General features: G+C 55.1%; 3 protein-coding genes and 2 long non-coding RNA genes across 28 annotated transcripts in view; 3 read left to right on the forward strand and 2 right to left on the reverse strand.

Moving 5' to 3' along the window:
- Positions 1-7,359: 7,359 nt before the first annotated feature.
- WDR7 (WD repeat domain 7) lies at positions 7,360-45,873 on the reverse strand. Of its 3 annotated transcripts, none has more exons than XM_066180646.1 (28): positions 45,830-45,873; positions 41,549-41,717; positions 40,935-41,041; positions 40,139-40,217; positions 39,873-40,047; positions 39,299-39,375; positions 38,472-38,591; positions 38,036-38,181; positions 37,565-37,667; positions 37,300-37,441; positions 36,223-36,471; positions 35,191-35,411; positions 34,468-34,663; positions 33,690-33,904; positions 31,463-32,226; positions 31,271-31,359; positions 30,383-30,463; positions 29,700-29,818; positions 28,877-29,000; positions 27,727-27,840; positions 20,774-20,995; positions 18,828-19,014; positions 16,110-16,227; positions 15,508-15,657; positions 15,138-15,220; positions 13,748-13,847; positions 9,654-9,758; positions 7,360-8,818 (listed from the first exon to the last, which is right to left on the reverse strand). In XM_066180646.1, the coding sequence occupies exons 2-28, from the start codon at positions 41,702-41,704 to the stop codon at positions 8,615-8,617; spliced, it is 4,446 nt and encodes a 1,481-aa protein (XP_066036743.1). In that variant the 5' UTR covers positions 41,705-41,717; positions 45,830-45,873; the 3' UTR covers positions 7,360-8,614. The 3 variants fall into 3 exon arrangements, with proteins under 3 accessions (XP_066036743.1, XP_066036741.1, XP_066036742.1); XM_066180644.1 differs by lacking the exon at positions 45,830-45,873 and having other exon boundaries at positions 7,360-8,536; positions 8,615-8,818; positions 41,549-42,586; XM_066180645.1 differs by lacking the exons at positions 30,383-30,463; positions 45,830-45,873 and having other exon boundaries at positions 41,549-42,586.
- Positions 45,874-46,813: 940 nt separating this feature from the next.
- Positions 46,814-53,372, forward strand: TXNL1 (thioredoxin like 1). The gene is made up of 8 exons (XM_066180692.1): positions 46,814-46,959; positions 48,169-48,265; positions 48,710-48,883; positions 49,526-49,648; positions 49,871-49,940; positions 50,261-50,433; positions 51,866-51,970; positions 53,223-53,372. Exons 1-8 carry the CDS (start codon positions 46,862-46,864, stop codon positions 53,250-53,252), a joined length of 870 nt encoding a protein of 289 aa, XP_066036789.1. The 5' UTR covers positions 46,814-46,861; the 3' UTR covers positions 53,253-53,372.
- Positions 53,373-62,323: 8,951 nt separating this feature from the next.
- LOC136288004 (uncharacterized) lies at positions 62,324-100,717 on the reverse strand. Of its 2 annotated transcripts, XR_010720462.1 has the most exons (6): positions 100,411-100,717; positions 95,193-95,375; positions 90,267-90,357; positions 88,751-88,804; positions 80,341-80,384; positions 62,324-62,809 (listed from the first exon to the last, which is right to left on the reverse strand). It is a non-coding gene; the product is annotated as an uncharacterized lncRNA (long non-coding RNA). The 2 variants fall into 2 exon arrangements; XR_010720461.1 differs by lacking the exon at positions 100,411-100,717 and having other exon boundaries at positions 95,193-96,215.
- LOC136288006 (uncharacterized) lies at positions 98,618-101,370 on the forward strand. Of its 2 annotated transcripts, none has more exons than XR_010720463.1 (2): positions 98,618-100,377; positions 100,676-101,370. It is a non-coding gene; the product is annotated as an uncharacterized lncRNA (long non-coding RNA). The 2 variants fall into 2 exon arrangements; XR_010720464.1 differs by having other exon boundaries at positions 101,055-101,370.
- Positions 101,371-123,532: 22,162 nt separating this feature from the next.
- The window catches only part of TCF4 (transcription factor 4), a 69,487-nt gene continuing 54,202 nt past the window's right edge, over positions 123,533-138,817 (forward strand). For 3 of the 20 annotated variants that reach the window (XM_066180670.1, XM_066180672.1, XM_066180671.1), the window contains exons 1-2: positions 125,598-125,798; positions 127,541-127,613. In XM_066180670.1, the coding sequence (XP_066036767.1) occupies positions 125,697-125,798; positions 127,541-127,613 (175 nt within the window). In that variant the 5' untranslated portion in view covers positions 125,598-125,696. Of the gene's footprint in view, positions 124,032-124,818; positions 124,892-125,595; positions 125,799-125,832; positions 126,971-126,993; positions 127,264-127,540; positions 127,614-138,817 lie in introns of those variants that run through there. The other 17 variants (XM_066180663.1, XM_066180665.1, XM_066180664.1 and 14 more) reach the window with 10 other exon arrangements.

The following is a 138,817-nucleotide window of genomic DNA, read 5'->3' on the forward strand; positions in this document are numbered from 1 at the left end:
GAACCCATGGATCCGCTGCCATCTTCACCCTCAAGGGGCGTGGGGGTTCCTCCTCGGGGGAGAGGAGCTGTGTGAACGTGGCACGTGGTGAAAACCCGGTGGAGCAATGGGAGAGAGCCGCCGGCCGAGCTGGGAATGCTGCAGGAATGCTGGCAGGGCCAGGTCCCCAGGTCTGAGCCCCCAGAGCTCCCGCGGGCCACGTCCTGAGCCGGGGATGCTCCTGGAGCGACACATCCCTGCCTTTGGCCGGCCAGGGAATGCTCAGGTGGCACAGGGGACAGGAGGCGTTGGAAGGGACTGTGTCCCCTTCACACAATGCAGCCTTGGCTCGCGTATTTTTCATCCCGGTTGAGGGTACAGTGTCAGCCGATGACCTTTGTCACACCCCAGTGCTTTCTGGGATGTAAATTAGGGTCTTTTTTTATTTTCCCCCCATCTGGACAGATAAGACGGACTCTGACTCGCCCGGCTCGGAAGCCGATATTTATTGTGAGCCCACCGCTCCTCTCAGCAGGTGGACAAAGATAATACTGTCATTATGTGCTCAGAAAATGCTTTGTAAAATTTGGTAAAGTCCGCCAGATAACATCTGCCTCGAGGACCGCTCCGCTGTAAACAGGGCCTTGGAAAAACAGCACCCACTGCTTCTCCCCGGGAATATCGATTTTTGGTGTTGGAAAGGGTCAAATTCAAATCGGCGGCACAAAGAGCGGCTGCAGCTCCGGCTTTTGACAAAGAACAAAGTGCTGCGGCGGCGGGAGCAGCGCAGGGCCGGGGCCGGGGCCGGCGCCTTTCCCACGGGAGCGGGCAGCTGCTGCCCGCGGGGACCGGCCTGTCCCCGCGTCCCGCCGGGAGCCGCGGGGCTGCCGAGGGGCTCGGCCGCCCCCGGAGCGCCGGGGCCGCACCTGAGCCTGGGGCCGGGCACAGGAGCTCCCGAGCCGGGACGGGCGGCACGGGATGCGGAGGAGGAGATGTGCCCTGGCGGCTCCTGCACGTCACCTGGCAGCCGCCTGGTGACAGTGACATTTCGCTGCCAAGGGCTTTCCCTGTCTGTCCCGGTGAGACGAGCGAGGAGCGTGGGCATCAGAGAGGCTGGCAGAGAAAAGCCGTGAGGGAAGCGCTGGAGGGAACCTCCGAGCGGTGTGGTGTGTCCCAGCATCCCCCCAGCAGGGAACAAATCCCAAGCAGCGCCCCGGGCACGCTTTGGGCACCCAAAGGTGCATCCCGGCAGGCGTGCATCCCGCTCCGGTGCAAATCCCAAATCCCTGCTCGCTGGGGGTGAACCAAGGCCCTGCATTGCAGCACCACAGCAAAGGGTCCTGGAGCGCTGACAGCGTCTCGTGTCAGCTGTGGAAATTCACCGCCCCGGTTCTGGTCCCTCGGGAATGCCTTGGGCACAGTTCCTGCTCTGCCGGGAAGCAAAAGCCTCGGCAGCAGAAAAGCAAAGGCGGGAGTGGCACGGGCGACGGCTGCTGTTCAAAGGGAAGGGTTTTACAAACCCAAGGAGCACGTGGCAGCTCCAGATCCCCTCCATGCGCACGGCATCATTTATTCATCTTCCCCCCGTACGGACTGGGGGATCGGACGGACACACGATCGATCGCTCCCGCTCGGAGGGCACACAAAAGGGAACCCGGGCTGTGGGGCCGGGCTGGGAAGGGAGGGAAAAACGGCAGCGGGGTCTGGCAAGGCAGGCCCTGAAAGCAGGACGTGGGTACAGGGAGGAACATCCCGCCGGGATGTGGCCCAGCAGGGGAAGAGCCACCGTGGCAGCGTCCCGGGAGCCCTCGGAGGCCGGGATGTGCCAGCCCCGGAGCGCCCCACCTGCTCCAGAGGACACGAGCGAAGGACGTTCAGGAGGGACCCGCCGGCTGCCCGCAATGCCCTGAGAGCAGTGGGGAGGCTTTGGGCGCTGCTCCCAGGGAGCAGGGACAGGAGGAGAGCTGGAGGAGCACGTGCCGCTCCCCAAGGCAGGGACGTGTCCCCGCATGGTTTGGGCTCCTGGTGGGAAGCAGCCTGGGCCCCTGGCTCCCGCCCTGCCCCGAGCGAGGGGAGATGATGCTCTGTGGTTACACGCAGGAGGGAGCTGGCATCCTGTAAAGGAAAAAGAAATGTCTTTCCCACTCAATTCAACGTAACCGGAGGCTTTGGAAAAGCCAGTGGGCTCCCTCGACGGCTCTGGCACGGCGGGAGGGCAGGGCTTTGAGACGCAAATGGTGCTGGGAGCCCATCCGGGGGAGAGCTGTTTGTTCGGCACACTGCTTCTGTGCTGTGGTCACACACAGCACTCAAAGCCCGCCTTTTCCCGAGCAAACTGCTCCGCGTGCTGCTCTCCAGGGCCGCAGGCGAGCGGCTGGAGCGGGGACACGCGGGGGTGTGCTCCCTCCTGAGTGGAGCTGGGACCTGTGCACGGCAACGTGCGCCAGGGACAGCTTCCCTTTCCCTGTGGGTGCCCAGCCGGGGAGCTGCCGCAGGGAGACGCGCACGGCCGCCCCGGAGAGCTCCATCGCTGTGCCACGGGAAGGTGCCCCACGCTCCGAGGCCCAGCCCGTGCCCGCCCGCATCCCTCCCGCCCCGCCCTCACCCCTGGGGGGATGTGGGGCCGTCCTTCACCTCCAAATGCCCACCACTGCTGCCACGGAGCCTGGAGAGGGGGTTGAAGGCGTTCTCAAAATCCATCTCCCGGCTCATTATTATGCCGGGCAATTTTTCATTCATCGGGAATCTACGGCAGCATTTTAATGCGAGAAGCTCCCCGCTCTGTTTCTCTTCCCCCGAAGAAAAATAGCTTAATTTCTGCAGTTTGATAGATTTTCCTGAGCCTTCAAAAGGTAGAGAAAGACTCTGGAAAATCGGTCGTTGAACTATCCACAGGCATTTTATAATGGCCGTAAATAGGCCTGGACTGAATAGCTCTCCAGGCATCAGCTTGAATGGTGTCCTTGACACTGTTATTATTATCCCCACGGAGAGAAAAAGGGAAAAAAAGAAAGGGAAAGAAAGTCTGGGAGCCTCTCCACGCTGCAGTTGGTGTGTTTCTAGGCTGCAAGAGCTAAATCCCCCCTCCCCGCTGGATCCACACCACCAGAGATGTTGAGTGCTGCTTTTTCACTTCCCAGAATTATCATAAATCCCACGGAATTTCCTGCATTAAAAAAAAAAATAAAATTAAAAAAAAATCTGTGAACTTAAGAAATTTTGCGAACTCTAGAGCAAATGAAGTACAAGAAGTTTGGGGGGATTTATTTTCTGCCCCTTTGCCCTCCTAAATCCGTGGTTGCTCTCCATCGGGGAATTCCTTTTGTAACTTCCAAGCTGCCGTGTCCCGCTGCTCTTTGCTGAGGAGCAGCCTCCGACCCCCAGTTTTGGGAGGGTGTTTCTTTCAGGGTAACCACTTACAGCACCCCAACCCCATCTGGACCCTTCCCCAGCGCGTATTCCAACACCTCCACCACACCTGTCCTTTTCACCTGAGCGCCTGTGGGCTTGTGTCACCAGAGCCGCCAGGAACAGCGCCAGGTTCATCGGCAAGAACCATTTTCTCAGCTTCAACGAGGTGCTTTCATTTCTTGAAAGCCACTCTGATTTTTTTTTTTTCCTCCAGCCCCCTCACGAGGCAAAAATAGCGCGTCCTAGAAATGTCACCGGCGTATGGATTTCTCCATATGGAAAAGGAGCGCAGCCATGGGCCCTGTGTCTCCTGGGGCAGCCTCAGAGCCTTCCCCGTGAGGTGACGTTGTGCCAGGCTGTGGGCCGTGCCCAGAGTCAGCCGGTTCCACCATGGGTTGGGTTGGAAAGGAGCTTAGGGCCACCATCCCAGGTGGCTCCCAGCCCGCTCCGACCCGGCCTTGGACACTGCCAGGGACGGGGCAGCCACGGCTCCTCTGTGCCAGGCCCTCCCCACCCTCACTGCCAGGAATTCCTTCCCAAAATCCCGCCTAAATCCTCTCCAGGAGGGGTCTCAGCAGATGGGAGCCGAGGGGGAGAATCCCCTCCCTCATCCCACCTCCGGGAGCTGCTCCCCGCGGCTGCGTGCTCCCCAGTTCCCGCAAGGCTGGAATTCCTGCAGCCGGCAATTGCGAGCGCCCCAAACGCCCCGCAGCACCGCGGGGATCCCCTGGGTGCCCGGGCTGCTCTGGGGCCCCCAGCACGTCGCCAGCAGTCCCCTTGAGGCGCTTCCCCTCTCCCACGCCGCGGGCCTTGGCAGCGCCGCCGCCGCTAATTGCCGCGGCTCCTTGGGGAGCGGCAGCCGCGCTCCCTGCGCGCCGCTCCCCGCCGGCTCCTCCGCGGCCTTTCCTGGAAGCGTTTCCTCCTCGGGCCCCGCAGTTCCGCCTCCATCCATCATTCCTCGCCGCGCTGGCGGGCCCGCAGCTGCCATTTGGGGTGGGAAGCGGGACCTGCGCGGTCCCGAGCTGGTTTCGGGGACGTGGGCGACGCGGGTGGGGCTGGTTTGGATGGAAGCGTGCCCGCTGTGAGCTCGCTAGCGGGGATGTGCTTCACCCCGAGGCGTGCGAGTGCCGGCGGCCCCGCTGGCCCCGGTGGCTTCAGCCCTGCCCGAACTCCCGGCTCGCTGGCAAACCTGAAGTCCCCGACCCAAACTCTGCGTGTAATGCCCCCAGCCCACCCAGGGGTGACAGAATTCCGGGCCAGCAGCGAGCACTCGAGAGTTTTTAAGCGCTGGGTTAATTGTCTGCCTCCTCGCCGGCAGTGCAGGAGAACAGACAGGGCAGGCACGAAATGAATCCCACAAAACCACAGCTGACAGGTTTAAAAATCTATTTTCCTGCACGGAGCTCCGGGAAGGACGGGTGATTAATGAAGACTATGAAGAAAAGGTTTTATCCAGCAGATTAATTTCAACGGGTGTTTAAATCCTTCGGCGGAGTTGGCCGAGATGCTCCGAGGAGAAGCGGGGAGGGGTTCCCTGGGGCTGGCTGGGCGCTCGCCCTTCCCAGCTCCGTCCCTTACCTGGATCCACCTCCCTGCTCCCCCCTACCAGCATCCCACCTCTGTGCCTGCCCTTGGCCCCCTCGGGCATCCCCTTTGGCCGCTCCGAGCAGTTTGGGGGTGGAATTTGCAGGAATTCTTAACTCCAAGTGTTGATCTGTGTTGTGACAATGCAATGTTGTACCAAAAAAAAAAAAAAAAAAAAAAAAGGGGAATGTTTGTTACCCTCCCTGTGTGTTTTCCCCAGCAGAGAGAACCAAGGAGAGCGGCAGAAGGAATCTGCTGTAGATGGAGGGTGGTCATTTCCAGCTTTCCTTTGCAGGGAGCAATTAATTATCCAAACCTCCAGTCTGGGAGGAAAAAAAAAAAGCCTTTGAGGAGGTGCCCCGCACAGTCCCCGCGTGGTCTGGCTTGGAAAGGGCCTCGAAGGCCCATCCAGCTCCACCCTCGTGCACGCTGGGATGTTGGGACAGCTCTGCAGCTGGAGCTCTCACTCCTTCCTCCCACAGAGAGGAACTCCCTGCCGGGCAGTGCGTGGTCCTGAGCCCACAAGCGCCATTTCTCCTCCTTCCCAATGCCCCCATCACGTGTCTGGCACAATTCCCTCGGGGAGCTGCTCTCCCGTGCTGTGCCCCTGCCCGCGGCTGGGCTTGAAGGTCCCTTCGAGCCCAAAGCACTCCAGCAGCCCGGGATTCTGAACCTCCCCCCGCAGCAGTGCCCCGGGAGCAGGTGGATGGCTCCGGAGAACCGAAACCTCCCGAAAATTGACACTGAAAGGAGCAATCACGGCAGCGGCGGCTGCAGCTCTTCCCATTTCCCCTGGCAAAGCTTCCCCCGGGACCGCGCGCGCCTGCCCCTAAACCTTTGCCCATTTTCCAAGCCAGTGCACTTGATGGGAACTCATCTCTGCTCTCCCCACGGCTCCCCCGCGGAGCCCCGGGGTGGGACACGGCCGCTTTCGGCTTGGCTGAATCCCTGAATCCATTTCGCAGATTGCACTCGGGGCTCTGCCTTGATTTGCTCCCGCTGCCGCCAGCTCGGCAGCCGCCCTCGCCTACGGAGCACACTGCCTCCTCCCGCCGGCAGCACCTTCGCCGTTTGTTCCTGGCATAAAGCGCATTTTAACCCATTTTCTGCCCCCCCCCCCCTTATTTTATTTTTTTTTAAATGAAAAACCCCAATTGGAACCTTGCAGGTCGTGCAGATTCCAGCATCGCTTCCAAGCTGGCGGCATCGGGTTCCTTTCACTGTGTTGTAATGTGTGAGTAGCTCTGCAGTGGTGAGTAAATGCCTGTTTAAGGTTATTTACATCAATAAATAAATATTTACCCCTCTTTAAGCGTCTCGGGCCCTGTGCAAACAGGTTTCCAATTTACAAAAATCAATTAAAATGTGATATTAGAATGCACCAGCCCACGGTGATGTTCCCGGAGATGTCACTCAGCCTCCATTCCAAGCCCCACATCAGCATTCCAAAAGCCCTGCTGCTGAAAGAGCAGAAAGTTTCACCTTTTAATTTTTCATAGCGGATTAATTTTTAATTTTCAGACATCAGAGAGAGGGGGAAGTTCCCCAGGAGCCTCTCCCGCTTCAAAGCGCGCTCCAGGCAACCGCTGGATCCAGTGTCAATTTATCACACCGGAGGCTCCCATCCAGATTTTTCCTGATTTTTATACATATATATATTTATTTTTTTTTGTTCAGACAAAAGTATTAATGCTGCTGAAGTCTCCTAAAAGCCTGGCCTGAAGCAGAGCCTCTCCTGCTGCCTCCTCAGCCCCCTGAAGCCGTGCTGAGCTCCCAGGTGGAGGAGCAGAAGGGCCGTGGGCTGTTCCAGCTCTGAGCCGGGTATTCCGGATCCCGAGGCTGCGGCTCCGGAACAGACCGATCGCTCAGTGCATGGACACTGGATCCCCCCCCCAACCCCGGCATGGCCCACCCAGCCTCCAGGGAAAAGAGGCTGAACACATCCCCACACTCTGAAAGGGGAAAGCTCACACGATCCCTGCGGGCCTTTGTGCCTGGGGACTGCCCAGGTAATTGCTGACCTGCTCCAGAGCAGCCCATGGCACAGGGGCTTCCTCTGCGGGCCGAGGAAAGCAGCGCGTATCCCAGATCCACGGTGCAGGTCAGCCCCTTTATTCACTGCAGCGAATTCCTTTGGGGGAATTCACCTCTGCTCCGCAGCCAGCCTGGCAGAGCCCAGAGCCCCTGGCAGGGCCGGAAGGAGCTCCAGGAGAGCTGCACAGGGGCTGGGCACAAGGGCAGGGAGCACGATGCCCCTTCACATCCTTCCAACCCCAAGCGTTCCAGGATCCTGCTCTCGCTGCAAAGGAAACGGGAGACAGTTGTTACAGATGACTGGGCAAAGGCTCAGCAGCAGCAGGTCACTCACTGACACCCACACAAACCAAGGTTTCAGTCCAGCTTTATTCCACGAGCGTATTTACACCAGGGATTTTAATCCGGAGAGGGCAGGGAGCGGATCTGCGGAGCAGGAGACACCGGACCCGTCGCACGGTGACTCTGTCACCCCCCTGTGACCCAGGTGTCCCACTGGAAGCTGCCGCGGAAGCCACGGACACCTCCGCGCGTACAGGGACAAACACGGCGTCAAGGACAGGCACGGAAAGCTCACGGCGGGATGGGAACAGCTGCTGGGACGGACCAAAACCTGCGTTCAGCGCTCTGAGCTTCCTGCTTCGGAACAGCACGGAGATACGGAGCGGCTGGGCTGCAAACCCCGCCCGGGCACTACACAGGTAACCCCAAATCCGAGTCAGACACAATCGTTTGTTCTTTCGGAGCCGCGTGAAAAAACTCATCCCTTCCTTTCTTAGACTCCCAAAGTGCCATTTTTAGCTTTAGCAGGTAGTGCCAGCCTCAGGTCCGAGCTCTGCAGCCAAGGAAAAGCTGCACAGACAGAGATATTGAAATAAAAGAGGATTTGAGATATATATTTTTTTTTCTTTCTCTTGCCCGTGAGCAGAAGCCAGCAAATTTCACACAAAATATTCCACACAACCAGATATGTGAGAAGGAAACACGGTCACAGCGAGTGTCACACAGGAATGTTCCTACTGAAGGAGATATTTCAGTACATCCAGTCAATAATTCATGTTTTCCGTAATTTTGATCATTTTCCCATTCAAAATGGCCCCCTTTGTCCTTTGATTGAAATAAATACCTCACCGGTGGCAAAAACCACCTTTCTATACAAATACTGCCTTTTTTTTTTCTTTTTTCCAAGTCTGCCATTCCCCAGGAGTTTGAAATGATTTATTTACACGTGGGCTATCGTTTTTCCTTCCGGCCTGGGCAGAGCAGCAATTCCAATCCCCTCAGAGATGGAGACTTCACCCCCTTGGCATCAGCACACGGGCCGTGCCCCTCCCTCCCCCCAAATCCCAGCTCCCACTTCCCAGGCGGCTCCGGGGGCATCCCACGGGCGTCCATGTAAACACGAGCCTTTTTGGTAAACACTGACATTCTGGGAGGCTCCGAAGGGAAAAGGGCTTGGGGATATCCCAGGAGGGGCTCGGCCGAGGAGCTCTGCCGCGCCACGCACGCCCGGCGCGCCTTCTTCCTCCTGCACGCAAGGAAAAGCCGTCAGGGCCACCAGCCGGCCCTCGGCTCCCAGGGCGCCCCCTGAGCTCCCCGGGCACACCTAGACCATGAAGCGGTGCTCCTTGCCGTCGTGGGCCATGAGGATGACGTTGCGGTTGGAGGTCCAGATGAGCCGGGCCAGCCGGAGCGCGTTGTGGGAGCCGGGGGACGCCGGCTGCACCGGGGGCACCTGGTACGTCTTCACACAGCGCAGCTGGGGAGCCGAGTTCAGCATCCCAATGCTCCCCAGGAGAGAGGTGTTCATCTGCGGGGACACGAGGGCTCAGCCCGGGGCTCCTCCTGAATTCCCACATCCCAGAGGGCACGGGGGGCGGGGCGGAGCGAGAGGTCGCGCTGAGGGATCGGGGACTGGTTCAGGCGGGAGCTCGGAGCTCGCCCGGTCCCCCACCCATCCATGCCCACTTCCCATCGGCTTCTCCAAGCCCCGTCTCGGCTGGCCTTGGACGCTTGCTGCGTTCCACTCTTGGGGAAACAGGCCGAGCGCTGCTGGCGCCAGCTCCCAGTTCTCAAAACTGAGATGCCCCAACCCAAGCCCTCGGGACATCACTCCCCGTGCCCCCACGTGCACGGCAACCCCGGGATTTCTGTCCCCAGGAGCCCCTGGCAAGCCCCAGGGTGTTTGATCGCTGCTCCCTGCCCTGAATTCCGAGCAGGCCCGTGCCCCAGCCGTCCCTTCTCCCGGCTCTCCTCGGGTGTCAGGGGTGTAAATCACGGCATCCGGAGCCGGCAGCGTGCGAGCCCCGCTGACATTTTCACAATTTAAATCATCTTGAGTAATAACCCTTTTAGGATGACTAATGTCCCTGATTTTCCTGCATTAATAATCGTGCCAAACGGGACACGGAAGGGAAAAAATCACCACTGCACGAGGTCACATTTGCGAGGAGCCTTAACCCCTTGTGTTTGTGGGTTTCATTCCACACCCCTGCGGGCTCACCTTCCCCGAGTCCAGGCTGCTCCGGGCCCAATCCAGCTGTGCCCTCCTCCCCCCTTGGGGTTTCCTCCCCGCTGCAGCAATCCATGAAAGGCTAAAACGCCACTCCCGAGGCACAGGGGGAGGGCTGGGACGGTGTCCTCACCTGCCAGAAGCAGAGGTGGCTGTCGGAGTTGGAGTACGTGGCGAGGTACCGGCCGTCAGGGGCAAAAGCCACGGCAGTGATGGCTCCTTTGTGGCCATGGATAGTCTGGGGACAGGAGAGAGAACAGCAGTGTGGGAAATCCGGGACCCGGCAGCCCAAAAAACAGGAGCAGCCCACGGAAATGGGCTCCTCTCCCCCCCCCCCCCCCCCAAAAAAAAAAAGCAGCAAAAATCCCAAGTCTGTGAAATCCAAGATGCCCCAGGATCTGCTCCTGGGAGAACGCAGCATCAGCCCCGGGTTATTAAAAGCCCTGCTCAGGGGGTGCACCTGCAGGGAGCCTGGTGTATGAAGCACCCATTAAGGCAGGGCTGTCCTCCTCGTGGCAAAGGGAGAGCGCGCCCCCGACGTCCCTCTTTGATGGGATCCCCACGGTTCGCGAGCTGATCCCACACTCAGCCCCAGCCCGCTCTCTGGCGCTGGACAAGCACCGAGCACTTGTCAATAAAACACGTTTTGGTGAGACAAAGGTAGAGATCAATGGGAGCAGCACACTTGTTGCTCTTTTTACTCCCCAAGAAGTACAAATCCTTCAGGGAATCCAGCTGCTTTGTTATTTAAAGGAAGTGCTGCTCTAATTGACGCTAATCCTTCCCAGCCAGGATTTTCGCGGTGCTAGCCTGTGTTTTCCAGGAGCAAGTGAAGGCGAGAGCCAGCTCACTGCTGCTCACCGCAAATATTGCCGGTTACCTCCCCGCAGCTGCTCAGCTCTGGAGCAGTTGTATGAACCCAGAGTGGAAATCCTGGAGAGATCTGTGTGATACCGGAGTGGAAATCCTGCCGGACAAGGGGGGGGGGATCAAATGCGGCTGCTTCCAGCTTCCCTCTGCCCAGGTTTTCAATGGGGAGGGAAGGGGATGCTGCTGGGAGCTGCCGGGGCTTCTGCGGCTGCCCCCCCTGCACCACAGGACACGCTCGAGCCATTCCAACGATCCCAAGCTAATTCCAAGTCCAGTGATTGGGAAAGTCTTGAACTGCGATATTCCGCTGGAGGTGAGGTTAAAAAAAAACCAAAACCCCACGCTGGATCAATCTGATACTGCTGAGTGCAGATTTAAAATCTGGATCATTTAATTTAATAAGCCAATTAATGAAAAGCCCTTCGTCTGTTATTGGGCGTGTTTAGAACAGGCCTTTGGCCCGTCCAATTAAGGTTACACTCAGTAATTGCCTTGTTCTCTGAAATTTAGGGATGTGCCTTCCCAGTGAGCAGGTTTTCCTGCCTCACCTGGCCTTGGGAACGCAGGAGAAACACCTTTCAAGCCTGGCATTAAAAACCAGCCTCTCTTCCTCTGTAATTAATTAAGCCAAGCCACGATTCATTCCAAATGGAATATTAAATCCTCTTCTGCCTTCCACATAAATCAAACTTTGCCAAGGCATCCAGGACTGAAATAAAATCAGCCCTGCACAATCCAATTAATGCTTGGATTGCTGGGATTTTAATTCTGGAAGGACGCGGGACCAAACATTATTGATTCCAGCCCAGGCTTAAAAGTAGTTCTTGCTTTGAAATAAACCCCAAATAACTTACGTTTCTCTTTAATCTTCCGGTGCAAATGACCCCGGTTTTAGGTACAAAAATCACATGTATTTCTGAAATGCAGCTCTAAATATTTATGACGAATCCCAAGATTTAATCAATAGAAATGGAATATTTCAGAGTCGCTCCTTATAGACCCGAATGCGTTCCTCAAGGAAAAGAAGATAATGAAATAATCTGCACTGAGGAATTAATTTGGGAGGATTTGGGGTCAGGCTCTGGGACTCAGCAAGAACCGACCCGGGGAAATAGGAATATTTTCCCATCATCCCCAAATCAACTCATTTAAGGTCTCCTAAAAACCAGTTAGCTGCAATCTCTCCCTGCAGTCTGATTCTAGTGTTTAATTTGATAGATAAACCAGCATTTAATACCATCAGTGTTCTCCTGTGCTGCTGCACCTTTCAGTGCAGGAATTCTAACCCCGTGTTCGTAATTAGGAATCTTACCCAAAACATTCATAATTTGGTTGGAATTTAATATTATTTCCCTGTTCAGTTGGGCAACCAGAGCTTGTGCTCAACGACACCTTAATCCCGTTGCCTAATCCTCTTAATACTGTAATAAATGAATTAAAGTCGTAAGTTATTAATCCAAGCGGTTCATTTTGGGATCAAATGTGCTTAATCCCGCGTGTTTGGGCTCGTGGCCGGAGGGTTTCAAGCCGGGAAAACAAAGGGCACGTTTCCAGGTGGGGCTGCTGCTGCTGCTGCTGCTGCTCTGGGAACTGTTTTCCAATTCCCTGTGAAGCATCAATTATCTTTATCAAATCCCGGGATCTCATCTCGGCCCCTGATCAAGATGGAGCCTTATTGGAGCAACGTGCACATCAAGGCCAGAGCCAGGGAGAAGCCGGGGGGAAAGGAATCAATAGTCATCATCGGATTGTGCTGCCGGACGGGGCCGCTGGCAGCTCCGCCTGGTTTTTGGGAAGCTGCTCACGTTTAACCTTAGCCTTACCTGAGGTCTGGGGCTGCGTCTGACACGCGCAAGAGCGCCCCAAATCCTGCTGGAATGGCTGGGAGAGCCAAACATCCCTCGGGGCTGGGCACAGAATGCACCCCAGGCACCCCTGGCTTCCCAACAGGGAGACAAAACCACGCTCAGCCTCAAGTCCCAGCCCCTGGCAGGGAAAAACCACCGGCCGGGAGGTGGCCGGTCCGGGGATCCCGGAGAAAAGTGGGATGAGCACTCATTTGAGAAATGAGCCAGGGGGAACAGGGAGGAGGAATGAGCCAGGGGGAACATGGAGGAGGAATGAGTGAGGGGGAACATGGAGGAGGAATGAGTGAGGGGGAACAGGGAGGAGGAATGAGTGAGGGGGAACAGGGAGGAGGAATGAGCGAGGGGGAACATGGAGGAGGAATGAGTGAGGGGGAACAGGGAGGAGGAATGAGTGAGGGGGAACATGGAGGAGGAATGAGTGAGGGGGAACATGGAGGAGGAATGAGTGAGGGGGAACAGGGAGGAGGAATGGATGAGGGGGAACAGGGAGGAGGAATGAGCGAGGGGGAACAGGGAGGAGGAATGGATGAGGGGGAACAGGGAGGAGGAATGAGTGAGGGGGAACATGGAGGAGGAATGGATGAGGGGGAACAGGGAGGAGGAATGAGTGAGGGGGAACATGGAGGAGGAATGAGTGAGGGGGAACAGGGAGGAGGAATGGATGAGGGGGAACAGGGAGGAGGAATGGATGAGGGGGAACATGGAGGAGGAATGAGTGAGGGGGAACAGGGAGGAGGAATGAGTGAGGGGGAACAGGGAGGAGGAATGAGCCAGGGGGAACAGGGAGGAGGAATGAGCCAGGGGGAACAGGGAGGAGGAATGAGCCAGGGGGAACATGGAGAGACTACGGCAGGTGAACACAGAACGCCGTGGCCGCGGTGTGGGACGGAACCTGAGGGCAGGGCACGGCTCCTCCTTGCCACGGGGAGATGTCCCCAGGTGTCTCCCAGAGGGAAAAGCTGTGGCTGAGGAGGAGCTGGCTCGCGGAGGCGCGGAGCTCTCGGGCAGGTCCCGCTCAGCGTCACGGAGACGCGCCGAGAAACGCAGAGAGTTTTGATATCTTGTGAGTAATAATTAAACCTGAAAAGGACCCGGCCTAATTATCCTGGGAGTCCCTTTTGGTCACCCCCAGCTCTGTTTTCCGTGGTCCACGTGGAAGATTACCAGGAAAAGCAAGCAACCAAATGCTGTGAATATTCCCCAGTGTAAATAACTGGGAATTTTTGGGGAGATAACTCCCGAACTTTCCGATCAGGAGATAAGCCTGAGCTTTTCCTCATTAATCCAGTCCAGCAGGACTCGATATCCTTCAGTCCTTCGTTAAAGTATCGATCCCCTCGGCGCTCTGCACAGCGCACGGGAGAGGCAGAGCTCTGTGGGCTGGGCAGGAATTCCTGGGGGGGTTCCTCACCTGGCTCTGTGCTGCCGGGAGGGTTGGGCCGGGCAGGAATTATTGCCAGGAATTATTGCCAGGAATTGCCATCCTTACCTGGCACTTGCCGGTGCGGATGTCGTAGAGGGCCACGGAGCCGTGGCGAGCTCCCACGGCGATGCGGTGGCTGCGCTCGTAGTAACTCACCATGTAGAACCTGAGGGCGGCAGGGAAAGCCAAAAGTCAGACGGGGAAAACCAGGTGAGGCTGGGGGGACTAAACCCATCTGGGATTCCACTTCATAATTAGTTAAGGGCTGGAACAGAGATTTGATTTCAAAACGCACTCGCTGCCGGTTTAACACTCGGGGTTCTGGCAGCCCAACGGTTAAGTGCCCATCCATCCAACGCCCCGAGTGACTTCAGGGCATTTCCTGTGACATTCAAATGGAAAGGAAGGAAAGGGGAAGGAGGAATAAGCCAACTCATCAATTTTTGATGGGCAGAAAGAAGAAGGGAGAGGGAGATTTGCCATCAAACGCTCTCAGCCGCAATAACACCCTTGGGGTAAAGCCTGCAACGGTCCTTAACACCCACGTGGCATTTATTGGAATTCCTGCAGAATCCAAGGAATTTCAACACCTTGAAAGCCAAGAGACACTAAATCCTCGGCGCAAATTCCAACCCTTGGCGATGTCACCGTGCCTTCCCACCGCGACAGCACACCGGCGGAAGTTGCCCGCTGCATTCCGGATTTTGCGGGTCAATTTCCCTCTACCAAAATCCGCCAGAAATACCTGGAAGCGGTCTCAAAAAAACACCCGCTGAGCGTGTTCAGGGCTTCAAACAACCCGTCTTCCAGACCTGGGATTCCCAGTGCCGTAAGGGAGAAAAAAAAAACCAACAAACCCCACGAAAGGGATTAACCCTGGGATGCCGTGCAAGTGCTCCCGCGCGGAATCTCTGCAGGGATTTGCCCCTTTGCTACGACCTGCTGGCAATTTCCCCTGGGCTGGGGATCAGTTTTACGCTGCCTGTAACCAGGAAATATTAGCAGTAATTGCGGGGAATTTTAAAATACTGCGGCGCTGTAAATACACGCAGGAATAGGGAGACGGGGCACTAATTCCCATTTATCCTTCCCTTTGTGTTTTAAGGGAAGCCACTTAAAGCATGGGGAAGGAGGAAGATCCTCTCCAGCAGGATCCAACCCGGCAACAGGATAACTGCTCTTCCCTTGAAACTGTTCAATATTTGAATAGGTTATTAAATTAAAATGTAACGGCCGACAGGCGATTATCAGAATTTACGGGCCGGCCCAGTTTAAGAGGATCACTGGGATATTTGTCCACGTTTCAAGATACTGGAAACGCTCCCATTTTATCAATCCCCTTTTTTTTTTACTCTTTGTGGTGTCTCCTGAAAGGCTGTTTCACTCTTCATTAGGAAATACATCCTGCTGGTGATCCTATCATTCCCTGCCCAGTATTCCCAGAGGAAGGGCTCACCTGCAGATGGCTGGAAAACATTCCTGAAGACCCTTTTTCTTCACTAAAGATCCTTCCAGGCAGTACATGATGATGTCCATCACCTTGGAAACAAAAATTACCATCAGCCGACGATCTGCGCCTCGTGTTCCGGAATTAAAGTTCTGAAGGTCACCCCCACTCCAAGCCCTGCCACGGGCAGGGGACGCTTTCCAAGGGATCGGCTTGTTCCGAGCTGTGTCCAACCTGGCTTTGACCTTCTTCTGCTTAATGAACACCGTTTACTTCATGCAATTTCAAACTGAAGAAATGACCTCGCCGTAAAGCGAATCAGAGTCCCCCCCCCGGAAGGGAACTCCAGGGGAGGAGTCGGCCCCCTCCCTGGCCTCACCTCCACCAGCAGGTCCACGACGTCGGCCGGCATCTTCTCGATGAGGATCTCGATGACCCTGAGGATCTCGCCCTTGGCGCGGGCCAGCGTGGTGGTGTGGATGTTCTGCTGCGACTGCGTGTTGGCCGCCAGCGCCGTGTGCCTGTGCACCTGGGGACACCGGGGACTGTCACAGGCAGGCCCAAGGCCAGCGGGAATGAAGGGACGGGGACAGCGAAAAGCTTGGGAGCTGACAGCCAAATCCCACAGGAACGGAAACCACGGGCGCCACAAAAGCCCCTCGGAAAACGAGGAAACCCAAATCCTGCGGGGGAACCAGCCTGACTGCAGCCACTGCTGACCGCCCCATTCCCGGCAACGCCCGCGGTCTCCACGCGCCCAGCTCTGCCACCCGTTTCAGGCCAGCCCAACGCTTTGGTGTGCCTGGTGGAGGACATCTCCCAGATTTGGAGAAGGCCTCGGAGACGAGCCGGTCACCAGCACCTCCTGCGGTGCGTGACCGCTGAGCCCCTCCGTCCTCCGGCTCAGACAAGCCTCGGCCATGCCCGCCAAGCCCCCCGTGCCGCTCCCCTCCGAAGCCCTGGAGAAATCTCCGTGCTCACCTCCTTGGCGATGGTGGTGATGAAGGCGGGCGGGCGGGCGGTGGCGATGAGGGACAGCGCGTGGCGGGCCGAGCGCGCCGAGTCGGCCGCGGGGCTCAGGGGCAGCCCCATTGTGATGCTAAAAACACACGCGCGCACAAAGGCAGGCACAAAGGAGAGCCGGGCGGTGGAAATATAGAGTGAAAAGATTAGAAACCAGCTTATAATGTCAGCTCAAGGTCACCGGGAGCACTCCGGCAGTTCCAATATAATGGACTCCCAACAAAGAGCGGTGATTAGGAGTCAGGGTGTTCCAGCATCAACCCCCAAATCGAATAATTAACCATGAAGATTGAAAACAGTAAGTGCATCTGTCCAAAGTGGGCAAAAGGCCTTGTTAACAAATTATCTGTATGTGCTGAATACATATCGTCCCCCACGGAGGCCCAGGCGAGCCCAGAGCGTCTTCCCAAGGATTTATGGTTTGGTCTTTTACAGTATTTTAAACGCAGCCTGAAAAATCCCCTGGCCGCAGTGATTCTCTTTAATTCAAGGCTTTGACTTGCTGTGACAGGATAAAAGCAAAAAGCAATAAGGTGCTAAGCGCCCAGCAACTGCAAAAAATAAAATTTCTCCGTGCCCCTGCACTTGCTCCAAAAACTCCCCAAAAACGTAGAAACATGGAATCACAGGCTGGTTTGGGGTGCAAGGGGCTTTAGGGATCACCTGTTCCACTCCCTGCCATGGGCAGGGACACCTTCCACCCTCCCAGGGCGCTCCGAGCCCTGTCCAACCTGCCCTTGGATGCTTCCAGGGATGGGATTTTTCTGGATAACCTGTGGGAGGGGCTCTTCCCTGTGCTCCTTGTCTGATTATTTTTTTTGGGAAGAGAACAGCAGGGGTTTTTGACCCCAACCAGTTTCTTTTCCTTTCCCATCCCTCACCATCACCGCACGAATTAGAACTTTCCCATCGGAAGCTAAATAAAGTCTCTTCCAGCAGGTGATGCCCCCGTGGGCCTTTCCTTGGAAAACCACGTGTAAATGTAACTTCCACACTCCTGTCCGGCTGTTCCACGACAAAGGGATAAGCCAGGGGAGGAGTTCTCCCAGCGAACTTTTGCAGGGGTTCCCAAAGCCAGCAGCGTTTTCTCCTTACAGGCTGCTTGGCAAAGCGCGCGTTCTTCCTGGAAAGCAACAGGCTTTCAGTGAATTCCTGCGCTTGGCAGGATGTGGGGAAGAGCCCTGCCAGGGGATGGGAATGGCACCCTGCAGCCGGGACCAGAGCATCCGGAGCGGGTGGGATTGCTCCGAGGCACAGATGGAAATGCAGGGATTCATCTGGAGGTGATTTGGTGTTTCAGATCGTAACGGTGCCCGCAGAAGCTGCGGCTGCCCCATGCCTGGAATGGTTCCAGGCCAGGCACGATGGGATTCGGAGCGACCTGGACTAGTGCAAGTTCCACCCCACTCCTGGGGGTGGAACGGGATGATCCTTAAAATCCCCCCCCAGCCCAAACCACTCCATGAAAATCTGTATGAAACCCAGCTTAATTCCAAAAGCAAAACTATGCGCTTGTCACCCCAGCCAAGACATCGAAGCCTAAAAAGGGAGGGAAAACACTCTTTATCCTCACAAGCGAGCAGATTCTCTTGGCACAGCCCAACCTCCGGGAACCAGGACGAGCCTGGCGAGCCAAGGAGTTCCCAACACCTGAGTTTTTGCCTAACAGCTCGGATATTCCCTTGATTCAGCGGGGAAAAAAAAAGAAACCCACTCGTTTTCCCGGTCAATAAATGTGATTTCTTCTTTTCTATCTAAAAGCAGAAGCTTGACATAAAAGCTCTTTAATAAAACCTCCGGGAGAGGCGCCGGCAGCTGTGTGCCGTTATTGTGTCCGCGGCAAATCCGGCACAAAGCGGGAGCTCAGCGGGGCTCCGCGAGGGTGAGCTCCACACTTAACCCCTGCACACGTTGTTGCTCCATTTCTTCCCATCTCCCTCCACCCCTGGATCTGTCAGCGATGTAACGGGCCATTTTCAATCTAAATCTTGTTACGGATTAATAAGCGAACGCTTTTCGCGCTTATTATGCAATTTATCATGAGGAAAATTGCGCCGGGCTCCTCAAGGCTCCGCGCTGATCCCTTCATTTATTCCCTGCTCTTTGGGGGGAGAGAGCCAGACTAATCTTCCTGACAGCTAAGGATGGAATCACACCAGCAAAAGGACTTGCCGAAGAACTCCGCTCACTCGGATCCTGCAAGTCGGGATTTACATAAAGCGGGGCTTACGAGAGGCTTTGGGAAGGGAAAAGGTGCTGGTGCCTCCTGTCACGTTACAGGGAATAACAACTGGAGTTCACACAAAAAACAAGGCTAATCCAATTTGTCCAGATTTCTCCTGCCAACGCAGGGCAAGGATTCATCCTTCCTACGTTGAGGAAATCAAAACTTAGATAAAATGGGCGGCATCTACCTCAGAATCACGTCAGAAGCCTCAACGCGGATGCGGAAACGCATCTGTGGGATTAAAACAGCTCCTCATCGGAGGTGCCACTTAAATTCTGTTTGCCAGTGGACATTTCATGGAATCATGGGGTGGTCCGGAAGGAACCTCAAGGACACCACGGGCACGGGCCGTGGAAGGAGTTTCTCCGCGCTCCGCCCACCCCGACCTCGCACCCTCACGGCCTTCCCAACCGCCACGCAACTCCTCACGGCCCGCCGGAGGTACCCACTTGGCCAGCTGCTTCTCGGCGTCGGCGCAGAGCTCCAGCAGCCCCATGAGCACGGCCGACACGTCCATGTAGGGCTCCCAGACGGTGAAGCCGCGGCCGATGAGGTCGATGGCCGTCCTGCGGATGGTGCTGTGCGCCGGCAGCCGCGCGCTGGGCGGCTGCAGCAGCAGGAACGTCAGCGCCTTGCCTGCGGGGAGGGACGGAATGGGATCTCGCGCTGCCTAGGGAATAACAGCGGACGCGTTTTGGGAGGGGGGGGGAAAACCAGGAGTGGACACGCCTGAAGTATCTCTGAGAAACCGAGCTTAGGAGGGAAGGGGAGAGAAAGGTCCCGAGCAACTTCGCCAACCCCGAACCCCCCCATCACCCTGCGCGTTTATTTCAAATATTAAAAGCGTTTCCAAAGTGCGCACGTTTTGGAAACGGAACGGGAATCCTGATGAGTGTTTCGTTCCCCAGCCTGCTTTTAAAGCGAAGCGCTTAGGGACGCGCAAATGGAGGAGGGCTGAACGCGGCGAGGGAGGCTCCGCCGCGAACTCGCCGTTATCTCTCCATCGTTATTTATTACCCCTCGGTGCTGTTGCTTGTGGTGAGGATAATTACTGATCCTATCAGGTTTTTCTTCAACTGTCCTCAACAAGTTGCTCGTTTGGTTTATTAAACAAGCCTCCTGGTGTTTTTTTTGGGGAAAGCCAACGGAGTTTTTCCAGTTGATTCACACCAACCAATCCCGATCCACGCAAAAACAACCCCCAAAAATTCCTTCTCGCCGTGCCACCAGGGTCGATTTTATGCCTCAAAATCAGAATTTTATTAAAAAGCTGCCTCCCCAAGCATCACTCCAAGCAAAGTCTCCCACCTTTCCCCTCAGGACCAGCAGGACTGACCCAAAATCCCGGTGCCGCCGGGTCCCCGGCCGGGACATCTTTGTTTAAAGCTTTGCCCGGGCTTAAGCGAAGGAATTAATATTGACAAAAACATCCCGGCGCTAATGAGTTGTTCGTTAGGGCAATAAACATGTCACATTAGAGTCAGCGCAGCCACGAGGTAATTAGCCCTGGAAAAGCTCGGCACAGCGGGGCTGGAATATCCTGGGAGGATGATGAGCGTCCCCGGCCCGGAGGATTTGCTGCTGCCCATTCGTATCCCCGAGACGAAAATTCACTGGGCACAGGTCCTCGAGCTCGGGGAGCGCCGTTCCTACATCGAGCGGCGCTCAGATAGGATTTCAGCCCGGGAGTTTCGCCGTGCATTGGCACATTTGCTCCTCAGATCACTTGATTAACCCGGAGTGCGAAAATCAACCCCCCCCATGCCAAAATGCATCGCTCCTCTACACTGCACAGAAGGCCCCGGATTCCCAAAATGGCTCTCCGTGCGGAATGTCTGCCGCGAGCACACGGCTCCCGGCTGCCTTGTTATCCCCAGCTTGCCCATGGATTTTAAAAAATGAAATTATTTGCTCGGGAAAATCAATAGGCCAGGCAGGAACGAGACACCGGGAACTCTGATCGAGATCCAGCCAAATCCAAATGATGGACTCCGAGAATAGGATTTAACTCGATCTCGACCCTTTCTAGATGATTTTTCTCCCCCTGATTGTTCACAGGGAGAGAAAGAAATTTGGAGAGCCGGGCGAAAATTCCGTATCCCTCATCTCTTTCTGCTCGGGGCCCAGTGAGTTTTTAGCCTTTGGTTTTTATCCCCGATCTCCTCTCACGGGCTTGGGCAGGGCTCGGAGCAGCCTGGGGTAACGGGAGGTGTCCCCTGCCCACGGGGACAAAGCAAATCCATGCAGGGCTCCACCTGGGAGGAGCCTAAAGCACGTCAGGACTCCAGCAGCTCGCTCCAGCGGCACTCATGCTGCCCATTCCCCATCCCTTGCTCTTCGCCGAGGAACTGCCCAGCGTATCCCTGTGCCCAAGGGAGGCAGGAGAGGTACTCACAGGTGTGCCTGGCCAGGGAATAGTTGGATCCAGCGCTGGTGAGGCCGAAGCCCTCGGGGATCTGGCTGGAGCTGCGGGGCCGCGTCAGCAGCTTGGGCGGCTCGATCTCGGCGCCGAACTCGGCGCCGATGACGCCCAGCAGCACGATGGCCGTGGCCTGCTTGCGCCTCTCCTCGTAGGACGTGGACACCTTCTTGGGCTGGGGGAGCGCAGACAGGCAGCCTGCAGCAGGGAGAAAAGCCCGGAGGAAGGGGAGGGGGGGCGTTATATTCCAAGCGGCGTTTCACAGGGAGAAACGCCAGCCGCGTCTCTGACACCAGCACGGAGGTGATTGCGTTTCCCCGTAAAAACCTCCCGACAAGTCAAAAGATCCCCTCAAAAAAGGCGCCAGAAAACCCCCTAATGTCCAGGTTTGTTTGCCCAGAGATAGGAGGTCCAGGGAATTCTAAGTTTACTTTTGGTTTGCTCCCTGTTCGCTTTCAACTGACGAGCCGCAATATTTCTTGGTTTTCTAAGATGGATTTTTTTTTCCAGGCTAAGTTCTTTGCGTTATGTGTGATATAAAAGCACTGTTTTGATCCGGGATCCATCACCGCATCCAGCTTCCCATTAAATTTCAGGATAACAGTCCACGCCGTTAAACCCAACTGATGTTTTCAGACAGTAAAATGGAATTTGAACGAATTTTTACATAAAAGTATGTGTTACTAGTTTAACGCAGTCCAGGGATTCTGAATTCCACTAGAGCAGAGGGGGTTTTCCCATTTGGAGTCAAATCCCAAAATCCAAGAAGAAATCAGTGGAACGAAACAGCGGCCACTTATTCTGCCAAATCAAGTCCACTCTTACCTAGATGTTCATCCCCAGCGTCCCGGGGAATTCCCTAGCACTTGTCCTACAAAAAAATAAGGAAGTTTTACCCCAAGCGCTGAGTTGGGAGGCATCACCTGCCGTGGGTGGATTAATGAAGGGCGCATTAATGAACGTCTCTGCTAATGACCTCCACGGGGCTCCAGAGGAAAAGAAGGAAGCAAACCAAACCTCGGGAGCTGTGCTCAGGCAACCCCGCCGGGCAAAAGGGAGAGAAAAAAAAACAAGGGAAAGCTTAACAATGGGAAGGGAGGAGAAAAGGAAAAAAAAAAAAAAAAAACCCACGGGAAAAAATCAATAGCAACTGCCTTTGGAGGGAGAAGGATGAAAACAGGCTGGAACAAAGCAGGGAAGGGAACAGTCGGAATTGTCCAGCGGGCTCGGTAACCTCTGCACGTGTCCCTCTGGATGTCACACCCCGGGGTGGCCTCCTTCCAGGTGCTCAGGAACCTGAGGTGGGGCTGAGCTGACCCCAAACCCTGCTCCAGGATGGTTTATCCCGCTCCAGGTGCTCAGGAGACACCTGAATGGGCCCCAAACCCCACTCCAGGATGGTTTATCCCATTCCAGGTGCTCAGGAGACACCTGAATGGGCCCCAAACCCCGCTCCAGGATGGTTTATCCCGCTCCAGGATGGTTTATCCCGCTCCAGGCTGCCTGGCTGTGGATCCCAGCTCTCCAGGAGTGGGAGCGCAGCAGATGCTGGAGCAGGGCAGCGGGATGCGGATCAATAGCCAGAGCCCAACCCCGGCAGGGAAGAAAGGAAAAGCCAACACATGTGCGGCTTCCAGAAGGAAATTAAACACTGCAGGGCCTCCCCTCACACCCAGGGATTAGAGCAGCACCGAGTTAACCCTTCCCTACATCCCCGAGGAGCATCCCTCACATTGTGGGAGGGGTTTTAAGGACCAGCCCATCCCACCTTCCAGGAGCCCAGGTTGCTCCCAGCACTGCCCAGCCTGGCTTTGGACACTTCCAGGGATGGGCAATCCTCGAGCTCTATAGGCAAGAGAATCTGCGTCAAGAGGATTTTAATGTATCAACCCGGAATGGCAAAAAAAGATTCCTCCTGGGAATCCACAAGCTCCGCCTCGATGGGACCTTCACCCACCGGGAAAACTCCTTCCTGCCGCCAAGCCACCACTCCTTGTTAACCCCAGGGGAAATGCCAACCAGGACACGGTGGGAGAGATCCGCGGTCTTCCACTGGCAATCTGGAGTGTGACAGTTTGATCCTGAGACAAACACCGAAAAATCCATCCCCCTGGAAACCTCTGGATGAGGGGAAAAGCTGCTTAAGTAGAGGGGGAGAGAACCTCCTTAATATTTGTTTTAGGGGGTCGGGAAGCCCCCAGTTAACGGGAACGCTTTCCCCCAGCCGAAGCGCCAAGGCAGAATTCCCGCTGCAGTAACACCTGGAAGAGGAGCCCTTGGATTTGGCCAGGAAAAATTTGGTATTTTCTCCCTGCACCGTGCCTCCCTTTAATCACGGCCGGGGCTGACACACAGATCCATTTTCCTGACAGGACGCTTGATCACCCTATCACAGGGAGAAAATTAATAACCTCCAGTAGCTCTGCCTGGAAAACAGAAGCTGCGACGCCAGGAGGACAAAAAAACCCCGTCGGGATGCGAGCTGGAAAAACCCCAGCTCAGGGCGAGGCAAACCCAACCAATCCTCAACGCGCCCATGCGGAAGCACTGAAGGCCCGGAGGGGCAGGAGGCAGAGCGGGGAAGGGTTGGAAGCGCGGGTGAAAGGGGTGCCCCCCAAAACCTCCGCGGTTTCCCGGGCGGGATGGACGGACGGCGGCGCGCAGCCACGGCGTCAGGCTGCAGTTAACACCTCGGAGCACTCAGCTCCCCTTAATTGGCTTTGCACGCTTCCGGGAGGGGGGGGAAATTAATTTCTGCCCAGCTTACAATAAAAGGATTAAAGGCCCAGTGAGTTCTCCAGGTTTAAGCGGGCGAGGAATCGATGGGTTTGGGGGAAGGCGGTTTGAGGAGAGGCGCGCTCTGCCTTTGTCAGCTCGGGGGTAACTCCCTCCCAGGGACACAGGCAGGGATCGATCCTGAAATCCAGCCCAGCGAAGCCTGCTCTGGAATGCCCTGGGGCCCAGCCAGCCCAGCTCAGGGGTGCAGCTACACGACATCTCCACCAGGCTCGGCACTGGGATTTACCCACGGCGCGGCACCGTGCAGAAAACGCAGCAGCCGGGAGCGCGGAAATGCCGGAAATAGAGGTTTCAAATGGAGCCAAATGATTTGCTCAGGCACGCAGAGGGTCTTGAGGAGTCTCTCCAAATAAATCAGAAGTGAAAATGCCCCCTCGGGAATGCCAGGGACAGGGACCACAAGGAAAAGTGCAGGAAAATAGGGGAATCTTTTACAAGCCCTGTGGTTCCTCATCACCAGAAGTCTCTGGCTGGTTTGGAAGTGGGGTCATTCCTACATCCACAGCTCCCTCAGCTGGCCCAGCAGAGAAGGGGCCCGGGGAGCCTGCCCAGGGAGCCGGAATTCCTGCCTGGAAGGAACAACACCCAGAGGAATTTTGGGAATCTCTCCCTGGCAGAGTGGCTCTAAATCCATCCCAGGCAGCTCAAACCAACCTGCAGGAAGCTCTGAGCGCTGCCAGCCCCAAATGTGCCGCCAGGAACATCCCAGTTCTGCCCACAGGAGCTCCACACCTGGACTCAGGTGTTTGGAGAGAATCACGGAGCGGGCTGGAAGGGATTTTAAATCACCCCAGCTCAAACGGAACCATTTAAATGGATCTCCTCAGTTCCTTGGAATAAAAACATCAGCATCATTCCGAACGGGAAATCCAGATTTGGACTGGTTTGACTGGAGCCTTCCCTTTACCCTGGAATTCGGCAAGGAATTCTTCTTCGTTAATTATTCGTCCTGATTAACAGCTCATTAAATCCTGCCCAAAATATTCTGTCTGCCACAATCATTGAGTGCCAGTTGCCGGTTTCTACTAGGACACGGTGGCAATACAATCAGTGCTCTGGAATATCTGGAATTCTACACTGGGAATGATTTAATGGCAGAGCTCTTCTAAGTGCTGGGAGCTGTCATGAAATTAGCAGAAACGACAACTCCATTTCTTTAATTGCAGGTGGAAGATGTGCCTTTCCCACACAGAAAAGGGGTGTTGTTTTTTTTTTGCAGCCATTCCCATTCCCCTGCAGTTTAGTGGGATTTCCTGCTCCCTTTTTATGAGGGAATATTTCACTGCGCTGCAGCAGCTGTGGAGCACAAAATGGGTGAGGATGCTGCAGCCTTTTCCAGGGAAATAGGCAGAGACAAAATGGATCCTGTGCTGCTCAGACGGGGAGTATCAGGCACCTCTCAGCCAGGTTTTAAAGCACTGCCTCCGTCCATCAAAATCTCCCTCAGAGGGGACGTTTAAGGCACGATAATCTCGATTATTTTTTAAAGACCTGATGATTGCTAATAGGATCCCGACGGAAGGAGCCTTTACACCGATGATTTTGAACACTTAAATAAACTGGAGTTGAACTTTAGCGACAACTTCCCGACAGGATCGCTTGGAACAAACAGTGATGAGCAAGACTTAATTTGGAGTGGTTACAGCCCAAAATAAATAAAAAAAACCCCAAATAAAAGGACTTTCCAGTGCAGTAAGGCTCTTTTTTAAAAAGTCCCACCAGATTTTGGAGCTTCAGAGTGGCTGGCATCGATTCGCCTACAAAAATTTACCCTCAGAAACGGACCCACGAGTCGAGAAATAACCATTTCAAAAAGTGATTTCGTGGAGCCAACTCCTCCATTTCTCTTTCGGCAAGGAACCAGAAGATGTTTTCAAACCTGCACAGCTCCATCAGGAGCTCTCCACCCCTCTCCTGGAGCTGGACAGCCTGCAGGAACCCCAGCACCTGCCTGCAGGTGAAGGATAGGCCACAACATCACAACTCTGGGAGATTCCCAAAAAGGAAGATGCAGGAAACCTGGGAAGTTTTCAATGCCAACACTCCTGGAGGTCAGGAAAGCATCCCACTGGAGCGTTCCTGCCTCACAGCCCTGAGCCAGCAGGGGAAAACGACAGGAAAAAAACCAGAGACACGACTTCTTCCCGAGGAAATACGGCTCTTTTAGAAGCTTCCCCCGGCCCAGGCTGCTCCTGAAACACTTCCAGGGATGGGGGCAGCTGCTGGGCTGAGCTCCCAGCTCCTCTCCAACGCTTCTCCCTTAATTAGAAACCTGCCCCAGACTGGGTTTGTGGGGTTGGGAACATCCCTAACGATGCCGAGCCCACAGATGTCGAGCCCCAAAGGCCTGGTGGGGCTGAATGGGGTTTACTGGGAGAACATCTGCTGCCCTGGCAGAAGCCCACGGCTTCCCAACACAGCCCGTGCTGCAAAGATTCCCTTTTTTCCTCAGCCATAGTCCTTGCAAAAGGAAAAAAAAAGAAAAAAAAAAAAAAAAAGGGAACGGAGCGTGCCTGGTAATTTCACGCTTTCCCACAAACAGCTGCTTGCAAACAGCACGAGGCCGAACTGCCTCTTCATCTGGACACAATTCACCTCGTGGGTATTCCCTGGGATCCGGGATTGCTGTCGGCACACCCCAAGAACTCCCTGGGAGCCCAGCTTTTCCCTGTAAAATCCCCGCATTCCATTGGGCAGTTGGAACAGGATTTTTTCCCCCCGTTAGCATCTGAAAGGCTCCGAGGTTTGCATGACAAACCCTCACTTTTTTTTTTTTCCCCCCCAGGAATGGTCACACAACTGTGCTGGATGGGTTTTAAATCCGAATTCCAAGATTTTCCCCCCAGAGCGGGTCTGGAGGACACAAAGTGCCTCTGACGGGATTTTGGGAGGTGCTGAGCTCCAGTGGAAGCTCCTTCAAGGAAAAGCCAGCAGGAATTGGAATTTCCTGGCGTTCCTGCTGCTGGGGCTGCCAAATGGTGCCGTTTGCTGCGGAGCTCCAGCCCGAAATTTTCCAGGGTTGGAAAACAGGAAAACCAGCACCTGCTGCTCCCCCTTCCAACCCCTGGGGCAGCAAGAGAAACTTCCAAAGGAGCCCCAGAACTCGGTGTTATTAAAAATTCATTCTGCTGAAAGGTCAACAGGAGCAACCCAAATGAAAAAAAAAACCCACCACCAACAACAAAAAAAGCATTTGCTTGTTGTTGCAGTATTTCCTTCTAAAATACCAGATTCCTTCCAGTAAAACAATTGTTGATATCACCCAGAACTAATAATAAACCCCTCTGGAATTCATTTTAGATTGCTTCAGCTAGCTGGAACCAAAAATCAGGAAGCCTGTAAATTGCACAATAAAACGCAATTGGAAATACACTCGGAATATGAATGAACATTACTCAGAAGATTAATAATAAAGCCAATTCACCAAATCCCCAAATTCTGACCTGCTGGAGCCAGGAGAATTTATGCCCAACTGGGGAAAAAAAAAACCAAACCCACGCCGCCGTCCATGTGTGAATTATTGAAACAGAACATCTGCTCTGGTTTTAGTCACCCAAAAAAGCCTTGCAGGCATTCGAAGGAGATCTGAGGACGGACCGAATTTTCTAAATAACTTCTGAACCTGCTGAAAAGCCCCAATGAAACCCTTAGCCAGCTCAGCTGCAGTGTTTCCCTCTCCCTAAGCTCTGAGGTGCAAACGATCCTTTTAGGAAACCATCTCCATGACTGGAAAGCTTTTGGGGAATCCCAAGCTGGAAAAGATCCTCTCAAGCACCAGCAATGCCATCAGCAAATATCGGTCTTAATGGGACCACCAGGGAAAGAAACTGAGGTGCAGCCGTCTCCAAATTCTTATTTTCCCCTCTGCTCTCCCAGTGCAAACCTCACTGTATCCCGCTGCACCCAAAATTCAGGATGCAGCACCCTGAAATCAGACACTGCAGAATGAATTATTTAAGGAACCATTTAAAAAAAAAAAAAATCATAAAGAACTTACAGCCTTCATTTTGGAAGGACTCTTGTCGCCTGTGGGCAGATTGAGGAGCTCCGAAGATCCAAATATTATTAAAACACTGTCAGAATAATTAAAAATGAATTCCCTGGATGAGTTTAATGACCTGAACGCTCACCTGCTGCGATGTCGTCGTCCACCAGGTCGTGCTCCTCCTCCTGCACTTTGGCTTCTGCCCCTGAGGGGTCTGGGCTGGCCGTGGCTGTCTGAAGGGCTTCTGTGGTCACTCCGGCTGCAGGGAACAAGCCGACATCCCAAAATCAGGCACTGGGGGAAAGATCTCCCTGGTTTTCCCCACAGCAGCTAAACCTCATCTCACTCCTTCAGCTCCTGCCTCGCTTTGGGCTCCTTCACCTCCAACCGCGCACAAGGTGCTCAACCTCATCTAGGAACAGCACAGCGGGATATTTATTTGGGTTTTTGGGGTTAATGTGGGTTATCCCCCATCCCCGGGAGTGTCCCAGGCCAGGCTGGACGTGGCCTGGGACTGTCTGGAATCTGACACCGACCTGAATCTGCTGGACCCAAAAACCTGGCTGATTTTTGCCCCAAATCAATATTTATTATTAATAATTCAGGTCCCAGGAGCAAATGGCAGAACTGGGAGGAGAGGAGGATGTAGGACAAAAGGAATATTTCTTTATCTTTCCTAGTCTTCTCCCCTCTCCTTCTAGCAGAAAATGACACCTGTGAAGTCTGTTACATCCCAAATAATTCTTATTCCCTTTAATTCCTCCAACTCTCTATCCTTAATTCCAAGAGTCTCAACACTTCCCACAAAAACCTAATCCCAATTTGCTACTTTTGACCCACTGGAATTCCCCTTCGATTCCTCCAACTCTGTATCCTTAATTCCAAGAGTTTCAACACCTACCACAAAAACCTAATCCCAGTTTGTTACTTTGGACCCACCGGAAAAGTTTCCAGTCGAACTGAGTTCCGAGAAACTCAAACCCCGGAATTCCCGCATTCCGCCGAGATTCACTACCCTGACCAGACACTCTCAAGTCAGCTGGTGAATCACAGAAACCCCATTTTCAGGGGGAAAAAACCGAAAAAAAACCCCCAACAAACCAAGTCATTCTAAGGAGGATGAGCCCGCGGAGACCTCCTGGTTGCGGGGAATATCTGCGCGTTCCCCGGAGGCTCGGGAGGCCCCTTTGCAGGAGGCATTTAGGGAGCAGGGCTGGATGGAATTTTGGGAATGTGGCGCTCCCCAGGCCCCTTTTCCCCTCCCTCCATTTCCCCGGTGAGGGGCAGCTCCTTACGGGAGATGACGCTGTCCATGTACTGGGGCAGGTAGGGAGCCCAGGTGTCGATGGTCTCCTTGCGGCCCGCCTGCTCGATCCTGCGCAGCTCGGCCAGCAGCAGCGCCTGCGCCGCCTCCCGCACCTGCAGCACAGCCAGGGACGGCACACACGGCTCCCACACCTGCACGGGCAGCTCCACAAACCCCTCGTGCACCGGCAGCTCCACCAACCACACCTGCGCCAGCCTTTCCCGGCGCGCTGCACAGGGTCAAACCACACGGCTCGACCACAAAACATCCCCGGAGCGCCAATGAAAACTGCACTGGGAAAGAATTATTTAAGGGAAAGTTGAAGCCGTGGGAAGTAGATCTGCGGAGGATTCTCAAAGCCCGACAGAAGGCTCACATCACCTATGCAAACTTTGAGATAAAATACATTGACTTAGAAAGGCCGTGGAATAGGACAGACGTTGTCCAGAGAGAAACGGAAACAAGTTTCAACTGTTGGCCTTGCAAGCGGAACAGTTTCTCTAGTTTGGAGAGATAGAACTGTCAAAGATGTGCTGTGGGGTATTTTTAGGTGATCGGCTTTAAGGCACCAGCAGCGCTGTGGGGTAAAAGCTGCTAGGCCAAGAAACATTAATTAGGAAACAGCTCTGCTTCTGATTGTGACGGAGTGAGCTGTGACATCTGCACTGCCTCACCCCTCTCATGAGACTGAAAACGGAACGAAAACCTTTAAAACACCTCTCAGGAGGCGTCCGTGGGTGAGCCAAAGGGCTTTCCTGCCGTTCACCCCGCGAAAGACAAGAGCAAGGCCAGAACACCGAGGCTGAACTGACCTCCAGGCAGCGGTCCTGCCAGCGCCGTGCCAGCATCTCCAGGAGAGGAGGCCGGAACTTCTCCAGCCCCAGCAGGTCTGGGAGCATCACACAGTGCATGGCAGCCAGCTGGCTCCAGCCTGGGGGATAAAAAACGCAGCGGATGAACACACCTCCAGCTCAGGGAAACGGATCTGTGGGCACATTTCAGAAATCAATCCCAGCAAACTCGGCGGGATTACCCCGGCAAGGATCACACGGGCTTCTCTGGCCTCGCTTCGAGTCGTGCAAATATAATCCCAGCAAGGTTTGCCTGCTACCCTCATTTGCCACCTGAATCTTTTATTTTAACGCACTAGATCCAGGGGAATTCCTGCTGCAGGGCTGCAGTTCTGTGCAGGCAAAACCCAGGACAGAAACACAAAGAGAGTTCCAACCACACAGCGTGTAAAAACGCTTGTGAAATACGACATATTACGTTAAACACGTGTCCAGCGTTATATTCAAATCTCCATCAACACCGAAACTCAGGTTTAAGTGGTGTGAAACTGCTTTTTTTTTTTTTTTGCTTAAAAGCCAACAGGATAGCCTACCCCAGGTACCCCGTGTTCAAAGAAGAACTGCTTTAGAAATCAAACAGAAATAACAACGGCAAAGGATTTTAGCTGAAGTAAGGGGCAAGTAGAAAAGTGAGGGAGGAATACCTTCGTTGACTAAGAAACAGGAATGGAAAGCGGAAGTGTCAGAGTGCCCAGATTCCGTGCTGGAAGCAGCAGCAGGAGCAACTTGCGGAGGAAAGAAGAAGAAATAAAAGAGAGAGAAAAAAAGAAAAAATAAAAAAGAGGGAAGTGAGGAGAGCAGCAGCAGAAACACGGGTTAGTATCACTGGAGAATGGAAAACAACAGGAGGCTAGTGATGATCTTCAACTGAAACACTCAACTCAAAAAGAATACTCGGCTTCAAAATAATTTTCAACTCAAAATAATGCTCAGCTTCGAAATAATATTCAACTTAAGGAGAATTCCAGGTTTTCCAGGAAGGAAGAGGCAGACATGCAGCTGCAGAGGAACATGGAGACAGTAAGAGAAACTGGGATGGTTTGAAAAGACCAAAGTGCATCTAAATCAAGTGATTTTAGAACTGCTTTTAGGCGGGGAGGGGGGTTTGGTTTCACTTCATGCTTGACTGGAATTTAGAAAGGCGGCAATTTTCCTGCTCCTCCCCGTGCTTCTCCCCTATTTCCACAGATTTGGAATTTGTACCAAAACCATAAAAGACAGCTGCACAAACCCGGCCCAGACTGAAACTAAAGCTTCACCCCGGAGTTTTTTTTTTTGCTGGAGGCGGTCACTCTCTTCCCAGTGAGAGGAGTTCCAGCCAGCCAAGGAGTGATGCTGGGATCACCCCTCCGCAGAAACGCTTTGGGAATGAGTCTGCAGAGCCTTTAATTTAACCGGGATTTACTTTACGTCGCTGTGCAACTTTTCCCTGCCACTCGATGATTGTTTTTTTTTCTCGGCAACAAGGTGTTAAACTGAGAGCGATGAGCTGGACTAAGAGAGCCAAGGGGAGCACAGGAAGAGCTTTTTACCTTGTTTGATTTGCCCTTGAGCCGCGTGGCCGGACGCGGGCGGCGGCGGCCTCGCCTTGGCCGTCTCGGGGGTGCCCGGCCGGGGCGGCCTGAACAAGAAACACGAGAGGACACACGTCAGCCCCAAAGGCTCTGGGAGCCACGCAGGGTAAACCACCCCCAACCCCAAGGCCAGATCAAAGCCACGGCTACCTGGCGGGACCCTTCTTCATGTGGTCCCCGATGAAGGTGGCGTTGGTCATGCTCATCAGCGTGTTGGCCAGCGAGATGACGGAGAGCAGGTGCTGCGTGGTGACGGCGCGCGACACTCCGTACGTGCCCTTCCCCAAGCCCTCCGTCACCGACATCTTCCTGCCCAGCCCCTCCACGGCGGCCTTGCCCACGGGCTGGTTGTAGCCGGGCAGCATCAGGGACATGTGGCCGCCGCGGGACAGGAGGCCGAAGGACACGGAGCAGTGCGGCTTCAGCATGCCCAGGCGATCCAGGCACAGCTCGTCCAGCACGGAGTTGAGGCCCCAGGCGTGCAGGCAGGACATGAAGAGCTTGGCCGTGTCCATGGTTAGGTTATACTCCAACAGAGTCAGCGGTTTGGATTTGCTGGAGCGATATTCCGGGTCGCCGTCCTCCCTCCTCTGCCTCACGGCCTCCTCGTCCTCGTCCTCATCGTCCAGGAGGTGCTCCTTGATGTTCTCCTTGATGGTCTCCTTGACCTGCTGGAAGAGGACGGCGGCGCGCTTGCCGGCGAGGAAGGAGCCGCCCTTGTCGGAGGCGCCGGCGGCTTTCTGTAAGTTCTCCGGGGACACCAGGGCGGCGTTGGGCCGCGACGCCTCCTCCGTCAGCAGCTGGATGATCAGAGCCTCCACGTCGAAGAACAGCACGTGGATGTCCGGGTCTGTCACGTTGGTCTTGATGGCCTGAACCATCAGGGAGTTGTGGGAGTATTTGGGTAAATTCCCCTGGAAAAAAAAAAAAAAAAAACCAAAAATGAAACAAAAAACAAGGGAGTTAATTGAAATTCCCAGCAGGGAAGCCGCGGATGAGGCAAGCCTGAAGCGCGCGGCCACAAAACCACAGAGATTGGATTTGCAGATGTTTGTGGATAAACTGAGCTCTGCAGGCGAGCCACAGGTTCACACTTCCTTCTCCTGAATCCTGTGAGATCACAGTTACATTCCCAGGAACAGTGAAATTCCAATTTGTTATTAAGCCTAAAACACATTAGTATGTCATACTTGGAGGGTGAACTATGGAATCAAGATATGCCATTGGAAAAGGAGCTGCTGGGATTCTGCGATTAATCACTGCGCCACTTGCTCGTCCCCCTTCGCTCCATCTTCCTCCTCCTTCCCCTCCCTCCCAAGGGGAAGGAAAGGGAGCGGGGAGGGGAATGAAAGGGGCTATGGGATAAAAGCTGAAGAATGTCAGAAAGGAGACTGGAAACCAGCCCATTAACCTGAGTTTTTAAGCATTATTCTCCCTAACACCACCTTCACTCCCGGCACCTCAGTGCATGAGGAGCCCACGCACAAAACACTGCAGGCACAAACGTTCCCAGTTCAGCAGGAGCGGCAGCAGAGACCCGGAGCGCACATTGTTTTAACGGGCACATGCCGGTGGTGCCGTAAGGAAGGGAGATTTCTCCTCGCAAACAGCAGGTGACGGCACGAGGCAAAAGGAAGGGAGAAAGGGGAGAAGCCGGGGAACGGAGCTGTGCTGCGCTCTGCTGGCCACCGGCTGTGCCAGGGAGGCTTTGGGCTGGACACGGGGAACAATTCCTCGTGGAATGGGCTGTCCAAACCCGGACGAGGGGGGGTTAAAGCCCTGGGGATGTGGCACTTGGGGACGTGGGATATTGGTGGCCTTGGCAGTGCTGGGGAAGGCTTGGACTTGATTTTAAGAGGGCTTTTCCAGCCTAAACCATTCCAGCTCATTGCAGTGAACGATTAAAATGCAAACAATTAAAATTAAAACACATCAGAGCATATAATTCAGTCACTCCCAAAATGCAATAAAACAAAAAAGGTGTCTCCCTCCCTGAACAATTAACTGCTTATTGTGTCTTCTTTATGAAAGCACTCAGACGTTCAGCCGTTTCTTTGGGAGTGTCACAGAAAGAAAAACGAATGAAGCAGGAGGCCGTAAAAGAGGAGATGGGATTGCTGTAACTCCAAATAAAATAATAATAAATAAATAAAACCAAAGAGCAGGACACACACTGAAGCGGCATCACGGACAGCAACATAAACTGGGGGAGACCTGTGTTTAGGTTCTGGAGAACCAGGTTTGAGTTTGGGAGAACCAGGTTTAAGTTTTGGAGAACCAGGTTTAGGTTTTGGAGAGCTCAGGCCTAGAACCTTCCGCGTACAAGGATGGAACCTCGGGGATTTCACCTCTCCCTGCGAAGACACAGCACACCCACCTTCTCCGAGGCCTCGGAGGCCAGCAGGTTGGTGGCCAGGGTCTGCAGCTTCTGGTGGGCCACGTTCTTGAGGGCGGCCAGGCTGCGGCGGGTCATGGCCTGCTTGAGGTTGACGGCGGGGTGGCTGAGCGCGTCCACGGCGGCCGGCACGGCCTCGTCGCAGGCGTTGAGGATCTCCACGGCCGTGATGCCCATCACGCACCTGTCCAGAGCTCCTGCGAGGGGGTGGAGACACCTCAGCATCCCAAACAGCACAGGGAGACACCCTGGGTGTGACCCTCCTGCGTTGTAACAGCTGGGCTCCGAATGAGCGCTCCTAAACGTGACGGTTTTCTGCCACGGCGGGGATTAACAGCGCGAGAAACCCAGTAAGAAAAAACCACCCGGAACCATGAGGAAGAAGGAGAAGGACTTAGACAACGCCCTAAATCTTTCATATTGCCCCAGATGTATTTGTGTAAAATAAACCTTAAATTCGAAGTTTTTCAGCCCGTGAGATCGCGCACTTCCATTCCAACCGCACACCCACAACCCCGGCGCCAGCACTCGACTTCGGAAGCCTGCACCACGGCCTCAGATCAAACGCAGTGCTTGCCTGAGGGCCAGCGCCCCTCACAACAGAAAGCCTGAAATTCTCAGCTCCCAGAATTCCAACGCCTAAAAAGATGGCATTTCCCCCTAAATTTCCATGAGGTTCAGAAACACCCCTGGTGTGATTCTGTACTGAACACCTGGAGCGATAAATTCCAACTGGATCAACGTCCACGTCTGAGCTCACCGGTGTCCATCTGCCAGACGTACACGGAGCCATCGGAGCAGCCCACCACCAGGTAGTCGTCCGAGGGCCTCCACTTGATCACCTGGATTGGGAAGAGGTGGCGGGAGGCCAGCATGATGCATTTCTTCTCCCTCAGACTCAGCAGACCCACGGAGTGATCGCTGGCCACAGAGCAGACGCAGTGCTGGACTCTTGCCTAATGAAGGGGGGGGGGAAAAAAGAGAAAAAGCTTCATCGTGATGCAGAGGTGGTGTTAAAAACCTTTTCCCCGCTCTGGGCCAAAGGGTGACCAAAAGCCCCTTTAATGGACAAAACTCAGGCACCTACGTCAATGTTCAGACTCACTGAGAACAGAATTCCCCGACCAGAAATTCCCTTTGACCCATCCTTTGGACATCATAAAAAATGGGTGTTACACCCCATTTTGCTAAGCGAACCCCCGAGTTTTCAATCAGTGTCGCTCTGCTCATTCAATTCCATTCATTCACCTAAGTTTCAAGAGGCAAAATAGTCTCGAAACCCCTATTTTTAATCGGCTTAATAAAGCCCCTGTTTTCAACCAAAAACCACGGTGGAAGAAACCGTAAATAACAGAATAACCCGGCTCTTTGTTGTGAAGCTCTTGCCAGAGCTGGGTGGGTGCTACACCCCCAGCATTCCACGTTGCATTCCCACTCTCGGGGAGGACTGAGGCGCTGGCCAGTTGTCCCCCCGAGAACTCACACTGCAGTTCTCTGGCGGGACGAGCAGCTGGGTGATCTCCCCGCCGTGGACGCAGAAGATGTGTTTCATCTCTCCCGAGAAGATGTCCCAGACGATGACGGAGAAGTCCACCCCTCCGGAGACGAGGTAGCGCTGGTCGTAGCGAGAGGACACCTGGTGAGGGTACAGCAAACACGTCACCTTGTTCCGGTGGCCTCGCAGCGTGCGGTGAGGGGGCCAGCCTGCCACGGGGAGCACAGGGAGAGAGAGAGAGAGAGGGGGGAAAAGAGAAATTCAGTGCAACAGCCGACTCTTTGTTGTGCAGCTCACATCCCCGAACGATGATGACCACGTTATGTGGAACCCACGTGTCCGAGAGTGTGAGGTTTTAATCTTCTTTTCCTCATGTTAGAGCCAGCACCAATACATGGCAGTTGCGGTTTCGTGCTGGGACTCGCTGTTCGTTAATTATCATCTATATTACAGCCCCACGAGTTTGTGAGCTCCAGCTAACGAGGTAGAAAATGAAGCACCTCTAATTCTCTCCATGGTCTTTTAAAGCACAAACTATCCAATAACCAGATGACACCTACATTAGTTATACTTTTAACCAATAACTGACCCCACGAGGTCCGCAAGGCTGACCTTTTTCACCCAATTAGAAAACACCACCCAAAACCATGAAGAAGGTGGCGAAGGACTTAAATCCTCCATATTGCCTCATATATATTAAAACCTTAAATCTGAGCTTAGTCACGCAATCCTATTCAAACTCCACACCCACAATCCCGGCGCCACCACTCAATTTCGGAAGCCTGTTTCGTGGCTTCAAGTCCAATGCGGTGCTCGCTTGAGGGTCGGTGCCTGTTAGCACAGCGAGCCCGAAATTCTCGGCCTCCAGGCTTCCAAACACAACGCCCAGGAACCCCGGTGGGCTTCTCCCACGGAGATTCCGTCAGCAGCCAGCGCCGCAGCGCCGGCAGCAGGCAGGAGACGCTCCCTTATCTTTGCTCCCGCACCTCCAAGCCCCGCAGGGAGGCGCGCGGGCCGTACCTCGGCGCAGCATGTGCTCCCCCTGCAGCAGCTGCACGATGGCGGTCTGCGTGGCGGGCACGATGACGATGCTGCCGTCCTCGCGGCCGCACACCAGGCGCCCGTGCGCCGGGATGTAGACGCTGGCCGTCACCCGCAGCGGCTCGGCGCCCTGCGGCGCCGTGCTCAGCTGGTCGATGATCCCCGCGGGCCGGGGGCTCAGCCGGTCGAAGGCTTCCTGCAGGGAGATGGACGTGCTGGTCTGCAGGCCTGCCGAAAGGAGGGCAAACGTCAGGAGGGGGGTTTGGAGCAGCCGCGAAGCGGGAGGCGTTGGGAGTTAGAATTGGGTGGCTAAGGTCTCTCCCAGCCCACCGTGGGGTTTCTGCACTGAAAGTGAGTTCGGTACGAGAATAATGCTGCGTGGAATCCCTCGAACCTCGCAGGGGTGCTGCCCTGGAAAGATCTACCACAGAGATCTCCGGCCAGGCTGGAGGAGAAGACTTCCCCTGCGGTGCCTCGCAACACTGCGCGGCCTGCCCTGGTCTCATTCTCTCCCCACGCCCCTGGTTCTCGCGGTTTCTCCTTTCCCCGTTTCCCCACTGGCTGTGGTGTCCGTGGTGGCCTGCCCTGTGTCCCCTATGGATCACAGCCCTTTGTACTGGCCCTGTGCCCCCAGAGCACGGGTTCCTGACCGCTGTTCGAGCCTGTGCACAGCACACGGCTGGGGCTTTGCTCCTCATTCCCTTCAGCACGCTAGAGTAAACCTCGATGGAACTGAGCGCGCAGAGGCCCTTCTTGCCTCTCCTTGCTGAGCTTGCCTGGTGTGTGTGCGTGTAACGTGTGGACCTGCTCCGCCTGAATCCTCCCCAAACTTTTCCACAGGAGATGCTTATGGGGATACAGGGAGCAGCTCCAGCTAAAATCACACTGCTACAATGCTAATGAAGATTTCGGGCACATCTGCTCAGATGAGGATACTTCAGCTCCTACAAGGAGGTAACAAATAAACGCCGACTTCGCCACCCGTGGGAGAACCAGCACGGCTTTACCCGGCAAAACCACGCAGGAGCCACGAAGGTCTGATGATTGATCAGGTACCTTTTGCACCCTCCTGCCGCTCAAGGGTGTCGGGAATGCTCCAAAGGTTGAGTCTCCCCGAGGAGTCTCCCTGGATCAACAGCCTGTAGGAAAACTCTCTGCGGCCACAGAAGAACCGAGTCACTGGAGGACATATGAGGAGCTGGTGGAAAAACAAGGAACAACCTCAGAGCACGCACAAAGCACGTGCTCAGCTCCCAGCTTCCTTCCTTTTAAGGCAGGGCCGACACAGCCCAGCAGAAAAGCCCCGAAGAAGGAGATGTACCTGCTTCTCTGCTCTGTCCAACACGCTGAACAAGGAAGGCGGATTCAAGTTCTCCACTGCTTTCCCCACATCCCTGCGGAACGAGTCGCTGGCCGGCAGGCAGCTGGGTGTGAGGACAGAGAGAGGAGGAAAATCCCTTGTCTTTAAAGAGCGATTCCTACAGCAGCACGCGGATGTTGCTCCCACCCCGATGCTCTGATCGTGTGAGGGCAAGGGAGGAGCTCCCGCTTGATTCATGTGGGAATATTCAAGATAAGACACTATCTCTACCCAGAGCAAACACGCCGTGAAGGCGTCAGAAAGAAACTCTTTGAATTTCACCTCTCCGGTGCCGAATCTTACATTCATTTTATAGTTTTGTATTTACATGCCTTCCCTAACCGGGCCCGTATTTCAGCAGTTCTTCAATTAATTCAGTTCAATTCAAAAGAATCGAGAATTAAATAAATGGGGCAGTCTTTTGTTGAGTACCTGGCCGGTAATTTATAGATGAAACTTTGTCCATCCTCTGTCCATACAATCACTTTATCAGCTGCCACAAAATCCCCACCAGTCCAGGTCTGCTCATTTTCGCTGGGCACTGAACATAACAGGGAATAATCTCCAGCATCAAAAACCTGAGAGGAAACAGGAAACAGAGTCTGCTGTCATGAGCCAATTAATTAACACAGTAAAATGCCCAGGCAGCCGATGATTTTGGGTCCAGTATCACAGAACCACGGAGTGGTTTGGGTGGGAAAAGACTTCAAAACCCGCACGCCAGGCAGAGATTGGGATTAAACATCTAGAAATACACGAAATATATAACAGAGGTACATTCAAGAGTCTTGGAGCACCTTGCTCCCAATGTTTTCCTGCAGTTTAATCGAGACTCCTGAGGGAGAGGGCCCCAGGGGTCCTGCCTTACCCTCCAGTACTTGGAGCACACGAGCAGGAGCGAGCGCTGGGTGAAGGAGCAGAAGGAAATGCTCTGGCAGTTCTCGCAGTAGATGGGTTTGGATTCCTCCTCAAACACCGGCGTGGTGTCCTAAACCAGACAGGACCAACACTCAGCCAACTCCTCCCCGCTCCAGCTGAACCCAGGGAAAAACACTGGGGCAGCTCTGCACGTGCCGGACAGTGAGTTGTACGGAAATCCCAAGCCCTCGGAGCAGCCTCTATTCCATTGCTCCTCCTAAGCAGATCTGCAGGAGCACGTGGTGTCCTCTTTGGGCACTTAAATCTCCCGGATTGCCCAGGACAGATTAGCGGTGCTGACCTTGCAGGAAGCTGCGATGAAGCAGATTCCACTCCCAAACAGAAGGTGGGTTTTTCTTTAGTTGAGAAACACTTTTTACAAGAGGTTTCTGTGAAGAGCTGATTTACCACGGGTCTGGGGCAAATCTCCTTTAAGACTTTTGCTCATTAGGACCCAGGAAATGCCAAAGGACAGGGAGCTGGACGTAATCCCCAGTAATGAATATTCCTAAAAATTGTATTGGTCTGCTCAGCAAAATACTAACCCAAATCACTACATGGTAGAAATGAAAAACAGATTTGGAAAACCTGGACATAACCCTACACTTAAACCGGGAAATCAGTTCTCCGAGAAGTATTAGGAATTCTGAGGGCAGCTTAAATCAGTAAAGGAAAAATTCAGTCAGTTGATTTTCTGGCAAAAGGGGAGAAAGACCATCAGGAGCAGAAGCCTCCATCCCACCAGGAAGTGTCAGTGACCCGGCAGCCCTTGCCTACCTGCAGCCGATTGACCTCCGAGGTGATGATCCAGACCTTCAGGATGCCAGTCACGGACACGGCCACCACGGTGTCCTCTGGGAAACACAAAAAGGAGGCTGAGCCACAGGGACCTCCTCACCTGCGCAGGTCTGAGCATCAATGGGAACCTGATCCAAGCACTCCTGGAGCATTTGCCTCCGAGTGGAATGTTTATTTGCCAAGATGCTCATGGATCAAGGGAAGAATGAAAGGCATTAGCAGGAAACGCTTCACACCAGAGCTCATTTCCAGGTGTTCCAGCAATTTATCAGTTGTGGGGACAAGAGCTGAGCTTTCCCACCCCAGGACTTTGGGAATGCCCAGCTTAGAACTGTCCCCGAGCCTCAACTCAAAGAGAGAAGTCCTTTAGTCAGGATTTTCTCCTCCGTGTTCCCCAAACCTCTCAGCAATCCCAGTCCCCACAACGAGACACTCATCTGCCACAAATGAGAGCCCACCAAATTAACACCAATTAGCAGAACAAACCCAGCCTGTGCTCCTGGATCCCCGGAAGCGTCCAAGGCCGGGCTGGACGGGGACAAAAAAGAATCACCTTGTGTCCTGTTGGAGCGGATGATGGCCATGGAGCTGATCCAGTCAGGAGAGATCTTGGAGATCAGAGAATAAAGAACTTCCAGGCTGGTTGCATCCACCACCAGGATTTCAGGGTAATGTCCATGGCACAGGAGCCGCCCTTCCCGCTGGGTGCCCACTGCGAACTGGTAGAACTGCACAGACGGGGACAAACACTGATTAGAATGCAGGCAGGACAGGGATCCCTTCGTTTCCCGGAGCCATCCTGCTGCCTGCAGGACTCACCTGGATGCCTGTGTGCGCACAGGCCAGCTTGGTGAACTCGATGCACCTGCCATCGTTCACATCCCACAGGCACATCTCCCTAAAAACACAGGGAAACCACATGGAAAACAGGCCGGGCTGCCAAGCACACACACCCCTCCACAGCGGGAGGAACTTCATCTCAACTGTTTAGTGGGGGTTATATCAAGGGCATTTAGAGAAACTCAAATTCAACTGGACTTCCCAGTCCTCCTAAATCCTCCTGTTCCCTGTGAGGAGAAATTACAGGACCTGCAGGAGTTCAAAGGAGCAGCTATTGCCCACTTTACAGTGTTTGTTAATTTAAAACTTTATCCTCAAATTTAATCAGAGCAGAATCTGTGAGGTGCTTTCTCCTTCCCATCGGAGAGATAAATTCCTGATGAAAACACATTTTGGTTTTAAATCCAATGGGAAGAGATTACTTAGCCCTGAAATCAGCCCAAAGTGGAAATTCTAAACTTTGACACATTCTCCCCTCAAATTCCTTGCTAAAAAGGTTATTTGGGCAAATCATTCCCTACCATTTTAGGATAAAAAAAAAAATCTCTATCTATTTGGATTTCAATCGCACAATTAATCCTTCCCGCTTCCACCTCTAAACTGCTGCTCTGCAATTAATGAATAAAACCAATGAAAAAATTAAAATCTATTTGCTGAGGAATTTTTTTTTCTTCTCGAGGAATAAAAATCAAACCCAGTGATGACTCTATGGATAAACTGGGGACAAATTCCCGTGACTGCAGTTCTGCACATCAATAAACGCTGAGAAACTCACCCACTCTCTGATGCACTCACTATATATTGCTTTTCACTGGAAGCTGAAGCCTTGGACAAACAAGTAACTGAGGCTGTATGACCAAAGAGCAGAGCTCTGGGATTGATCTGGGAGCGGGGAAAAAGAAAACAGCGAGTCAAAATCACACAAATGACCAGAATACCCATATCCCAGCTTTCTACTTCACGTGTTATATATCCATTAATAAGTGCACACAGATTTAATTAGCACGGCAGTGGATGGATCGTCTTGGACGACTTTCCACTTCACACAGGAGTGAGAATTTGGGGAGGGGAGAAATGCATTTTTGTAAAGTCCTCTCCATATTTACAGATCAGGAGCTGAATCTGGCTCAATTCAAATTGAGTTTGGCTGAATGAAATAGACCGTGTTGCACATTAAGAGCTTTCCCAGGTGAGTTCCTGTACGTCCGTAAATAAGGGGAGACCTCAGAGCCCTTTCCAGTGCCAAAAGATGCCCCAAGAGAGCTGGAGAGGGACTCGGGGAAGGGAGCGCCAGGACAAGGGGGAACGGCTCCCCACTGCCAGACGGGATATTGGGAAGGAATCCCTTTCCACAACACAGTATTAGCCAGGGAAGCGCGGGGCCGTTACCTGCAGGTCAGGGCGCAGGTCCCAGAGGCAGATCTGCCCGTCGTGGCAGCCGGTGACGACGACGGAGCCGTCCACGAGCAGCAGGGAGGACACGCAGTGCGTGGGGGCGCGCCGGCCCCACAGCACGATGGGCAGCACCAGGCTGTTCCCGGCCATGGCCGCCGAGCGCCTGCAAGGCCGGCGGCACAGCAGCGTCAGCCGCGCCCCGGGCTGCTCCCTTCGCCCACGCCTCCGCCGCCTTCTCCCCTCGTGTCCTAGCAGCCTGCCCCCTTCCGTCTCTGCCATTTTGTCCCCTCCTGTTTCCCGCCCTTTTCCCCTCATGTTTTCGCCATCTTTTCCCCTTGTTTCTCACCCTTTCCCCCTCATGCTTCCCCCTCTCTTTCTCTCATATTTTCTGCCCTTTTCCCCTCATGTTTCCTGCCCTTTTTCTCTCCTGTTTTTGCCATTTGTCCCCTCATGCTTCCCGCCCTTTTCCCCTCATGTTTTCGCCATCTTTTCCCCTTGTTTCTCACCCTTTTCCCCTCATGTTTCCTGACCTTCTTCTCTCCTGTTTTTGCCATTTGTCCCCTCATGCTTCCCGCCCTTTCCCCTCATGTTTTCACCATCTTTTCCCCTTGTTTCTCACCCTTTTCCCCTCATGCTTCCTGCCCTTTCTCCCTCATGCTTTTGCCATTTTGTCCCCTCATGTTTCCTGCCCTTTTCCCCTCAGGTTTCCCACTCTTTTTTTCCCTCATGTTTTTTGCTGTCTTTTCCCCTCAGGCTTCTACCACCCTGTCCCCTCCTGCCTCTGCCATTTTGTCCCCTCACGTTTCCCGCCCTTTTCCCCCCTCATGTTTTTGCCATCTTTTCCCCCTTGTGTCTCCCACCCTTTTCCCCTCATGCTTCCTGCCCTTTTTCTCTCATGCTTCCTACCCTTTTTTACTCATGTTTTTGCCACCTTTTCCCCCTCACGTTTCCACCATCTTGTCTCCTCTCATCTCCGCCATTTTGTCCCCTCACGTTTTTCCCGCCCTTTTCCCCCTCACGTCTTTCCCGCCCTTTTCCCCTCACGTTTTTCCCGCCCTTTCCCCCTCACACCTGAGGGGTCCCAGGATGCAGCAGAGGGACAGACAGACATGACCCCCCCCAGGCAGGAGGTAACGCTGCCATTTATTTACTTTGGGGTGGGGGGGGAGGCTGTGTGCAGTCTCCCCAAATCCAAAATATTATCTTCTAAACCAAGAGGGGAGTAAAAGGTGGGGGGGCAAAGAGCACATCCTTGTGCACCTAAGGATTTCTGCCCAAATCCCTCTTTTTAGAGTAATTTTGATGTAAAAAACCGTTTAAAACCCCAAGGCCGAAGCTGTTTTTATATCCCTGGTGTTATGATGTCCCTGCTGCAAAGACATTCACGTTGGGATATGGAATATCCTGCCTTAGGTGAAATCAACCTCGTATAATCCACTGATAAACTGGATCCTGGCCACTCTCCAGCAGGAAATAGGTCCAGTGCTATCTTTACAGCAGCATTTCAGATATTCTGAACGTATTGACACAAAAAACAAAGCAGGATTGCAATTGTCCCCGGGCCAAAACGGTCTCGGTGACTGGGAATAGAAACTCAAGTTGTGGCAATAAAAGCCACTTGGATTTGCACAAGCTTTAAACTCCAAAACAACCCTCTGTTTGTGGTAGCAACATTCCCGGCTCGCTGAGCACTTCCACGTTTTCAGAGCTGAGGTTTTCTTATCTATCAAAAGGTCGTGTTAAACAAATAGCCAAAAAACTCCTGGCGGATTCTCCAGTGGAGGTTTATGCTCTGAACTCAGCCCAGCTCAAACCATTAGAGGAGCATGAACACACCAAAGCGGGTTTTAAAATACGTGTGTTTTCCTGGAGGTTTTTTTTTTATAGCTCAATACACATCCTCCTACCCCGAGGCACCCAGCAACATCTGCATTTTTCACAGCCCTGTAAACCTGCTTCCCGGCACTTCGGGGGGAATAAATCCGAATTATGACAGAAAAAGAAGGGTCAGCCTGAATGCGAGTGAGGTCCACCCAACTCCACCTCCCGCGGGGATAACGCCAACAGAAATTCCTGTCTTTTCTCAGCCACAGGAGCTGTTACTCCACTGCACCCTCCGCAGCCAGAGAACTGGAACACGACTGGAAAAAACAGGGGCAAGGGAGGGAGCGAGGGCAGGAGGATGAATGGCTAAGGATTACACAGGGCTCCCGGGAGGCTCCTGACGAGGCGGCAGGGATCGACGGTGGGCTTTCCACAAAATCCAGCGCACAAATTCACATCCAGTGACCCTTCCCGGTAAAGCAGCTCGTTTCTGGCAGCCTTCATTAAAAGCCATTTAATTAGAGAGCTCAAATTTTATGAGCAGGCTCGATAAAGCCCAGAACTCCAGGCTGCAAACCACACCTGGCCCTGCAGAGTTAATTGTTATGCAATGCTGGATCAATTGCTCCGTCTGGACCAGCACAACACAGAAAGAGAAATTAATTCGGCATTTTGAACAACGGGCCGACCGACAAAGGGCTGCAATTAAACCAGGCTCGATTTGCTCGTAAAAACAGAATAAAGGCAGGAATGAAGTGTCCAGACGCGACAGGGATAAAAAAACCAAAAAAACCCAAACCCGCAAATACCAACAACGAGAACAAACAGGAGTTGTCATCCCGCATGAAACTGAACACTGCCAAAGCCACCCGCGCTCCGAATCGAGGGAATCTCCAAAAGGAACACACAGGAGGGTGTTAGGCCACACGGGAGCCTTAGCACACGGCTGACCCCAAGAGGGGCGCGATTTTCCACGCTGCGAACCCCTTAGCAACCCCCTGGCAGTCCCATCTCAAACACGGCGCTCTGTTTCGCAGCAAGGCTCTGGGGAGAGAGAGGGGAGAAACAAAAACTACCTCTCGCCTTCTCGTTTCGGACCGGGGCAGCGCAAGGCCTTCATAAAAACCTTCCTTTTCAGGAAAAGCCACATTTTAACTGGCCGGCGATTTGGGATTGCAGGGCTTAGCTGGGGCAAACACCAACTGCAGCCCCTGGCAGCACCAAAATCCCTTCTTGTCTGAAAACGATCAATAATTCCATTTTTTTTTGTTTGCATCAGTGATGACAAACTACGGGAGTACACACGTATGTATCTAATCATCCTCGGCTTTAACTCCTTCCCTTTAAATTCTTAAACATCAAGCTCTGCAAATAATAATAATATTAACACTAAATTATTTCGAAATATTTCTAATCTTACAGGAAGTGCAGGGATGTGGAAAGACACCTTCCCAAAAAGAGGACGGTTAAAATATCTAAACAGGAAGCAATGATTTCAGTGAGGAAGTGAACAAAAAAAAGATTTTAATTTATGTGTTACCCACACAGAATAATCCCGTGACTCTTTGAACTGCCCTGCTTAAAGGTGGCATTTAGGCACACTGAATAATCCCGGCTCCATTCCTATTTCAGTAAAGCCACCGAAGTGATTTTTCAAGTCCAAAGCATTAAACACCGAACCCAAGCCTCAGCTAAATGCCAGCACCCCACACGAGCGATTCTCCCAGCCACAAAACCCCCCCAAAGAGAATAAATCCCTGGGAAGAACGGGTAAAAATCAGAAGTAACCCCGCCTTCGTTCCACCAGAGCAACCCTTCCCAAACACTTGGATTTCCACGAGTTTAAGGAATCAGTCTCAGGAGACGCGTGCACACTCCGCGAGACTGGGGTTCATTTAACACCTTTGGAAGCCACTCGCAGGTTTTCCCGGTGTTTAATGCGACGCCACACTGAACCCACAGTGATTTTTCCCCGTTTCAAACTGTGCCAGAGGACAGTTATCCACAGCAGCCGGAGAGCCCCAGATCCCACCCCCGGGTGCCAAGAGCGCCGTGTCTGGCGCGGGGAAGGGAAATAAAACCGGGAAAGGCCGCGAGGTGGCAAAAAAAATGGTATTAAAGAGTATTTGAGCCCTCTAAGAGGATCAATCCCCTCAGGCAAGGCTCCGTTAGCAGGGATGGAAACCTCTACCCGTGAATAACGCGGCGCTCGTTCGGAGGCGAAAACTGATGAAATTGTACGCCCGTTCACAGCGTGGGCCCGGTGTCCCGGTGTCCCGGTGTCCCGGTGTCCCGGCCAGCCGAGCCTGGGGAGCCCTGAGCGCCCGTGTCCCTGCCGCTGCCGCAGCCTCCTCAGCGCGGGAGCTGCGGGGCCCTGTGGGGAGCCGGGGGCTCAGCGCAGCGCTCCCGGCCCTCAGCGCGCCCTTCTCCCGCCCCTGTCCCCGGTCTCACCTGTCCGCTGCCGCTGCCGCTGCCGGTGCCGCTGCCGGTGCCGCTGCCGGTGCCGCTGCCGGTGCCGGGGCCTCTCCCGGCCCTCAGAGTCCCGGGAGCCGCGGCCCCGCCGCGCTCGGTGCGGCAGACGGCCGGGTGACAGCGCCCGCCGCGACACTGCCGTACAGCGCCGCGCGACGCGCTTGACGGCAGGCGCCGCCGCCGCGGGTCCGCTGAGGGCGCGCACGGAGCCGGGGACTGCCTTCCCTGCTGAATTATTTAGTGGTGACTGTAAGGCTTTTAAGTTACAACGGGCGGGAGTCGAATGCTGGGGATTTAGCAGGAAAAGGGGAAATATGAGACGTCTCGAAGCGATATTTGTTATGGCGCGTTATGAAGTGCGTTGGGAAGTTGACGGGAATGACGCTGCAAATGGGATGGGAGAAAGTCCTGGGTTTCATCTCGGTTTTATGTTGTGGTTATGACAAGCATTTATTCCTTTTTTTTTCCCCGTGTGAATATTATCCTTTAGAATATTATCCCCTTTTTGCCTCAGCGTTTATTTCAGAATTCTTTATTAAATTTGCTGTATTTAAAAAAAAAAAAAAAAAAAAAACAATTTAAGGTGACAAAAATTGACATTAGTTCTGCCTGCGAGACAGAAGGGCCATCCCCATAACGTCACCATAAGACGAGTTAGTGACGAAACTAGCGCTGAATTTTTATGTTCAAATTTAAAGGCGCGTCTCCCCTCACAGAATTCCCGCGCTTGCCCGTACTCAAAATGGCGGCCGGGGCATCGCTCCCTCACTGCCTGCCCGTACTCAAAATGGCGGCCGGGGCAGCTTTCCCTCCCTGCCTGCCCCTTCCCAAGATGGCGGGCGGCGGCATCGCTCCCTCCCTGCCTGCCCCTTCCCAAGATGGCGGGCGGCGGCCGGGCGGGCGCGGGGCGCGGCGGCCGCGCCTGCGCCCCGCGCCAGCGGTGCATGCCGGGCGTCCTGCCCGCCGTGACGCTGCACATCGCACCCGGCGCCGCCACCGGGGCCCGCGGCCATGGCGGGCGTGAAGGTGATCGCCAACGACACGGAGTTCCAGCCCGAGCTGAGCGCCGCCGGCTCCCGCCTGGCCGTGGTGAAGTTCACCATGAGGGGGTGAGTGAGGGCGGGATGCGGCTCCCCGCGCGCCGCTCCCGCCTCAGCCTCCCGGGATGTCGCCGTGGTGTTATTCGGGGCTCCGAATTCGCGGCTCTCCGGCGCGATCTGCTCCGGAACGCGTCAGTGTGTTCGCAGCATCAGCGCCTTTAGCGGCTGTGTTATTTTTAACCCCGTGCGTCCCAGTTCCTGGAATAAATTCCCCTTTTCCCCGCCGATCCCGCCGCCCTGCGCACCCGCCAGCCCTCAAGCGCTCTGAGGGAGCAGGGGCTGCGCTGCTTTAAAGCCCCGCTAAAGGGCAGGCAGCTGATGGAAACAAGCCACGGACAGCACTAAAAACACCTGAAAACTTGCAAAAACATCTTTGGCCCCATCAAACTTGCCTGGATCTGCACGCCTTTTGCCCAGGACAAGTGGATTTTCTCCCTTTCCCCCCTCCTTAGCAGGGTGGTGAAATCGGGATGAATCTGTCACCAAAGAAACCTCAACATCTGAATTATCCCCATGAATCTGTGAAATCGGGGAGAATAGTGAGAATCTCAGGAATCTGTGGTCTCGTATGGCACGTCATTATTCTCTGGCTGCTGCCTCTTGGTCGTGGGGGGTTTTTTTTGCCGATTTTCTACGTCGGGGCTTTTTTTTTAATTTCACTTTGCGTTTCCCCTTCCCAGCGAGAAACTCCCTTTACGGGAATTGGTGCCGCTGAGCACTTCCTACCCTTCTGCTGACACAGAATAAGTTAAAAAATACACGTTTTCAGCCAAGGCAATGCAGTTAAAATCAGAAGAAAGCAGCTCTGTCCTCCCAGGGCCGAATAAAGATACGGGAATAAGTGTTACAGATGTAAACGAGATTTCTTGTGGGAAGAATTTTATGATTTGATACATGTTGACCATTCAATATTTAAGATAGGTGTAAATATAATTTTTTTCCCCGGGAGGTAACATGGACTACTGATGGGAGTTTTTTATTCACAGTATTTTTTTGCTGGTTTTGCCCTTCTTTGTAACGCTGTTGAGCAGGACTGTGGTAAAAATGCTGCAAGTAAAGACAATAAACTGCAGATGCCTAAATTTCACTGTATTGCCAGCTGACAGCCAGGTAGAGAGGTTCTTTTTACAGCAGGGAACAGCAGGAATGTTCTGATTCTGTTTGGGACAGGCATTGAAAAATAAAAAAGCGGAATTAAGTGGAAGTGTTTTCCCTCAGGTGTGGCCCTTGCTTGAGGATCGCTCCAGCCTTCAACGCCCTGAGCAACAAATACCCGCAGGCAACATTCCTGGAGGTGGACGTGCACCAGTGCCAGGTGTGTGCCCCCACATCCCCCTGGCCGGGGAAAGGGCTGGGGCTGGGAGAGGAGCAGGGACTGGGGGGCTGCCAGGAAACACTCAGAGCCTGGTGCATCACAGACTAACACCCAATTCTCCCCTCCCACCAGGGAGAACAAAATCCCTCTTAGGGAGAAATATTCCTGCAGTGCCCGCCGTGCTGCCCTTCCTTTGGGCAGAGTAAAAGCACGTGAATTAATTCATTAACGAACACGCACAGCTCCCGCTGCGTGCATTGCTGAAATCATAGATACGGAACACAGCGCCGGGGGGAATTCCAAAGAGCCTTTCCAGCTGAGTGTTGGTGCAATTCTTGGAGTAAAAAGGCAAAACCTCACTGAGGGGATGTATTAGTGGGGCCAGACAGGTCCCAGAGGTGCAGGGGCCTCAAGCAGTGAACGGGGACTCGTTTGTGCTCCCAGGGCACGGCTGCCACCAACAACATCTCGGCGACGCCCACGTTCCTGTTCTTCCGCAACAAGGTGCGCATCGACCAGTACCAGGGCGCCGATGCCGTGGGCTTGGAGGACAAAATCAAACAGCACCTGGAGAACGATCCCGGCAACAGCGAGGACACAGACATCCCCAAAGGATATGTGGGTATCTCCCCAGGGTTTGCTTGGCATGCTTGTGTAGTTCAGGTGGAAAAAAACCCTGCTTTTCTCATGTGCTTGAAGTCAAATAATTGGGTTTTAGGCAAAGCTGCCCAAGCAAATCACTTGTCTGGGCTTTCTTTGCCAAAAAAAAAAAAAAATTCAAATATTGACATGTACACGTTTATTAGGAATGAAAAAATCTCCTCGGTGATTTAAATGAATTTTGTGTCCCATGATAAAGCTTTTCCTTCCCAGCCATCCCAAACTTTTCCTAAAGTGCAAAAAGTCTCATTCTTCCTTTCCCTAATGTTCACCGGGGTGGATGCTCCTGAGGGCAGCCCCTTTGTGTTTCTCTATGCCTATGAACAAAAACCAAACAGGATGGCACTGCAGTATTTGGGAAAGGTGATGTGCCCGCCCCGAGTGGCACACAGGAATTACTTCCTGCTGATGCTGACTTGATTTATTGATAACTCGCCAATAATTCCCTCTTCTAAATGCCTTGGAAAGTGCAGCTAATCCACCTGCTCAGTGCTGGTACCCCGTGGGGGTTTGTGTGTGTCCCTGATCCCCGTGGGCCGTGCCGCTCCCACGGCAGCCGCCCCGCCCCGTGCTTGTCCCAGCTGTGCCCTGTGTCCCCAGATGGATCTGCTGCCCTTCATCAACAAGGCTGGCTGCGAGTGCCTCAACGAGAGCGACGAGCACGGCTTCGAGAACTGCCTGCGCAAGGATTCCTCCTACCTGGAGTCCGACTGTGACGAGCAGGTGCGGCCGCCGTGTCCCAGGGCTGTTCTCCTGGGGAGCGAAGCTTGGGGTGGCAGCACTTCCACACCCAATTGCCGAGCAGAGGAGGATGTGTCGGGATAGAAAGGGCCAGAATGTGCGACCACACCGCTGTACTCCAGAGCTCCCTTGTTTCCGCCCCCTGTGCTGAGTTGGTTTCGGATGAAGAAGCCAGTGTATAATTGTGGTTTTTTGCCTCCGCAGCTCCTTATCACGGTAGCTTTTAGCCAGCCTGTCAAGCTTTACTCTATGAAACTTCAGGGGCCAGACAACGGTGAGTGGTGCAGCTAGAACTATTTATTATTGATTGATAGGCAGAGACCATACTCTGATACACAAATGAAAGTATTTATTGTAGCTTGATACACAACTAGAAGCGTTGATTGTAGTTTGATGCACAAATATAGCTGCTTATAGTTTGCTACCCTGCAGAGAGACACTTGGATGTAATTCCAGGCTGAAGTGAGAGCCCCTGGAAGCTTCACCTTATTCTTTGTGCAGTCACTCAGCTGATGCCGTACAGTGTCACACTGCTCCGGGATCACAGCCTTACGTTGCACAGGGAATCACAGGAACCCCTCTCTTCTATCCCAGGGCAAGGGCCAAAGTACGTCAAGATCTTCATCAACCTGCCGCGCTCGATGGACTTCGAGGAGGCGGAACGCAGCGAGCCCACGCAGGCCCTGGAGCTGGGCCCCGAGGACATCAGGGAGGATGGCATCATCCAGCTCCGCTACGTCAAATTCCAGAACGTCAACAGTGTCACTGTAAGTCCCTTTCCCTGGGGGAATTGCACAGGCACCTGCTGCTTTTGGGCTGCTTTTCTCTCAGAGCCGGCGTGGAATGCTCCGGAGATGGCGTTCTTGTGTGGACTCGGGTGTTTGTTAATTCTTGTTTCTGTTACGGTCTCACAGGCTGTGGGTTCCGGCTCACAGAGCGAAAAATGGCTCTGTCTCTCTTTCCAAGGCCTTTGGAGGACAAACTGTCCAACTGTGAGGTGGCACCTGAATTATTTTTACTTTTATGGCCCACAATGTGGGCTTCTCTATCCAATTACAAAATGCCACCCAGACCAAATAAATCAATATGAATTCAATTTCTAGCCAGATCCCAGTAGTGAAGCTGTGACTCCTTAGGCCCTGGGTTTGCTGGCTGAACAATAAATCAATAAATCAATAAGAATTCAATTTCTAGCCAGATCCCAGTAGTGAAGCTGTGACTCCTTAGGTCCTGGGTTTGCTGGCTGAACAATAAATCAATAAATCAATAAGAATTCAATTTCTAGCCAGATCCCAGTAGTGAAGCTGTGACTCCTTAGGTCTTGGGTTTGCTGGCTGAACAATAAATCAATAAATCAATAAATCAATATGAATTCAATTTCTAGCCAGATCCCAGTAGTGAAGCTGTGACTCCTTAGGCCCTGGGTTTGCTGGCTGAACAATAAATCAATAAATCAGTAAATCAATATGAATTCAATTTCTAGCCAGATCCCAGTAGTGAAGCTGTGGCTCCTTAGGTCTTGGGTTTGCTGGCTGAACAATAAATCAGTAAATCAGTAAATCAATAAATCAATAAATCAATAAATCAATAAGAATTCAATTTCTAGCCAGATCCCAGTAGTGAAGCTGTGACTCCTTAGGCCCTGGGTTTGCTGGCTGAACAATAAATCAGTAAATCAGTAAACCAATAAATCAATAAATCAATATGAATTCAATTTCTAGCCAGATCCCAGTAGTGAAGCTGTGACTCCTTAGGCCCTGGGTTTGCTGGCTGAGCAATAAATCAATAAATCAGTAAACCAATAAATCAATAAATCAATATGAATTCAATTTCTAGCCCGATCCCAGTAGTGAAGCTGTGACTCCTTAGGCCTTGGGTTTGCTGGCTGAGCAATAAATCAATAAATCAATAAATCAATAAGAATTCAATTTCTAGCCAGATCCCAGTAGTGAAGCTGTGACTTCTCAGGCCCTGGGTTTGCTGGCTGGATGTGAGAAGTGGAAGCTGGGGGAACTTTAAAAAACTCCCAGGAAAACAACCGTGTTCTCCAAATAATTATTGAAATGAAGAGCACAGGGCCCTTTATAGTTGGGAAAAACCTTTATTTGATCACCCCACACCTCTGGAGCCGCTGATGCTTTAGGTGTTAATGCAGGGATGGAATTAAAGTCCCTTTTTTTTGCTTTTCTCCCTCCTCAGTTGTTCGTGCAGTCCAATCATGGCGACGAGGAGACGACAAGAATCACGTATTTCACGTTCATTGGCACTCCAGTGCAGGCCACCAACATGAATGACTTCAAACGAGTGAGTCCCATGATAACCCCCCCTCGGGGGAGGCAAACACTGCGGGGGGGACACAATTCCACACTCTGGGCACTTGGGGACATCTGTCCTGCATTTTTTCTGAGCTTTCTACAAAGGTTTTCATCATCAGCTTGGTGACAATAAATGATAAGGACTGAAAACACGAGGGGCTGGCAAGTTACACACACCAAAGGCAACTTTTTTGTTTTAATAGCTGTGAGATATCTTGGTTTTGGGACACTCTTTTTTGGCAACTTTATTGTGAAAAGTTTTATTGAAAAAAAACCAAAACTACCTCAGTAATGCTTTATGGTACACATACCCTCTAATGTCAGAAGGTTAAAGCACTAACAGCAACATGGCACCTCCTCAATTTTTAGCAGCAAAACTTGAGCTTGACTAAGCTTAAAACTTAATTTCTCTGCTGCTAATAAGTTAATAAAGGAGTTTATCAGCTTTTGCTGCCCTTCACTGATAGTCAAGGTCATGAAAAAATTGCTCTAGTGTTCTAACAGAAATGCACATTTTAGACCTCCCTCATTCTCCCCAGACTAGAAATGTGTGAATTGGTTTTTGATCTCCTTTCTGTTGGTGTCTGTGGGTTTTAAGCGGCATGGAGAAGGTGTCTGTGGACATGGCACCCAGGGAATGGTGCTGGGAAGGGCAGGATGGAAAGGAGCTGCTCAGAAATCCAGAGCAGCAGTGGAGTGGGAGCTGGTGCTGCTGCCTCAGTCACACCCTCCTGGACAGTCTGTGCAGCGATAATATTCCCATTTTCCTTCCTGAACCTGGAGTTGGAGGAGAACAGAAGTCTTGGCATTGGTGGAAAGGGGAACTCCAGGGAAAAACTGCTGTTTGTGCTCTCAGAGAGCAGTGGGAAGAGCCTGGGAGAAATCCTGGCTGGCTGAGGGATTCTTGTGTCCCCTCTGGAATAAATTCCTGCGTCTCCTCAGACCTGCTGGTTTGCAGTAGAGTTTGGGCACGTTTCGCTGCAGCTGTGGTTCTTGTAACACTCCTTTTCTTTGTTCCCAGCTTAACTCCCCCTTCCTAAAGAACTAAACAGGCAGAAGAAACCTAAAAGTAACAATGGCCTGGCTTCCTCCCTCCCTCTGCTCAAATCCCCGAGCTTTTCACCTCCTGGCTCGGCAGCTCAGCTTTCCCCTCCTCTCCCTGCTCCTCTTTCCCAGCTTCTGTCCCATTTTTAGAATTACACAATATAGAGACTTCACTCCTGTTGTTTTTCCTCTTGCAGGTAGTTGGCAAAAAAGGAGAGAGCCACTAGGAAGGGAAGCCACTGGAAGGCCTTATCCCACTTTTCTCTCTGACTCCTGGATAATTGCCTGACCATAACCAGAGACTGTCCATTTGATTTCCTGCCTTTTCCAATAAATCCTTGCTTTCAGCTGGAGTGTGTTCCTGGTCTCCTCCTCCTCTTCCACGGATTTGTAAATAGAGTTCCTGACTTTTGGCAAGTCTAATTTTGTTATTGCAGCAATTGTGGCTCTTCTGTTCCACTGAAACTTCCCAGCTCTGCTGAGAGTTTCAGACGTCAGGTACAAGTAAGACTGGAGTTTGTTTGCATTGGTACTCCCACAAACACAGGTAATGCTGGGATAAGAGTAACTAGACATGTTTAATTCCCACTTCCCTCTAAAGTCAGAGCAGAGGCAGCAGATTTGAAATCATCATTCCATGTGAACTTCCAGCAGCGTCCTGACAGTTCCAAAAGTTCTCAGCGTTAGAAATGCCTGAGCTTGTTTCCCAGGTAAGCTGAGATTGAGATGTTATTCCTGCCTTTTACTGGATGTTTTTTAGCGAGGGAATATTTGCAGCCAATGCCAGTTTTGGTCCAGATGACTGTTGGTAAATGAGGAATTGCTCAGCCCCGTCCGCACAGAACTCTGGGAATGCCCAGGAGCGAGCGATGGCCGTGATTCACTTATTGTAAAGTCGAGTTTATTGCATTTTTAATGTCATCAATCGCACGCGAGCCTCAATCGCGGCTGGACACGGCGAGGCCATTCTCTGGTGCCCTGGAGTTCATCCCAAGTAAGTGTCTGTAGGGAAGCGGAGCTGTTCAGCCCGGGACGCCGCGGAGCCATCCGCCCGTCGTCGCTCGCCCTGCGCGGCCGGAGCCCTGCGGAGAAATAAAGAGATTTCCACACAAACCTCCCCTGCTCCCCCCGCACCTCTCCCGTGTGGTCATTCCTGGAGTTGTTCTTGCATTTCACTCCTAAATATTTCCGTGCTGTGCTCTTCATTTTTTAGAAAGATTTTATTTCATTTTACCATTTGTATTTATCCCTCTGTTTTGTTTTATTTTTTTCCCCTTTTATTTTCTGTGTTCTATAGATATTTTTATTCTATTTCAAATATAGAAATGAAATTTGACGACAGGAATTCAATGTTTTAAATAGGGATTTAGAGTATTTATTATACAGAGTACACGAATTAGATATTATAGGAGTTAACATTTTTAAATAGGAGTTTTCATTTTAATATAGAATCTAGAAGTGAAATTTGATTACAGGACTCAAATGTTTTAAATTGGAACTTACTTTCTTTTTAATTATGTAGAATATAGAAATTTAAATTGATAGGAATTAAACCTATAAAGTAGGGATTTTAATTTTCATATAGATATTAAATTCTTATAGGAATTAAACGTTTTAAATAGGGGTTTATTTTATTTTTAATATATATAGGATATAGGAATTAATTTTTAGTATATAAATTAATTTTTTAAAATAGGAATTGATTTTATTTTGAATCTATAGAACATACAAATTAGATTTTATTATGGGAATTAAATGTTTTTAATAGGAATTGATTTTATTTTGAATATATAGACCATACAAATTAGATTTTATTATAGGAATTAAACCCTTTAAATAGGAATTGATTTTATTTTGAATATATATAGAATATAGAAATTAGATTTTATTATAGGAATTAAACCCTTTAAATAGGAATTGATTTTATTTTGAATCTACAGAACATACAAATTAGATTTTATTATAGGAATTAAACCTTTTAAATAGGAATTGATTTTATTATAGGAACTAAACGTAACTTAATTTTTAAAAATCTGAGTTTTTAAGTTTCATTTTTATTTTTAAATGCTTAAATATTTTTATTTTTCATTGTTTATTTCTTATTTTTAACTTCATTTTTATTTTGAACTTTTATGACTTATTAATTTAACTTTATTTAATTTATTTTATTTTGTAATTTATTTCTTTTATTTATTTCTTTTATTTAATTTTAAAAATTTATTTACTTATTTAATTTTGGTGTAATTTTTAAATTTTATTTCTTTTATTTTTAATTTTCTATGTCCCCCCGATCCCGAGTGGCGCCGCCTTGTGGGGAGCCTCGGGAACTGCACGGACAATATAATAATAGTAGTAGTAGTAGTAATAATAATAATAATAATAATAATAATAATAATAATGGTATTAAAACATAAATAAAATATTAAGAATTAAAAAAAAAAAACAAAACCCCCATAAAATGTAAAAACTAATTTTAAATAGTACAAAATAAAACTAAAAAAAGAAATGTAATTAGAAAAATAAAAGACATTTTAAAATGTAACTTACAAGAAACAAAAAAATTTAAAAATTAAAAAAGGAAATAAAACTAATTAAAAAATTAATTTAAAAAGTAAAAATTAAAAATAATAAAAATATTTTAAAATAAAATTAATAAAAATCGTAGAAATAAAATATTAATTTTTAAAATTAAATAATTATTAAAACCCTAAAAATGAAAAATAAATCGATTTTTAAAATATTAAGAAATAAAACAATAGAAATGACATTAAAATTCAGAAATAAATATAAAGAATTAATAAAACGTGAATAAATTTAAAAATTAATAAGTTTAGACAATATTTTATTAGAAATTAATTTTTTCTTTTTTAATATAATTACTTCTTTTGTTTAAATTATTTTAATCATTTCTTTTTACTTTTTATCTTTTGTGATTTTTAATTTTAATTTTTTAAAAAACGTTTAATTCATCTTTATGTCAATTTTATTTCTCCGTTCTCGTTATTTATTTATTAATTGGGCGGATTCGGTTTATTTCCCGGTCCCGCCGCGTGTCCGTGCAATTCCCCGGGATGCCCACGAGGCGGCGCTGCAGGGCCCGCGGGGCCCAAATAAAATAAATAAAATAATAAATAGCTTCTTTAATTTCAATTAGTAATTATAGACTTTATTCATTTGCAGTTCTTGAATTTTTAATTTATTTTTTAAATTTTAGGGGTTTGTTTTTATTTTTTAAATTTAGTTATTTTATTTATTTTTTTTGTTTTGGTTGAATTTTTTATTTTATAATTTAGTTGTTTAATATAATTATTCAGTTATTTAATTACGTATTCTATTTTAATATTTTATTTATTTATTATTTAGTTTCTTTAAAGTTTTTTTTATTTACGTATTTATTTTAATTTATTTGGGTGTTTATTTATTTAATTTTTAAATTTATTAACTTAATTATGATTATTTATTTATTTATTGGATGTCCCCGATCCCGAGTGGCGCCGCCTTGTGGGGAGCCTCGGGAACTTCACATACAATATAATAATAATAGTAGTAGTAGTAATAATAATAATAATAATAATGGTATTAAAATATAAATAAAATATTAAGAATTAAAAAAAAACAAAACCAAACCCCCCATAAAATGTAAAAACTAATTTTAAATAGTAAAAAATAAAACTAAAAAGAGAAATGTAATTAGAAAAATAAAAGACATTTTAAAATGTAACTTACAAGAAACAAAAAAAATTAAAAATTAAAAAAGGAAATAAAACTAATTAAAAAATTAATTTAAAAAGTAAAAATTAAAAATAATAAAAATATTTTAAAATAAAATTAATAAAAATCGTAGAAATAAAATATTAATTTTTAAAATTAAATAATTATTAAAACCCTAAAAATGAAAAATAAATCGATTTTTAAAATATTAAGAAATAAAACAATAGAAATGACATTAAAATTCAGAAATAAATATAAAGAATTAATAAAACGTGAATAAATTTAAAAATTAATAAGTTTAGACAATATTTTATTAGAAATTAATTTTTTCTTTTTTAATATAATTACTTCTTTTGTTTAAATTATTTTAATCATTTATTTTTACTTTTTATCTTTTGTGATTTTTAATTTTAATTTTTTAAAAAACGTTTAATTCATCTTTATGTCAATTTTATTTCTCCGTTCTCGTTATTTATTTATTAATTGGGCGGATTCGGTTTATTTCCCGGTCCCGCCGCGTGTCCGTGCAATTCCCCGGGATGCCCACGAGGCGGCGCTGCAGGGCCCGCGGGGCCCAAATAAAATAAATAAAATAATAAATAGCTTCTTTAATTTCAATTAGTAATTATAGACTTTATTCATTTGCAGTTCTTGAATTTTTAATTTATTTTTTAAATTTTAGGGGTTTGTTTTTATTTTTTAAATTTAGTTATTTTATTTATTTTTTTTGTTTTGGTTGAATTTTTTATTTTATAATTTAGTTGTTTAATATAATTATTCAGTTATTTAATTACGTATTCTATTTTAATATTTTATTTATTTATTATTTAGTTTCTTTAAAGTTTTTTTTATTTACGTATTTATTTTAATTTATTTGGGTGTTTATTTATTTAATTTTTAAATTTATTAACTTAATTATGATTATTTATTTATTTATTGGATGTCCCCGATCCCGAGTGGCGCCGCCTTGTGGGGAGCCTCGGGAACTTCACATACAATATAATAATAATAGTAGTAGTAGTAATAATAATAATAATAATAATGGTATTAAAATATAAATAAAATATTAAGAATTAAAAAAAAACAAAACCAAACCCCCCATAAAATGTAAAAACTAATTTTAAATAGTAAAAAATAAAACTAAAAAGAGAAATGTAATTAGAAAAATAAAAGACATTTTAAAATGTAACTTACAAGAAACAAAAAAAATTAAAAATTAAAAAAGGAAATAAAACTAATTAAAAAATTAATTTAAAAAGTAAAAATTAAAAATAATAAAAATATTTTAAAATAAAATTAATAAAAATCGTAGAAATAAAATATTAATTTTTAAAATTAAATAAATATTAAAACCCTAAAAATGAAAAATAAATCGATTTTTAAAATATTAAGAAATAAAACAATAGAAATGACATTAAAATTCAGAAATAAGTATAAAGAATTAATAAAACGTGAATAAATTTAAAAATTAATAAGTTTAGACAATATTTTATTAGAAATTAATTTTTTCTTTTTTAATATAATTACTTCTTTTGTTTAAATTATTTTAATAATTTCTTTTTACTTTTTATCTTTTGTGATTTTTAATTTTAATTTTTTAAAAAACGTTTAATTCATCTTTATGTCAATTTTATTTCTCCGTTCTCGTTATTTATTTATTAATTGGGCGGATTCGGTTTATTTCCCGGTCCCGCCGCGTGTCCGTGCAATTCCCCGGGATGCCCACGAGGCGGCGCTGCAGGGCCCGCGGGGCCCAAATAAAATGAATAAAATGAATAAATAGCTTCTTTAATTTCAATTAGTAATTATAGACTTTATTTTATTCATTTGCAGTTCTTGAATTTTTAATTTATTTTTTAAATTTTAGGGGTTTGTTTTTATTTTTTAAATTTAGTTATTTATTTATTTTTTTTGTTTTGGTTGAATTTTTTATTTTATAATTTAGTTGTTTAATATAATTATTCAGTTATTTAATTACGTATTCTATTTTAATATTTTATTTATTTATTATTTAGTTTCTTTAAAGTTTTTTTTATTTACGTATTTATTTTAATTTATTTGGGTGTTTATTTATTTAATTTTTAAATTTATTAACTTAATTATGATTATTTATTTATTTATTGGATGTCCCCGGTCCCGAGGGGCGCCGCCTTGTGGGGAACCCCGGGAACTGCACGGACACCGAGCGGGACAGGGGAATAAAAGAACCCCCTCCAAAATTAATAATAATAGTAGTAATAGTAATAATAATAATAGTAATAATAATAATAGAAAAAATAACCCCTCCCAAACATTGAAAAATTACACAAGAAATTAGTTTACTGTAAAAAATATCTTTATTTATTAGTATTTTATTTTCACTGTTTATCTTTTGTGATTTTTAGTTTTTTAATTTTATTGTTTATTCATTGTTATTTATTTATTAAATAATTGCGGGGATTGGGGTTTTTAATTTTTTTCCCTGTGCCGAGCCGTGTCCTGTGCAGTGCCCGGGGTTCGCCACGAGGTGGCGCCGCAGGACCGGGGATCAGGGACACGGGGCAGCCCGGCGGTAAAAACGACATAAAACGAAAATTAACAAATACTTTTTATTTCAATTAATAATTATTATAAATTTCATTTTATTAATTTCTGCCTTTTTTATTTTTTACGTTTATTTTATTTCTAATGTTTAATTTCTCTGTGTGTGGCTGAGGCCGGTGCGGTACCGCGGTTTCCCCACAGGGTGGCGCTGCAGGAGCGGCGGAGAGCGCGGGGCACGCTCGGCCCTGCGGGACGCGCCCGTGTCACCTCCAGAGGACACGGGACACGCAGGGGACACCCCGGGAGGGGACATGGGGACACACAGGGGACACCCCGGGAGGGGACACGGGACACACAGGGGACCCCCTGAGAGGGGACATGGGACACAGGGGACACCCCGAGAGGGGACATGGGGACACACAGGGGACACCCCGAGAGGGGACACGCAGGGGACACCCCGAGAGGGGACATGGGACACGCAGGGGACACCTCGAGGGGGGGACACCCCGAGAGGGGACATGGGACACACAGGGGACACCCCGGGAGGGGACATGGGACACACAGGGGACACCCCGGGAGGGGGACACGGGACACACAGGGGACACCCCGAGAGGGGACAGGGGACACCCCGAGGGGGGGACATGGGGACACACAGGGGACACCCCGAGAGGGGACACGCAGGGGACACCCCGAGAGGGGACATGGGACACGCAGGGGACACCTCGAGGGGGGGACACCCCGAGAGGGGACATGGGACACACAGGGGACACCCCGGGAGGGGACATGGGACACACAGGGGACACCCCGGGAGGGGGACACGGGACACACAGGGGACACCCCTGAGAGGGGACATGGGACACACAGGGGACACCCCGAGGGGGGGACATGGGACACACAGGGGACCCCCTGAGAGGGGACATGGGGACACACAGGGGACACCCCGAGAGGGGACATGGGGACACACAGGGGACACCCCGAGAGGGGACATGGGACACAGGGGACACCCCGAGAGGGGACATGGGACACACAGGGGACCCCCTGAGAGGGGACATGGGGACACACAGGGGACACCCCGGGAGGGGACATGGGACACACAGGGGACCCCCTGAGAGGGGACATGGGACACACAGGGGACACCCTGAGAGGGGACACGCAGGGGACACCCCGGGAGGGGACACGGGGACACACAGGGGACACCCCGGGAGGGGACATGGGGACACACAGGGGACACCCCGAGAGGGGACATGGGACACACAGGGGACACCCCGAGAGGGGACACACAGGGGACACCCCGGGAGGGGACATGGGACACACAGGGGACACCCCGAGAGGGGACATGGGGACACACAGGGGACACCCCGAGAGGGGACATGGGACACACAGGGGACACCCCGGGAGGGGACATGGGACACACAGGGGACACCCCGGGAGGGGACACGGGACACACAGGGGACACCCCGAGAGGGGACATGGGACACACAGGGGACACCCCGGGAGGGGACAGGGGACACACAGGGGACACCCCGAGAGGGGACATGGGGACACACAGGGGACACCCCGGGAGGGGACATGGGGACACACAGGGGACCCCCTGAGAGGGGACATGGGGACACACAGGGGACCCCCTGAGAGGGGACATGGGACACGCAGGGGACACCCCGAGAGGGGACAGGGGACACGCAGGGGACACCCCGGGAGGGGACATGGGGACACACAGGGGACACCCCGGGAGGGGACATGGGGACACACAGGGGACCCCCTGAGAGGGGACATGGGGACACACAGGGGACACCCCGAGAGGGGACATGGGACACACAGGGGACACCCCGGGAGGGGACATGGGGACACACAGGGGACACCCCGAGAGGGGACATGGGACACAGGGGACACCCCGAGAGGGGACATGGGGACACACAGGGGACCCCCTGAGAGGGGACATGGGACACACAGGGGACCCCCTGAGAGGGGACATGGGGACACACAGGGGACCCCCTGAGAGGGGACATGGGACACACAGGGGACCCCCTGAGAGGGGACATGGGGACACACAGGGGACACCCCGAGAGGGGACATGGGACACACAGGGGACCCCCTGAGAGGGGACATGGGACACACAGGGGACACCCCGGGAGGGGACATGGGACACACAGGGGACCCCCCGGGAGGGGACATGGGACACAGGGGACACCCCGAGAGGGGACAGGGGACACACAGGGGACCCCCTGAGAGGGGACATGGGACACACAGGGGACACCCCGGGAGGGGACATGGGACACACAGGGGACCCCCCGGGAGGGGACATGGGACACAGGGGACACCCCGAGAGGGGACAGGGGACACACAGGGGACACCCCGGGAGGGGACATGGGACACACAGGGGACACCCCGGGAGGGGACATGGGACACACAGGGGACACCCCGGGAGGGGACATGGGACACAGGGGACACCCCGAGAGGGGACAGGGGACACACAGGGGACACCCCGGGAGGGGACATGGGACACACAGGGGACCCCCTGAGAGGGGACACGGGACACACAGGGGACACCCCGAGAGGGGACATGGGGACACACAGGGGTCACCCCGAGAGGACATGGGACACGCCTGTCCCACAGTGCCAGGTGTGTCCTGCAGGGTGACCCCCGGCGTGTCCCATGTCCTCTTCTCGGGGTGACCCGTGTGTCCCGCAGTGCTGAGCATGTCCTGCGTGGTGACACGCGTGTCCTGCGTCCTTCTCTCGCGGTGACACGTGTGCCACGCCCTAGAGCCCGCGGGACACCCCGTGGGATGCTCTGGGGGACACAGGACACACGTGTCACCCCAAGAACAGGACACAGGACACACGTGTCACCCTGTGGCATGCTCTGGGGGACACAGGACACGCGTGTCACCCCAAGAACAGGACACAGGACACACGTGTCACCCCGTGGCATGCTCTGGGGGACACAGGACACGCGTGTCACCCCAAGAACAGGACACAGGACACACGTGTCACCCCGTGGCATGCTCTGGGGGACACAGGACACGCGTGTCACCCCAAGAACAGGACACAGGACACACGTGTCACCCCGTGGCATGCTCTGGGGGACACAGGACACGCGTGTCACCCCAAGAACAGGACACAGGACACACGTGTCACCCCGTGGCATGCTCTGGGGGACACAGGACACACGTGTCACCCCCCAGTCTCCGTCCCAGGGCTGAACTCCTTGGTAGTCTTTCATTTTTATTCACTCTATTATTTTTGATTCAGCAAATAACTCACACGGACACGGAAAAGGGAAAGAGGAAGGAAAAGGGAATGGGAGCTTGAGGTGGTTTCTCCGTTTATTACATTTTAATGTTGATGGGAAAAGGGAGACGAACGATGGCAGCATTTGGTGACGCTGCCCCGTCTCTGACCACCAGGATTTAAAGCTCTTCACACTTCCCAAGCGGCTCCGAGGGGACTAAAGGCGCTTTTCCTCCTCAGTTCTGCTCGGAGCATGGAAGGACTCCACTGGTTCACGGAAAACAATGCGCTCTCCGTTACTTCCCGACTCCGGGGAAACCTGAAATATCCAGACAGAAATGCTTCAGACCGCATTTCTTACACCCCCCCAACCCAGGTAAACACGAGCCAGTTCCTGAGCCCCACATCCATCACCCCTCCCGATTTCCCTTCAGAGAAAATCCTCCAGGCAGAGGATTCCGTGCAGCCGCTGAGGCACGAAGGGAATCCCGGTTTTCCCCAGGAAGGAACGAACTCGCGGGCAGCGCTGGCGGGTCGGGCGCGGCCCGGTGCCGCGGGCTGGAGCGCTGGCAGCCGCTCCCGGGAGAGCCGCCCGAGCAGCCGGGCCGGGCCCGGGCTGTCAGCCGAGCTCCGGGCCTGCCATTCGCCGCCGGTAATTAGTCTCTCGGTGAGTTTTTAGCCTGCGCGTCACGGCGTGAAGGCAACGTGTTCCACGGCGGTACCTGCCGGGGGGGAGGCCTGGGCGGCAGCCGCGTTTCGCACTCCAGACAGCGGGAGAACGGGCCGCGAAAGGCGGGGAAGGGCGAGGGGCACGGCGGCTGCCAGCGCCCCGAGGAGCCGGGGAGGGCCCGGGCTCCAGAGGGACCAAGCCGAGCCCAGGCTGGGGACACGCTCGGGAATCATCTGGAGCGTGTCCCCATCCGTCAGCCCCCCAAGCGCTCGCATCCCGGGATACTCCGCAAACCCTGCGGATGCGGCTCCGGCGAGCGCGGCTGCCAAGGCGCGAGGGCGTGCGGGACGGCGCCGCTGTCAGCGGCCGCAGCCGCCGCTCCTCGGCCAAGGGCGGCCAGCGGCCGGGCCGAGGCGGTCGCTGGCCGCCCAGGAGCGCTCCCGGGGCCAGGCCGCGCCTCAGTTTCCCCGGGCGGGGCGGGCGCTGGCACGGCGCCGCCGCCGCGGGAGATGCCAGCCTGCCCGCGCTGCCATCGCTAGGCAACGGCCGCGGCCCCGGCTCGGCGCTCCCAGCTGGCACCTCCCACCATGTTCCCGGCGCGCAGGGGAAGCGCCGAGGCCCCGCTTCTATCTTTGGGTGCCAGCAGCGGCGCGGCGGAGGCACCGCCGCGGGGACACGGAGCTCGCTGCCACCCCAGCGGGCGGGTGACACGGGGACCCCCGCGCCTGGAGCTCCTCCTCGCCGCGGGGCCCGGCTCCCCCCCCCCAAAAAAAAAAAAAAAAAAAAAAAAAAAGTTGGGTGGTGGTTTTTTTTTTCTTTTTTTGTCACATCCCAACTCGGAGCCGCTCAAAGAAACAAACACTTTTAATGGAGCATATGCGGGCGCCGGAGAAGGAGAAGCCTCACAATGCATCTGCTGCGGGACCAGAAGGCTCCGCCGAGGTGTGAAGTGGGAGGAGAAAAAAAAATTCCGAGTGGATGATGCCAGGGAAGAGTGCAGAAATATTAAGCAGAAGGGGTTGTAAACACGTGGAGCCGGGAGGGGCTGGCACAAAGAGGCAGCGGGTTCAGGGCCCGGACACTCCCGCTCCGGGCTCCGGCGCTCCCCGGGCCCGGGAGCCTCGAGGATTGCACAACAACCTCGCGGTGATCTCTCGACTTCCACGGCGGCACGGAGGCCGGGAACCGCCGCCCCGGGGCTGGCGGCGGGCAGCGCCCCTTGTCACCTCATCACCCCTCACGGCCCTGCAGCTGGCACCCGGAGCTCCGGCTCCTTCACCCCCCTGCGCCAGGGAATGCTTTCCAGAGCGGCCTTCCGGCCCCCTCCGGCAGCAGGCAGGGCTGGGCTGTCCCGGGAAGGGTCGGCGCCCCTGCTCGGCCCGGCTCGGCTCGGCTCGGCCACAGGGATTTGCGGGGCTGAACTCTTTTTGAGTTCCCAAAGAGCCCCGGAGGGCGGGAGGAAAGCTCCCGGAGTGCAGCCGTGCCGCGTCCCGGTGCCGACTCGCCCTTTTCCTGCGCCCGGGAAAGGTGACTGTGTCCCGCCGGCACCCCCGGGGACAGCCAGCCCAGGGCTGCGGCCGCCAGGGCAGCCTTGCCCGAGGTCGTGGCCACCGAGAGCCAGCGGCAGCTGCCCAGGTGGCCGGGGGACGCCGTAATGCATTCCTGTGCCCTTTGCCAGCGCTGCAGCCGCAGCTGCTGCCGGCCCCGCGGGCTCGGCCCGGGACACGGAGCTCCGGGGCCCAGAGCGGAGAGGAGCAGCTCCCCAAAGGCTCCTGGCAGCTGCGCGCTGGCCTTTGGTGGCCCGCAGGACCGGCACGGAGGATTCCCGGTGCCTGCGGGGCGGGGGGGGGAAGCTGCCCGGCCACTGGGATTAAGCGGCATCCAGCTGCCTTCGCGGGGCTCCGGGCGAGGGAAGCTGAAACACGCGCAGGCAGCAGCACGCCGAGGGAACCCGTTTCCCGCGGACAGCGACGCGGCTCCCAGCTCCGCGCCCGGCTGGCACGGGCCCGGTTATCCCGGCTGCGGGCGCGGCCCTGCGGAGGGAAGACGTTTCCCCGGTAAATGAGGCTCGTTAGCCTCCGCGGCTCCTGCCGCATCCTCGGCGGCGGCCCCGGGGAGCCATCGCGGCACCTGCAGGCGGCTGGCCCGCCCTCCCCGGGCCCCGAGCCGCCGCCGGCTTCCCGGGAAGCGCCTGATGCCTCTTCCCAGCCCGGCGCCTTCCTAACGCCGCCTCATGCCGCCGAACGCGGCAGCTCATTACAGGAGCGGGCTGCGCACTCCCACCGCTCCAGGAAGACGGCGCGTCTCTCCGATTCCATCCCTCGACCAATTAGTTTGCCATCCTCCAAACGCCTCCTGCACGCCGGGCACATTACCCGGCAGCGCTGGCGCTGGCTAATGGCGATCGTTACTGGGGCCGGGCTGGGAGGTGGAAGCGGGGCTGTCGCTTCCAGAGGGGGCCTGGCCCAGGGCGCCCAGAGCTGGCAGCGCTTGGGGGGACAGCGGGAGCTGTGCCCCGCTCGCAGCCATCCGTAAATCCCAGCCGAACCGTGCTGGGAGGGCAGGACCCGCCCGTGCAGGGAGCGGATCCGCTCCTGATCCCCCGGGCCAGGGGCTGGGAAATGGTTCCCGCAGAGCTGGCTCTGCTCAGCCCCATCAGATCCCTGCTACAAACCAAACTCCACTTGGATTCCCCGAGCCAAGGATGTTCTCATAAACATCGGTTGATAATACACGGGATTTGACACATAATACCCGTCGCATTATAGAGGCACATTATCCCCCCCATACACACACACACCACGATTTGAGGGACTTTATGAACACGCCACAATCACGCGTTCGATGAATTCCCAACCCTCGGGCTGGAGCTGCTGCTCACCGACTCCTCCATTTGGAACGAGTCCAGGCAGCGAAAAAACCCTTCGGAAAACGCCCCCGGGGCACAGGAAGCTGTTGTTCCGTACCTGATAAATCCGTATTTTAAAGGGCCACCGACTATTTGGGGGGGCTCAGAGGGTCCCCAACCCGGAGGCCGCTGCCGCCTGTTGTCCGAGCAGCTGTTGCCGGCCGTCCCCCCGCAGGTACGGGCTGGGGATTAGTGCTGCCTGGCCTGCTGGTGCGGCACGAGGAGTGCATGTGTAATTACATCAGCCGCGCTCCAGCTGCCGGCGCCGCCTGCAGCCCCTGCTCCGCTCCCGGCCCCTCGGGGTGTGCTCGCCCGCGTTGCTCCAGGTAAGGGAGCCGCACACCTGGCGGCACCTCCCAGCCTCCTCGCAGGGCGCCCCCGATTTGCAGCCTGCTGGTTTCCTTCTCCACAGGAGAACCGCGCCTTTCCCAGCCCGGTTGGGAGCGTTTCCAGGAGAGCCCGGGACCGGGAGGGGGGGGGGGGGGGGTTTGGGAGATGCCGACTGCACCTCAGGAGTCTTTGGTGGGTGAAAATTGTGCGGTTTCTGGTGGAAATGCTGGGATTGGGCAGGAAAACTTGGAATGAGAACCTGCAGCCCCTCGGGGTGAGTCACATCTTGGCCACCCCCCCCCAAAACCCACAAAGCTCTAGCGTGTTTCCAAACTCGCCCCCACACTTCCCATTCCGCATTCCTGACCGAGTGTCCTTGATTAAATCAGCTTTAGTTCACCGCTCCAGCCCAGGAAAGCCGGGATTTGCCTCCATCAGGGCCGCAATGAAAGAAGCAAACAGGTCTCAGTCGCAAGAAGTGGCTCCGAGACGGTGTTCAATGTTTCTAGGGACGGTGCTGGATTCGAAGTGCACCTCTGGGAATCCTCAGAGACTGAGAGTCCCACGAGCAAATCAAGCGCACAGCCTCGCTGCCATCCCACGCCACCGAGGGAAAAGCAGAGAAAAACCCGGCTTTGGGGTGGGATGTGCCCCCTTGCCTGGCACGGAGCCCCCCTGTCCCCAGCCTGGCAGCAGCCAGGAGCCGCAGAGCCCGAGGGCAGCTCCCGGCTGAGCCCAAACCAAGGCGGCTTAAGAGACTTAAAGGCCTTGGATCTCCCCTCCGGAGCGGGATTAGAGGGTGTTTGTCCTCCCGATTGACACCAGAAGGAGCGAACTTTAATCTCCTCCAGGGCCTTGTTATCCTCTTTGCCGAGACTCATCCCATTGGATGGGGAGCCTCTCCCAGCGGGGGGAGTTGGGCCGTGGCCCCTCAGCCGCCCGTGGGCCCGCGGTGGGGCAGGGCAAGCGCTGTGTGCGGAGCCTGGAAAAGCCTCTCCACGACCCGGGATCTGCTTCCACGGGAGGCCACACAGCCGGGAGCTCCCCATCGCCCGCATCGCCCGGGCGAGCCGCGATGTTTTGGGGCGGTTTCCGAACAGCGGGAGAGTTGAGCAGCTGCCTGTGATAAAAAGGTGCTTCCTTCACCCCTCAGCTTTCCCAGCGATCCGGTACTTCTCATGGATAATGGACAAGGGGGATCATTAATTCCCTTTTTTTGTGGTTTTTTTTTCCCTCCTGATCTCCAGAGGATCAGGAGATGGCGAGGAAGGAAGGGAAGCTATAATGAGCCACGTTCCCATGCAGTTACGTTTGAAGAGTCACAGAGTACGGTCCTCCCATCCTCTGCAAAGCCACGGAACGTTTCAAAAGGACATTCAGCCGGGAAGACGGCAGTTCATCCCCTCATCCCACCGCTCCCCGATGCAAAATTCCAACAAGCAATAAAGCAGGGAACTCGCTGTGCCAGTGGCAGCCTTCGAACGGATGGCTTGGCGAGGGAGAGGAGGGAAGGAAGCACTCAAAGCTCTCATCAGATGCTCCGAAAATTATTTCAGCTGCTAAAAATGCTAAACAAATTTGGATTTCAAAGGACATGTTCCAAACCCTTCCCCTTTGATAATTGCTTTTTTTCGGGTTTTTTTTTTAAAGCCATCTGTCATAGATTTCATTCCAGTCTCCGAGGGCCGATGTTCCCCTCCCGGAGCGCCCGGGATGGGGGATGCGGCAGCTCCCCGGGAAGCTTTGGGACCCCTTCCAGAGCCTCAGGGGGCTCCGGGAGAGCAGGAGAGGGACTTCGGACAAGGCCTGCACTGCCAAGGCCGGCGGAGCGGCCTCCCTTTGCCGGAGGGCGGGGTGAGCCGGGACACCGGCAAACGCTTTCCCGGCGCAGGTTTCCCGGACCACCAGCGCCCGCCCCATCCCTGGAGGCGTCCCAGAACAATCTGGAATTACCTGGGCTGCGGAAGGCGGCACCGCCATCCCCGAGGCCGCTGCCGTCCCGAGCCGGGCGCTCTCCGGGCGCTCCCGGGGCCGCGCCGCTTCCCGCCAACTCCGTGAGGGGAAACCGGGGCCGGCAGCGCCGCCTAGCGGCCGGCCGGCTTTCGGGCGGGGCAGCGCGGGGCCCGGCGGCGGCGGGGACACCGACAGCGTCCCCTCAGGGCGGCGACACCGACAGGGTCCCCTCAGGGCGGCGACACCGACAGCGTCCCCTCAGGGCGGCGACACCGCCATGGCCCCCTCAGGGCGGCGACACCGACAGCGTCCCCATGGCAGTGACACCGACAGCGTCCCCATGGCAGTGACACCGCCATGGCCCCCTCAGGGCGGCGACACCGACAGCGTCCCCATGGCAGTGACACCGACAGCGTCCCCTCAGGGCGGCGACACCGACAGCGTCCCCATGGCAGTGACACCGACAGCGTCCCCTCAGGGCGGCGACACCGACAGGGTCCCCTCAGGGCGGCGACACCGACAGCGTCCCCATGGCAGTGACACCGACAGCGTCCCCATGGCAGTGACACCGCCATGGCCCCCTCAGGGCGGCGACACCGCCAGGGTCCCCATGGCAGTGACACCGCCATGGCAGGAACAGCGCCGGGCCCCTCAGAGCAGTGACACTGCCACTCCCGCCACGGTGGGGACACTGCCATGGTGGGGACACTGCCATGGTGGGGACGCTGCCATGGTGGGGACACCGCCAGTCCCATCAAGGCAGTGACAGTGCCACTCCCACCATGGTGGGGACACCACCAGTCCCGTCAGGGCAGTGACACTGCCACTCCCGCCACGGTGGGGACACCGCCCGCTGTCCCCGGCCGCCCCAACCCTGTGACACTGCCAGGGCCCCACCCTGTGCGGCGGCCTCGCCGCCCTCCCAGCCAGCAGTTCCTGTCCCCACGGCCACCTGAAGTGGGCAGGGCAAGGCCGGCAGCTCGGCCGGGCCCCCAGGGCTCGGGCGTGTTTTATTCCCCAAAACGACGCGCCGGGAAGGTCGGGGACGTGCAGAACGCTTTCCACGCCGCGATGCTGTCGGCAAAACCCATTCGCTCCCGGCTCGGAGTAGGAGCTGAGGAATGAGGAGCAGCCTTTTCCCACCGCTGGGGAAAGCGGGAGGCAGAGAACAGGGCGCTATCCGCCCGCCGGATTTTCTTCTGCGGGTCAGCGACTGAAATATCAGCGGCAAAGGGCGGAGCTCGTGCCGCCCCTCGCCACCCTGAGAGCCCACGCTGCCGCCCTGCGTAACCCTCCACGGAATCCTCGGAGAGCGGCGGCTGAGGCCGCTGGGCTTGGGAGACGCCAGGACCGCGGCTGTCACCTGGGGGCGTCCCTCGGGGCGGCCGCGCTGCTGCTGCCCCCTCGGAACGGCCCCACGGCCCACGGAGCCCCTGTGCTGGAGATCCTTCCACGCGCCGAGGTCCTTGGCCGTTCTCTTTCCAAACCAGGCCTCTGAAATGTGCCGGCCCTGCGGGGCCCTTTTGCCATGACAGCGAGGTTTTGGACGGATTCGTCGGGAATCCGCCCGCGAGGGGGGAAACGCGGCGCGTGCTGGGCGGCGGCAGTGCCAGAGCAGCCCCAGACGGAGCCGACGGCCCCCGAGACCCGGCGCTGCGGAGGCCAGGCTGGACGTGGCAGCAGCCCTCCAGGCTCTCTCCGTGTCCCCCGGGCCCCGTTCCCTCAGGCAGAGCAGGATCCCCGTGCAGGGACGGGGGACAAACGCGGCGATGGGGCGCCAGGAGCCGCGGCTCGGCCGCCGGCACAGGGAACGTGCCGAGGGAGCGGCGGCATTGGATTAGGAAAAGGGCCACAGGGTGACCAGATGTTGCGGGCACCGGGGCAGAACGGAGGCGGGAGGCGGGGGGGCCGCGGCTCCGTGGCTGAGCGCGTTAGGGATGGGCTGGAGCAGAGCAGGGAGAGCCTGGAGGCTGCTGGAGGAGTCTGCGAGGGATGGATGGAGGAGGTTTGCTGCTTGGCTCCTTCCCATTCCCATTCCCATTCCCATTCCCATTCCCATTCCCATTCCCATTCCCAGCAGCCCTTCACACACACACACGCACGCACACGCGCACCAGGGGGAAATGAGCAGTTCCCCCCTCGAGATGAACTCAAACCCTGAAGAACAGCGGGAAACCGAGTCAAAAGTCAAAAGTCCTGGAAACCCTTCCCTCCTGCTGTACCAGAGCCAAGTCCCCCAGGCATCAAAGCACTCCCAAATTCCAATAAAATCAGCTCTTGTGGCGCCGTAGGAAACGGGCTGGGCTGCTGCAGAAAGCCCGGCGTGGGGAGAATCCACACGGGGAGGAATTTCCCCCTGAGTGCAGCTGCCGGGGAATCGGCGAGCCCCATGGAGCTCCAGGACAGCCAGGGACCTAAAGCCGCGCTCTGGAGGGTGAAACGGGGTGAGATGAATTCCTCCTTTGTTCTTGAGTTTGCTGCTAGCAAACAAAGCAACTTAAAAGCGCAAAGCTCCGGGGCTAAAAATAGCTCAGCTGTTCAAGTGGTGATTTGGTCTTGGGGAAGGAAAGAAGAAAAAAACAAACCAAAAACCCTCTATTTCAATCAGCTCTTCTAACAGCCATTTGAAATCACAGCTTTTAAAAATAAACTTCTTTTTTTTTTTTTTTTTTGTTTATTTCGGTGGGGACAACGCGTTCTTCAAACTTTCCAGCCCTTCCCTGCCTGGGCTTCGACCTGCACCGAGCACAACTTGCATTCCCACTCCTCTCCCAACGCATCCAGCTCCCAATTAAAGCAACGAAGCTGTGCTCACAAAGGCAAATGAGACTTCCTCCAGCCCGTATCCAAGAGAAAATTCCCGTCCTCCTCTTCCCTCTCCAGCCCTCGCAGCCTGGCTGACAAGGCTGCCCGGTGCCGGCTGCGAGGCCGTTATCCGTAAAGCCTGTAATCCAATCCAGCCCTTCCTGCAACACTTTCACAGCAGTTTTTTTATTTTTATTTTTTTTTTTAAGGATATTTTCTATTTTCATCCCGTGATCCCGTGTAATACATAGTCTCGGCGTTCCTTATCGCTTCCAACCATGCCTTTCGCGAGGTTTTTTATGTTTGTTCCAAATTTCAGGGCCGCGCGTCCTTTTTGCCTCAGACCAAAAGCCTATCGCGCCGTCTCATCATTTTAATTAAACGAGGGCCAAGGCAGGGCGAATGTTTGATTTTGACTCCAAAGGTGCATGCAAATCACCAGCTCCATTTGATTCGGGGCTGGGGAAAGGCTCCCTGGCTCCATCCTGCCTGGAGAGGGAACGAGGCTGCCTGCCAGCCTCAGGGCTGGGAATGAAAAGCTGAATTCCCCACGCCACATGGAAGCGGCGCGGGCACCGTTTGGCCTCAAACTCGGCATCTCTCCGCTCCTTCGGCAACTCCCGAAGCCCGGAACGCGCGCGAAATGGCTGCGGAGACGACCAAAATTGCCTTCCTCTCGTCACGGCTTGCCATCCAAGGCGCTTCCGAGGGCAGCTGGAAGGTGGGAAAGCTGCTCCTCGAGCTGCAAGGCCGTCCCGGAAAAGGACAATCCCCGACGTTCCGGGGACGTCCACGGAAATCTGAGCGGCCAGGGCTGCCCCTTTGGACCACCTTTAAATCCTGGAATGTTTAGGGCGCCTCGGAGCAGTGGGAAATCCTCTTTCCCCCACCTGTTTTCTCCTGGATCTTCTGGGTTTGTTGTTTTGTTTTGTTTTGGTTTTTTTTTCACAGCGAGTGGATTTGGAGTTGATTGATCGGGAAGCGCGTTTTTTTCCCTGGAAATAAATCGGCGCTGGGCTGTAATTTGGATGTGTAATGTTCCCCCAAAAGCCATTTCAGGCAAAATCTCTTTTTAACTGTGCCTAATTACGGAGCCGCACCAAAAACCCGGGAGCAGCCGCCGGAATGTTGATTATTCCCCTCGCAAAGGGGGGAAGGAAAAAAAAAAAAAAATCATAAATTCTTTCTAATGGGATCTTTAATAATAAAAAAGAACATAATCATTACTACCCAAAGACGGATGGCTTCCATGGGGCCTCCTCGGCAGCGTTTCGTCGGATTCCGTCGCCACCGCGCTGGCAGCATTAATTATTGGAGACTAATTAAGGCAAAATTGCGATGGAAACCCTAATGAAAACGGGTCTCCCAAACCCCCGGCTCCTTGGGCTTGTCCCTCTCTTTCTGAGTGCTCTCGGAGCCTTGTGGGGCCTCGGTTGGCGTGGGAGCGGTGTTCCTTCTTTCGGTGGGTGGGAAATGCCTCGGCTGCTGGGCGACATCCCCAGTTTCAGGTGTGCTCAGCCCAGCCCTTCCCCGCGCGCGTGTCCCACGTGCCATTCCTGCTGGGCCATCCTGGGCTTTGCTCCTTTTGTCCCCCGCGCGCTCGGCCCAGGCGCCACCCAGATCTGCTTTCCTTGGATGCGGGCCCCTCGCATCCGGTCAGAAATACAGACAAGCCCGACTCGAAGCTGTGTCCCCTCTGCTTTTCCCAGCAAGGCACGACTGGAGTTCGCTTTGCCCTTTTCCCGCCCCAACAACATCCAGGGGCAGGAACATGATTTTGCGTGCAGCCGGTGCACTGACGGCCTCAGTAATTATTCCCTCGTTCCTGTTTGTTAATGACCACCCCACTGAAGGCAGGGCTCTCCTCTGCGTGTCCAGCCCTCTCCTCGGGCGTCGCAGGGATTTTTTTTTTGGGAGAGGGCAGAAAGTTGGGATTCGCCATCAGGATTTCTCCCTGTGCCCGCTGAGCCGCAGGAGGATCCACCTGCTGGCCCGCACTCCCGTCCCCGCCTAATTAATTAAAGGGGAAAAACGGGGGGAAGGAAAGGGCCTTGTCAGCCGGCTGCTGGGAGCTGCTTTTCCCTTTCCAGAGGAAGAGCCGGAGTTTTCCTGCAGCCCCCAATCACCGGAGCCGCCTCTTGCCCCTCGGAGAGTTCCAGCGCCGTCTCTCCAGTCGCTTTTTCCCCTCATTACCTAAGAAGATTAAGGGCTTTGGGTTTGCAAAGTCCACTCTCTCCTCCGCGGGTATTTAGAGGGTGTAATTCCCGATTAAGTTTCACCGCGGCTTCCCGGGGAGCGGAGATTTCCCTTCAGGAGCGAGATGGGGCTGCCAGATATCCCCGTCAGATGTGTGCCACAGGCTCCGGGCCGGATCCTAATGGGATTTGCGTTCCAGCCACCGCCGCTAATAATCTGCCCCCGGAGCCGCTCCCATCACACTTGTTAAGCGCCTCTAAAATAATAAGGAATAAAAGGGGAAAAAAAAACCAAAACCAAACCCTGCGAGGGAGGGGAGATCAAATCACTGCCTGCCGAGGGGTAACCCCGAGCAGCAGCTGGGGTTTTGGGCATCCAGGAATGAACCCAGGCGGTTTTCTGGGGCACGCCTTGATCTGACGACCCCCCCCTTGCTTTGTCAATTTGATATCGCCGCTGCCCTCAAGTTCCCTAAAGGCGGGTTAAGATGAAAGTGTCGCCGAGGAGGGGCAGGGGAGGAAATCCCACCCGCAAGTGCGTGCCCTGATCCCTCTGCCCAGCTGCGGGTTCCCAAGCCGCGAAACTGCACTTTGAGCCTGGTAGGAGAACTCCTGGAGGAAAAAAAAAAAAGAAGAAAAAAAGAAGCCTGGAAGCGTCGGGAGCTTCCAGCCCATCCCCAGGAGGTGAAGCAGAGCTGAGCTGGACTCGACGCTGTTGACAGGGAAGAGGTTTCGGGGTGAGAAGCTCCACCGCTGGGAGCAGCGCTCGGGCCGCTCTGTGCGCGCCGTTACACACTCCCTACTCCAGGTGCGGGCCTTACTCAGCGCCGGCCACGCTTAAGGAGATTATGCTCCCAGATGATTTGCTCAGCCACGCCGGCGAGGAGAGTGTTGATAGCACTGCTTTGCCCTGCTGATCCTCCCGGCTAACAAAGCCCAGAGCAATCCCCGGGGAATTAGCGCCCGCGATTCCCCTCGGAGGAGAGGAGCACGTGGCGGGAGAGAAATGAGGATTCCTCAGTCAGCAAGGTCTAATCCTCCCGGGGAGAGGGAGCGCTGCGGAGTCAGCAGGACGGGGAAAGGAACCCGCGGAAAGACTTCCAGAACTCGGGTGTTGTGTCTGCAGAGCAGCGCCCGGCCCGGGGCAAGGCGCGCTGCGGCTGGCGCCGAGGATGGAGGGGACAGGGAAGCGTCCTCGTCCTGCAGCTGCGGAGGGAGCCCCGGGGCCAGCGGCGGAGCGGGCGCCAGGTGGGCGCCGCCTCGGGGCGCCGAGCGCCCATGGGCGCGGCGCTGGGAGCCTCGGCGCCGCAGACGCAGCCAGATTGGCCGGCAGATGGTACATCCCACTCTCGGAGAAATATTTGAAAGGGCAACAAAATACAGCAGGAAGCCATTTGACAGCCCACATGGCTCCGGGGAGGGATTCACCGAAGCGGCTCCGCTGGAAGCAGCAGCCAGCGCCGGGCCAGAGCTGGAGCCACCCAAACATTCCCAGCTCGGCGTCCCCTGCTGCTCCTTCCTCTGGGAATGTGCCTCTCACAGCCTGGGAGCCGCATCTGGACCGCACAAGCCCCGCAAAAAAAAAAAAATCCCCGTTTGCCTTCGGGCTCTGCTAGAAACCGCGAGTGATCCCTTGCGCGGCTCCTCACGCAATCCCCGGAGAGGAGGGGGGAGATTTCCCGGCCCTCTGGAGCTTCCCATTCCCTCGGGACGCTGGGAATGCTGTGAGCGCAGGGCTGCAACAGGCGAGCTGCTCAAAGCCTCTTTCCCGCTGAGCTCTGGCAAAAGGGGCACGGGGACGACACCCGAAATAAAGAGCCGGGGAAAGATGCTCCAGGGCTGGAGCCAGGCTGGAAATGCTGGGAGTGCTCACCTGGAGAAGGGAGGCATCCAGGGAGAGCTCCGAGCCTCTTCCAGGCCCTAAAGGGGCTCCGGGGACAGGGAATGGCTTTTCGCACACAGGTGGGATTTTGGGATTTTGGGACCTGGCACAGGCTGCCCTCAAGAGCCACCCTAAGGCATTCCACGATCCTACCAAAAGAAGCCCCCGAGTGTCCCGAGTGTGGTTTTGGCAGCCCCGGCAGGGAGCAGGAGCCGGATCCCCGCTCGCCTTTTTTTTCCCCTCTCGGCTGCCCACGAGTGCAAGGCGGCAACTGCTGACTGGAACGTTTCTATTGTGGAGTTTCTGCTAAATATGCATATCTTAATTGCATTAGTCAAAATAATTAGCTAATATATTTTTGCATAATGACGAGGTAAGCAAATATCACCGGGGCTCAGTTGCTTCGTGCCTGAGTAAATTTGGGAAATTAATAGACTCCCAATTTCCTAATTATCTGCCTTTTATTCCAAACTCAAAACAATGAAAATCGCCGGCGTTCTCTGCCGTTTAGGGCTGCGCCTTGGAAGATGTGAAAGCACCTGGTTTTTCCGTTCCTTCCCCCTCACTTTAGCAAGGAAAGGGGAAGGATCCTTCCTCCCCTGCCCTGCTTTAGGCACTCCAAGCGGCTGATCACCGAGTGCCGAGCTCCCCGACTTCCAGGGCCATCGGATCATTTAAAAAAACCAGGATTTTTGAGCAAACACCTTCCCAGGGGAGGATGGGGTTGGCTATCAGGAAAAAAAAAAAAAAAAAAAGAAAAATCCCTGCTGGAAGAGTGAGAAAACCTTGGAAGAGGCAGGCTGGAGGGATTTAAAGCTTTCACTCAGGGAATAACTGATCCCCAGAGCAGGAATCCCTCGTGCATCCGCAGGTCTCAGACTGGGAGGCTTTTCCAGGCTTTCTGCAGGAATCCGGGGCCGCTCTCCTCTCCCCCTTCCAAGGCAAACGCTCCGCAGGCCCCCGCTCGTGCGATATCGCTGGAGCAGCTGGTCTCGGCGAGAAGTGTGAAGCTCTCGTTTCCCTCGGCGGGGCTGGGGGAAGGGAAAGGGGAGCGGCGGTGCCGCAAGGTTCGCCACAGAGATTCCCTGCTGGACAACGGGGCTCCGGCACGGCCCCGGCCCGTTCTGACGAGTTTGTGTCGTTGTTGATCTCCTCGGCATCTGCTCCTCAGCCCTGTGGCGCTTTTCCATCTCGGCTCCGCCGAGAATTCCCCCCTGAGCCGGTCCAGCCACCCTGGGCTGCTTTTGCTGCCTCTCCTCAGCTGGGCAAGCTGGAAGAGCCCATGTGAGCGGAGACAGGAAGGCACAGCCGAGGGACGGCATCTGTCCGCTCCCGGGTGGGGATCTGGGCACACCTCCCTGCGTTGGCTCAGCCGCCATGGAGGGACGCTGGATGGCCCTGAAGCCAGCACAGCCTGCCTGGTTTTCCAGCACAGCGATTCAAACGCTCCGCACGGCTCTGCGTGCCTCCTTCGGGATGTTCCTGCCGCGCTCTCCCCCTCTCAGGAGCTCCTCACCCCCTCCCCTCCGGGCTGTGACATGGGCAGCCTTTGGTGGCCCCCTCAGGTGGGACCGAGGCACTGGGAGCTCCGGGAATCTCCAGCCCCGGGCCCTGATTTCCAGGCGGCTGCTCCGCTCTCGGTGATTTCTTTATCAAAGGCCGTTACCGGTTATCTACTCCATTCCCGCCGCTCGCTCGGTTTTTATCTGCAGTTTTTATGCGGGTCATTTCTGCTTCATTATTGTCGCGTGCTCCCGACGAGGCGCCCATTAAAGGCGGCGCCGCGGTTATTTGGGCTCGTATTTCATCTCCCTCTTTATCTCCTGCTCCGGATGAGCCTCGTTCCCTGCGAGGTCCCTTCCCTCCTCCCTTGCCACTCCATCCCCGCGGAGAGCCAGCGAGGGATTCCCAAATTCCAGAGCCGCAGTTGCTTTGTCTTTACCTGCGGGGTGATGATTTGTTTGGCCGAACCCTCGGGGAGATCCTCGATTTGCTGCTCCGTTTTTTGGGGGTTGCTGGCTGTCCCAGCACCACTTTCCCCTCCTGAACAGAGGTGGTTTTGTTGTTTTTTTTTTTTTATCTGGGGGTCACCCCGTGGCTGTTAGGTGCCAAAGCCTCCCCGCGGACGCGCAGACAGGCAGGAAAATAACTCCCCACTCACTCACACACGCACACACACCAATTCTCAGGCCCAGCTGGGATCTCTCGGCTAAAAACAACAGCGACGAACCCAAAAAAGTGTCCCCCCCCCCCCTTCCCCAAGCCCTCCCATCTCGGGAAAGACAGAAATTCCCACCGCAATCTGTTCTTTCCCTGCTGCCTGGGTTATTATTAACCACCGCCGCTCTCTTGATTTCTCGTGGCAGGAGCTGCGATTCCCCGAAGGGAAGGCTGGGCCTTTGGAAGTGCTGTGTAAAATGCGTTTAGGAGGGGGAAGAGGGTCAGGCTTCCCTCTCTGACCCCTAACCGAAGGTTCAGGACACCCATCGGCTCCGTCCCGATTAAATCCTGCTCCTCGCGCGCTTTTCCCCGGTTTCTCCTGCCACCTGCGTGGGAACGAGCGTGCGAGGGGGGAAAACAGACTCGCCCAGCCCGTAGATATCGCTGCTGCTGCGGTTATTAAACAAGGCAGTGCACACAAACAAATCTCTTTCGTTTCAGGGGCCGGGGCCCCAGCCTTGCCTCTGCCTCCCGGGTGGGGATGGGAGCCAGAACGCGGCTGCGGCGAGGAGGTGACGAGGGCAATTGTCCCAATTAATGACAAATGCACGGAGAGCTCTGCTTGCAGGCTCATTCTGCAGCGTAAATGTTAATATTTATTCCCTCCCCTCCCCACTGCTGGCAGAGTGTTCGATACCCACAGGAATTCCTAAGAAATTCCTGGAATTGGCAGGTGGACGGCAGGCACTAACAGCTGACGGCGTTGTGCCCCTCAGAACGCCCAGATTCCTGGAATTGGGAGGTTTGGCCTGGGATGCTGGGATGGGGATTGGGCCCTGCTGGAGGAGCAGCCCCATGCGGGGTGCCCAGCTGCCATCCAGATGTGCTCTCCCAGCATTCCCAGGCTGCTCTGAGTCAGTGGACGGGGACGGTGATGAAGCCCAGGAGCTGTGACCTGAGCAGGCACAGAGTGGTGACCCAAAGCAGATGTGACAGATGTGACAAAACCACCGTGTGACACCTCCCGGCTCGGGAATCAGCCCAATCAATCAATCAATCAGCCGCTCCCAAACGGCGATTCTGCCCAAAAAATCACGCCTCGAGCACCAAGGGCGAGCCGAGGGCTGCCGGGAGAGATCCCGCAGGAGGAGGACGGATGATGAGGGGGCCAACGGGAGACGTGACGCGCGACAGCGGAAAGGTGACAACGGCGCCGGCGGGGCGGGACGAGGGAGCGGGGACACGGGGCACGGAGGATCCACGGAGCGCGGCACCGCGGGCTCATTTTCTGCCTAGGTGACTCCGGCAGGCACGTCTCGTGCTCCAGTTAGCATTTCGCCTCCCCTGCCGCCGCGGCATGTGCGGGCACAGATGGCACCATTCATCTTTCATTCCCTTTCCCGTGGCAGGTAGGGCGGGACAAGGGACACGGGTCCCTCCTCCGGCTTGTCCCCTCCGTGCTCCAGACCGAGTCTCATGCGGGAGGAGTGATTCTGTGCGCCGCATCCAGGGTCGCAACGTCCCTCCACCCGCCCCCGAGCCTCTTTTTCTCCTTTCCCAGCTCCCTCGGGAGTTCTCCGTCTGAATTTGCAGCAGCCCCGCTGGAGCTCGGCAGGGCCGGGATGGCTCCACCCGCCGAACTTGTGGAATAACTCAGTAATTCCCCTACAAACGGGCCCCCGGCTTGATAACTTCAGCCAGGACGTTTCCCCGGCTTAATTAAAGCGGCGGCCCACCGAAGGCGGCGAAAAGAGGTTTAAAATATTACCCTCAATTATACTTATAAATCTCGCCCAGGTAATGAACATATTCTGGGCCTTGCAGAAGAGCCCCGGACACTTATCTCCCTCCTCAAGATAAACCACCACATCCATATAATGCATTGCCTAAGCCTCCCTTCCGCCCGGCCGCGGCGCCCGGAATCCCATTTTCGATTAAATAATAATCATTGTAATTAATAGAGCGGTCGTTTTATCTCCCCTAATCTGGTTAGGGCCATTTATCAAAGGCATGTAAATGAGGGCGTTCATTATGAATTTTTTTTTTTTTTTCTTTTTCCAAAGGGGCCCTCGTGTCTCTCGCCGGAGCGTGCAAAATGGAATTCTCTTGGACTTAATAAGATACTGGACTTGGTGTCATTCCCGGCGAGCAAAGCCGGGCAAGACTTGGGGTTTTTTTTTATTTTTTTTTCTCTTTTTTTTCTTTCTGTCACACTCCATTTGTTGGACTCACCGTCGGCTCGGGCTGTTCTCCACGTGTTTTTCCCAGCAATGCCCAGAGTGTTCCAGGCCGCTCCGGGCGGGAGGAAAATGTCCCCAGCCCCATGATGATCCTTCCAATCCCTCCCAACCCATGTGCGAGAATTCCGGGCTGGAAATTCCAACCCTGCCCGGAAAGGAGAAGGGAAAACATCCCCGAGGTGTCACACGGCTCCTGCCACGGGACGCCGGGGAGCTGATTAATGCCACAGAAGCGGCACCGGCGCCAAACTCTCCCCGCTGATGGATGATGACATAATGTCCCTTCCAATTAATGCCAGGGCCATCCAACACCTGGATTGAGAGGAGCAGATGTCGCTTCCCCGGTTTAAAGGATCAGTGGGACTGCGGCTGGGATTTCCTCTCCGGGAGAGCTGGCGAGGCTCAGCCTGCGGTGTTGTGTGCTCCCACCCAATTTTCCCGGCGGGGAGGGGAGAGGGGGGGATTTCACCTGCCCGCTGTCCCCGCGTGATCCCAGGCGGGAATTGTCGCTGCCCTCCCCGTGAGCGGCTCACGCTGCCCGGGCTGCAGACGGCCTCGTCCTCAGCTTATTCCCCCGTCAGTGAATCCCACCAAACGGCCCGGCTGGATTTACCCCCTTTTTGTCTGTGCCGCAAAATTCGACACCAAAAACTTCTCCCTCAGTGGGTCCAACAGACAAAATCAGAATTTGCTTTGGCTGCACTCACCCTTTGCAGACCCCGCTCCGGCAAGCGCAGGAACGTCCCGGCTCCTAAAACAAAGAAAAAACAAATCGTGTCCAGTTAGCACAGCTTTCCCTAAAAGACCCTAAAGCATTGCTTCCACAAGTCAGGCTGAGGCAGGGAATTCCACTCGTGGCAGCGAGGAGAAGTTATTCGTGTTTCCTGGCCCCAGATAAATAAGATTTCCTTACGGCAGTTTAACAGCTGCGCCGAAATAAAAAAAAGAAAATAAAAAAAAAAAACCCCGAAAAAAAAAAAAATAAAAGGCAGCGAGTGAAGACATCCATTTCCTGCAATCAGTGGCAGGTGCAAGTCAAGGGCACGGCCTTTAGCAGGACCCAGCGCTCGGCCAGAGCTCTGCCAATTAATCATCCAGCACGAGGCACTCGACAGCCTGGAGGAGGCTGCGGCTCCTTGCCTGCTGATTGCGCCGCCAGTTCGGGCCTGGGAGCGCCGGTGAGAGGCACGGGAGCGGGGAAAAGCTCTCGGGGCTCTAGATTTCCTCGGAGGTGGGAGCTCCCCCCGCGCCTGGTTTCTCTGAGGAGGGGCAGAATTGTTGTGTTTTGTTTCATTTCAGGGCGAAGCAGCCCCGGCTGTGTGTGTGTGTGAGGCAGCGGACGCTGCTCTGAAATCCCTCCGGTGCGAGTGGAGTGGTGGGATGTGGGGGTGTCCCGGCAGGAACACTCAAAACATTTCCAGATACATTTGGAGATACGCATCCACCAAAATAAAAAGAAAAGGAAATTTGATGGATGGGTGCCCAATGTGCCGTGCTGCTCCTCCAGCCCCACAGCCCCGAAATCACGCTTCCTGTGCCGGGGAAAAAGCGCCAAGGGCTTACCCCACATTGCCCCTTTCCCCCAGGGAAGTCCCCCCAGCCTGGAGTGGCTGCGGTGGCACATGTCACCGCGCCTTTACGCAAGGGCTGGCCGCAGCTGCTATTTTTAGGCCCCTTAATAAAAAGGATTGGTCATCATTACAGCGGCTTAGCGGGGGCCACAAATCACAGGCCCGGGGGAAGCTTTGGGGGAAGCGAGGTGGTTCATCCCACTAATCCCCTAAATCCCGGCTCCAGCGAGGGGGTTTGCAGGCTCAGGCCTCTCGGCCTCGCTTTTTGGGATGTCACACTTCCCACCCGCGCTCCTGCTGAGCCCTACGGCGCCACCAAAGCCGAGCTTAACTCCAACCTTCCTCAGGTGCGGTCTAGCTAAGCCCGGGAAGGGAAAGCTGGGTCGGTTTCGGTTTCATCCCCGGAACTAGCAAACGGAAGGTGACAAATGCTCTGTGCTGGCAGTGGATTATCCCCAGGGAAGGAGGAAGCACGCTGGGGTTGGTCCGGAACGGACACGGCACTGCACGGTTTGGAACCTAAATGAGCGAAGGAAGATCACAGAACCCACGGGGGGGATCAGTCCAGCTCCTGATCTGGTCTGTGCCCTCAACCTCCAGCTGGTTTTCCCAGCGGAAAAGGAGAGGAGCCCTTCAGTGAAAAGGGACGAGGAGAAGGGAAGGGTTTGGAATATTCCATGTCAAGCCCTGGGAGAGATGAGGATGTTCACTTTGGCACCGCGGCAGATCGGTGATTGAATTCTCTCCGAGGCTGCTCTTGGTGGAGATATCCAAGTTCCCCACTCACCTTCACCACGGGAGGGGACACAACCCACCTGCAAGTCCCCGAAATCCCCTTTCCCACCCTCGGGAACACAACGGGAACGTCTGGGAAACCCTCTCCTGCTGAACTGGCAGCACACCACGGACATCTTCCCAGCCTGCAGCCCTGCCCCTCGGCCTGGCACAGCAGTCAGGATTAAATTAGGATTTACGTTTCTCAGCCTCTAAAAACAGCCCAGCCAAGGATGAACGCTTGGGATTAACAGTCTGGGGAAGATCTTGCCCGGGTAATGTGGAGATTTTGGGAAATTAGGAGTTTGAAGTGCCGCCGAGCGGCCTGAGCCGGGCTTACAGCTAAAGCCCCTAATCCCTCGCATTCCCAAGTCCACGGAAGAGCTGCAGGCTGCTGCAGGATCCCCCCTTCCCCCCCCCCCTCCAGGGTTTTTCCTGGGACGCCGCGTTTCCCCGCGCGGCGCCCGCGAGCGGCTCGGAACAACCCCGGGACAGCCAAAGGTGGACGGCGAGGAAGGAAGGAGCCAACCCTTCCAATCCCTTCCGGCCCAGATCATCGCGGGGTGCCGTGACCTAAATCCACCCAGAGCTTAAAGCCCGGTTCCACGATCCGCAGTGCAACGCTCCAGGAGCAATACTACTACCACTACTAATGATGATAATAATACCAGTGCCAAAGCAGCCCGAGGAGGAGCCGCGGTGAGGGATGCGTGCCGAGGCTGGCAGCTGAGGCAGGCAGCGCCGCGGAGCGCAGCTGGAGGCCGGCACAGCCATGCATCTTTATTAGCAGCTGTGCCAGCGCTGCAGCGATTACCGCAGACCTGTCCCCGGGCCAGGTGTGCGCGTGTGCGTGTGCTGCTCGCCCGGCTGGGATGGATGGCGACCGTTACGTCCCGCCCCGCCAGCACAACCGCCGCCCGCCACGGCCGGGGCTTTGTGTTTGGGGACAATTCCGGGCCTTTTCTAACCCAGCCCACTCCCCGATGCGCAAAGCGAGGACACCTTCCCCACCAGGACACGGGAACTAGGAAAAGGTGGGGATTTAGAGCGGGTCGCTGACATGAGACCGTCGATCCGTGAACTGCGATGGAACTGGATTTTCTGAGGGTGGGACGGAATTCAAGGCGCTCCCACGGGGAGTCGGGATGTAAACGTTGCGGATTGGGATATTCCCACTGAATCAAGCACATGCCCACCGTTTGGATCAGGGAAGCCGTTCTTGTTTTGGTTGTCAGTGAGTTTGCCTGGCAGTGCGGATGGGTATCGATGGGCATTGATGGATATCGATGAGTATTGATGGACACGGGTGTTCCAGAGGCTGGGGCCCAGGTCCGGGTCAGCGCTGGACTCTGTCAGGGAAATTTGGAATTCCAGGCGTGCAGGAGTTCCTTGGCACCTGCTCTGAGGGATTCACGGGGCAGGACAGCTCCAGTTTCCTCATTCCCACGACTGAAATCCGGATTTTATTTGGTGGCTGAAAGAAAATTCCCCCTTAATGCACAGCTTCCGAAAGGAGCCGGGAAAACAACAGCCACTGTGTCTTCCCCTTGGAAGTTTCCCTCACAAGGTTCGGGTTGTATTTTTGGATGGCGAGCGAATTTGATTTCTTTTTGGCCTAATATTAATAATAATAATAAAAATTAATTAATCAGCCGTCAATGGCGCCAATTTAAATTCTCCATCCGCGAACGTTTAATAATCCCATCCCGGAATAACGCCAACCCACTCCACGTGGCTCTGGTCCGCCTGAAGGACCGGCACTTAAAATCCTCCAGATGAAAGGCTCCCACTTTTATCCCCGCAACTCCTGAAACTAAAGGACTCGAAGGGGAATAATTGGCTCTTCAGAGGAGCGGAACAATGTCCTCGCTGCCTCTCCGGCTCCCTCCCGCATCTGGCCCCGCCTGGGCCGGCTTTGTAGGGAGAGATGAAAGACCGGGACCTCCAGGATTAGATCACCGAAATCTTCTCCCTTTACTGCTCGGCTCCAAATTAATTTCCAGATGGTTTCGGCTGCCTGAGGCGGGAGGTGGGGGGGGGAACGAGAACATCCCGGGCTGTGCGGACCGGGGACGGGAGGGGGACTTCTCCCTACCTTTGTCCCCATTCCTTGTCAAGACACCACAAGCTAAAAAAAACCCCAAAAACAGAGTGAGGAGAAGGGCTGTGCTTTCTAAATTCTAAACTCTAAATTAATTCTGAAGAATTCCTCTAAATGAGCAAACAGAGGCCAAAGCCCGCCGTTGATTTTCCTTCCCGTCCGGGCTGGGCGGGAGCGCTCCCGACCCCGCCGGGTTTATCCCGGGCACTCCGGGGTTCCTGGATCCCTCACGTGGTGAGGGACTTCTGGGCCTCCTTAAGCCCGAGTTTAAACCCGGGAACGGGGATTCAAGCGTTGAGTAACGTCCTCAGGACAGCTGGGGTCGCTGGCGGCTGCTACGGAGACGTCCCAACCCCTCGTTTTTGGCTCCCTGCGTGCGCTCCTCGTGCTTCTGCCGCGCTGATGGTCGGGATTTTTGCCGAGGGAGGCCCCGAAGGCGGGGGGGCTGAGCTCTGCCGTGACACCGAGGGGCCCCGGGCTCTGTGTGCGTGTGTGCGCTGTTGTTTGGGAGCTGCACGCCAACCGGAGCCGCTCCTCCCGCCGACAGGAAGAGAGGCTAATCCGAAAAGGATGTTTGGGGATGGGAACCGGGCTGCGAGGAATCCTAATGGCTCCCAAATGTCCTCCGAGCAGAGCCTTTCCTACCTGGCCGTGGACATCAAAGGGCTCCGGGACCACCCGCGTCCGGCTTGGGGCGCAGCTGCTGCAGCTGCGGCGCCACGGAGCGGCCCAGAAACCGGCCCAGAAACCGGCCCAGCTCCTGGCCCTGGCCCACGGCACGGGCGGGATGTGAGCGCCCGGAGCTCCCTTCGGACAGAGCCGCGCCTTTCAACGCGGCCCGAAAAATGGGGCTCGGGTTGTTTTTTGCCGTCCCCGAGAAGCGGCGACTCAGCTCGAACCCCGCGTTCCCAAGAGGTCTAAACCTGCAATTCCCTCCGCTCGCTCCATTCCTCCCCGGTAGGCTGACGGCGCGCGGAAAGTCATCCTTATTTCCACCCTCCCTCTCCGGCCGAGAAGGGGAGCCCGGTCCGTTTGCTGCGAGCCCCTCGGCATCTGCCGGATTGTCAGTTCCGTTTAGCTGAGAAGCTTTCACGGTGGCCGCGGCGGGGCTGCTCGGAGCTCCCGCTCCTCGGCCGGCAGCGGCGGAGGAGCCGAGTGCGCCTGGGTTGAATTCTCCCCGCCCTCCGTGAGGATTCGAGGTGCGGCCCTGCCGCGGGGCTGAGGCCATCCCGGTGGGTTTTGGTTTAATGGGCCTTCCCGAGCTCTGCCTCCCTCCGGGAGCAGCCCTCGCTCTTGCTCCTGGCTGGGGTTCTCCCTCTTTTCCTGGTGGTGTCTGGATGAACGGAGCTGCTGCAGGCCGAGCTGCGCCTTCGGAGAGCTTTTCCTTCCTCCCGAAGCCGCGGAGCGAGGAGCTGCTGGCCAGAGGCGCCGACAGCATCCCCGCCTCGGATCCTGCTCTAACACCCAGCAATTCCAAGCCGCTTTTCCCAGCTCCCACAGGTCCTCCTCCTGCTGCCCCAGCCCTTAGCCATCACCTGTTTTTTGGAGCAAAAAGCCTTCCAGGAGTGATTTGCAAGTGACATAAAAAAGCAGGGGCTGAAAACCTTAAAAAGCGGCTGTGGAGAGGTTTTTTTTTTTTTTTACCCCGGAGAAGCAGGAGGAGATATAAAACACGCGGGGAATCGTATTTCCCTCCGCATTAAAGGAAAAAGAAAAGGAAAAAGGAAAAAAAAAAAAAAGAAAAAAAAAAAAAAGAAAGGGAGCTGGCCTTTAAGCCTTCAATTAATTGAACAAAGATTTCAAAATTGTTCAATTGGTTTCATTAGGAAGTGTATAATAGAATAATAAAGTAAAACAAATGATATAAAGCAGACCCACTAATTAGCTCGACATGATTGATACAGCTTTTGGACGAGGCATTTGATCTCCAACAAAATGCGGCTCCTTGTTAAGAGGATTTTTAATTGATGTGCAGAGAGGTATTAGATGATGTTGGAAAATAATTACTCCAAAGCTACTCATGCATTTGGCTGAACATAACAAATGAAGTTTGGGCTCGGGATCTGGCGGAGTGGACACGCGCTAATTAATAACGAGAGAGGAACGAGCGTCTTTCCAGGGGCTTTAACCCAGTGTTTACCAGGAGATTGCCTCGCAATTATGCTCCATAATGAGCTCGTCAGCCCAGCAAAATCCACGTCACTCAGCCTGCCGGGCGGCGGGGAGTTCTGCCCGGGGTCCCTGCCGGAGGTGGCACCCGAGGGTGGGGATGCTCCCAGCCGCTCCCCGATCCGCCCCTGGAGTTTGAGCTCCGGTGTTTGGCACGTTCTGAGCTCACGGTCAGCGTCGCTCAGGGCAGGGCCACAAAACAAACCCTTTTCCCAGATGAGGTTTTCCAGGGGCAACCTGAAGTTATACCCGGACAATTAAACCCCAAGATGCAAAGAGCCCAGAACTTCATAAAGTGTGAGGCCTCGCCACCATTTGTCCATCTTGTGACCATTTTGTGTCCATTTCGTGACCATTTCATGTCCATCTTGTGACCATTTCATGACCATTTCATGACCATTTTGTGACCATTTTGTGACCATTTCATGACCATTTCATGACCATTTTGTGACCATTTTGTGACCATTTTGTGACCATTTTGTGACCATTTTGTGACCATTTCATGACCATTTTGTGACCATTTTGTGACCATTTCATGACCATTTTGTGACCATTTTGTGACCCTTTCATGACCATTTCATGACCATTTCATGACCATTTCGTGACCATTTCATGACCATTTTGTGACCATTTTGTGACCCTTTCATGACCATTTCATGACCATTTCATGACCATTTCGTGACCATTTCATGACCATTTTGTGACCGTTTCGTGACCATTTCGTGACCATTTCGTGACCATTTGGGTCCACCTCGGCTCTCGTCCTGCCCGAGGTGAACCCTTTCAGGCCTTTGAACAAATCCCAACTTCATTGCCCAGCTCTGCGCACTCTCAGCTCCAGCTCAGCCTCTCCAGGCATGGCTGGGCTGCGGAGCCCTGCAAAAGGGGATGGCACAATGCCCTGGGCAGGCTCAGTGTTCCGGCAGCCCCAAAACGCTCAAATCAAGCCCAAATCAAGCCCCAGGACGCCCAAATCACGGCATTTGCGGCGGGAATGGCAAACCTCCCGGGTTCAGAGCCGGCTGCACGCGCACGCGGCCCGTGGATTCCTCAGCCCTGGCGGGGAGGCTTTTGGGTGAGCTCCTTAAGAGTTGGGGGAAGTTTTCCTGCAGGAAAACCAGAGAAGGCCCCAAAAACCTGCTCCAAGATCGCTTTTTTAGGTTTTTTTTTCCCCCCACCACCACCTCCTCCTCCTCTGGTTTATCAATCTGTTAATTAACGGTGTTTATTCTCCTGCCTGGGTGATTATACGATTAGGCAGCGACGATAACGCGTGTGGGGGATAAAAAAAAAAAAAAAAGGTATTTCTTGTGTGTGTGTGGGCTCCCCCATCGCTATGGAAACAGGCAAATATTTGCAGCCCTTCCAATACCTCCCCTGGCAGAGAAAAGGCCGGACGGGGAGAATTCCCGCTGATGGTTTTCCTACGCGCGCGCCCGGGAATTTCGGCTTCCCCGGCGGCCATTTTATCCTTTGGGAAACCTGTTGGTGCCCGTCTCGGGAGGAGAGGAGAGGAGGATTATTCCAACCGGGTTCCTCCCCCTGCAGGGAGGGATGCAGCTCCAGCTCTCCCTCAGAGCCCCGCGAAGGAGAAATTCCGGGATTCCACTCTCTGGGCAAGGGCACGGCGGAGTTTGGGGCAGCCGAGACTCTTGGCACAGGTTTCTTCTGGGGGGGGTGAAACCTCCTGCTGCCGGGAAATCTCTGCCCTCCTGGCGACTGGAGAATTCCCCCCGCCCTCCCAACGGGCCACGAGCTGCCAGGCACATCCTGGGCCACCACCTCGTTTCCTAGGGAAGGGATTCCTCTCCGGAGAGTCCCCGCCCTGCACGAGGCCCGGAGGAACGTTCAGCCAACGACGCTGATTTAACATCGCAAAACTCCCGGGATGGCCTGAGCCGCAGGAGCACCTCCAGCCTCCCCGCTCCCTGGTTCCCTGTCCCCACGCCCGAGGTGGGCTCCCGCCAACGGAGCGGCAATTAACGCGTTGTCAGGCGCTGGAGGGAATTGGCTAATGAGCCCCGGCATGACCTGGAGCAGGGACACGTTTGAGCCAGCGGGGAAACAGTGTGGGTTGGGCTGGGTGAGGTTTTGGCTTGTGCCTGGGCACTGCGAGCCCATTTCCTGCAAAAACCCCACTTTTCCTGCAGAAATCCCACTTTTCCTGCAGAAACCCCACTTTTCCTGCAGAAACCCCATTTTCCCTGCAGAAACCCCACTTTTCCTGCAGAAACCCCATTTTTTCCGGAAGAAACCCCTTTTTTCCTGCAAAAATACCACTTTTCCTGCAGAAACCCCATTTTCCCTGCAGAAACCCCACTCTCCCTTGCAGAAATCCCACTTTTTCCCTGCAGAAACCCCATTTTCCCTGCAGAAACCCCATTTTCCCTGCAGAAACCCCACTTTTCCTGTAGAAAGGATCACGCCGTGACCAGGTCGGTGTTTTCCCCGGAGCTGCTGAGGCAGCCCAAGTCCCCCCAAGGTGCGTGGCGGCGCCTTTACCTCGCAAAGCTGCCGAGTCCTCTCCTCGAGCTGGTCCCGGAGTTCATTCAATTCCTGCGCAACAACAACAACAACAAACAAAAATCAATTCAAAGGCATTTATTGGCACAACTTTATTTCCCAGCGTTGCGGTAAATAACGAATCGCTCCTTTTCTGGCGGGGATTTTCCACTCGGGGCAGCCTCAGTTTTCCCCAGGGCTTTCCAGGGCGAGGAATTCCAGGCCGGGCTGGGAATTGTGCGGCGGTTTAGCACAGGGAGTCACAAAGTAATCAGCGACCGGCTTCCAAAGGAATAACGTGGGTGAAATCAGTGAGGGGTGCGTTGTGCAACCGCCCTCCTCTCCCCAAGAAACGAATGGTTGCCGTAAAGTTATGAGACTGCCTGGAAACCGCTGCGTGACCCTCCAAATGAAAAAGTGAGCAGCTTTTCAGGAGGAAAAGTGGGGGTTTTTTTTCCTCTTTTCAAAGTTTTCTTTTAATTCTCAGCCTTTTCCGTCACTGTTTGGCGAGAGATTTAGCTTTTAAGGTTTGAGCCTGCCGCGCTTTTCTCACAGAGATAAAAAACCCCAAGTGAAGGAGCGTAGTAAACGCCTCAAGCGCTACGAAACTCGTGTGTAAACCCACAGAAATCCCAAAAAAACCAGTGGGACGACCACAGGAGCAGCAGGGCCTGGAGAGGAGGAGAAGCCGCAGCAGGCCGGAACTCCTCGGTTCTATTTCTGGATCTCTCTCTGATTGTTTCACCCCTTTTTAAAGCTGAAAAATCCGCCCCGGCCCCGCCCGCGGCTGCTTGATTCAACATTTATGAGCGCTCATGAATATGCAAATGAGCGCTAATGGCTGCCGACATGAATATTTCATCCCCGGGCGGGCGACGGGAGCAGCCCCAAATCAGTTTGGCCCTTCATTAATTAATCATTCGTTAAAGCCAGGCAAGGCTCTGGATTTGGGGGGGTTCCCTGGGTCAAGGGGTGGTTCGGGAGGATTTTTTTGGTCAGATCTTTTCTGTGGAGGATCGCACAGCCAGGCAGGAAAAGTCAGGAGAGAGGGATAAAAACCCCGCAGGAAACAGGGATGGAAAAGGAGATGCTGGTTTGTTTGTGGGTAAAAGCCGGTCCAAATCAATTCCAGGGGTTCAGGAAAAGGGGGGAATCACAACTCTGCTGGCCACGGGCTCCTCCCTATCCGGGATTTTTTGGGTGTCCCAGTCTCCTCCCAGCTTTTCCCTGGATGAATTTGGGGAAGAGGTTCAGGCTGTCAGGGAGGGAGGAGGTGGGAAATTCTCTTCCTCCTGGCCCGGCCGAGGCTCAGGCGGAAACGTGGAGCGCGACTCGGCGTTCCAGTGAAATCGACACGAGTAAATTTGTTTTTGTTTCTGTTCGATTTCATCGATCGCTGTTAGCAACAGCAAAATGCAACAATTCCAGTGTCCGGGGGGAGCCGGGCTCCTTCCTCTGCCCGAGGGAAAAGCAACAAACTTGCCAAACTTCCGGACTCCGAGCAGAACCAGCTTACCCTGGCGCTGAAATCCGGCCCGGGGGGAAGGAATCCTCAGGAATCCTCAACTGCTCTCTCGGGAGTTTCCTCGGGAATCAGGGATCCTTCCCTGCAAGGGAGAAAAAGCTTTTAGGGAGGATTTCCGGGGAGCAAAAGTACACGGGAAGCGATTTTCCAGGAATGCTTGCCCTAAACCATCCAACCCCAAAATTCCATGCTGGACAGGGAGTTGTGGAGTCCAGGAGAACAGGAATATATCCCTAAAAACCCTTCCTGGAGGGAAAAGCCAGAATTGCTCTCCCCGTTCCCAGGAAATTCCTGTTCCCGGAGCATTCTGCTTCCCTCTTTGGGTGTGTCCCACCAGGAGCTGCCTGCTGCCTTTTTCCCCTGGAAATCCCTGCAGGAATGGGGCTCCCAGGAGTGTCAATGCCCGGGAAATCCCTGCAGGAATGGGGATTCCAGGAGTGTCACATCCCCAGGGAAATCCCTGCAGGAATGGGGATCCCAGGAGTGTCACATCCCAGGGAAATCCCTGCAGGAATGGGGATCCCAGCAGTGTCACACACCCGGGAAATCCCCGCAGGAATGGGGATCCCAGGAGTGTCACACACCCGGGAAATCCCCGCAGGAATGGGGATCCCAGCAGTGTCACACACCCGGGAAATCCCCGCAGGAATGGGGATCCCAGGAGTGTCACACACCCGGGAAATCCCCGCAGGAATGGGGATTCCAGGAGTGTCACATCCCCGGGGAATCCCCGCAGGAATGGGGATCCCAGGAGTGTCACACACCCGGGAAATCCCCGCAGGAATGGGGATCCCAGGAGTGTCAATGCCCGGGAAATCCCGCAGGAATGGGGATCCCAGGAGTGTCACACACCCGGGAAATCCCCGCAGGAATGGGGCTCCCAGGAGTGTCACACACCCGGGAAATCCCCGCAGGAATGGGGCTCCCAGGAGTGTCAATGCCCGGGAAGGGCGGCGTTAATCCGCCGTTAATCGCTGCCGGCCCTCCCCGCCCGCGCCCGCGGGTTTCGGGTTTCGGGTTTCGGGTTTCGGGTTGTTTCGGGTTTCGGGTTTCGGGAGGCTGCCGACGGCGCTCGGCGCGGCCCCGGAGGAAGCGGCGCCTGGCCGCTGTCCCTGCCCCGGGAGAACGGAGCGTTCCCGGCCCGCCTGGCCGCTCTCACACTTCCCTTTCGGGAGCTCCTGCCTCCCTTCCCTCTGTCTTCCTCCGCCCCTCTCCGCGGCGCCGCCCGTGGGCTCCCCGCGGGCTCGGGGATGCTCGGAGCTCCGGGAATCCCGGCAGGAGAGCCGTGCCACCCTGCCGGCAGGTGGGACGAGCGGGCCAAGCCGCAAGGCTGGGCGGGAGGCAGGAAACGGGCACGGCGCTGCCTAACCTGGAGCTGCAACGGGACAGTTTAAAGACCCCCCGGCCCGCGCCATTCCCAGGCTGGGAGCTGGGATGGACCCTGCAGCGCCTGGAGAAGCGCGGAGGATGCGAGGGACTCCCCAGGCTGTCCCCTCCCGGCCGTGCCTGTTGATCTCCAATCTGCCCGTTTGGATTCCTCCAAGGCGAGCTGGGAATATCCCGGCGCCCGTTTCCTCTCCCAGCTGTTATTTACATCCTTCCTTTTCCCGAGGCGTCTCCAGCAAAGCCTGGACGCGCCATCGACGGCACAGCTGTAAAAATATTCACGAGATAACCCAAGGATTGTGACCGGGAGCACAAGGCAGCCCCGGAATGTGGCTGCTCTCCAGAGCTCCCGCTTTGCTCCTCCAACATTTCCCTCCCGAGGGACATTAAAGATCCTCCTTCACCGTCCCAGGCTGCTCCAAGCAGCCACAGGTGGGTTTTTTGGGGAATTTCATCCCGGGTGTGAGACCGTCTCACAAGTCCTGAAGGCATTTTAGGGGCAAGGCCGGGATTAAACCTTTGGATCCCCTCCCGAAGGGAGCCGGGCAGAGCTGGAGCCGCGGCGGTGTTTGAGCGCCGAGCTCCGCGAGCCCGAGGCCGCGCCATGAGCGCTCGCCGCGCGGTTTCTTGGTTGTTCTTTTCCTTTTTTGATGTTTCCATGGGGATTGCTATAGAAACAACTCGGCTCCCCCTGGCTTTATTAATTTACTTTGTTAGGGAAGCCAAGGTAAAGCGGGGGCTCCGAAGGGAACAATGCCTTGAGATTTTTTTTTTTTATTTGTTTTTTTTTTTCCCCCGCGCCCGCCGTCCTCGCTCCCTTTGCCAGGCCTTGAGCCTCGTGAAAAGGACGACGTGCGCGCCTCATTGAACCCAGCCCGAGGAACGAGATTCCGACGAGGATCCCTTCGAGAGGCCGCGGAAAACAACAGCTGATCCGCGTCGGGACACGCGGCGGGGAAACGCAGAGGCGGCTGGAATCTGCTCCTCCCCTGCGGATTCCGGGCCTCGGGTGGAGCAGGCCGAGGTTAGCTGGCAACAGCTGCGCTGCTGGCCTCTGCTCCGTGGCACGGCCAGAGGTGACCAAACCGGGGAAAATCCCCGAGGAATGCCGCGGCGATCCGTGCCGAAGGAGGACTGGGACCGGCCGGCGCAATCTCCGGGTGGCAGCTGGCTGCCCCAAATCGAGTTAGGCCGAGGGGCTGGAATGACGTTTCCTTGTTGTTTCTTTTAACGGTGGAGCTTGGATTGCCGGCGCTGCTGCTCCGGGACGGGGGGGAGAAGCGGCCAGGGAACAACAGGCTGGAGAAATGTCAGCGGGAAGAACGTGTTGATTGGGTCTTGGATGGGAATGGCTTTAAATCCAGGGCGGCAAATTCCGAGGCGTTCACTGGGTTCTTGGGAAAGGTCCCTGTGTCAAATCCCAGTGCGCAAACGCACCCTCGGTGCGCAGGGAGAGCATTTCTCATGGAATGATCTCCCCCATTTGCAGCAGCCCCACGCAGCCCGCCTTTGAACCCTCCCAGGGCTGCGACACCGCTGCGCCCTCTCCTCGCTCCCGGGAAACCTTCGGAAACTCGGCTCCTCCGGCAAAGGATCCGCAGCTCGTTCAGAGCCTTTCCCTGCCCTACTTAAAACGGGGCCACCCTTCCCAAAGCGTTCGGGGACTAGGGGAGGTGACACCTGCGAGGAGGAGCAGGTGTCTGCCCGCGTTCTCGGGAGGTATTTCGGGAGCTCGGCAGCCCCGGAGCTCGGCCAGGATCCCTGCGGAATTACACAGCGCTCCAGCCCGGATGGGATTTCAGGGATCGGCTCCTTCCACCCCGCGACCAGGCTGCTGCGAGCCTCGGTGTCCAGCTTCCCAAAATCCCAGGGCGTTTTCCCGGCAGGCCGTCTGCCCTGCCGTGCCCAGGGAGCACTGGGGACACAGCTGTGCGTCCCTGGGAGGCGGCAGCAGAGGCAGGCACAGGAGGCCGTTGTCACACACGAGCGACTCGCCGAGTGACAGATGCATCTCCTCGACTCCAGGGCCGGGCTCCAGCGCGAGCCCAGCTCTTCATTCATCAATAATTGGGCCTTAATTTCATTTGGCAGCGCCCGAGCAGCGCGCTCGGCTTCCTCTCCAATAGACTCCCGCTTAATGAGGCCGGCTCTGGGCATCAATCTCTTGATTGGAGCCTCTAACGATCAACCCAGATCCTGCTTTTCTTTCCTCTTCGCACAGGACGTGCCGGTGGCTTCCCTCCATAACTCATGATTAGCCACGGTGGGAAGGGAAGGCGAACGTCCCGTGATTGATGGCCGGGAGAGGCGGGAGCAGGATGGAGCCAACGTCTCCAGTCCCTTGGCACCTCTTTACTGCCAGGTGAGAGCGTCAAACCTGGCAGGAACTGATCGGATCTGTCCCCTCAGTGTCACCCGGGGCCCTTTTCCTGCCCAGCTCCAGGGCAGCGCTCGCCCCCGGCGCTCGGCATCGTGCCGTTCCGGTTCCCGGTGTTTTCCCGGGAGCTTGATGGCTGCGGCCAGATGAGCTCTGGGAGTTTGCCGCCACCAGCCAACCCGTGGGATGATCGAAGAGGACCAGAATTCCTGCTCGTTCCGGCCCAGCGGAGAGCGCTGGCTCCGCGTGGTCCCCGGTAACGCCAGGACCCTGCCGGCACACAGGGAATCTCCCGGCCCCCGGGGGCTGGTTGTCAGCAAAGACCCGTCGCAGCGATTCATCGGGATTGGAAGGGAACGCGGCCTCTGGAGAAGCGCCTCTGGCCAAATCCCGTTCCCCATTCAGCTGGAGGTGTCCGACTCCTCCTGCTGGCCCTCGCCCCCGGGGCCTGCAGGCCCTGCCACTTAAAAAAGATTTGTTCCGAGGGTTTCCAGCGGTCCCCTCGGGGCCCTTAACATTTCTTTGGGCCTATAAAGCAAGTTTATCGCTTTTATCGTCCTGCCGGAGTCGGGAGAATTGCCACATCCATCTCGGGACGTGGAGCGTCCTCCCATTAAGGGCAGGGAGCTGATGAATTACCACCAGGCCGGCCTTTAAAAAACCACCGCGGCGGAGGAGAAAACTTGCGGGGCTTCTTTTTCCCCGTTTGCTCACGTCCAAACTGTCCCCTCAAAAGCGGGAAGGCGCGGGGGGGGGGATTAGCACCCCTGCTCTGCCCCCGCGGCTCCAGCCCTTCCTCATTCCCAGACTTTGCCGGGCGGTTCCCATGGCGATGCCCGCCCTCAATGGGGTCCTTGTGCGCTTGTTTACCATCCCAATTAGGGACGTGCTCCTTTCTGACAGCTCCGTGTCTCCCATCTGTGCCAGCAACGGCTCCCACCAGGGGCGGGGCACGGCACAAATCCCCCCCGCCCAAAAAAGAAAGGGATGGAGGGGATGGGAAGAGCGGCTTTCCCACCCTCCTTGTGCCTCGGCCTGCTCTGCGTGGAGATTTTTGTCCCCCCTGCTCCGCCCAGGAGCTGAGCGTGGCCATCAGAGCAGCGACATTCCCGCATTTCCCGTCGGAGAGGTGACAGCAGAGGTTTTGCACGCACCTGCCAACGGGGAGGTGGGAAGGGAGCCCTCAATCCTGCGCTGACATCCACGAGGGGGGGAAAGCCGCAGCCCGAGCACCTCGGGGGACGAAACTTTCGAGTGGGAAGAAACCTTCTGGAAGTTTTCCTCCGGCAGGGCTGGAGACGAAGCTCAGGCTGATAAAGGGCCCCTTGTCCGCGGAGCTGGAAAAGAGAAGCGCACTTTTTAAAAAAAATAAATAAAAACAAATTAAACAACAGCCCCTAGAAAAAAAAAAAAAAAAGGGAAATCTGCCAAGGCGTGACTCAAAGCCCGCCAGGCGCAGGTTTGGAGTTTTCCAGATCGCTCAAAGGCTCCATTATGAGCCTCTGAAAGGGCATTGTGGGCTTGGAGCCCCCTCCCGAGGGAACACAGGGCTGGATCCCACAATCCCACAATCCCAGAGCGGCTCGGCTTGGCAAAGAGCTCCAGGACTGTGCCCAGAGCCACCTCCGGGCGTTCCCTGGACACTCCAAACCTCCCCGGTGAAAAACATCACCTCCATCCTTCCTGATCGCCCTCCCCTGCTGGCCCGGCCTGGAGCGCGCTTCGGCGTTTTCATCCCCGCCCAGCCGGGAACACCTTTCCCTCCGGTTTGGAGGCAGGGAGCCGGGAAAAAACCAGGAGAGCCAAGGGAGGGGGCTGTGTGCCACAGGGATGAAGGGCACGGAGCAGCCTCTCGGGAATTCCCCGGGGGGTAGGAATGTGGGGCACATCCCTCTCCAGCTCTGCCTCTTTTCCCCCTGAATCCAGCCAAAACCACCCGTCCCGCTCCCAAATTCCTCAGGAGAAGGTGCTTTGGCACAACGGACGCTTATTTTTTTTTTTTTTTTTTTCCCATTCCGCCCTCCTCCACGGTTCCTTCCTCCTGCTGGAATTTTGGGCGAGGAACTGCGGGAGTTCGGTTTCGACGGCGCCGGAAGGAAGCGGGGAAGGGAGGCGCCGGCCACGCCGCGTTTCCACGGGCTCTGCCCAAAATTCCAGGCGGATTCCAGCCGCCGCGACACCTGTGCGGAGTGAGGGAGGAGCAGCTCCTCCTCCTCCTCCTCCTCCTCCTCCTCCTCCTCCTCCTCCCTCGGGCGCAGCGAGCAGAAGGGAGACTTGGCAGGAGGCGCGGGTCCGCCTCTGGAGCGTGAATCAGCCCCGCGGTGCGGGAGGGAAAGGAATATTTCGGGGGAGGATTTCATGGCAGAGCGCGCTCCCGCGTCGGCTCCGGATTAAAACAAAAAAAAAAACCCAACAAACCGGGGTTGCCAGTTGACAGCCCCGGAAAATTGGGATGAATTCCCTGCTGCTCGCAGGGAAAAGCAGCTCCGGAGGGGATGGGGATGGACCCTACCTCGCTGGAAGCTCTGGGATGAGCCAGAAACCAAATCTGGGAATGGTTTGACGCGAGCTTTGTTTGGGGGAGAGGCTTCCTGCTTTTCCCATCCGGGATCTGTCACGGGAATTTTTTTTTCCCCCCTCCCCTCGGTGATTGTTTTTTTTTTTCTCCTTGTTTCAAGTTAATATTTCATGATTTCTGCCCTCCAGAATTCCAGTATAAACACAAGTGAGCCGGGAAAAAGGCAAAAATTCAGGGATATTCCCATGCAACCCAACCTCCTGTTATCCCCAAGGGATGAAATCCTATTGCTGAGCATCCCAAAATATCGTTCCGTCCAAAACGTCCCCCCAGCTATTCCAAATCCAGGAGCTGCACTAAGAAACTGCCACGGGATTCGTCCCGCAGCCGAGTCCCTTCCAGGATATTCCAGGAAGGAACATCCGGAGCTCAAAAGGCGAAACCCTCGAGTCTGAAATGAGCACGTGAACACATTAATGAGGAAGGCTGTGTTAAAAAAATAGGGAAAAAAGAAAAAAAAGAGATCAGGCGGGTTGGGAAAAAGGAATGAAGAAGCTCAAAGTTCGTGGAATGAAACTGAGGACCAAAAAAAAAAAAGAAAATTAAGGAAGATGTGAGAGGGAGGAAAAAAAAAAAGAAGTCGGCACAAAAAGAAGCTCGCACCCCAAAATGAAGAAGTTCGGTGACAAAGTGAAGAAGTTCGGTGACAAAATTAAGGTCGGTGACAAAATGAAGAAGTTCGGTGACAAAATGAAGAAGTTTGCCGCAAAAGGCTTTTGCCGGCAGAGCCCGGAATCTTTTGGCGGGGAGGAGCTCCCCGAGCACGTTTTGCCTTTCCCAAAGCTGTTCCCCCTAAATGTCACTTGTGTCGCCTCCTCTCCCAGCCTTTGTGACCATATGTGTTTGCACGAGCTTCCCGAGGCGCTCGTGCCACGCCGAGAGGCAAATGCCATCTCCCGCTGGAACGCCTCGACGTGCGCCACTGCGAGGGACACAAAGGGACAGACAGGAGAGGTGGCTCCGGCCCCGGGGGCGCTTTTCCTGCTGTCCCAGCCTGTCCTGTCCCAGCCGGGAAAAGCTCAGCCTTTCCCCGCTCAGGTTTGTCCCTTTCCCCGCTCAGGTTTGTCCCTTTCCCCGCTCAGGTTTGTCCCTTTCCCCGCTCAGGTTTGTCCTTTCCCTGCTCAGGTTTGTCCCTTTCCCCGCTCAGGTTTGTCCCCTCCCTGCTCAGGTTTGTCCCTTTCCCCGCTCAGGTTTGTCCCTTTCCCTGCTCAGGTTTGTCCCTTTCCCCGCTCAGGTTTGTCCTTTCCCCGCTCAGGTTTGTCCCCTCCCCGCTCAGGTTTGTCCCTTTCCCCGCTCAGGTTTGTCCCTTTCCCCGCTCAGGTTTGTCCCTTTCCCCGCTCAGGTTTGTCCCTTTCCCTGCTCAGGTTTGTCCCTTTCCCCGCTCAGGTTTGTCCCTTTCCCTGCTCAGGTTTGTCCTTTCCCCGCTCAGGTTTGTCCCCTCCCCGCTCAGGTTTGTCCCTTTCCCCGCTCAGGTTTGTCCCTTTCCCCGCTCAGGTTTGTCCCTTTCCCCGCTCAGGTTTGTCCCTTTCCCCGCTCAGGTTTGTCCCTTTCCCCGCTCAGGTTTGTCCCTTTCCCCGCTCAGGTTTGTCCTTTCCCCGCTCAGGTTTGTCCCTTTCCCCGCTCAGGTTTGTCCCTTTCCCCGCTCAGGTTTGTCCTTTCCCCGCTCAGGTTTGTCCCTTTCCCCGCTCAGGTTTGTCCTTTCCCCGCTCAGGTTTGTCCTTTCCCCGCTCAGGTTTGTCCTTTCCCTGCTCAGGTTTGTCCCCTCCCCGCTCAGGTTTGTCCTTTCCCTGCTCAGGTTTGTCCTTTCCCCGCTCAGGTTTGTCCCTTTCCCCGCTCAGGTTTGTCCTTTCCCCGCTCAGGTTTGTCCCTTTCCCCGCTCAGGTTTGTCCCTTTCCCCGCTCAGGTTTGTCCCTTTCCCCGCTCAGGTTTGTCCTTTCCCCGCTCAGGTTTGTCCTTTCCCCGCTCAGGTTTGTCCCCTCCCCGCTCAGGTTTGTCCCTCAGGAATGCGGCTGGCACCGGAAAAACAGCAGAAACCCATCCCAAAACCAGGAAGAGGCGGGGAAATCCCATTTCCTGGGGAATTTTAAACTCGTCGGGACTGTTTTTTTTCCAGCTGGGAGCAAGCGTCACAGAACCTCCCGAAGTGCAAACCCGCGCTTTGGCTTAATCCTGGCGGTACATCCATGAAAAAAAACCAAACAAACCGGGAAAAGAAAGAACTTGTCCTGAAAAAATTCATCCGGGCTGACACGTGGGAGAGGAATTCCTAGGCCGGGATTGCTCCTGGAATAATGAAGGGCCATGAATTATTGACGGCCCTCGGCGTGTCCGACACCGCCCGACAATTCCCGACAATTCCCACCTCGGCTCCTTCCAGGCCTGGCCACGGCATCCTCCATCTGTCAGGCCGGGAGGAGCAGCCGTGCCAAAGGGAACCAAAAATTCCCCGGGAAAATCCCGGCGCAGCTGATGGAGTCGCTCATGACAAAGCGAGGGGAGGTTCAAACCGATCCTCTTTTTCCCCGGTTAAAAATCAGCTCCCGAGTTTTTTTCGGAAGGACACAGGGTGCCGCTGGGGATTTGGGATGATCACGAAGCTGGCGCCCCGTGGGATCTGGGAATTCACGGATTGAACTGAAAACGGACAAAATCCCCGCTGGAAGCGCGGAGGGTTAATTGAATCTGGGGACTCAAAGAATCCGGGATCCTCACGGGGATGAGGCCGGACAATGAATCAGGAGCTGCTGCTGCAGGGAAGGAATTTGGGATCTGCTCCCTCCCCCGGGCTGAGCTGGAGGAGAATCCCTCCAGCTCTGGATTCCTCCATAATCCACAGCGGGATTTTTCTCCCCCCCCGCGATGCGCAACATCTCCTTGTCCTAATTTAGGAGCTTTTGTGCCTCCTCCTCCTCCTCCTCAGGAAGCGCAGAACAAGAGGATTAAAAGGGAAGAACTCCCCAAAAATCCCAACAATTCATCAGGGCCATTAATTCCCGGAGATCTCCGTGTGCCTGAGCGGCCTGCTGGGAGATCCCTAATCAAATTTGGGAATTCTGCAGCTCTTCCTCCCTTTCCAGCTGGAGTTTCCAACCCCAGGGATTGAAGTTGTCACCCCCCTCTCCACGAGCCGTGGAAAACTCTCCCGGGGTTTCACCTTCCCCTCCTTTGGAGAGCTCCAAGGAAAAGTGCTGCGGTGATTTCCGAGGAAATCTGGGTGTTATGATTTTGTTTTTTGTTTTGCCCGAGTTCACTTTAATTTAGGGCTGACATTTACCCGCTGCCCGAGGAATTCCGAGCGGACGATTCGTCGTAATTCGAGGGGTGGGAAAAGGAAAAAAAAACCAACCAAAAAAACCCACCCCATCCTCGAAATGCCAGGAAAGCGCGTGTTTAACATTTGCAGTCATTAAGCCATTTTTTAATTCCCTAATAAATCCCCTCCTGTCTCTATTCCCCCTCGTCCCTCACCGCTGGCCTGGCCCGGGGGTTGAACTGCACTAATTCCTCCTTTTTTTTCTTTTCCCCAGCGTAAATTAGCTTTAATTCCTTTCTCCAGCCGGGAGGCCCTGCTACAAATTCACTTCTTGACAACAAACCCTCCGTTTGGAGTTTGTTTGTTTGTTTTTTTTTCCCCTTTGTAACAAGTTTTCCCTTCTGTTTCTCCAAACAAGTCCAGGTGGGAGTTCCTCCACGGCACCGTCTGGAATGGATGCTCCGGTTTGACCATGCCATTTACCCGCCAAGTTTGCTGACAGGACCAGGTGAGAACACCAAATATTTGGGATCAAACCTACCTGGAGACCTGGTTCCCGGTATCCCCTGGGAGTTTCTGACAGCACAAACCAGTTATCCCAGTGCGGGCCGCGCGTTAAACTGGGGAGCGTCCCATCCCTCCAGCATCCCCTGGGACTCTCCTGAGGAGTTTTCCTCCAGCCTCCAAGGTTTGATTTAGCTTTGCTGGACTAAGCACATCGTTAATTGGCTCTCGTTTATTTACAATTCCTCCGTCGTGCTCGCTAATTGAATTTTTTTTTCTTTTTTTGGGGGGGGGGGGGGAAGGCGGTAATTAAAGAAAAAAACCACGGGAACGTCCGTAAAGAACGGCCCGGGAGGAAAGGGGACATCCATCAGCCGCCCTTCAGTGATTTCTGAGCGGATTTGGAGCCCCTCCGTTTTTCACCGACGGCTTCCCTGAGGATTTACAGCCCTGGCAGGGAGGGGAAGGACGATTCCCCAGCTGGCCCGGAAAAGGGGGAATTCTGCTGGAGTGGAGTGGGTTTTTATTTTTTAATACCGACGCAACGTCGCACCCGGCATTTTCCACTGCGGCCTCCTCGTGCAGCTTTCCCTTCGTCCCAAATCCCCGCGAGGAGGGAATTCCTGAGCTGCTGCAGTTGGAAGTTTATTGACCTGCTTCCATCCCCCCCCCCCCCCAAAGCCCGGCTGAAGGAACTCCCCGTCCCTTTCGGAGCGCGGATCTTTCTGGAATCCTCCGCGCTGGCCCTTTGGAGAGCAGGGATCGGCTCCCAGAATTCCCCGTTTCCCTGGCACGGCGTCAAGAGATGACAAACATCCTGCAGGAGCACAGAGCCTTCATTGTTGCCGTCTGGGGGTGGGTGGAGGGGAGCGGGGCTGGGAACGGGACTGATCCCAAACCTGCACGTTAATGATGCCTGGGAGAATTCTGCCTGCCTGGGGTTGGGGTCGGTTTTTTTTCATTTTATTTTTTTGGGAATAAAAGCCGGAGGGAGGAACAGCTCCAAGCATCTCTTGGAAAAACGAGGTGGTGGTGGGTGGGTGGGTGGGTGGAGGGGGGTGAAAAAAAAAAACAACAACCCCAAACCAACCAGACCGGGAATGCTGCAGCCACAAATCCTCCCGGTAGGGAGCAGGGAAAGGATTCGGGAAAGGCTGCTGGGGATGTGGAAGTGTCTTGCCAGCCGCTGGCGCCGGGTTTTGCGGGATGGCCGAGGTGTGGGCGCGCAGGACACGGACATCCCGACAAAAAGCCAACGTTTCCCACAAGCCCGTAAAAAAGCACGGGAGTCGTCGGAATCCGCATTCTTCCAGGACGGAAACGCTGCCATCCCACATCCCCAGCCTCCCTCCCGACAGCCTGGGCTGCGTCGTGCCAGACGGGAACGGGAGCCAAAAAGCTTTTCCCACCCCCCCCCCAAAAAAATCCCCGAAGGAACACCTCGCTCATTCCCACAGTGTTCCTCTCCGGAATCCTCTTGCCTTCGCGCCCGGCATCCTGGAGTTTGTCGGCCCCCAGCCCGCTCCGAGCATCTCGTCTCGCCGGGAATCCGCCCGTCCCTTCCCCGTTCCGCCGTTCCCCCATTCCCGGGAACTTTGCGGCCTCCTCGTTTCCCGAAGGTTTTCCATTGAAGATTCCCGTGTCTCCGGCTTAATCACCCCCCCCCCCCCCCACTAAACGAGTCCCGCCGGAATGAGCCGTAATTAAGGACATTGTGAAATATGGCGGGGGGCAAAGGGAATTACGCCGGATTACTTTATTAATAATATTCCTTAACGACGCTGGAAATTGCCATTAGGCCCCCCGAACGTTGCTGCCTGGATATGGAAAATAAGTCTTTTGCTATGCTAATCTAGCCCAATTTTCTTCCCCGTGTAAACAAATTATCCTCTATTAATATGCTGTTCTCCTCGCATAGTTAATTATTGGAACGGTGAGGAATAAAAACGCTCCGGCTTCGGCTGTTTGGGACGGGGAGAGGGGGGGAGGAATAAAAAAAAAAAAAAAATAAAGGGCTCCATAAATACTTTAATAGGGAGCTAATTACGCCAAGTTTGTAATTGCGTTAAAAGGGCGCCTTGTGCTCAAATATTGGGAAGGCGGCTAATTGGAGGTGAGCTGGGATTTCAGGGTTGCCGACGGATGGGTCGGTGGGTGGTGCTTTCCCTCCGTCCCTCGGCTTGGGGAACGTCCCAGGAGCAGCAGCTCCGGCGTTCGCGGCGAGAAGGGATTTCAGAGCTTTGGGCTGCCCGCTCTTCCCTGCGATCGGCTTGGGCTCCCAAAAACCGGGAGCGGAAAGGCCAGGCCGGGTTTAAGGGAAAATTCCGCCGCCGGAAAGGTTTCTAGGCCCATCCCCGGCAGCGCTCGGAAACCACGGGCACGTGGGCCCACGGCTCGGGGACGCTTGGAAGCTCTCCCCAACGATTCCGCCACGATTCTGTCCCCAGCCGCCATCCGGGCCAGCCCGGGGCCACCGAGGGCGACAGAGGTGGGAAACGGGGACAAGGCGCCGAACGCCGGGGCGGCGGCACCGCAGCCGGAGCCCGGGGAACAGGCGAACAGCTTGTGGCACAAAGCAAAGGAGAGAGGATTCCAAATGGCTAATCTCCAGCCGCCCACACAAGTTTTGTCTCTCTTTAGCACCTTTCCCCGTTGCTAAGTCTCGCATCCAAAAAAACCCGGCAAGAGGAGACGCTCCAAATTATGCGGCAATGTTGTGCAGAGCTGGGAGAGGAGAGGAGCTCGGCTTCTCTTTTGGGGGGGGGAGAAGGTTATTATCCTAGATGGAACGGGAACACCTTCGCCTGCTTCGTGACCCGAGCCACGTTAGGGAGACAATCCCTTCAAGTCGCCGGGTAGAGGAGGGGAAAAAAAAAAAATTCCCCAAAATTCCCGACAAATCAGCTCGGGCCGGTAGTTAGCACTTGGATCTTCCTAACAAACACTCCGGCAAAGCCAAGGAGGAAGCCAAGGAAATCATCTGCTTCGGGGAGGGGTGGTGGTGGTGGTGGTGGTGGTGGGGGGAAATAAAAAGAAAGAGACATGTCAGATCCCAGCTACCCTGCCAAAATCCCCCAACAGCTTCCCGGCTTTTAAGGGAAGAGCGGTTGAAATATCTGCGCCGAGCCGTGGCTGTTTGTCTGACAGATGTCTGCGATGCACTGGGAGCCGGAGTCATGCTCCGAATGTAAATAAGATCCCGGGCCTCGCAGCGTTCCCCTTCCCTCGGATTTACCTCGCCGCTGGCCGGAGCAAAACGGAAGCCGGGGTGTGTTTTTTTTGATTTTCTCTCTCTCCCTATTCCACAAGCAGGATTAACATTTATTTTTTTTTTTTTGGCCCTGTCAGTGAAATGCTCAGGTTTGTCCTCGAATCCAGCGGCTACTCCAAAGCCGTTGGAGCAAAGGGGGGGAATTTCTGGCTAAAACCAGCAGGCGTTCACTGGGAAGCGTTTTTTCTTCCCCCTCGGGGTGCGCTGAGGCCTGCGCTGCAATCCCCGGGGATGCTCCCGGGAAAAGGCCTTTGGAAAGGTGCAGAGCCCACCTCGGCCAGCACGGAGCCATTCCTACCACGGAATTCCCGCGGGCAGGAATCCTTTTGCCTTTCCCACCCGCCGCCGCGGGAAGGAGTTCACCGAGATCCCTACAGCGGAACCTTTCCGGCTTGGGCCTTTCGCCCGCCCTCAGATCCCGGATGCCATCCCGTCTCGTTCCGGAGGAGCGAGGCATCCCTCAAAAAGCCCTCGGCCGATTCCTATCGGAACCCGGCGAGGCTCTGCCAAGTCAATCCCCTAATCGATCCTGACTCCTCCACGAGGCCACACGTGCGCCTGGGCCGGGAATGACACCACCGGGGAACGACACGGGGAACCAGCGCGGCGTTCACCTCCAGCAAACGAGCTCTAATGAGATTAATCAGCCAGGCGGTTTCTCCGCGCCGGAATGATTAATGAGCGCCCGCACCCCGTTCCCGAACGGCCGCGGACACGGCGCGAGGGGATTTTGGGGGCAGAGCAGAGCCGAGATTCCCTCCCGTCCCGCTTTTTCTCTTTCCCCCCCCCGACGAGCCCGCGGCTCCGCCGTCACGCACACACACACACGGACACCCTCCAGCTGTTCGGGAGCCGTGTGTCAACATTATTTACCAACCTAATGTGACGATAATTACGGCCTAAAGTGCGGGGAAGAGCAGGATGGCCATACATACTTAATGATCCCCCCCCTCTCTCCTGCCCTCGCAATCAGGGCCTGCCCGGTGCAAGCTGTCTGCGGCCGGGGTGGGTTTTGTTTTTTTTTTTTTCTTTTTTTTCCATCCCGGTAAAAAATTCATTTCCAAATGGGTTTGCAGGGCTCCCGGCAGATGGGAGAGAACGGGCGGCCCTTCCCCGCCGTTTAACCCTGGCAGCGCCGCGCCGGAGAGCGCTCCTCTTGGAAAGAAGCGGTCCCTTTAAAGGCCCGAACACACCTGCGCTTTTTACTGCCCGCCACACACGGGCAGATGCGGAACCCGAGAACAACGCTCAGGGAGCGAGGCTTTCATTTCCACATCAAACCCGCAGCTTTGAAGAGTTTTTTTCCTGGCGTCACCTCGGCCTCCTGCCGAGCCTCGGCAGCCTCTCCGGGCCGCGGGCAGAGAGGCCAATTCAATTCCCGAGGGTCGGGGGCCGTGGATGGGGCACGGAGCAGAGCCAGGGATCCGTCCCCGGGACACCTGGAGCACAGCAGCCTGCTCCGGGACGCTCCAGGATTTGCTCCCGCGGCCCTCTCCACACCTCCTGCGATTATCCCGTGGCACAGCACCCTTGCTTTTTTCCCCCCCCCTCCCCACTTCCCCCCCTTTTTTATTTTCCCTTTCCCTTAAAGCGCGAGCTCATTTGAAAATTCCAATTTCTCCCAATAATTCGCCGCAGCTGCCGAGATGTTCCCGTGCTTTTGATCACCGTTATTAATGATGTGCCGCGACATATGCAAGGCTTGCAATCCCAGCTCCTCTTTCCTCACAAAGATCGGTTTGTACTTCCCCCCCCCCCCGGCCTCTGATGGAGCTCATATGTTTGAGGAAGTTCATCTCCCGGCTATTAGTCGGGGAGAATTAGGAAATGTGTGGGCAGCTCCTCCGCGGTACAAACAAGACTTTGGGAGGAAGGAGCTGTTCCCTTTTATTCCCCAAAGAAGGATTTCTTTTTGGCTTCATTTCGGGCCCTGAGTTTGCCGCTAAAAGAAAAAAAAAACAACAACACAAAAACCCCGCTGCGGCTCGTTCCTGATGTTGTCTTGTTGACTTCCATGTTTTGAGCGAGAAGAAACGTTCCCAGCTTTGTGTGGGGTTGTTTGTTTTGGTTTTTTTGTTTGTTTTTTTTTTTTCGTTTCTCAGCCGCTCCCAGCCCAAGCTGAGATCCCCAAATTCCCGGCGATCCCCATGGGATGTCTGCGTGTTTCCCCCACATTTATGGCACCTCCAGCACCACCAGGGAGCGAAGGCTGGGACTCTGCCCCCCCAGTCCAGGCTAATCTGGCCGATTTTAATCGGGTTTCATTCACCCCTCACGCCCGACGCACAGAAGCCCCACAAACGAGGAATTCGCATCTCTGGCTGGAGATGCCAGCACCCCAAGGACACCCCAAAAAAATCATTCTTTCTACTCTTCCAGCCCCAAAATCAGGGGGGTGGGGGGGGAGAGCAGGAGCTGGTTTTTATCCCCGAATTCCCTAAATTCCTCCCTCCCTCTCAGCCGCGAAAAAAAAAAGAAAAAATACAAAAACCCAACCCAGGCTGCGCTTTCCTCTTCCCCACCCCGCCTCCTCCTCCTCCTTTCGGCGTGCTGGTTTTTGTGTGTGTGGTTTTTTTTTTTCCCTCTCTCACCGAGCGGGGCGAAAAAACAGGTGCTGAAATGTGAAACCCCCGCTGAGGGATTTCCTCGGCAGGCAGCGCCGACCTGGAGCGGGAGGTGCTCCCGGAGCAGCCGCGCTGTCGCTTTAAGAGAAAATAAACTCGGGCTCTGAACTACCCAAAAAACCCTGCCATTTCCAGCCTGGGCTTGATTAATGATTTTTCTATCTAATAAAAGGTTCACAAACCATCTGTTTTTCTCCCTAATGCCTTGCCCAAAGGTTTTTTCGTTCCTATTTCAGGCTTGGGGCCAACTGACATTCCCCTCTTTTTTTTTTTTTTTTTTTTTGTGTGTGTGTGTGTGATTTTTTTTTTTTCCCCCCCCCTTTCCCAGCCTTGTAAACAAACCCTTCTCTCTTTTTAATCTTCCAGGGCTGTTTCCTACCCATCGTTATGCATATTCATTGCGAGTAAACATTTTTAGTGTCTACACTTAATCTCTTCCACTGGCAATTACTGTTCGACGCTGTTTTGTAATGCAGAAGGGCCAACGCTTTTCCCTTCTAATAACAGCTGGGTCGCAGATGGGGCCCGCAGTCATTGCGGAAAATAAAAATTTACAAGATGCCAGCGGAATTTATTTCGGTTTTATGGAGTCGCAGGAGGAAAACCTTTCCCCGTTCCCCGCCCTCGGTGCAATCTGCAGGCTTTTGACATTTAATCAAAGGGGGCGGGTGGGGAGCGGGGAGGGGGTTGCTCAGGTAGGGGCTGGGAGGAAGCAGGTGGATCCTATTAGGCAGCGCCGCGGTTCGTTTGGTCGGCAGCGAGCGGCTGGGCCGCGTGCGGCCGAAGCTTTGACGTCTTGTCTCGTTTGAGAGCGGCCGCGCCGCGGCAGCTGCGGGGTTGGGGCACCAGCACGGCCTGGGTGGGAAGGGACCCCGAAACCCCCGGGGATGCTTCCCAGGGATGGGAAGATTTCTGAGACGTCCCGATGGGCCGGCACGTGGACAAACGTCGGGAGGGGATAGGAGTTTGGAGGAAACCGCCGAGGAATGACGGACGGGTTTCTGTGCGGTGGGCCTTGGGTGGAGGTGGTTTTTTGCAGACTTTCCAAGCGGGATGTCACAATCCCACATTTCCCTTTTCCCTCCCTTGGTTTCCAGCAGCACAAACGTATCGACCCGCACCGGTTAAACGGATTTTCGGTGCTGTGGGTTTTACTATTCAACCTTTTCCTTCCTTTCTACTCCCGGGCTTTTCAAACCTCTCAACAGAGCTTTTCCAAAGGATCCGGAACGTTTCCCTCCCCAGGGAATCCCGGGTTCGGGTGGTGGCACGAGCTGACCTTTGCGGCCCCTATCCAACCCGAACGGTTCCATGTGGAAGGAAAAACCCTTCGGCTCTCGCAAGGAGTTTGCTCTTCCCCGGCAAACCTTTCCCAGAGGCTGGATTTGGGAAGGGGGGGGATGCTATTAATGCGTGTGGGGCTCAGCTCAGACTTTTCCCTCCCTCCCTCCTTTCCAAAGAAGATACCGCTGGGTTTTTTCCTACGCGAACTCCGTGGAGAATATTGAATTTGGTACGTTAACAAACCAGACAAGGAGGTCTAAGCGGCTTTCGATGAAGAGGACAAATTCTCCCAACGACATTTCCCCGCCTGCCATCCCCCTGTCCCCTTTTCCCCAAGCCTTTCCCTTCGTTGACAGCCTCCAAAGCCGCCGGTAAGTTGGTTAATCTCGGCGAAACGCCGCTCCTACCGCAAATATCAGTCAGGATCAACTAACCCCCGCGCTGGGAGTCGGCCTGGAGATGCCACGGGGTGGGAGAGCCCTGCCAGCTCCTTTGGGAGGCCTCCGAGCGCCCAAATCCCAACACCCCGGAGCGCCCACGCAGAGCCCAGCCCTGACCCCAAAATGATTTTGACCCCGGTGTCCAAAACGATCCCAAACACGGAGAATCCCAACAGAATCCACCGGCCGCCGCGCCGGGCGGTCCCGCTCCGTAAGCCGAAATGATTTCTGCTCAAGCAGCCAGGAGAGGGACCACAGCTGAACGAGGATCCTCGGAGCAGACAGCTCGTAAAGGCCAGCACCGGGCTGGGCCTTGCAGCCCTGCTCCTCACCAAAAAGAGGGATAATCGCTCCTGGCAAACGAACAGCAGCCCGGGGAGGAGAGGAGAGGAGATGCTCCGGGAAGGAGCGCTGCGCATCGTGCTGCTCCATCAAATATTCAGGAGCTGCTGTGGTTTATGGGATGGGCTGGATCTGCAGCCCGGAGCCGCCTGCGGCGCCGCTCTTCGGGATGATGGGAGGTTCCTCAGCTCCCAAACTTCTCCTGGCCTTCGGCGCAGCACTAACAGGTGGCTGCGGCAGGGACCGAGGCGCTGCAGCTTCGTCCCAGAAACCAACCCACAGATTGCACCCGTCCTTTTTGACTCCCCAAAAACCAACCCACAGATTGCACCCGTCCTTCTAGACTCCCCGAAAACCAACCCACAGATTCCCCCAAAACCAACCCACAGATTCCACCCGTCCTTTTAGACTCCCCCAAAAACCAGCTCAGATTGCAGCCTCGGCTCCTGCCTCCCAATTCCAGCGTCCCTCACTTCACGGGGAGGGGAGGGAGGGGGTAAAGCCAAAATTGCAGTTTTCCCTGCAGGACTTTTTCCCTGATATCCGAGCTCAACCTCCCGTGCTGCTGCAGCAGCTTGAGGCTGCTTCCTCCTCGTTCCCTGGGGGAAGAGCCCGAGCCCAGCCTCCCTTTCCACAAGGACATTTCACTGCGGGAAAAGCCCGTCCCGGATTCTGCAGGAGCAGATGATGCCTGTGGCTCCCTCCCAACCCTGGCTATTCCCTGATTTTCAGAAGGATCAGCCCCCTGCCACGCTGCCACCCCTCCGGGGGCTTGCCGTGGCCCGGCAGGGAGGACGGAGGCTGCTCCTGGCCCCGGTGGAAGAGGCATTTTACAGGCTGCAGCCATCTGCAGGGCGGCTCTGCAGGCAGCCGGGCTGCTGTAAAGCGCCTGGAAAAGGGACAGGAGCACTTGGACAGGTGGGATGGCTCCTTCCCCAGCCAAGGCAGTCAGTGCCACGGAAGAGGAGGCCGGGCTGGATGTGCAGGGGCTGCACGTGCCCGCGGCTCGTTTGTCACGGAACGTTTCGCCCGCCGCGAGTGACATTGGGAACAGGGAAAGGGGGGGGAAGAGCGTAAAACCCGTGGAGTTTGGGCCGTTTGTCATGGCTGGGGATGTCTGAGCGGAGCCGCCATGAGGCGGCCTCTTCCGGAGCCTCCGCTGGAGCACCTGGAGTCCCTGATTCCAAAGGGATGGGCTGCTGGCAGGGGCCGTGGGAGCGTTTTCGGGGAAGGAAACAACGTCCCAGCGGGTGTCGGAAGCCTCAATTCCCAACGGTCACTCGGGAGTCAATCCCGGCGCCTCGGGAGGCTTGTAGGAATTCCCGAGGATTTGGGGCTCAATAGATTTGCAGCGCTCTCCCCTTTAACACTTCAATGAGCGACGATTGGGATGCGCGCGCCTAACAAACAGCAACTTTCACCTGAGGAGCTCCCCCCCGCCCACCCCTGGAAAAATGTTCCGGGGGGGATTTTATTATTCCAGACCCGAGGTCAGGTGGAGTTTTTGTGAGTGAAACGCGCCCAACACGCGGCTGAGCGAGGCGTCTCCTGCCCAGGCCGCGGAGTTGAGGAGCAGTTGAGCTCCCGAGCTTCACTTGGTGTTATTTTTGTTTGATTCCCACCTTTTGACCGGGATCAATGGGGTATTTTAGTCCTGTTTGTTTCTCCTTTGGAACAGGATTACAAAGAGCCCTCCGTGGCTGCCTGTGAGTGTCCCCAGCCAGGCCGCTCGGAATTTCAGGACCCGGTTTCCCTCTCTGGAAGAGCAGGAGAGGAGTTGCCCGCACCACGGGAAGCTCCTGAGGCTCGACTCTGCCTCTCCACCAAGGCAACCACGGCACGGATCAGCTCCTTTCGGAGCGACAGAGCTCTTACAGCGTCGCTTTGGTCAGTGCAGCACCCTCCAGCACCCTCTGGATGTGCCTGCGGAGCAGAAATGCCACCTGTTCCAGGCCTGGCCGCTCCGTTGCACTCGGCAGAGCCGTGTTTTCCCCGCCTCTCCATCCCAAAAAAAGCTCCTGCATCCATCTCCGGGCATGAATCATGCCAGCCACGGGGAACGGGGCTGTGTGGGCATTCAGGAGGCAGCAGAGGACTGGATTGCTGCGCTCTGCCCAACCCCGGGGAGCTTCTCGCTGCCCTTTGGTGGCGGTGTCGGTGACGGTGGCACCCTTGTGCAGGTGCCAGTCCTGACTGGAGTGCCGGGGCAGCTGGGTTGAGCTGCTCACCACGGCTTGGGCTGGCAGGGAACCCTTTCCACGAGCCCAGGCTGCTCCAACCCGGCCTCCGGCAATGGGACGGGGTTTCTCTGGGCACCGGGATCAACGATTTCCCCCCGAGTGGAACACGTGGCAGAGCAGCCACCTCGCGAGGCTTCATTTGAGGAAGAGCTGTTTCTCCCAGGAGAGTTGACGCCACCTCCCCAGACACAGACAAAGCAGGAGACGCTCGGCAGAGAGGAGCAGCTTGCGGCTCAGGGAAGCAGCCAAGCGGGCGGCACGGAGCCAGAACGAGCTCCGGTGGATCTACGGCCAAGGTGCGCCCAACTCCCCCGGGAACGGGCGCACAACGGCCAGGTGTTCCCGAGGCTGGAGCTGCCACCTCCCGCTGAACATCCCGGGAGAACCCCCGGGTGTAGCTCCTGCCACATCCGAGAGCATCCCCGGCGCGTTTCACCTACTTGGCCGCGTCCCAGAAAGAGCCTCGCGCGCAAGTGAGAGACCCCGGGAGCTCGGAGCCTTCCCGAAGCTGGCAGCTAAGATTAGACAGCGCCGAGTGTGAGCGAGCTGAAAGCCTGTGAATCCCGCTAAGGATAGAAAAAGGCACGAGTGGGAGGCAGCCGGAGCCCAGCCTCAGGAACCTCAAGTCGGCAGTCGAAGTTGGACGGGATTTCCGCAGCGGGAACTTCCGAAGGGGCAAACGGAGTTACCTTGGACCTGGCTGTACTTTGAGTATAAACTCCCGAGCCGGGAATAAGGTTAAGATAAAAGATTCCGACGGAAGCCTTTGTCCGGTTAGTGGGAAGCGAGAGAAGGAGAGCGCCCCGGCCCCTCCAAATCCTTGCGCCCCGCAGTTATTGCTTGCGAAACGTCGGGTAAAAGGCCAACGACGCCTTCCATCGAAACCCAACCCTCACACTGTTCCCAGCTTTAATAACAGTTTTGACAGATGAGATCCCCATCATCTGTTTTTGTCTTTGTCAAGGCTCCTCCAATAAATGCTCGAAACTAACAGATGTGACTATAAAGGCTGAGGCATCGGGAGCTGAGCTTTGTCAAGTGCTACCAGAGATAAATTAATTCCTAGTTGAAGCTTCCACGGAGCGCCGGAACATCCCCTTCCCCCCCCCAGCCCGCTCCCTCCCCGGTTTCGGGGTGCAAGTTTCACACCCCGGGAAGAGATCGCTCCCGGGAAATCCCGGTGAAATTGTACCAGTGATCCGGGCACTAAACGAGGCACCGGTCTTAGCCGGGGCTGACAAACTGGGAGGCAGAAACCCATTGCGAACCCGACATCCACGCAAAGGGAGCCTCCCCCAGCTCGGCTGGGATTCACCGCGCTCCTAAAAGGCAGGTGAATTATCCCCGTGCTCAAGCAGGTTTGAGTGAGGCTCTGCGATCCCGCAGCCTGACGTTCCCGCCCCGTGATCTCTTCATTCCCTTCCCTCACCAACCCCCAGATCAATTGAGGGCCCTTTGGGTGTTGAGCAACAGGTTAAGCCGTGAGGGATTTTTGTTTTGTTTTGTTTTGTTTTTTTTTAAAACCGGGAATTAGAATTTCCAGCGGCAGGAGGAACGTCCCTCCATTGTTTTCGCCGGAACACGGCAAAGAATAAATAAGACATAATTGGGTCTGGCCTCCCAAAGGCGGGAATGAATGAATTAATCCCAGCCTCACCAGGGTGAGGAGAGCGGGATCCACGGGAGAGGGATAAAAGGGCGGCGGACGATTTGATAAAAGTTAAATAAGGCTCGGGGAAGGGAGACGTGCCAAAGGCGCCTCTCCAAGGACGAATCCCCGGCTGAGGAACCCGGAATGTTTCTGGCGATCCCTGGGAAAAGTCTGGCGTTTCCTCCCGCCTCTCCAAACTCGGAGCGCCCGTTCGTTCGATCCCTCCTTCCACATAAACGCCGTCATTCCATGCCGAGAAGGGCTCTAAAGCCATCCCACGGGATCGCCGCGCTGGCGGCTGATGGAACATCAGCGTCAGGGAAGACTAGGATTTGACTGGCGATATAATTAATAAAGCTTTGGCTCTGCCCCCCAGCGCCAGGGAATGCGCTGAATCTCCCGGCCTTGCCTGTGTTCCCTACCTCGCCCGGAACACAGCGATACAGAACAACAACAACAACAAAAAGATAAAAAAAAAAAAAGCCCCTAAATATTTAACAGTCGAAACCCCCACATAAATTGGGAGATTTGAATTTAAAAAAAAAATCAAAAAAAAAAAAAAAAAAATCAAAAAAAAATCAGCCCGAGTATATTTGTAGGGAACTGGTGAACAGAAGGAATACACATGCTCCGAGGAATAGATTTTATGCCAAACATCAATCAATCCCGGGCTCCGAAGCCTATTTATAATACTGTGGGGGTTCTGGACGGTTGCACTTCACACTGCGAGGACCAATCCGTGACACGATCTCGGCGAACAATTGAAGGCTTTTTAACGAATAATTAAAACTCCGCTCGGGGAACTGGGGGGGGGGAGAAGCTCGCTTTTGTGGCCGCGACGGGGGGAGTGTAAATAACGAGTGCTTAACGTCGCCTTTGCTCCCTCCCCTGCTTATTGATCTCCTGGGAGCTAATATTGTTTAATCCTAAATTTGCCTTCCGCTCTGCTCTCACCTCCAGCCAGGACAAGCGGTTTAGATGGGATTTTGGGGAAGGGATTTCGGCCGGGAGAGCGCCGAGGCCTTGGCGCGGAGAAGCGTCCCGGGCCAGGTTGGATGGGTTTTGGAGCTCAGGAGGGAAGCAGCTCCAAGCTTAACCTGGGCTGATCCCAAAAACTGTGGGATTTGCCCCCTCCCCACCTCACCCCGGGCTGGAGCTCACCCCACACCTCCCAGCGGGCGCCGAGCAGCAGGGGGAGCTCAGACATCCCGTTTGGGCCTCCCTCCAAATGTCATTCCTCCAGACCTTCGGAGCAATTAAACCAAATTTAGGCAGGAATCAATCATACCGACGCGAGGGTTGGGGGGGGAAGTAATGAAGATGGATGTTGTTTCAAGGCTTCCGAGAGTTCCTGCCGGAGCTAGATATCGTCCCGAGGAGGATTGGATTATCCAGGTGACCTTAGAAGAGTGCCAAGTGTCCTCCCAAGTGGGAGAGGGCGGCGCAGGGAGCCCCAGCAGCCTCCTTTGGGTCCTTTTTTTTCCAGGGCAAGTCCTTCCCCGGAGCGCTGCTGGCACGCCCGGCCTGCACGGAGGCAGAGAGGAATCCCTGCCAGAGCGGGAGGAACGCTCTGTTCTCCCAGTTCTCTCGCTACAAAGCGACAGAAATCTTCGCTTGGAGAATCCTGCTCCAAATCCCTCCTGCCAGGTGTGGGAAGGGGGGGCCGAGAGATTTCATTTCCCCCCTCGGGTTCCCGCTGGGATCCACCGGGCCGGCTGCTCCCACCTTTGAAACAGGTGGGTTTCAAACCTTCTGAAGGCACCGAAGCGCTTCTTTACAAAGTGACTTGCAAAGCAGAAATATTACCAAAAAAAAAAAAATCAGAAAAAGAGAGAGAGGTTTTTTTTTTTTTTTCCTCCCTATTCCCCGGGGATTTTTGAGCATACGAAGCACAAAAATAATCACAGAAATGACGCAAAGGAAGAAAAAAAGCCCAAGGATTTAGCCGGAGTCAGCAATCCAAAGGCAGCTCCCTGCTGCTGCTGCTGCTTCACCCCCACGACACTGTGCCTGGGATTGAAGGGACTCTTCAGTCAGAGCCCAGCCCTGAAATCCCTGCGAGCTGCCGGAAAACCTCGGGATTTGGGAAAGAGAGCGAACGGGGCTCTCTGTTTATTCTTCAGGAATTAGGACTGGAAAAAGCGGGAAGGCTGCATCCGTCAGGGCACGGACACATCCCAGCGCAACCCTTCCCGTGGATCACTCCCTCCATGCCTCCCCTCCTCCTCTTCCTGCCTTCGGAGCCCACCACGTGTCTTCCAGACAAACCAGCCGGGCTCTGGAACCGTGGCGTGTCTGTGTCATCTCCAGCTGTTCCCCTCCTCTGCTGGAGCTTCCAGAAGTAAATATTGAAATGAAAAACCAAAACCCCTGGGCTCTCCCAAAGCGATCCAGATCCGCGTCGGCCGCCCTCCGGGAAGGCACGCGGAGTAAAATCCCCCGGAGGGTAAAGGAGAGGAAAACCTCTCGGATTTTGCTCCAGCAAGTGGAATTTTCACCAGGAAATCTTGAAACGAGGGGAGGGGGGGGAAAAAAGTGCCCCTGGGAGCAGCAAGTCAGGGTTTGCGGCCCTAAGGCTGAGCTGAGCTCTCGCCGCTGCGCCGGGAAAGGAGGAAACTGCCTTTAATTTTTTTATTTTTTTCCTTGGGAGGAACGCCGCTGCTCTTCCCTAATTTCTCTAATGACATTTGATATTACGGGTGATGAGTGCCTTGGAGAAAACCAAAAAAAAAAAAAAAAAAAAATACATACGATAATCATCATAATCAAGCCCATGTGTCTGGAGAGCGTAATAGGTACGTTCGATAAATTAGAAAATAAACGCGTGTTAAGGAAGGACTTTTAATAATAATTTCCCGGGTTTCGGAAGGCAGGCCCCGCGTCCGACTGGGGATTGTGGCCTACGCTCTGGGGTTTTAGGGAATCCAATCCCACAACGGGCTGGGCTGCGAGGGACAGGGACGCCTCCCACCAGCCCAGGCTGCTCCAAGCAGCCGAAACATCCCACAAAACCTCTCGGGAAGGGAAGGATTCCCTGGGCTAGAAGCTCCACGCTGACACCCGGGTTTGGAGAAGGCGCAAGAGCGACTCCCGAGCAGCAGCACTAACCCAGCCCGGCCTCGTGAGCCGGGGAAGGGAAGCGTTCCCAAAATGCCTCTCCCGGTGCCCATCGATGTGAGGAGCCATCAATGGGTTTTGTGCGCCTACAGCAAGAGCGGGACGAGCGGGAGGTGCACGGAGTTCACCCGCCTGCCGGAGCCAGTTGTCCCATGCTGTGCCCTATGGGAAGCCGCTGATATTCCTACACTTGGAGCAGGGACAATGCAACTTAATCAGAGTGACAGGAAACAGGCAGCAATTACAGTGTGCAGCTACATCTGCTGGGTTCCACTTCACTGAGAGGAAGAGTTATCTCAATTTTTAACGTACGGCCCCCTCTTTCATGTCTCATTTAACCTCCGCTGTATTATTAACCGCGGCAAGCCAGGACGGCGGGAGTTAGGGGGAGAAACACCCCCCCGAGAAACGGGAATGTTCGGAGGGAATTTGGATTCTTCCCCCCCCCCCCGTTTTTTATCTGTAATTTAACTTCACTTCGGCACCCCGTTCTCATTGAGGTTTGTTTGCTCTCAACGCCAAGCTCTCCATCCACGGGAAAAACACACCCCAGCGCTGTCCTCAGGTCACCCCCAGGTACAAAGTGTCACTTGGGAATCGCTGCCATGGCAACCGGACCAAAAAATCCCGCCCACGGCCTTCGGGGGAAGAGAAGGTTCTGGAATCCTCCAATCGATCCTGGGATGGTTTGGGCTGGAAGGGATTTTAAGGATCACCCCCATTCCGCTCTTGGCCATGGGCATGGACGCTTCCCAGTACCCCAGGCTCCTCCAAGGCCTGTCCAAGCTGACCTTGGATAACTGAGCAGGAACGAGGAGCGGCAGGAAACACCATCGCCGGATCGGGTCGCAGGGATGCCCTTCCCGCAATTCCCCGCTGGAAGTCTCCGGGAAAGCTCGCAGGAGCAGCTCGGCAGCGGCTGGGACACGTTCCTGGGAAGGTCCTGGGACCAAATTTGTCACGTGCTCATTGAGAATTCCCTCGTGCCAGCGGACTCCCCTTCCCTGGCAGTGCCCAAGGCCGGCTTGGCACTGGGTGGGCTTTGAGGTGCCTCTAACCCAAAGCATCCCGGGGTTTTTTGGGAGCGCGGGGCCTAAAGGGGTCGTTGGTCCGGCGACTTGTGCCACACGAGCTGAGCGCTCGTAGCAAGCCCACGGGTTAGCCATGAATTACCCCGCTCGCATTTCATTTACTTTGATCTCCTCTCTATTTCCTATTCTCTAAATTAGATAACCCGCGCTTGACTCCAGGTAATTCGCCCCGACCGACTATTACTTAAGGCGACTCCAGCAGCCCTTCCGCCAGGGGAGGGGAAAGCAAACGCCGGGAATTTCGGGTTTTCCACAACAAAAGGAAGGCAGGGATGAGCTGATGGAGGCCCCGAGACGCTCTGCAGCTTTCCTTTGTGCCGTCCTGCCCTTAAAAATTTGATGAGCCCGGCTCCCGGCGTATTTACCGCCGGCGCAGCAGCGGGGACCCGTAAGCAGGAGGACGGAGTCGGACGATCCCCACCCGCTCCCCCCTTTTCTCTTCGCTTTTATTTCCACCTCACAATGCGGTCGCATCTGGAAATTCGGTTTGGAAGCCGAAATGGGGGAGGAGGAGGAGGGAAGCGGGGTGGGGGGGAGAAAACACAAGACACTGCGCCCCGCAAACCTCTGCCAGACGAAGGTGGGATCTCTCGGGGAGCTGCTAATCTGTGCGAGGAGCAAATGGGTTTGGATTTGCCCGGCCCTGCCCGCCCTGTCATTTGTAACTGCTGCCTGCGCTGACAGGAACTCTCCATCAAGCCACGCACACACACACACACCCCTCAGACTCGTTAAAAGCCGCCAGGGCCGGAAGGACACGCCAGCACCGGACCTCCTGAGAGGTTTTCCCCGTGGGATTGCCCTGGATTAGCTGTGCGGGCTGGAGCCGCTGGATGTGCTGGGAGGTGTCCCCTGGGCTGTCCCCGGCAGCCTCCCGTCGGAGATCGGGACGTTCCGCCCCGCGCCGAGACGGAAACCCGGCTCGATCCAAACGTCTCCGAGAACAATTTTCGCCTGGAGAATGTTCCCCTCGTTCCCATCTGTGCAGATCACAGTTTGAAACGCTGCCTGCTCTTTCCAAACCCTTGCTTCACCAAGGGGAAAAAAAAAAATATACCCAGAGCAAACTACCAAGGGGAAAAAAAAATAAAAAAAAAGAATAGAGAACAAGGAAAAAATCCCGACCTAGGGAGGAAATACGGAACGAAAAGAAGGGCAGCAATCAGAGCTCCTCCGTTCGTTTGGCTGCCAGAGGCAGTGAGCTGTCCCAGCTGCCAGGCCGGGCTGTGCAGGATGCACACGCATCCACAGGCCCGGCGTGCCGCTGCTGCCCGGCACACCTCGGGAATGCCACCGAGTCCTGCCTGCCGCGGAATCCTCCCTCAGCGCCTTTCCCAAATAAATCTCGGCGCTGCCTCGCGTTAACGAACTGTCACAGCAGCTCCCATTGTTTTCCCAGGGCCGTGCAGCTGCGTTCTTTCACAGGTGCTTGGCAAATCCAAAGGGGGCTGGCTCGGGGCTGCAGGAGGGGGAGCGAATCCCTCCTCCTCCTCCTCCTCCTCCTCCTCCTCCTCCCGCTGTTGGGGAGTTCTCCATGCCAGCAGTGTTTCCTCTGGAGCGCACCTGGAACGGCCCATCCCACGGAGCTGCGGCGTGTCCGGTTCGCGGGACGCGAATCCCGCTCTCAACGCCTTTACGAGGCACCAACGCCCGGGTTGGGTTTTGTTGTGAGGTTAAGATTGCCGTCCCAGGCTGCTCCCAGAACAACAGAGGGTTGGGATTTCTATGGTTTAATAAAAGGAGATTAATATGGGAGTGAAACAAATCTACTGCCGGGAAAAAAAAAAAGGAGCCGGGATGGAAATCCATTTAAGCGAAACCCGCAGCTCTTTATGTTGCCATCACAAGACACTTAGAGGAGCAGCTTCCCTAAAAACCGGCCTTGTCACCGATGGCCCTTTATTCCTGCTCGTCAAGGAGCTAATTCAGGCAGCTAATTGGGACAATAACTAATCCAGCCATGTATTCCCCGCTTCATCCCTCCCCTATTCTTATTCCCATGTTATTACTATTTTTTTTTTTTACAGTGGCTTTTAATTCAATTACGAGGAGAAGCGAGGGACTCAGCCCAAGGCTTCCCTGCCATCGGCGGGTCCAGGCTCAGTAACAAATGGAAATAAGACGCGAAATAGCACAGAAAAGAATTCATAACAACAACAACAACAAATCTTTCCGCCAGCGGTGGAGAGACTTCAAAGAACAGTCGATAATTTCAAGAATCCCATACGGGGGAATAAACTGCTCAAGCTCATAAACTCTCCCAGAGGGTCGCTCCAAACGATATTCCCAGAGAAGCCGTGGATGCCCCAGCCCTGGAATTGTTCAGGGCTGGGCTGGAGGAGCTTTGGAGCGAGGGAATTTGAACGTTTTAAGGATCATCCCTCCTTGCCACGGGCAGGGACAGCTCCCACCAGCCCAGGTTACTCCCAATGTTTGTTTTTTTTTTTTTCCCCGATTTAGGAAATCTGAAGAATTCCTGCTGAAATCCCGCTGAGAGACTGTGTTTTCTGTACTCCCGCCATCGCAATCCATAACGCCCTACGTGTGCCCATTGCAAAAATGGAAAACACACGGGAAAAATCTCTCTCGGCCCCTCGCACCTCTCGGCCTTTTCCCCCCAAATCCACTGTTTTCCTCCCTAATGCACTGCGGCGCCTCGGCGTCCATTAGCGCGACCGAAACTGATGACACTTCGCTTTAATTGAAATCAAACAGCCCGTTTCATCAGGGACCTCAGAACACAGCCCAGATTTTAACGGGAATCCAGGCAAGCGCAGAAGAATCCTTCCCCACCTCCGCGGGAGCACTTTTCCGTGCAAACCCGCGGTGTTTCTGAGGCAATGAATGAAACGGCACCGAAATGATGGAGTTTACGCTCCCCTCGAACCCAAACAAGCCCAATGTTGACACTGTAACAAGGCAGCTCCAAAGGCGAAACTGCATGGAAGCTACAAGGGTTTGTTTGTTTGGTTTTTCTCCACTTTCCCCCTAGTTTATTTTCGGGAAGCGGAGCATTCGGTGATTTGAGGGTTGATCCTATAAAGTTGATTCAGTTTTATCACAAAAACCCAGCGTGGCAGCTCCGGATCACACGGATTCATTCATTCATGGCACCGGCTAGTGCAGCGCCGTGAACGTTCACCAACCCCTTGGCACCATCACCACAGGATCAGGGAATGGTTTGGGGATTTGAAGGGTTGTCCAAGCCTCATCCTAACTGCCCTTGGACGCTTCCAGAGATAAAATTTCCCGAGTCTGCTTCCCGTGAATTCCGAGGAGGCCATGGGCCAACTGTCCGCATGGAATTCCTGCAGCCTGCTGAGAACAGCACATATGGGGACAGCATAAACCCCAGAGGATTAAAGATGGAAAATTAATAATACCGGGGCCAGGGCGGCCGTTGGGTTAGCCCTTTTCCTACTTAATTTCCAAATAAAATCTCACAGGCCGTTATTAACCAAATCCATCATTAATTTGAAGGCATCATCGCTGGAAGTGTTTGAGGCTAGGCTGGATGGGGCTTGGAGCACTCTGGTCTAGCGACAGACCCTTGCAACCCAAACCATTCCACGATTTTACATTATTCCCCCTCCCTGTGCTTTCCCCCATTCCCTTCTTGATTTTCATTTGCACAACCTGCTTACGCACCAGCCCCATTGCACCCACCAAAACGTCGACAAAGGAAAAATTCCAACCTACCTCTTTGGGCGGGGCGCTGAGGGCTGAGAGCCTTCCAAGGAATGGTCCGATCGCGGCCGAGGCGCTGGAAATCTCCTCAGAGGGTTCGCCGAACGCTGAGGGATGGGAAACTTCGCGGCTCCTCTGAGGGCGGAGAGGCGCGAACTCCTCAGGATGGAGCGGCGCGAACTCCTCAGGATGGAGCGGCGCGAACTCCCTCAGGATGGAGCGGGCGCGAACTCCCTCAGGATGGAGCGGGCGCGAACTCCCTCAGGATGGAGCGGGCGCGAACTCCCTCAGGATGGAGCGGCGCGAACTCCTCAGGATGGAGCGGGCGCGAACTCCTCAGGATGGAGCGGCGCGAACTCCTCAGGATGGAGCGGCGCGAACTCCTCAGGATGGAGCGGCGCGAACTCCTCAGGATGGAGCGGGCGCGAACTCCCTCAGGATGGAGCGGGCGCGAACTCCTCAGGATGGAGCGGCGCGAACTCCCTCAGGATGGAGCGGGCGCGAACTCCCTCAGGATGGAGCGGGCGCGAACTCCCTCAGGATGGAGCGGGCGCGAACTCCCTCAGGATGGAGCGGCGCGAACTCCCTCAGGATGGAGCGGCGCGAACTCCTCAGGGCGGAATGGCGAGAACTCCTCAGGATGGAGTGACGCGAACTCCCTCAGGACGGAGCGGCGCGAACTCCTCAGGATGGAGCGGGCGCGAACTCCCTCAGGATGGAGCGGGCGCGAACTCCCTCAGGATGGAGCGGGCGCGAACTCCCTCAGGATGGAGCGGGCGCGAACTCCCTCAGGATGGAGCGGGCGCGAACTCCCTCAGGATGGAGCGGCGCGAACTCCCTCAGGATGGAGCGGCGCGAACTCCTCAGGATGGAGCGGGCGCGAACTCCCTCAGGATGGAGCGGGCGCGAACTCCCTCAGGATGGAGCGGCGCGAACTCCCTCAGGATGGAGCGGCGCGAACTCCTCAGGATGGAGCGGCGAGAACTCCTCAGGGCGGAATGGCGAGAACTCCTCAGGATGGAGCGACGCGAACTCCTCAGGATGGAGCGGCGAGAACTCCTGAGGACGCAGTGGCGCGCGCTCCCTCAGGGCGGAGACCCCTCAAGGGCGGAGCGGCACCAGCTCCTCGGGGCGGAGTGACACGAACCCGTGAGGGAGGAGCGGAGCGAGCCCGCTCAGCGGGACGAGGCGGGAACTCCTGAGGGCGGCATGGCCCGAGATCCCTCGCGGCGGAGTGGCCCGAGATCCCTCGCGGCGGAGTGGCCTGAGCTCCCTCATGGCGGAGTGGCGCGAGCTCCCTCAGGGCAGAGACCCCTCACGGCGGACGGGCGCGAGACCCCTCAGGACGGAGCGGCGCGAATCCCTCAGGACGGAGCGGCGCGAATCCCTCAGGACGAAGTGGCGCGAGCTCCCTCAGGGCAGGGACCCATCATGGCGGACGGGCCCGAGGCCCCTCAGGACGGAGCGGCTCGAATCCCTCAGGACTGAATGGCGCGCGCTCCCTCAGGGCAGAGACCCATCATGGCGGACGGGCCCGAGGCCCCTCAGGACGGAGCGGCGCGAATCCCTCAGGACTGATTGGCGCGAATCCCTCAGGACTGAATGGCGCGCGCTCCCTCAGGACTGAATGGCGCGAGCTCCCTCAGGGCAGAGACCCCTCATGGCGGACGGGCCCGAGGCCCCTCAGGACTGATTGGCGCGAATCCCTCAGGACTGAATGGCGCGAGCTCCCTCAGGGCAGAGACCCATCATGGCGGACGGGCCCGAGGCCCCTCAGGACGGAGCGGCGCGAATCCCTCAGGACGGAGCGGCGCGAATCCCTCAGGACTGATTGGCGCGAATCCCTCAGGACTGAATGGCGCGCGCTCCCTCAGGGCAGAGACCCATCATGGCGGACGGGCCCGAGGCCCCTCAGGACGGAGCGGCGCGAATCCCTCAGGACTGATTGGCGCGCGCTCCCTCAGGACTGAATGGCGCGAGCTCCCTCAGGGCAGAGACCCCTCATGGCGGACGGGCGCGAGACCCCTCAGGACTGATTGGCGCGCGCTCCCTCAGGATGAGGTGGCGCGAACGCCTCAGGGCAGGGACCCATCATGGCGGACGGGCCGAGGCCCCTCAGGACGGAGCGGCGCGAACCCCTCGGGCGGGAGCGGAGCGGGCCCCCTCGGGGGGCCGAGGCGGGAACTCGTCGGGGCGGAGCCCGCCCGCGGCCGAGCGGCGCGAACGCCTCAGGGGGACGAGGCGCGAACGCCTCATGGCGGAGAGCTGCGACCTCCCCTCAGGGAGCGAGCCCCGAGCGGCCTGAACGGCAGCGGCTGAGGGCCGGCAGCGCCAGGAACCCTTGGACGGTAAACCGGAGCCGAAGCCCCCTCAGGGCGTCTGGTCATGGCGGAGAGGCCGCGGACCCCATCGGCTCTCGGCGGGAGCTGAACCCCTCCAGGTAACTGCTGAGGCGGCTGGGATGCGAAGATGGCGCCTGCTCACGGTTTGAGGGCGCGCCAAACCCCCGCACGGGGTTCGCTCGGGCCGCTGAAAGGCGGCCTGGGTCTTGCCGAGCGGGCTGAAACCTCTCCCGGGTGTGCTGAGGGCGCTGAGACCCCTCCGGGGTGAGCTGAGGGCGATGAGACCCCTCCGGGGTGTGCTTGATCCCCTCCGGGGCGTGCTGCGGGTGCTGAAACCTCTCCCGGGTGTGCTGGGACCCCTCCGGGGTGTGCTATGGGTGCTGAAACCCCTCTCGGGTGTGCTGAGACCCTTCCCGGGTGTGCTGGGACCCTTTCGGCGTGTGCTAGATTCCCTCCGGGGTGTGCTGGGACCCCTCCGGGGTGAGCTATGGGTGCTGAAACCCCTCTCGGGTGTGCTGAGACCCTTCCCGGGTGTGCTGGGACCCCTCCGGGGTGTGCTAGACCCCCTCCGGGGTGTGCCGGACCCCATCCCGGCTGTGCTGGCGGACCCCGATCGCCGCGGGCCGGCGCGGGGAACACGCGAGAGGCGCCGCCAGAGGCGGCCGGGTCCCTCCATCTTGTGAACCCCGCCGCGCCGTCCCGCCCGCTTCCTCCCGCCCGCCCTCCCTCCTCCTCCTCCTCCTCCTCCTCCTCCTCGTCATTGTCTGCGAGCGGCGGCGGCGGCGCTTATAAGGCGGCGGGCATTGCCCGGATGTGAGCGGCGGGCGATGCGGCTGCCCGGGCGGGATGCGATCGGCCGCGGCTCGGCGGGGGAGGCCGCGCTGCTGAGCCGGAGGAGGCGGCGGGCGCTGCTCTAAACTTGGACCAAGTTGGGGAACGGGCGGCCCCGCGCTCCCCCGAGGGGGGGAGTCGCCTGGTTCCTTTTTTTTTTTTTTTTTTTTTTTTTTTTTTTTTTTTTTTTTTCCTCCGGGATTTGGGTTTGGTTTATTTTTTTTTTTTTTTTGGTTTTTGGGTTTTTTTTTTTGGTGAAGGAAGGACAAGGAGGGGGGGGACAAGTCCCCGAGAGCCGCGGCGCTGCGAGCCCGTCACCATGTGTCTGTAAAAACAATAGGGCAAAAGTTGTCGGACCTTCTTTTTCTCCTTTTTTTTTTACCTTGGTTTTTCTAATTTTTTAAAATTTTTTAAAATATCTAATTTATATATATCTATTTTCTTTTTTCTTTTTTTTTTTTTTACGGCCGATGGCCGGGCCCCCCAAATCCCAACAAAGCCCGGTGTAGTGTGCCTGTAAAGCTGTGGAATAACCCGGAGCAGGAGTGACACTTTCCCTACTTTTTGGTGGTTTTGGAGGGTCACACACGTGTGAGACAATAAAGCACTTTGGCAGAAGATTCCTCTCTTCTTTTTTTTTTCAATTTTGATTATTTTTTTATTCTTTTTTTTCCTTTCTTTTTTTTTTTATTTTTTCCCCCCCTTGGAATATTGTGAACATATTTGTGGCCATTTAAGGTAAAGTTCCAATTTGCTGTTAGACTAACTTGTCTGTGTTTTTTTTTTAATTATTATTTTTTTCGCTTTCATTTTTAATTATTTTTGATTGAAATTGTCGATCCCGATGTGTTATTTGGAAAGAAAAAAAAAGAAAAAAAAAAAAAGCAAAAGAAGTGCAAGTTTCCGGGCTGTGTAAAGCGCTACATTGTGTGTACATTGCATAGACACGGTGTAACTACACGTGTGGGGGAGATACACCAAGGTGCAGACGCGGGGACTCGCTGCTTTCATTTCCTACCGGAAAATGAACTCCCACGAGTTCTCCTCAGTTCTGTCCGGCCTTGCCGGAGGGGGGAGAGACGGAATAAAAAGTGGCCGAGGAGATGCGGGATGAAGGGAGGGGGAAAAGCTGGCGGCATCTCCCAAAAACTCGCGCGTGAATCCGAGGGGCAGCTCCGCAAACTTCGCGGCGATGCTCCGGGGAGGAAAAAAACCAACAAAAATAATGGAGGGGGGGGGGAAGGAAAGCTGGGCCTTGGGATGGAGCCCGGGGGGATCGGGGCGGGCAGCGAAGCCACCAAAACAAAGCAGGACGGTTAGATATTATATATGTATCGGAAATAAAAAGGCGAAGGGCACGGGGGTAATCCGAGGCGGGGCGGCGGGGAGGGGTGGTGGTGGTGGTGGGGAGGGGGGGGAGAGAAGGGAAAAAAAGAAAATAAATGCAATCGTTCCTGCGCGGTCACGTGCGTCCGCGGCGCGGTATAAACGCGGCGGGGCCGTGTGTGTGTGTGTGTGCGCGGGGGGCCGGGCGAACACGGGGCGGGATGCTCGGCAAAGTGCGGCGGGCGGTGAGCTCCGAGCTCCGGGAGCCGCGGGTACGGAGCGCTCGGGGCCGGCGCCGAGCTTCCCTTCCCTTCCCTTCCCTGTTTCCCTCCTCCGGGCGCTGCCGCCGCACAGGCCCCAGCCGGCTCCTCGGCGGCCTCGTCCTCCCTCCCCTCACCCTCCACCGAAGCTCTCCGCATATTAGGACTCGGGGCTAATTGTGTCGTGTGTGTGTCCTCCCCCTCTTCCCCTCCCCCGTCCCCGGAACCTGCACTTCGCGTCTCGCCGTGGCTTTTTCTTTTCTTAATTTTTATTTATTTATTTATTTCCCCCCTTTCCTTCCTTCCTTGCTTCCTTCCTTCCTTCCTTCCTTCCTCGGCGCTCTTTGCCGGTTGTGCCTCCGAAGGAACACGCGGAAGGAGGAGGAAGGGAGGGGGGAGGAAGGAAAAAGTTGGGAGCTGGATGGCTCTAGTTGCTTCTCCGGGATCCTCGCTCGTTCCTCGCTGAACCTCCTGTTGCATTAATGATGCTCGAGGAGCGAGGCTCTGCCTGGTTTTTTCTCCTCCGGATTGGGGTTTAAAGAGTGGATGTTCCGGGGTTTGGCTCGCCTCTTTGGAAATGCAACATCGCCTGGTTTTCTTTTTGGGTTTTTTTTTTCCTTCCTTTTTTCTTCTTTTTTTTTTTTTTTTTTGGCTGCCCCTCCATCTTTTTTTTTTTTTTTTTTTCTTTTCCCCTCCCTTCTTCTTCTCAACCACCCACCTCCCCCTCCTCCCCGCCCCGACCCCTTCATGAAAAAAAACCCCAAAATCCGACTGTGTTTTCCTGCAAGGCTCGGGATTTCTGATTGCGGTTATTTCCATGTTTCTAGGTTTGTGTGATTTTGCTAAAATGCATCACCAACAGCGAATGGCTGCCTTAGGGACGGACAAAGAACTGAGTGATTTACTGGATTTCAGTGCGGTAAGAACCAACGGTGGAAATTAGCAACAGCTGTAAAAAAAAAAAAAAAAAAAAAAATCTTCTAGCTGCTCTGTTAACCAAAAAAAAAAAATCCAGCCAAAAAAAAAAAACCCCAAACCCCTAAAGCAACAAAACCAACCCCAAAGTGTGCTTTAAGTACGTTGGGTAATTTTGAAGCAGCAGCTAGAAGCACGGTAAATATTATTTTGGCTTTTTAAAAAAAAAAAAAAAAGAAAAGAAAACCCACCCCGAAAAAAGCCCCCCAAAAATCCAAGCGGAGCATTTTTGGCCTTTCTTGATCGCGTGTGTGCGTGTGTGTGACGGGAGCTGCAGGCGCGTTGGTTTCGTGTCTCTCGGACGGCTCCGCTCGTCCCCGCCAAGAGAAACCGCCCCGAAAATCTGACCATTGCTCAGCCTTCCTTCCACCGGGGGCCCCCGCACTTTTTACTGCGCTGCGGCTTTTTCCGGCTAATTAATTACTAATGAGCCGCCGATATTCTCCTTTCGGGGGGCGGGGGGTCCCGGCACACGCGCGCGCGCGGGGAAGAAGCGGCGGAGAAATCCACGGAAAGTTTTTCCCTGCCAGCTCCTGGCGCTCCTGCGGGCGCTGGAGCTGCTCCAGCCTTCTCGCGCCGGGCCTGGCCGCTCTTTGGGGGCGCCTTGGGAAGGGCACGGCGAGAGAGGGGGAGTGGGTTTTGTGCCCCCCTCCCCTCTCGGGGGCCGAACGTCGCGCCGGACACGCGTGCACTTGTCTAGTTTTGTCAGGCTCGCCCTCCCCCCCCCTCCGGCCCCTTCCTTCCTCCCTCCCTTCCCCCCCGATACGGCAGGAATATCTCTCCATCCACTTAGTTCTTTATTTTAGGGAAGAGCTTTCGCTGGGAGAGGCAGGCCTGCCGCGGAGGCCCCCCCCTTTTTTTTTTCTTTTCTTTTTTCCCTTTTTTTGTTGGGTTTTTTTTTTGTTTTTCCCCCCTCTCCCTCTCTCTCCTTCCCCCCCTCCCTCCCCGCGTGCTCCAAGGCTGGTGGCCTCCGCTCCAGCCTCGGCTTCCGAGGGATGGCTTGGGGAAGTTTGGCCGGGGATCGTAGCCTGCGGCAGCTTCGCGGCCCCCTCTCTGCTTGTCGGTGCACTTTCCCCATTTGTTCCTTGGCTTCTCGCGGGCTCTGACTCAGGGAAGGTGCGTATTATCCACCAGACGCGTCGGAGAAGGGAGAAACCAATTAGGGTCGAAATAAACGCTGGGAAAGAGAGAGAGAGAGAGAGAGAGAGAGAGAGAGAGAGAGAGAGAGGAGTGCGAGAGGGAGGGAGAGGGGGCGAGGAGCGAGCCTGGCTTCCAATTGCTCGGCGGGAGAGACGGAATGAGAATTTAGGGCAGGTGGCACTTTGCGTTGTTGTTATTATTTGGGTTCCCGCGTGCCAGGCGAATCCCGGAGCGGGATGGAAGCGGACGCCGCCACGCTGATGACCAAGGTGGCGACCCCCGTGGCGAGTTTCCCCCGCCTTTGGGCCGGGGCGCGGCGGTTTCGGGGGGCTCGGGAAGGCGGCACGCCCCGTGCCCGGGGCGGCGGCGAAAACGGGGGGGGGATGCTGCCGGGAGCCCCGATTCCCCTCTGGGGGCTCGCGGTTCGGGGGGTACGAACTCCTCGGGAGCGCGCCGGCAACTTTGGACCGCCGCCGGACTCGGGCGCCGCCGGCTTCGCCCTAGTAATGCCTCTTTGTTTTTTTTTTTTGCCTTTTTTTTTTGTAGATGTTTTCACCTCCTGTGAGCAGCGGGAAAAATGGACCAACTTCCTTGGCGAGTGGACATTTTACTGGCTCAAGTATGTACCCGTTGGGTTTGTTTTGGTGGGGTTTTTTTTCGGGGGGGGGGCTGTTGTTGGTTAATTTTTTATATTTTTTTTTCTGTGTGTGTTCCGTCACGTAGCGAAAAACGTCGGGATTTATTTCCTCCACAGGCATTACCTTTGTTGTGGTGCTTTTAATCTCTCGTGGGGAGCAGATTCGCTCGGATTGCGGCGGAATTATTCCTAAGCGCCGGCTCTTCCCGTTCCGGTTTTTATTATTATTATCGTTCTTATTATTAGTATTGTTATTATTGGTATTCCCACCAGCCTGGGGAGGGTTTTAGAGCGTTGCCACGCGTTGCTGATTTGTTTTTTAAAAAAAACCCCTGGACTTCTCCCCTGTTTAATCACTGCTTCAAAATCGTTCCAGTTTTACAGTAGATTTATCTTCTAGTCGTTTGAGCCTCGGAGAATTTATTTTTCTTTTTTTTTTAATTTCCAATTCCAAAGCCTCTCTTTGTCTGTCTGGGGGGGGGGGACGATGGTCAAAAAAAAAAACCCCTCTGGTGTGCAAATGAGTTTTGCGCGTTAGAGTTAAAGCGGAATGGAAGGCTTGTGGCAGGTTAAATAAATCAAACAAGTCCCCGAGAATAAGCAGCAGGAGGAAAGGGAGAAAAAAAAAAAAGTCCTTAGGATTAGAGAGGGCTGTTTGCTGATGGAATATTATTTTGGGGAGGGGGGGAGTTCGAATATTCCGGCGAGTTGCTCCTGCTGTTCGGAGCCGGGCCGTTTGGTTTGCGCACAGGAGAGCGTTTTGGGCAGGTCTGCTGAGGTTGAGGCGGAGGGTTCGTTCCTTCGGCTGCGCCGGGGCCCACGGGCGTCTCCCTCCTTCTCCCTAAAAGCGCCACCGGGGCGACAAAAGCCGCCTCGGAGCCCTCGGCGGCGCCGCACGTGCGGACGGTAATTGCCTGGCAACTCGAGTTGGTGGCGAGGTTTCTCTGTGCCTGACAGACGAGAGCTCCCCGAGCTCCCTGCGGCACGTCGCCCTGCTCCGGGATGCGGCAGCTTCTCCCCGCCCGCTCGTCCAGGTGGGGACTCGCGGCTCCTCGCGCCGGCGCCCGGCTGCCTCTGCGCGCGGGGAGCGTGCCTTCCCTGGGAATCCGCCGAGGATTCCCTCGCTGCCCGGAGTTTGGCGCCGGTGCTCGTGTCTTTCGTCGGGGTTTTATTAAAGGCGCCGGCGACGTCGTTTAGCTGTTGCTCGGTTTGCCGAGAGGGGTTCCTGGGTATAATAACGGCCTGGGTTTTGTCTCGCCGCCGCAAACTTGTCCGTGGTGGGATCCGGCAACTTGGAGAATCGTGCTGTTGGCCTGGGAGGACTTCCCGAACGCGACCCGGCGGTTCGAATCCCGGTTTTTTGTCCCTTTCTCTGCCCTAACTTTGGGAGGTGCTGAGGCCGGCTCTGAGATCTCCACTCCGTTTGTGTTCGCTGGAGCGGCCGTGCCAGACAAATCGATTTGTCACGCTCCGAGCCCGCTCCGAGCGCAGCAGCCACCGCTTGGGCTGACGGCGAACGACTCCGGAGTTAACCTTTCGTGATTCCTCCTAAACCTCGTCCCCGGAGTCGCTTGGATCAGGAGGACGAACGGGAGCGATTAAATCGGGTCTCGTCAGCCGAAAGAATCGGGGTGGGGGGAATCTCGAGGATGATTTAACGAGCTGCAGGAGCAAGGAGATCCAGGCCGCTTAAACCCAACACCTGAACTGTGCCACGGGAAGGGACGATCCGGGGAATTTGCCACTCGCGGCGCCTCCGTCTTGGCTCTCGGGCAGGGGAATTCTGCACTCCCGAGAAGTTGGCCGTGAATTCCACCCCCCACAAAGGGCCCGAGGACGGAGTTGGTGGCTGTTGTTTGGCCGGCCAGGCCGCGGGAGATGTGGGGATTGGATCCGGGGATACCTGCAGCCTGCAGCTGCTCCGAGGGGACGCTGCCTGCGGCGGCTCGGCGGGTGACAGCAGCCGCAGCCTGCTCTCCCAAGGATGCGCGGCGGCGGCGCGGACGGGGGATTTTCAGCCAGCCCGGTCTTCCTCCTGGCACTCCCCCCCCCAGCTTCTCTGGACTTTAAACCGACCTTTCAATATCCCTCGTGAAAAACCGGATTGTTCGGGATTCCTCTGCATTAACCCTCAACTTCTCTTCCAGAGAGGAAAAAAAACCCCGAAAAACCCCCCAGATTTAAAAAAACCCAACAAAACCCACCAAAGTAATCCCAGGCGAGGGGGGGGAAGTGAAACTAAGTGGACTTTAGGAAGCGTGGGGATCATTCCCCGCTTAAAAGTCATCCCCGTGGCTTTTCCCCACGCCGCCGCAGCTAATCCGTGTTGCGATTTGAGCCGCGCATCCCCTTGAATCCCGAATTCCGCAAACATGGCTTCTCCCCGCGTGCCGTGTGCCAAGGCGGGCAGGGAGGAAGGAATGTAACCTGAGCTGCGGGCCCGTGACATTCCCGGGGAGCGGGGTGGGTGGCGAGGGGGGTTGTTATATTTTCCCCCCCCCCCGTTTCCCATGAAAAGCTTTTGTCAGGCCAGGAGAAGGAGCGGGAGTTTGGCCCGTCGTCGGGATGTTCGCAGGTGCGCCGCGGCCTCTGACCCGCGCTGGGAGGACTGGGGGAGCCCGACTCCCCCGGAGCTGCCTCCAGTTTCCATCCCATTTGGGAAGTGATTTAATAGCTGTTGCTTCACGTGAACAGTGCGCCTTGTGGGGGGTGGCTTTTTATTTAAATGATTTTATTTCTTATTTTCTTTCCACACCCCCCCCCCCGGCTTTGTTTGCCTCCCCCCCCCTTTTTTTTTTTTTATTTTTTTATTTTTTTCAGGCCGGTTGCCGAAATGAAATCCCCGAAAATTTGGGGAGGGGTTGTAAATTGCTGGGAAATTTCTCCTCGTCCGGGAGCGTGAGGCTCTATAAAACGAAGCCGCTGGGGATGGGGATTTTTTTTGGAGCAGCGTTTCCCCCCCCAACAAGAATTCCCCGGGTCTGTCGCGTTTGACGTATTCTGGGTTTCTTTTTTTCCCCCCTCCCCTCGTTCATCGAAGCCCACATCTTCCTGATCCCCGTTGAGGTTTTTCTGCTCCTGCTATTTAAAGGCTGGAATTTTACCTCCTGTTTGGGAGCATCATCTGTTCTGGATTGCCCACTCCGCGGCTGCTTGAATGGCGTGTGGGTGGGAGCGGAGTCGGAGGAAAAGCGGAATTTTTGTCATTGCCCAGAAACAACAACAACAAAAAAAATATAAAAAGGGGAGGGGGGGGAGGAAAAAAAAAATTAAAATCTCTCGACCGAATCGAGCCAAGTCCCTTTAAAGGATTTAAATCCTCGCTTTTTCATTTTGCCATTAGTTTGATTAGGGCTTGGCCTGCATTCGGCCAACAAATTCTCTTAACGAGGGGAACCGCAAATCCGGGCGCGGTTTCAATCCCTCGGGCGTTCGTGCTTTCGAATTCGGACGGCGGCGGGAGGAAATCGGAACCAATACCGCGGGCTTTGGGCTTGTTTTTAAAGTCCAGCCCGGCTTCGGAGCGCGGCAAGCTGCGGGGTTTATTGTTGTTGTTGTTGGATCATCGTGGGGGGAAGGAAGACTGGAATTAAATCGAGGTTTTCCTCAGGGAGGTGTGTTAGGAGGGGCTCAGGTGAGGCACACCTGGGATCCCTCGAGGTCCCGTGTGTGCCACGGGAGGATTCGGGGAACGCCTTTGGGGCGTCCTGCCTTTTCCCCTTGCTGAGAACTCCCCCCCCCAATAAAAACCAGCCGCACCTCCTTCCCTGGTTTTTCCAGCGCTGACCGTCCGGCCGGTAATTACGCTGAAGAAGAGGAGGAATGTTGTTACCTCCCGAGCATCCTCCTCCTCCTCTCCCAACCCTCTCCCGGCCCTTTCCGTGTGGGGGGCAGCGAGAAATCCTCTCTGCCGGGGCTTTGCGAATGAACCCACTCGGAGAGGAGAGAGGAGAGGAGAGGAGAGGGATTCCGAGCTCCTGGAGGAGGAATTCTTCCTCTTCCCGAGCGCAGCCGGCCGCCTTCCATCCCCGCCGCTCTTTCCAGCTGGGGCCTGCCTGTGGCGGTGATTAAACGCAGGCACCCAGCTCGGGCCCTTCCCTTCGGAAGGTTCCGAGGAGACGAGTTTGGTTGGGTTTTTTGGGGATTTTTTTTTTTTGGGCGATCCTGGCTCCTCGCTGCCTCGTGAACGCGGTTAATAATTCAGGATTCCCGTTGTCGAGCGCGGCCGAGTCGTGGCGGCGACGAGGGATGATGCTTCGCCGGATTTCCCGGGAACAGAGTGGGTTTGTTAGGAAGTTAGGCCTGGCCCGGAGTTCAGCGGGGAGGAAGAAACCTAAACTCGAGGTAGAATTCGGCTTCTTCCCCTCGGATCCGTGCTGGGGCCACTCCCAAAATCCCACGGGTTTTGTGTCGGGGGCGAACGCGGCTTGCACGGCCTCGATTCCCAAAGAGTAAGAATTGCCACAAATAAACACCAAAATTTTCCGTCTTTTATTTCGCTGCGGCAACGAAACCATTTAATTCTCTTTTATCTTTCCACCCCCTTCGGTTATTAAAGGGGAATTTGGGCGTTTTCCTTGTGTAGGGAGGGAAAGGACTGAAGGGAAAGCCGGCTTTGGGATGCCGGCGACGCTGCCGGCATTTTTTTCTTTTCTTGGGGGGCAGGATGGGCAAATCTCTCGCAGCTTTGGAAAAGGGAAAGAATTCCAAACAGCGCGGGAACACAGAGGATGGAATTCGGCGGCTACGGGGAGTTGACGCTGCTAATCGCCGAAATCTCTCCGGAATCTCGGAGCACTGAAAGCTGGCCTAGAAACAGTTCGGCTTTGAGCTTCGAATGATTCCTTTAGGTTTTGTTGTTTTGGTTTGTTGTTTTGTTTTTTCTTTCCCTCTCTCCCTTCATCGGCTCCGCTAAACAACGTCGTTTGGGGGAAGCTTTACACCTTCAAACCTTTGCTCCTCGCCGTAAACTTCTCCTGGCCGCTGGAAAATCCGGGGCTCTGCGAGCGAGCGGCCGGAAGAAGGGGAGGGGGGGACCCCGGTGACCCGTGGGGATTTCAGTCAGCTCCCGCTGCGCCCGAATTCTCGGTGTTTAAATCCTGCCGTGGACTTTCATTTCCTTCTTTCTCCCTGACCAACTCTCAGGAGAAACCCGGAGAGGGGTCGGCCCGGCCGGGTGCACGGAGAGGTGGCATCGTTTGGCTGCCTTTGGCCTGTCAGAGCTCTGCGCGGCTACTCCTGGTAGTAACGGCAGCGGTGGCCGTGGGCCGCTGCTGTGGGCGCACGCTGGGCTGCGTCCAGCTTGGCTCGTGGAGCGTGCCGGGCTCCTCTCCGTCCCTTACTCGGGGTTTGCTCCCAGGCTGCTCAGCGTGCCGGGCTCCTCTCCGTCCCTTACTCGGGGTTTGCTCACAGGCTGCTCAGCACGGCGGGCTCCTCTCCGTCCCTTACTCGGGGTTTGCTCACAGGCTGCCCGGCACGGCGGGCTCCTCTCCGTCCCTTACTCGGGGTTTGCTCCCAGGCTGCTCAGCACGGCGGGCTCCTCTCCGTCCCTTACTCGGGGTTTGCTCCCAGGCTGCTCGGCACGGCGGGCTCCTCTCCGTCCCTTACTCGGGGTTTGCTCCCAGGCTGCTCGGCACGGCGGGCTCCTCTCCGTCCCTTACTCGGGGTTTGCTCCCAGGCTGCTCAGCGTGCCGGGCTCCTCTCCGTCCCTTACTCGGGATTTGCTCCCAGGCTGCTCGGCACGGCGGGCTCCTCTCCGTCCCTTACTCGGGGTTTGCTCACAGGCTGCTCAGCGTGCCGGGCTCCTCTCCGTCCCTTACTCGGGGTTTGCTCACAGGCTGCTCGGCACGGCGGGCTCCTCTCCGTCCCTTACTCGGGGTTTGCTCCCAGGCTGCTCGGCACGGCGGGCTCCTCTCCGTCCCTTACTCGGGGTTTGCTCACAGGCTGCTCAGCACGGCGGGCTCCTCTCCGTCCCTTACTCGGGGTTTGCTCACAGGCTGCCCGGCACGGCGGGCTCCTCTCCGTCCCTTACTCGGGGTTTGCTCCCAGGCTGCCCGGCACGGCGGGCTCCTCTCCGTCCCTTACTCGGGGTTTGCTCACAGGCTGCTCGGCCGTGCGGCACGGCGGGCTCCTCTCTGGGAAAACCACCGAAAATCTTTTGTGGGAACCACAGAAATCCTCGGCTCCGTCCTTCGGCGAGGCCAGAATCCCGACAAACCAACCGGGATTCGGTTCTCCTCCGTGCGGCGGCGCCCCGGCCTCGGCCTCGCTGCTGCCGGAGATTTGGGGCCGAAGGCCTTGAAATGCGCCCCAGCCTGGGCCGTCTCCGCTCCGGCTCCGTGCGATTCCCGGCGGAATATCCCGGCGCTAATTGAATCTCGGAGCTCCTGGGCTTGTCGGCCAGCAGCCTTCCAGTCGTGGTTTCTGTTCGTGACGTCAAGCGCCGCGGCCTGATCGAATTACCGCCTCGGCCCGCGCGCCGGCACCTGCCCGAGCCCGGCTGCTGCTCCGCGGCCGCCCCGGCCGGGAAGCTGGCGGCTGAAACGTTGGGATGTATCGAAACCGGCAAGGCGGGCCGGTTTCTTCGGGATTTCGGGAACAAAGGCGGGCAGGGAAGAGGCCGAGCCGCCGGAATTCCGGAGGGGGGACTTTGGGAATACCTGTGACATCCACGGGGCATGGCTTGGTTTTCCTGGTTTTTTTATTTTCTTTTCAAGGGAGAAGTGACAGCAGGGATTTTGGGAGAGGAGCAGGGATAAGGCAGACCCAACGTCACGGATGGAAGCGGCCCCAGCCCTTGAGGCTCCCGCTTTTCCCGGCTCCTCCCTTTCCCTTGGATTGCACACGGCAGGGCCCGAGCGAGCGTCGCCTGCCTTGCCTTTTCTACCCCTAAAACCCCTCGGTCGCGTTGACGCTCTTCGGGAAACGAGCCCATCGTTCTCCCGGCGCTGCCGAGCGAGGTTCGGCTTTGTCCGGCGCAGCGTGCCGATTCTTCGGGCGCAGAAGGGAATTTTGGGTTCCGCGGCGCCAGGGCGGCGTCGAAAGCTCCGCCGTTTCTCGGCGCCTCGTGGCCGTCAGACCCCGGCGTCCGGCTAGGGAGGGGAGGGTGAGGTCTGTCGGGTGTTCCGCTGGAACCTTAAACCGGCGTAAAAACCGGTTCCTAACGTCTCCCCGCAGCGTCAGACGGATCCCGGCGGCTCTCGGGCGCAGTCGCCGTGCCCGGCAGCGGGGATGGCGAGCTGTTCCTCCCTCGGTCCCAAAGAGCGGGAGCTTAGGGAGGGCGGGATTAGAAAGGGAGCGGCGTTAAAAACGAAAATAAATAAAAAAGGGGAGGGGGCGGGTGGCCTTTGGAGCTTTAGAGTTTCCTCGGAGGACTTTTCTCGGGGAAAACTTGCGGTTCCGGGGCGGAATCGTCAGGAATTCGGGCGGCTGATCCCGGGTTTGGGAGTTCTGACAAACGGCCTCGTTCTCTTTGTCGTTCGAGGCGGCTAATTAACGGCCACGGGGAGAGATAACGACCGGGGAATGCAATCTGGGCGCCGCAGCTTGGGCGCCTCGAGCTCCTCCTTCCGGCGGAGCGCCTTCCGCCGCCCCCGGGGTTGTTTTCCGGGATCGGGACGCGCTCCAGCTCCACGGGCGCTGCGTGCGGGCGCTTGGCACGAGAGCGCGTCCTTCCCTTTTACCCCTCGACGACAAACTCCGACTCCCTTTTCCCGGTCTCCGCCTTCCCCGCGCCCGTAACTCGCCTCCTTCGGCTCCCGCCCGCGCCGCGCCGGTGGCTCGCGGAAGGGGGGAGAGGGGAAGGATGGGTGTGGATGAACGGACGAGCGCAAGCGCGGGGAGCGAGCTTGGCTCCGGCCGTTCCCCTTGAATCGCCCCGGCGCTCCCGCTGCGCGTGGCCGAACGGGACGAATCGTTCCCAAGGGATGCCTGGACGGATCGCCGGTGTGACTCCGTGATCCCGCGGGGCTTTTCCAGCTCTCGGAGAAGAGGAGCTCTGCTCCTTTCTTTCCTTGGAAGCTGGCCCGAAAGAGCCACTCCTTTCTCCCGTTCCCCTCAGGATTTTGCCGGGCTCCCACGTTTGCGGGCGTCGAAAAGCCGTTTCCTCCCGGCGTTTCCTGGAACCGTTTCAAACTGCGTTTTCCGGGCGTGGAAAAACGTTTCGGGTTTTTTTTTTTTTCTTTCCCCTTCGGGAAAATAAATCTCATCCATCCTTCTCAGCGGCGCACGCGCCGCGTTTCCTCGGCCTGGTGATCAATAAAAACATCTCTTTTTTTTGAAAAGTAACCCAAACCAACCCGGGGATCCGTTCCCACGCACGGCGCTCTCCCGACCCGCGCCTCGTTTCACCCAATCCAGTGATCCGAAGCCGTTCCCTAATTGCCGCCGCGGGTGGGTCGGAACTCCCGGGATTGATAAGGCACAGCCGCGGCGGGTTGAGCTGCGCTCCTGGGTTTGGGCGGAAATCTCGCCGAGGTTTGGCATTATCAAAGCTCCTCTCGATTAACGTTGGGGTCTTTGCTGGGAGGTTGGGGAAACCCCCGGATGAGAAAACTCCTTCCTCGCTCCCCATTTTGAACCCCCCCCTTTGTCTAAATTCGGTTTGAGCCGCGAACGTGAGGAGAGGCTCGCCCGGCTCCCTCGTCACGCTCTCCGAAGGAAAACCAGAGGGCCTGAAGTAGATCTCGTTGGCCTCGTCCGTTCGCCGAAACGAACGGTTATCTTTAAACATCGCCGGGTTAAGCGCCCGCTGATAATGGATTTAGACGGCCATTAAGGCCTAATCGACTCCCTAATGGACTTGGCCCAAGACTTTGATTTGATAGGACTTCTTGGAAAAAAAGAAACAAACCGGCGGCCTAAAAGCACCTGGAGGCTTGGTCGGTTTCTTTTCTTTGGCGTTTTTATCTCCGGGCAGGAGATCAAAGTCCATTTTCCGTTTCGCCCTGTGGGCCCCTGCTCTGGAGCATCCCCGAAAAGCCCTCCGAGGTCGCGGTGTCCCACCTGCGTGCCCGGGAGGAGATTTGGCACCCCACGCCGCTCGAGCCTCCTGCAGGAGTTGGGGGTTTTTTTCTGTCTTTTTTTTTACGGCAGGAAGGAGATAAACTCGTCCCTGTTTTCCTCGCCGTTTCCGAGCCCGGAAGGGGCCCTTTAATCGCGAGGAGATGTTATCCCGCCAAATGGGGACGTTCCCTCTTTCTCCGGCCGCGCTTAATGAGATCCTCTCCAGGAAAAGACTTCCGTAGAAGAAAGGGAGAGCGCTTCTCTTCCCTTGTCGCGCTTTTTCGTCGGCCGTTCGGACCATCCCTGGCTGCTTTCGCCTTTTCCCTGCGATTTCTTCTCACAAATGAGTCAGGCGGAGCCGGCCTTCCTTTTTTTTTCCCCTCCCCTCCTCCTGCTCTCCCGTCTCCCGAGAGAAAAGCAGGGATCGGGGCAATCCGTTTAGGAGATGAGCCTCAAAATTGGGGAGGCTTCCGGAGCCCTCCGCCTGACTGGCAGCGCGCGTTTTTGGAGGATTAATTGCGGCTTGGTGACTCTCCCGCGCCGTTCGGGCCGCGTCCCGTGGCTTCGCCTTCCCCTCCGTAGGAGGCGAGGCAGGGGAAGCAAAACCCAGAGATTTGTGGGTTTATTTCATTTCATTTCATTTCATTTCATTTTTTGGTGTCGCGCCCCTTTGCCCTGGCGATCTGCTTGGCGTTTAGGGAATCGTTCCCGGTTGGGCAGCGGGGAACAGGAAACCTCGGCGAAGCGGCCCAAGGAACCCGCGGGGAAATCCTGGCTTTTCACCGGCCCTGCTTCCTCTCGGTGCCCTTGACTCCCAAAGTTTGGGGCTCCAAACCAAACAAAAAAATGGAGGGCAGGGAGCAAATTTGCCGTCTTCGCCCGAGAACAGAAAAACATCATCCCCTTTGCTTCCCTTCCCTTTCGCCGTTTCCCGGGAATCGGCGATGTTTCTTTCTCACCCTGGCCCGAGGCAAAGATCCCCCCGAAGAGCCGGGTGGATCCCAGCGAGCCCAACCCTTGGACCGATCGATTCCTTTGGGCGATCCGTGCCGGCCTGGGGCCGGCTCCCCGACGCCAGGCTCCTCGCGAGGGGAAACAAAGGAGGAGGATCCTTCCCCCAGGAGCTTCGAACGAACGGGGAGGGGGGGAAAAAAAAAGGAAAAAAAAAAAAGAAATCTCTAAAGCGAGGCGGAACAGATGGATGGACAGATTGGGGAGCCCGGGAAAACAAAGAGCCGGTATTGTTGGGCAGCCATGGGCTGGGCTCGGCTCATCCCGGCGCCTCACCCTGCACACCGGCCTGCGGGGAGGCCTGGGCGAGCCGGGAGAGGATCTGGGCAGAGATCCCGGCCCCGAACGGAGCCGGGAGAGGGTCTGGGCAGAGATCCCGGCCCCGAACGGAGCCGGGAGAGGATCTGGGGAGAGATCCCGGCCCCGAACGGAGCCGGGAGAGGATCTGGGCAGAGATCCCGGCCCCGAACGGAGCCGGGAGAAGGTCTGGGGAGAGATCCCGGCCCCAAACGGAGCCGGGAGAGGATCTGGGCAGAGATCCCGGCCCCGAACGGAGCCGGGAGAGGATCTGGGGAGAGATCCCGGCCCCGAACGGAGCCGGGAGAGGATCTGGGCAGAGATCCCGGCCCCAAACGGAGCCAGGAGAGGATCTGGGGAGAGATCCCGGCCCCAAATGGAGCCGGGAGAGGATCTGGGCAGAGATCCCGGCCCCGAACGGAGCCGGGAGAGGGTCTGGGGAGAGATCCCGGCCCCAAATGGAGCCGGGAGAGGATCTGGGCAGAGATCCCGGCCCCAAATGGAGCCAGGAGAGGATCTGGGGAGAGATCCCGGCCCCGAACGGAGCCGGGAGAGGGTCTGGGGAGAGATCCCGGCCCCGAACGGAGCCGGGAGAGGATCTGGGCAGAGATCCCGGCCCCGAACGGAGCCGGGAGAGGATCTGGGCAGAGATCCCGGCCCCGAACGGAGCCGGGAGAGGGTCTGGGGAGAGATCCCGGCCCCGAACGGAGCCGGGAGAGGATGGAGAGGATCTGGGCAGAGATCCCGGCCCCGAACGGAGCCGGGAGAGGATGGAGAGGATCTGGGCAGAGATCCCGGCCCCAAACGGAGCCGGGAGAGGATCTGGGGAGAGATCCCGGCCCCGAACAGAGCTGGGAGAGGATCTGGGGAGAGAT

The sequence above is a fragment of the Chamaea fasciata genome, unplaced genomic scaffold (genome assembly GCF_029207755.1).
Source record: "Chamaea fasciata isolate MVZ Bird 193981 ecotype frontalis unplaced genomic scaffold, bChaFas1.0.hap1 SCAF_4, whole genome shotgun sequence".
Classification (NCBI taxonomy): domain Eukaryota; kingdom Metazoa; phylum Chordata; class Aves; order Passeriformes; family Sylviidae; genus Chamaea; species Chamaea fasciata.

Bases quoted from the DNA above. Each gene is read 5' to 3' on its own strand.
- WDR7 (XM_066180644.1), bottom strand. From the start codon at position 41,869: ATGAGGGGAAAAGGGCGGGAAACAGGAGGGGACAAAATGGCAGAGACG. The intron at 37,442-37,564 runs GTACATCTCCTT...TTTTTCCACCAG, and splicing joins TGGACAGAGCAGAGAAGCAG to CTCCTCATATGTCCTCCAGT. The intron at 16,228-18,827 runs GTGGGTACCTCC...GTGTGTTTTTAG, and splicing joins GCCGAGAAGCAGCTGGCCAA to CATCACAATGGGGCTGCCCC.
- TXNL1 (XM_066180692.1), top strand. From the start codon at position 46,862: ATGGCGGGCGTGAAGGTGATCGCCAACGACACGGAGTTCCAGCCCGAG. The intron at 46,960-48,168 runs GTGAGTGAGGGC...GTTTTCCCTCAG, and splicing joins GTGAAGTTCACCATGAGGGG to GTGTGGCCCTTGCTTGAGGA. The intron at 50,434-51,865 runs GTAAGTCCCTTT...CTCCCTCCTCAG, and splicing joins AGAACGTCAACAGTGTCACT to TTGTTCGTGCAGTCCAATCA.